At 39.8% G+C, this 137,323-nt stretch overlaps 3 protein-coding genes across 3 annotated transcripts; 2 read left to right on the top strand and 1 right to left on the bottom strand.

Annotated features, from left to right (window-relative positions):
• Positions 1 to 11,170: 11,170 nt before the first annotated feature.
• On the top strand, positions 11,171 to 14,398 carry LOC114710857 (prorelaxin 1-like). The gene is given in 4 exon segments (XM_028895154.2): positions 11,171 to 11,380; positions 11,383 to 11,439; positions 13,894 to 13,920; positions 13,923 to 14,398. Coding segments are annotated over 4 exon segments (546 nt in total). The 5' UTR covers positions 11,171 to 11,229; the 3' UTR covers positions 14,234 to 14,398.
• Positions 14,399 to 22,246: 7,848 nt separating this feature from the next.
• Positions 22,247 to 26,452, top strand: Insl6 (insulin like 6). Its single transcript, XM_028895144.2, has 2 exons — positions 22,247 to 22,581; positions 26,051 to 26,452. Exons 1-2 carry the CDS (start codon positions 22,305 to 22,307, stop codon positions 26,410 to 26,412), a joined length of 639 nt encoding a protein of 212 aa, XP_028750977.1. The 5' UTR covers positions 22,247 to 22,304; the 3' UTR covers positions 26,413 to 26,452.
• A 15,292-nt stretch (positions 26,453 to 41,744) lies between these two features.
• Jak2 (Janus kinase 2) lies at positions 41,745 to 113,410 on the bottom strand. The gene is made up of 25 exons (XM_028894523.2): positions 113,091 to 113,410; positions 112,697 to 112,782; positions 102,495 to 102,745; positions 84,206 to 84,329; positions 79,913 to 80,030; positions 76,074 to 76,219; positions 74,528 to 74,849; positions 73,710 to 73,829; positions 72,286 to 72,443; positions 69,804 to 69,915; positions 67,889 to 68,075; positions 67,161 to 67,288; positions 64,651 to 64,785; positions 60,682 to 60,769; positions 59,869 to 59,996; positions 58,551 to 58,689; positions 57,071 to 57,222; positions 56,775 to 56,925; positions 55,930 to 56,066; positions 51,257 to 51,446; positions 50,598 to 50,722; positions 50,266 to 50,438; positions 45,034 to 45,151; positions 43,725 to 43,838; positions 41,745 to 43,080 (listed from the first exon to the last, which is right to left on the bottom strand). Exons 3-25 carry the CDS (start codon positions 102,718 to 102,720, stop codon positions 42,973 to 42,975), a joined length of 3,399 nt encoding a protein of 1,132 aa, XP_028750356.1. The 5' UTR covers positions 102,721 to 102,745; positions 112,697 to 112,782; positions 113,091 to 113,410; the 3' UTR covers positions 41,745 to 42,972.
• Positions 113,411 to 137,323: the final 23,913 nt, after the last annotated feature.

Raw genomic sequence — 137,323 nt, 5'->3', positions numbered from 1 at the left:
TACGTCTGCCGGCAGAACTCCATGTCCAAAGGTCCTACAACCGATAGGGTGGGAGGGATGCCGGATGTGGAGCCTGCCAGCCTGTTGTAGGGCTCTCTGGCTGGTGGAAAACTCAAGCCCCAGTGACAAAAAGTGAGCTGCTGCAGCAGAGCAACCACAAAAGAAACAAGACCCCCGATGCAGGGGAGCTCCAGATTTGGAAGGCCAGAGCCCTGAGTGCAAACCAGGTGGGGTCCTCTGGAAGAGCAGCCAGTGCTCTTAACCCCTGAGCCATCTCTCCAGCCCCAGACTGGAGCCTTTCTAACTAAAGTATTGTATTATGGTTTTGATTTGTAGCCAGTACTTCTGGTTTTAGAGTGATCGCTGAGGTTTCCAAATGCCTGCCTATCAAGATGTAGGAATCTCAGCTCCGGCACTATGTCTGCCTGCATGCCCTCATGTCCCTCCATGAGATGGACTGCACCTCTGAAATTGTAAGGCAACCCATGACATGTTTGCCTTTATAATAGTTGCCGTGGTCATGTTGTCTCATCACAGCAATAGAGACCCTAACTAAGAAAACTTTGGAACTCAATTCCCAACATCCACACTGCAGCTCACAACTGTCTGTAATTCCAGTTCCAGGGGACCTGGCACCCATGGCAAAACACCAATGCACATAAAATAAAATTAATTAAAAATGTAAAAAAAAAAACCCACAATTAAAAAAAAGAAATAAAAGAAAGGCTCCAGCCAAAAGAAAGGAGAAAAGAAAAGAGGAATGCTGGTAGGAGTACAGCGGCAGGAACCCTGCTCTCCAGCAGGAAGGATGCAGCCACTTTGGAAGACATGTGGGCAGTTTTCTCTTGGGAAGAAATATGGGAAAGGTTGCAGGAATCTTAGAATACATTAGGAAGTCCAAAGTAAGACCTATACTTCTGTCTTAGTTAGAATTTCTATTGCTGTGATGAGACACCATGACCACTGCAACTCTTATAAAGGAAAATATTTCATTGGGGGTGGGGGCTTACAGTGTCGGAGGTTTGGTCCATTGTTATCATGGAGGGACATGGAGGCATGCAGGCAGACATAGTGCTGGAGCTGAGAGTCCTACATTTTGATAGGCAGGCAATAGGAAGTGGTCTGAGACACGGGTGTGACTTGAGCATGTATGAGACCTCAAGCCCACCTCCACAGTGACACACTTTCTCCAACAAGGCCTCGTGCTGTGGGATGTCTTTCTGTACGCTGTGAATATGTGTTGCTCTGATTGGTTGATAAATAAAGCTGTATTGGCCTATGGCAAGGCAAGTTAGAGGTAGGCAGGAAATGCAAGCAGATAGACAGGAAGAGAGGCAGAGAGATGCTGCTAGCCGCCACCAGGAGAAGCAAGATGTAAAAGTATTGGTAAGCCACAAGCCACGTGGCAAAGTATAGTATAGAAATGGGTTAATTTAAGATGTAAGAGCTATCTAGCAAGAAGCCTGAGCCATTAGGCCATATAGTCTGAAAATAATATAAGCCTCTGTGTATTTATTTGGGACCAAGCAGCTGTGGGATGTGGGTGGGAGAGATTTGTCCCAACTGCAGGGCCCAGGTGGGACACAGGAAAACTTCCAGCTACAGTCATACCTACTCCAACAAGGCCACACCTTCTAATAGTGCCACTCCCCCTGGGGGCATTTTCTTTTAAACCACCTCAGCCACATAGAAAAAAAAAGGAGGAGAAGATGGGTAGGTTGTAGCAGTAGGCTGTTTGAATCCTCTTCTAATCACTTTGCTGGAGAGGGAGGGCTTTTCCTCTTAGGGTTATGCAGGTGACCAAGCATGCCTACTGGTAGTGGGCAGGTAAGATAAATGGCAGATATTAGGCATATAGTTCCAGGAGTGGAACATGGGCCTTGCATGCTGTACTGGGTCACACAGGAGTGGCAGGTGTGTAAAGACTGAATAAGCAAGGGCTGTCTGTGTGAGACAGATGTTTGTGGTATCGAGAGTGTGAAATGGTTTCCATGAGAGTATGTGATTGGCTTATCTGAGTACTCCAGCAAGCTGGCAGAGGACTGAAACTCCCTACTCTGGGACAAGCGAGAATGGTGTTGAGTTCTCTCCCCACAAGGAGGAGTGTTTAGCTGGGAGACTTCATCTGCAGTAGTAGAGAAGGAGAGAAGCTAGTAGGCAGGCCATTTGAGGCCCTTCCAGATTTACCTGGTATCCAGGCAGGATGTGATATTGCTGGTCATTCATTTGAGGCCTTAGACCCTAATGACCCCTTAATAACTTGACATCAATTTAAACTTTGGTAATGACTGATACTCTCGGGGGAAAACAAAACAAAACAAACAAACAAAAACCCAACTGCCTCATCAGGAAGTGAAACAGGCATTTGATACAAGGGACGACAGGACCACACTTGTTATAATGACTATTTCTGGGGTTTACAAACTTGTGGACAGCAATTGACTCCATTTTTTCAGGGACAGCCAACAGAAAACATCTGTGGTTTCCAGGATTCTTGGTATGAAATGTCTTTTTAAGTGAAGTGCTGTTGTCCTTGTCCAATATTGTTGACTCATGCACAGTATTGTTTAGTTCTTTGGAAATAAACTTTCCCGCTTCAGGGGCTAATCAATTACCCAACTTATAGCACTGACGCGAACACTCATGGGGTGTACAGTTGGCAGGTTTTGTGTGTATGGCTCTCAGTCAGGGGTGTTTGATACTACATCACTGTTCTCAGTATGGCCCCTGAGAGTTTTATTTGGTAAGACTCGAGAAGGGCTTTTGGGAACAATGTGATCAGAACTATAACATCTTGTTTGGGATCCTATTTATAGTCACTTTCCATCTTTTTTTTCTTTTTCCTTTTGGTTTTTTGAGACGAGGTTTCTCTGTGTAGCTCTGGCTGTCCTGGAACTCACTCTCACTCTGTAGACCAGGCTGGCCTCGAACTCAGAGATCAGCCTGCCTCTGCCTCCTGAGTGCTGGGATTAAAGGTGTGCACCACCACCACCACCACCACCACCAGGCTCACTTGCCATCTTTCTATAGGTCTATTTAGTTACTAGCAATGGAACTTTACAAACTCAAGTATGAGATCAGGTTCTGTGATGGGGCAGGGAGTGGGTTGGGGTTTGTGATGTTCCAAGAATGCTTGTGGTAAAGGTTGAGTTATATAGCCAGGAATTCAGTTGTGCCACAGTATCAGTACCCAGGGTAACGTTAAAGGCACGAACCCCAATAGAGACACACTTCGATGGCCAGCTGCTTTTTAAAAAATGGGCTGGAGAGATGGCTCGGTGGCTAAGGATACTTGTTCTTGCAGAGGACCCTCCTTCCATTCCCAGTGCCCACATGGCAGCTCACGCCATCTTTAACTCCAGTTCTAGAAGGATTCAAACCCTCTTCTGACCTCAGGGGGCACCAGGCATGCAGACATACATTTGAACAGAATACCCATACACATAAAATAAGTAAATCTAAAAACCAAACCTAAAACCAACTTGGAGTCTGCAGAGTGAGTATTGGAGCCATAGGTGTGGCTGGGGTACTGCCAGACTTCCCTGAGCACAGGTACTATGATTTGAGTTGAACAATAAGTAATGGAACAAAAAACCACATCTCTCTTAATCTCTTAATTGAGAAGTTTCCAATACTTTGCAAGCAAGAAACCTTTGGCAATCAGTTTCCTGTGATTTTTCATTCTCAATAAGGCAGCACATAGCCAAAGGGAGCACACCTGGTGGCCGTGCCCACACCTGGGAACTGGAGAGTTAGCACTGGGTTTTACCCACAATGCTTGGAAATGCATATTTTCATCGAATTCCTTGAACCCAGATCTCAATGAAATGATAGAATATAAGGCAATAAAGGTACAGCATGGTGCGGGTCATCACTGGGCTCAGGTACAGACTGTCTGCGGTTGGCAGACTGGAAAAAAACAGTAAGAACCTACCAGAAAATGCAAAGCCCTGGGAAGTTATTAGCAGCCAGCTTTAGAAGACTGGGTAGTCTATCTTTAAAAAACTGAGTTTCACCAAGCTGCATCAGTGGTGCACGCCTTTAATCCCAGTACTCGGAAGGTAGAGCCAGGCGGATCTCTGTGAGTTCAAGGCCAGCCTGGTCTACAGAGCAAGATCCAGGACAGGCACCAAAACAACACAGAGAAACCCTGTCTCAAAAAAAGAGAAAAAATTGAGTTTCCTTTTTCCTTTAGGGCCACTGGCCAAGCCCATGGTTCCTTTCTGGATATCATGGAGGCCAGGAGCTAGCTCAGGAGGAAGGCCTTCAGTAGAGGAACTCAGTAATCAGCTGTGGGAACTCAAAGGCTCTGGACCACCTGACATGGAGACAGGACCGGTGCTCTATAAAATGGCCATGTCAACACAGAAGAGTCAGGACAATGAGACAGAGATGACATTCAGACACAGAAGCAGCCCTATAGACTCAGCCCTGCCCATGTCCTCCTTCCCTTTCCAAGGCGAGAGCTTTAGACAGAGCTCACAGCCTGAGAATAGGCAGTCACTTAGATACCTGAGATTTATGTGCTGTGGAGAAAACCTGTGGTGAACCATTCAGAATAGACAGCCAAACAATTACGTCAGTCTTGAGATTATTATCATAGCTCATACATGTACTGCTCAAGAGTGTCTAAGACCTTTGTGAGAACCAGTTAGTATCTGCTCGATTTAATGCTTTTATTAAAAAATGTATTTGGAGCAAGAGCAAGATGACTGACTAAAGCTTGGCTCCTGGTCCGACAGGAAGAAACAGAATAACAAATAAATAGCTGCATTTAGAAGTCGGTGGTGCTGGACACAGGAAAAGAGAAACAAAAACCCTGGAAGACACAAAGATTAGAGAGGGCAATAGAGTGTGGGAAACTTCAATCTCAGTTTTCCTGGTTGGGGGGAAGAGCACACAATGGGAGAAGAGGTGGGGGGAGTCCAGAGTTGGGGACTTTTGACATGGCCTCTCCTGGTACTGGGACAGTACTGACAGCATAGAGTCGCTGATGTTAACACCATAATTGGCTCAAGTTACATAGTTAGCCTGAGCCACCTCTAGACCCAGACGTGAATTCTCTGCTTCCCACCTCCCAAACTGCTGCCATGCATAACCTCTACTCACCTGAGCTGCCCCAGGTGGGGTGACTGTGCTCCACACTTTGAGCACTACCATTCCCGCTGCCAGAGGGGTTCTCGCACAAATGCCTCACCCCCACAGCTGTAGGCGCCACACCCACGGGGTCATTGGAATATCTCCTCACTCATCATGACCCTAGAGACAGAAATGGTCTCCAGCCCTTCTAACCACACACATCATCCATAGCCAAAGCCATCAACCACAGCAGAAACTATAGAGATCCTGTACCACAGGGCCCAACAGGAATGAAAGGCAACATGTCTTACCAAACCAATACCACACAAAAGGTTCTACAAAAGCCACAAGCGGTCCATCAGTGTGGAAATATCAGCTCAGGGTCACAAGAAATATGAGAAAACACGATGCCTCTGAAGGAACACACAGACAACAGACTTCAATCCAAGGGGTACTGACAGAAGACATGATATAAAGAGTATTTATCAACTTCAAAGAATGAGTACAAGGAGACCGAAAGGCATTAAAGGCAACAAAGGGAGAACAAAGTTAGGAAATCAAACCATCCGATGAACGAGCTATTAAGCGTAATGCCTGAGATCTTTGAAAAGAACCAAGCAGATAACTTAGAAATGAAGAGCTCGATAAGTCACCTGAAAAATGAGGCCAGCAGTTTAAATACAGACTAGCTCAAACAGCAAAGAAACCTGAGCCTGAAGACAGATCTTAAAATATCTCAGGCAGAAAAGAAAGAGAAGGAAGGGGCTGGAGAGATGGCTCAGTGGTTAGGAGCACCTGCAGCTCTTCCAGAGGACCCGAGTTCAATTCCTGGCACCCACATAGCAGCTCACATGTGTCTTTAACTCCAGTTCCAGAGGATCCAACACCTTCATACAAACATACATACAGGCAAAACACCAATGCTAGTAAAATAAAAATAAATAAAAATTTAAAAAAAAGAAAGAGAAAGGAAAGAGAGAAGAAAATAGTGCCTCTGAGACATTATTAAGGAATAAGTACATTTTGGCACCAGAAGCCAAAGAAATAGAGAAAAGAATTAAAAAAAAAAAAAAAAAAAAAAAAACAAAGAAACAAGCAAAACCCATTAAAAGATAGGTTGGAAATCGTTAGAAAATCTCCCAGTCTCACAGATAGACATGCAGGCATAGAAGGCACACGGAACCTCAAGTGGAATTGTCAGAATTGACCCTCCTGTGGTATATTTAGTCACACTGTGAAAAATATAAGGAAATTTTAGGTCTGAGGGACCCAACACATTCTTCTGGGCTCCATAGGTACCTGCATTCATGCATGCACAGACCACAGACAGACACACACAGACACACACACACACACACACACACACACACACACACACACACACACACACAATTAAAAAAATCTTTTTAAATCTTTAAAAATGAAAGAACTTTAAAACCTGCAAGAGGAAAGTAACAAGTCCCACTCATGGCTCCCATTGGACTAACAGCTTTGCGAAGAGAAGCTTCAGAGCCGGAGGGAAGGAATTGATTCCAAGTTCTGAAAGAAAACGCTGTCAGAAAACTGTTCTTGACAAAACTGTCATTCAGAAATGAGGGGGCAAAGAAACGAAGATCCCAAAGAAGCAAAATCAAGGAATTAATCACCATTAGGCCAACTTCCATCAGACACTTAGCCGAGTCCTAAACCAGAAATGAAAGAAAGAAAGCTACCACTATGAAAATACTGGAAGAATAAGACTCAAGTGAAACAAAGGAGGATAAAGTCCACTTTAACGACATATTAAACCAAAACAAACAGAATAAAATAGAAGACATAAATCAATAAAATAAGCAAAATATCAGGAGTAAGTCTTTAGTTATTAATAAAATAAAATTAAATGTAAATGGACTAGATTCCCCAGGGTAAAAAAATACTGACTTCTTCACAGGAAAAAGCAAAGATGATACTTCTTTTTCTGTGCCCGGGCTATTTCATTTAACACAATGTCTTCCAGTTCTATCCACTGCTATCAAATAGTAGGATTTCATTCTCTTGGTGGCTGAATAATATTCCATTGTGTATCTTTACTATATTGAGCCTGTATATTGACTATTGTGAACTGTGCACATTGGGTGCACAGGTATCTCTCTGGTATTGTAACTCTATTGCTCTGGGTTCTACATCCTAAAGAGCTGTAGCTTTAGCCTTCCTTCCCAAATATCAATCTAACAAGACGAAAAAGTTAGTAGTATTTTTATATACCATCATATTTTTAGTTATTTTAGTTACTTCCATACTATTTCTCACCAAGCAGTGTATTATATTGTAAAAACCAAAACTAGATTTGTATGTAGAAAACTAGAGGTTGGGAAGATGGGTAGGAATGGACAAAGGGAAGCTAGATTTGACTAGTACATGCTGTACACATGACCTGAAATGTCACACTGAGACATATTAATACATAACATTAATATGTTAACAAAAATAGGAAGGAAAAATTATTCATTTAAAAAACTAATATGACATAGCCTGAATGGATTTAAAAAAATGAAGATCCAATGATCTTAGAAATAAAAAACTCAGTAAGTCACCCAGTCCAACAGTATGTTGCTCGCAGGAAATTCTCTTCACCAGTATAGACACATGAGGAGACAGAAAAAGACATTCCACACTAGTGAAAACCAGTAGCAAAGAGGAGCACCTATACTTAGAGTAGATAGAATACACTTCGAAATAAACTTCAGAAAGAGACAAAGAGATCAACTTAACAAGAAGACATAACAATTATAGATGTAAATTCACCTGTGCTAAAGCATGCAATTTATAAACACTATTAGATCTCAAGGGGGATATGATCTCCAATACAGCAAGAATGAGGGACTTCAGCCTCCTACTTTCAACACTGGACAGACACCCAGATACAAAGAAACACCAGAATTAACTCACATAGAAAGATACCGGTGGAAACTTTCAGCCTAACAGCTGCCAAACACACACTCATTTCATCAGCCTGTGGGGCATTCTCCACATTAACCAAAACAAAATAACAGATAAAAAAATCAAAATAATGTCATGTACTTTGTCTAGTCATAATGGAATAAAATGAGAAATCAAGAATAAAATAAACTAGCTGGGTGGTGGTGGCGCACACCTTTAATCCCAGCACTGGGAGGAAAAGGCAGGTGGACCTCAGTGAGTTCAAGGACAGCCTGGTCTATATATATATAGAGAGAGAGTTCCAGGACAGCCAGGGTGGTTACACAGAGAAACCCTATCTTGAAAAAGACAAAAACAAAAACAAAAACAGAAGGATAAAAAAAACTTCAGAAATTATAAAATTATATAAATGTATGCAAACTGAACAAATGATACTTAGTAAATACTAAGTCATGGAAGAAATAAGGAAGGAAATTAAAATTGTTTTCAATTATGTCTATATATTTGTACTACAAAAAATAATAAAAAATTATACTATGCTATATTGGTTTGATAATATCTCAAAAAGCTACATTGTATCTCTCTTTTCTTGTACATCCTGAAACAGTGTAATGGAAAGGAATAAACTTTTAGCCTAAAAGAAGAAAAATTTTAAAACTTATGAAGATAGAATCAACATACCAAAGGTTATGGAATTTAAAAAATCAATAGTAAGAGTGAAATTTATGGCAATAAATGCTTCAGAAAAATGATAAGATTTCAAATAACAGCCTAACTGTGTATTTCAAAGACCAAGAAAAGCAAGGACAGGTCAAATCCAAAATAACAAAGACCAAAGAATAGATAGAGAATAAACTATGGTTGAAAAGATAAATGAAATGAAGAGCTGGTCTTTGAGAGGATAGACAAAACTGAGAAACTTTTAGTTGGAATAACTGAGACAGAGAATGAAGAAGACACAATTGATTAAATCACAAAGAAGTGTGCACTACAATCTGTGTGCGGGGAACACAAGGATCCTTAGGGACTAGGGAGCACCAATGCACAACAAACTGGAAAACCTCAGAACAGGGCTTCAGGGGCAGCTGTCGGTCTGTCTGTTCTCTGGGAGCCCTCCTGCCAGACTCCAGCAACAAGCCGCCCGTTCTCACGCAGCTGAGACAGGACACAATTCGTAGGTGGACTAAAGAATCGAGTTCATTGTGTACATTTTTTTAAAAAGGAGATGTTCTGGTGCTGTGTGAAAATAAAACTTGCTGTGGGGTTTGGAATAATGCTGATGGCTGCTTAGTTTTCTGGTACCAGTATTTTCACATGCTAAGCATGTTTAATGAAAAAGATATTTTGAATTTTCTGAAAAAAACCAAAACACACTAATGGCTTTGGAAGGCATTAGTAGTCTGGCTGCATGCCCCAAGTCCCTTTTGTAACAAAAGAATTCTATGTAAAGAAAGCATGACCTCTCTCTCTCTCTCTCTCTCTCTCTCTCTCTCTCTCTCTCTCTCTCTCTCTGCATTTTAGAGGTTTTGACTAAGATATCTTCTAGTTGGAGTTAAGAATGTTTGCTTAATTTCCAGGCTTGTTTAAAAACACATCACAGGTTTTTGGTTCTTTAGTCAGGTTAGACTTTCAGACTGAGGCACCACAGACTCAGGTTGTTTTGTTTTGTTATTTATATGTTTGCTACAAAATATTATAGTTTTGTCACTGATAATAGCGTAAAAAAATCTGAAAAGGCCTTATATGCTATGTACAATATCTAATAAATCAATTTCATTTAAAAAAATGGAAAGGAAAGAAAAAGATGGATAAATTTCTGGATATAGATAACATCAAAATTTAACCTTGGGGATATAGAAACCAGAACAGAATAACATGGGTAATGAGACTGAGTAACCAAGAAGTCTCCAGACAAAGAAAAGCTTGGTCCCAGATTGCTTTGCATCTGAATCTTACCAAATTCTCAAGCAAATTTTCAAACTATTCTAAGATCAAAATTCGTTTTACCCATTAGCATTGCCCCATACCAAATGGAGATAAAGACACAACAAAGAAAACTAGAGACCATGGTCACTGATAAACATAGACACAAAAACACTCAACAAAATATTAAAACATCAAAAAGATCATTCATGGTGACCAAGGTGGATGCATCCTAGAGTTAGATGTAAGGATGGTTTACCATTTGCAAATCAATAAATGTAATATGTCATCAGAATGAATTACAAAAATCATAAAAAATTATCCCAATAGGAGCAGGAGAAACACTGGATAAAAATAAAATTCACCCTTGCTTCATGATTTAAAACAAATTATAGAAAGTTTATACCTAACATAATCAAGAGTATATGACAAGTCACAGCCTCCATCATATTGGATGCAGGGAAGCTGAAAACATTTCCTCTGATATTTAAAACAAGACAAGGAAACTGACTTTGACTGTTCTCGTTCGGTATATTCCTAAAGAGTTTAGGATGAGCAATAAGACAACAAAGTGCCGAGAAAACAATTGGGCAGGGAGGAAGTCAAGTGGTACAGATTATATGATTCTATACATATAGGGAAAAAAAACCACACTCCATTACGACTAGCAGAATCTCCACTCTAGGATCTAAAACCAACATATAAAACTAACTCAACAGCATTTTAAAACAGCAAGAAGGAATTTGCTGAAAAGATCACAAAAGCATCCCCGTTCACATCAACAAAACAAAACAAAAAACGGGTTTCAATGTTTTCTACCAGGATTCTGGTGAAAAGTCGTCAGTTTCCCTCTCTTGCCAACAGTTCACCCCACTCCTGTTATATTTTCTACGGACTGACGTACCAGACACTCCAACTAGTACTGGAGTTGGCACATGTTCGTGCTGGCAAATCTTGACTTTACTACTGAAGTGACTTAGTGCAGTGGCCGCGCCTTATTCAGTAATTAAGGAAAAGTCTCAAATCCAGAGTAATTGTGGCATTAGAAATGGTTTGAGGGCAAGAGCAGAGAGGAAAAGTTCTGTGGGAGGGACAAGGACAGAAGGGTGACCCTATGAAGGAAAAGTGGGTAAGGTGATCAAGACCCAAGAAGGCAACACTGTGGGTGGGCGGAAAGGGGGTGGAGCTGGAACCATCAACCCAGACGCTGAGAGTGCCCAAGGGATATAAAAGCCTGGTTGAGCTCAGGGAAAGCAGCAGAGCCCAGTCCCGCCAAGGCTGAGCCTCCCAGAAGCTGCCCAGACCGGGATGTCCAGCAGATTCTTGCTCCATCTCCTGGGGTTCTGGCTGCTGCTGAGCCAGCCTTGCCGGGCGCGCGTCTCGGAGGAGTGGATGGACCAAGTCATTCAGGTGTGCGGCCGGAGATATGCCCGTGCGGTGTTCGAAATCTGCGGGACCTCCGTGGGAGATTGGCTTTGAGTCCGGGGGAGTCAGCTCTGCAACATCGGCCAACCACAGGTGAGCGCCCCCCCTCCTCCCCGGATCTTTCCCAGCCTTCCCGTGCTTTGCTTGGGCTGCCCACCAATCGGAAAGTGCCTCCTTCTTCCTTAGTTCCTGATCCCGGTCTCAGGTTTGCCTTTGTAACTTGCCTGGGTGAAAGAGTTTAAGTGAGAACCCATCCGAGGGAGGTGGGCGGGCAGCTTCATGCTAGGGTGGCCTTGATTCTAGCGGGAGCCCAAATCTGTCCTGTGGAGTACGCCTAGGAGAATTCGTGCTCCCCGTTTTTAAGGCATGCCACCAAGCCAGCCTTGTCCTGCATCTTTTTGAATTGGGTCTTGCAGTTCAATCCAGAGGGTAGGGGGAAGTGCAAGAGAAATAACAGTGACTAGATGACCACAGAGAAAAGTGAAGGGGACCAGCAAAAATGGAGGCTAGCCTTCGGTCTATCTTGGCCGAAAACTCATTGGTTCTATATAAAAATCCAGTGATTAAAAAGTGTGTAACTGTATGGATTCAGTTAGATTAAAGTTTAATATTTGAGTCTAGGATCTACAAACTAAAAATATGGACTTCAAAATAAGTTAAAAAGTAATTTTAAATAAAGGATTTCAAGGCACAACAGCCTGTAAGTTAACTCTGACCCAAACTTACAACTGGCCTTTGCTTACTGACTTTAAATGCATAGAAAGTTACCATAAACTTTGCTTGGCTGCCAAGAAAGCCCTGTCTGGACAAAGGTTTAGAGCAATGAGGGACCAGTAAGGTGAGTTAAAGCTAGAGAGTCTTAGGGGAAAAGAGCTAAAACTTCTGATTTACATAAAATGGTACAGAATGTCACCTGCCACGGCGGTTTAGACAGTGAATGAATGAGTGGGGAGTAGAAAGAAGATGAAGGGGGCAGTACCATTGCTTTCCCGCTGCCAAATCCCAGCTGCTGAAGTATATCGTTGGCTCAAAGAACAACAGAATTCTCGGGAAGGAGCTTTGTCCCAGGAGCCAAACCCACCCCTGCATAGGTGAAGGGTTTGGCTTTCTCTAAAGGGTAAGCCTCCATGGCTAACTAGGCATCTCCCTTCCACATTTGATGTATCTTTGGGATTCTTTGGTTTTATTCTGTCAAGAGGAATGACTTATTGGTAAGCTGAAGTCAGCAGCAAGAACTGAGCCATTGTACTATAATTTAAACTTAACCAACATTCCCAGTTTCTTTGATTGCTAAAACTCTGAATTTGTGCATTTGGAATAGACAAGGTCAGGGGCGGGTTTGTGTTATTGTAAGGGTTTTTTGTTTGTTTGTTTGTTTTGGATTTTTTTGCAGAAAATATTTTCTTTTTAAACTCCTGACTGGCATTGCCACATGGAAACAGTCAGTGAATGTTGAACTATAGATAAGTAGTAAGAAGGCAGGGGCAGGTGGGTCTAGCAGGCTTTCCCACAGCACTGGGGGAACACTACACTTACCACTTTGGCACACTACCCTGGCAGACACCAATCTCTTTGGGAAGCACTTGGTTTGAGATTAGTATGCTTTTAAGGCAGCAGTTCTCAACCTGTGGGTCAAGACCTCTTTGGGGGGGGCACATATCAGATATTTACATTACGATTCGCAACAGTAGCAAAATCACAGCTATGAAGTAGCAATGAAATAATTTTATGATTGGGGTCAGCACACCATGAGGAACTGTATCAAGAGGTCGCAGCATTCGGGAGGTTTTAAGCTGTTTCTCTCCTGAAAGTACAGTATCATCGACTTGGAGCGAACACTCTGGGGAAGGGAGATGGCCACGTAAGTGTTTAGAGACAACATGCTCCTCTAGTCAGAGCTGAACTGTTGGAAATCCTGTCTTTTAAGCTTTATCCTGAAGCAGTAACTTGACACTATGGGACACTAAAGATCTTAAAATCGTGAAAATATTTTTCAAGGATTACTTTCATGGCTCAGAAACAATGAAGAAAATTATGCAGGCTAGAAGACATGCAAATGAGTAGGGGTTTTTTTTGTTTGTTTGTTTTTGTTTTGTTTGTTTTTGGAGACAGAGTCTCTCTACATAGTCCTGGCTGTCCTGCTGTAGACTGGCTGGCCTTGTCTCTGTCCCGAAAGTGCTGGGATTAAAAGTGTGTTGCACCACGCCTGACTTGAGAACTAGTGTTTTCCTTAGCCAACATGATTTCAGAAAAGTAAGAGTTCAATGTCAAAGGGTGAAAATTGCTGTGAGAAAAAGCAAAAAAGGAGTGATGAAGAAAGACACCGGAAGGCCATGTGGATAAAACAGAACCTTGGTAAGATCATAGCACTCTGAACTGTCCAGCAAGCAAAACCACTTAGATATTCAGTACTTGCTGATTCTGTTTCAGTGTTTAATTATATCCAGGCAAAAATAGGCTTTTTTTTTTATTCAAATGTCTATAGTTCCCGAATGCTCCTTGACATAAATATTTTCTCCCCCATCTACTTTTTTTTAAACTTAACAGAAACTGTGCCATCCCTCATCAACAAAGATGTGAGCCTCTAGGGATGTTTAAGTGCCTTCCAAATTTGTCACAGGAGCCCAAGGCACTGTCTGAGGGGGAGCCATCCTTACCAGAGCCACAACAATATGCACCTGCCTTGAGCAATTCAGTTGGTAGCTTGGAAGGCTTTAAGAAAAGTTTCCATAATCCACAAGGTGAAGCAGAAGACAGCAGTCCTCCAGAACTTAAATACTTACGCTTGGATACTCCTTCACGGAAAAAGAGGCAGTCCGGTTTATGGCTGAGTGAGCGATGCTGCCACATTGGTTGTCCCAGAAGATCTATTGCCCAGCTCTGCTAAAATGGAGCTAATTGTGCACAACTCGTCCAGTGTTCGAGTGTATTCTTGCCACCTGCTTGACGCCTCTTTCTGTTCCCTTTGATTATTTATAAGAACCTGTGAAATCGTTATTTACATTTGGACTTGCTGTTTGATGTGAAATAAATGTTCTTTGCATTATTGTAATACTTTTATGCAAAACTCATTTTGCCTTTTTTAACAGTCTTATTGCTTTTGAGTGATATTCCTTCGAAATGGCTATAAAATCTTACCACTTAACTATGCATAATAGCCCACCTCAGTGCGATGCCCTGGTAGGGACTGCTACGCCCTCTTCTGGCCTCTGCAGATCCCACACGTACATGTGGTGTACAGACATCCATGCACGCAGAACAGCCAAACACATACAATTTAAAAGTTAATAAAATAAAATAAATTTAAATATGCATTTAATTTAATAGATCCATTCAACTGTGCTAATGATAAATAGTAGTTTAATGTGTTTTTCACACAACACATACTCATCATGTCCAATTTAAGAGGCACTAGATAATAAATATGAACAAAAGATGACTCCATTCACTAATAAGCTTTTAAAAAAGGATTTTAAACACTAAATAGTGTAATAATAAATTAAGATGATGACAGAAGTAGGGAACCAGTACAAAAGAACTCATAAATTCTCATTTATTCACTTATTCAATAATTTACCAAATACTATAAACTTACTAGCACTTAATTATTTATTGATAATATTATTAATTGTATCTATTATACTAAAGCATTGTTAAGAACCTATTGTATTCCAGACACTGCTCAAGGCAAGGAAGATATCACAGTAAACAAATCAGATGAAGATTTACATCCTACCTGCTTGGAGAACACATTCTGGTAGGAAGGCAGTAAACAAAGAAGGTAAATCTACCACACGTCAGTTTGTAATGGGTGGCGTGAGAAAATACAAAGCAAGACAATAGGGTTACTACTGCTATGATGAAACACCATGACCAAAGCAACTTGGGGAGAAAAGGGTTTATTTGCTTATGTTTCCACATCACTGTTCATCACTGAAGAACTCAGGACCAAACTCAAGCAGGGCAGGAACCTGGAGGCAGGAGCTGATGCAGAGGCCATGAAGAAGTGCTGCTTACTGACTTGCTCCTTGTGGCTTGAACAGTCTGCTTTCTTAGAACCCATGACCACCAGCTCAGAGGTGGCACCTCCCACAGTGGGCTGGACTCTCCCCCATCAATCGCTAATTAAGAACATGCCCAGCAGGCTTGCCCACAGCCCAGTTGTATGGAGGCATTTCCTCAATTGAGGATCCCTCCTCTCCAATGACTCTAGCTTGTGTCGTGTTGACATAAAACTAGCAAGAACTTGTATAGAAAGCACAGAGTATCATGTAAATAAGATTGTCTGACACATATAATTTGAGCCTTTAAGTCTCCATCTATATATGATGGATGGTTCTTTTCTCACAGCATTTCCCTAAAAAAAGTTCTGATTAGAACATATGGCCCAGTATAGTTTGGGTATCTGTTGTTTCTCAAGGAGAGGGATGAGATTGTCCTAATCTGTATCATGTCATCTTTAAAAGCTCCAGTTGACAGTTGATTTAACAGTATTCATGGAAGCCACTAGAACTCAGGACAAAACTAAGGGAACAGAAAATGGAGAAAAGACAGACTCAGAAGACAGAAAAGAGAAAGGAATGGTAAGTGGAAGTGCCGAGAGCATTACTTACAAGCCTCTCTGTGGCTGGCACTCTGAAGTTGATGAAACTACTTCCATATAATAAAAATCTCATCGAAAATGGTGAAGAAGGCAGTTATTAATGCAGAGACTCACAATGGGACAAAGTACAGAGAAAAAGTGACTGTCGGGTGCTTAGCCCTAAACAGGACATCTAGGTCTCACCCCATCAAGGTCCATGGAACTTCGGGGAAGAGTGGAGTCATAAAAAAATGTAAAGCTCTAGAGAATGGGAAAGAGTACTTTGAAATGCTGTCTTCTGGACATAGACCTACACAAAACTGGGTCTCCAACATTCTATCATGGGTCAGGGAATGGGGTTGGGGTGCTTATGAGGTCTTACCCCTCCCTGAGAGGTGTCCGTTTCTTCAGTGGTAGAGTCAAAGGTAAGTTGTCCACACTACAGTAAGTAACTACCCATGCTCATTCACACTACTCTAAACTCAGTGAGTCAAAAAAAGAGAGAGTGGTTCAACATATGCAAAAATATATGTGTAATTCAACACATAAATGTCCTTAAGGACAGAAACCATAAGATCATCTCACTTGACATAGAAAAGGTCTTCTACAAAGTGCAACATCCTTTTCATGATAAAAGCCCTGCAGATACTAGGGATAAAATGAATACATCTCAACCTAACACATCTATAGGCAATATTATGCTAAATAGGGAAAAACTGAGGGCATTTACTCAAAAATACCAAACAAAACAAGGTTGCTCTCTGTTGAACTGAATATAGTGCTAAAATTCTTAGATAGAGCAACAAGAAAAAGAAATGCAAAAGATGCACATATAAAAGCATGAAGTCAGCCGGGCGGTGGTGGCACACGCCTTTAATCCCAGCACTCGGGAGGCAGAGCCAGGCAGATCTCTGTGAGTTCGAGGCCAGCCTGGGCTACCAAGTGAGTTCCAGGAAAGGCGCAAAGCTACACAGAGAAACCCTGTCTCGAAAAACCAAAATAAATAAATAAATAAATAAATAAATAAATAAAAGCATGAAGTCCAAGAAGTGCTGACATCATCTTATACCTAAGAGATACTAAAGATTGTCCAGTTTCTCTGTCACAGTGCTTTGCTAGTCACAGGAATCTTGGTCAGCAGTGATTTAATCCGAGTTCTTGAAATGTAGCCTTCCACGCTTTCCTTCTCAAGAGTCTTGCTTACAGGAGGCACGGTGTTACTGTTTCTGTCTTCGTGGGGAGTTGGTACTCTGGCTTCATTGCTTTTAACACCATTTTTCACTTCCTGGTTTTTACCCCTTGACTATAACGTGTCATGGAGGGGCTCTTTTCTGGTCATGTGTACTTGGGATTCAAAATGCCTCTGTGTTTGGATGACTTTTTCCTTTATATTTGGGGCATTAGTGCTACAACTTTATTGACTATATTCTCTACACTTCTGGTGTTTCCCTGTGACCCTTCTTCCATCCTGTGGATTCTCAGGTTTGGTCCCTTGATTGTGTCCCTGGGTTCTTGGATGCTGTGGTCATGCTTTTTTGTCTCCTTGGTGTTTGAATGTTACTATATCTCATCAACCATTATCTATCCTCTCTCATTTCCTCCTTCTGTCTGGCTGAGTCTATCAGCCAAACTTTCTTCTTCTTTTTTTGTTTGTTTGTTTTGATTTTTGACTCATTAAAGTTTTCATTTCCAATATTTCTTTTTTTCAAAATTTCGATTTCCTCACTAAATTTTCTTCAATTTTACTATCTTTTTCATCTGCATGGATGATTTTCTCCTCTGTGTTGTTGATTTTCCTTTTTAGATTCTGGATTGAGGTCATCTACTTGTTCATAGCCTCTTTCAGACTACCGGTCTTCTTTTTTTTTTTTTTTTTCAGGAGCTGAGGACCAAACCCAGGGCCTTGTACTTGCTAGGCAATCGCTCTACCACTGAGCTAAATCCCCACCCCCGCCCCCACTGGTCATTTTTATCAGAGACATTTGAAGTTCTTCACCTGGAATTTGACTTTTTTCAGGATAGGTCTTCGGCTTGAGTAGTCGTGTGGGGGAGAGTTCCAATTCTTTGTGTTCTTGTGTTTTTCTTCCATTTCTCTGTTGCAGTCTGTACATCTGTTTGTTTGAATTACTCTTCTGGATTTGGTGGTCAGTATTCTTATTGAGAAGCCTACTCTTGAGGGCTCAATCTCCAGCACCACTTGGCAAGAAAAACCTAAATGCTGTATCAGCAATAACATCAAACCCTATGAGATATACAAATATATTTGTACAATCTACGAATATATCACCAATGATCATAAAACTGAAAGTGAAAAACTATTATAGAACATCTTATAAAGTTAAAAATTATCTAGGATAAGTGTGAAAATACTGAATAAATGATATAACAACAGAAGACACTGTCAGCAAACTCTAGGAACTGATGAATATCTCATCAGGGTAGCAGGACTGAACCAACACACAAAACTCAGTAGCCTTCCTGTGGGTCAGTAATGAATTCACTGAGAAAAAAAAAAACGGGGGGTGGGGGGTGGGGAGTTCTCATTCCCAACTTCTGGACACTAAAATAGTTAGAAATAAACCCAATGAAGGAGGTGAAAATTTTCTACAGTGGAAAAGATAATAGAAACTCAAATGCCTTCCATGCTCATGAACAGGCAGAGTTAATATTGCAAAAATGACTATTATCAGCAAAAGATGTCTGTTGTGCGACATTTTAATCGAATTCTGATGATAAAGCTTGGTTTGAATCAGAGGGCAGAGTTAGCCACTAGCTGACCAAAATTAACCATAGAGGTTTTGGAGGACTGAGGACAGAGACACAGGAAGTAGTAAGTAAGTAGTAGTAAGGCAGGGCTTGGAGAGGATCTCAGCCCTCTTGAATGGAGGAACAGAAGAGAGAGGAGGTCACTGTGGTTTCTCTGCCACTTCTCTGATCATTCAGGTTCTTACCCCGACATCTGACTCCCAATTTTTTATTAATAAAGAATAATTCGATAAATGCATCAGATGTCTACAGATTCAGTACCACGCTCATCAAAATTCTGGTGCCATTCTTGACAGCACTAGAAAAATAATCCTAAAATTGACAACAATAACAAAAAATCCAAAACAGACACGTGGACCAGTGGAGTAGTATAGCAGACCCGAAAATAAGCTACACATTGACAGTCACCTAATTTTAGCAAAGGTGTCAGAAACACATTTTGGAGAAGAGATAATCTCTTTAACAATGGTGCTGAGAAAGCTGATTTTCACATAAAGAACAAAATTAGATTCTTCCATGCTGTATTTCTTTCAACTCAAAATTCTTCAAAAACATTGCAACTTGAAACTGAAACTGCAAGAGGAAAATAGAGAGAAGACACTTCAAAATACAGTTTAGTCAAAGACTTTCTGAAAAGGACTCCAACAGCACAGGAAATAATCCCAATAATTAACAAGTGGGATCATACGATATTAAAACGATCCATACAACAACAGCAAAAAACAAACAAACGAACAAAAACAACCCCAGCCACCACAGTAAAAAGGTAGCTTACAGGATGGGGGATGTTGCTGGAGGGCTTCTCTCCAGGTTCCACCAAGCCCCACAGTCCCACAATCCAAGTATAAAATAATCACTCAGACACTTATATTACTTACAAACTGTATGGCCGTGGCAGGCTTCTTGCTAACTGTTCTTATATCTTAAATTAACCCATTTCTATAAATCTATACCTTGCCATGTGGCTGGTGGCTTACCGGCGTCTTTACATGTTGCTTGTCCTGGCAGTGGCTGCAGTGTCCCTCCCCACTTCTTCCTGTTTCCCCAATTCTCCTCTCTCCTTGTCCCGCCTAACCTTTCTGCCTGGTCACTGGCCAGTGTCTTATTTATATAGAGTTATATCCACAGCAGGGGGAAACTATTTACTAATTACATATTAGACAGGGCAATAATGTCCATCCTGTATGAAGAACTACGAATTTGATTTTTGGTTGTGAACCTAGCCTTTAATGGCTGAGCCATCTTTCCAGACTGTGGAACTGCCAATTTTCAACGCCACAAAAGCTAGTCTTCTAATCAGTAAAAGGGCTAATGAATTGAACTTTCAAAAGCAAAAATGAAAGTGGCTAAAAAGTACTTGAACCTTCTTACACATCAGGGAAATACAAATTATAACTGCTTTGAGGGCCCATCTCACCCTAGTCAGAATAGCAATTATCAATAATTAAAGCCCATGGCAGCAAATTCTGGCAAAGATGTGGGGAGAGAGGAGCATTTGTTCACTGTTGGGAAAATGCAAATGCATGTTGCCGACATGGAGGTTCTTCCAGAACCTGAAACTAGAACTAGATAGAACACATCACCCAGCACTACAGTGCTTGGGAATACACCACAGGGGCTCCAAGTCAGCCTATCAGAGAGACGTTCACTTGTTCATTGCTGAACTTCTCACAATAGCTAGGAAGTGGAACCAGCCTAGATGTCCTTCAGCAGATGGCTGGATAATGATAACCTGCTGGTACAGAGCTCAGTGGTTAAGAACACTTGCTGCTCTTCCAGAGGACCTGAGCTTGGTTCCCAGAACCCATGTCAGAAAGCTCACAACTACTGTACCTCCAGCTCTAGGTGTCTGACACCCCCTTTTGACCTCAGTGGGCACCCACACTCAAGCGCACATACCCACACACATATTTTAATATAAAAACATTTTTAAAAAAGAAAGTGTGGTAAATATACACAATGGAATTTTATACATTCATAAAAATTGAAATTATTACCTTTGTAGGAAATGCATACAACTGTAAATCATGTCAAATAAAGTATGTTTAATTCAGAAAGACAAATATTTTATGACAATGTTTTAGAATACAGTTAATAGTACAGGATACTAATAAATAAGTCTGAAATTAATTTATAATATTAGAACTTTTTCATTCAAGACTAGTCATTTAAATAATAAAGTTTTCAGTTAAATAAATCCATGACCAGTTGTTATACTGGTCATAATAATGTTAGCAGTTAAGAATGTGAGATGCCCTAGCAGGTTAAAAAGCACTTTCTACCAAGCCTGACAAAGTGACATCGATCCCTGGTTCCACATGGTTTTATGAAGAGAACTGGCTCTAATCTCTACACACACACACTGTGGGACACACACACACACACACACAGTGACACACACCCTGTGGCATACACACACAGAGTGACACACACACTATGGCACACACACACACACACACACACACACACACACACACACACCAGTAAATAAGCATAATAAAAAAGATTTATTATAAGAAGAATGTGTTCATACAAATAAACCAAGGCAAACTTTACCAGGAACAGGATACTAAATGATGTTTTCACTTACATGAGGAATCTAGATTTAAAAGTATATATTTGTGTGTTTATATATGTGCATGCTTAAATATGTGCGTTTGTAGGTCATGAAACTGCAAAGGGGGGTCCTGAGGGGATGAGCTCCTAAGGAAGACAGGAGGAAATCAAGTAGTAGTAGACATGCAATAAACGAGCAGGAAGGGGGAATTACTGAAGAAACTGAACCTGTAGGAGGCACGGGAGAGGGCAGTAAGGGAAGAGAGCAAGTGAGAACAAAGTGTAATGCCATAGATGTGAGAAGATGACATGGTGAAGCCCGTTTGCGTGCTAGCCTAAAAACATGAGTAATTTTTAAAAGCTTTATTTATGTTATTTGATGTGCATGAGTGTTTGCCTGCATGTCTGTATATGCACCACGTGTATGTCTGGTACTGGTGGAGGCCAGAACTGGAGTGACAGACTATCGTGAGCTGCCATGTGGGTGCCGGGAAACGAACCCGGATCCTCTGCAAGAGTAGCAAATGCTCCTAACTGCTGAGCCATCTCTCCAGCTCCAGAAATAACTTTTTAAAGTTAAAAAATATAACCCATGAAGGAGATGAGAGGATGGTTTTCGGAAGGGAAGAGATGTCTCATGTAATTACTAGGCAAAAAGGAGTTCACATGCCAGGCATAACTTGTAGCATCTTCCATTAGTACATTTTTGGTTTCTCGGGTCCCATGTTCTCATATGTTGATGGCAGACTTTTGGCGTGGACGGCAAGGAAAATGAATAAAAGCCAGGAAACGGAGACATTTCTTACTTCCATTTCTGAGCGAAAAAGAGCCTGTTTTTTTTTTTTTTTTTTTTTTTTATCTTCCTGCAGGCCGGAAGTCCAAGCAAGCCTGGAACACCCACCCCACCCCTAACCTCAGTGTTCTGGAGAAGGTCGCCCAGCCCGAGGGCGGCGTGAGAGGGGCGGGGCGCGGGGCGGGGCGCAGTGGGGAGGAGGCGGGGCGGGGGCGGGGCGACGGCCGTTGCTGCGGGCCGGCCCTGCCGCGGAGCCCAGGGATGAAGCAGCTGTGCTGTTCATGTCTGTTGTGGCTTGGAGTCCTGCAGGCTACTTTCTCCCATGAGAAAGAAGGCAGCAGACGCAGGAAGCTGTGCGGCAGGTACCTGCTGATAGAAATTATAAAACTCTGTGGCCAAACTGATTGGAGGCAGTTCGAGTTGGAGGACCAAACTCCTTTGACAAGGCTCGCTCCTGCTCCCCATCTCTCAAAGAAGGTCAAAACCTTCATCCCTGACCAAAGCCCTTCTTCGACCTGGAAAGGATTCACAAACCCAGGTAAAACTCTGCAGGGAGGGCGTGTGTTCGCTCTTCGTTGTGCATCTCTTAGACTCGACTTTTCTTGACCAGTGAGTTTTCTGCAGGAAATAGAAACTTGTACCTAGAATACATGTAAATACAATTCAAAAACATACAAACGAATATGAAGTTTACTTTAGACTTAGAAGAAATAACGTGGTCAGAGTAGGCCTTACTAAAAAAGATAACATTTGTCAGCAGAGGTTGTTATGGTTTGAATGCATCCCCCAATTTCATGTGTTAGAAGCTTAATTCCTCCCCTCCCGACCCCGCCGCCCATGCAACAGTGTTAGGAGTGAGGTCTAGAGTGAAAGGAAATTAAATGTCCTTGAAATGGATTCAGGCCGTTATCACAGAAGTGGATTCTCCTGGGTGAATTTGTTGCAAAATCAACTTCACCCTCCTCTCAGTTTCTTGTTCTCACGCGCTTGTCCTGCACCTCCACTGTGGGATGAGGCTCCAGGAAGGTCCTTGAACACCGTCGCGCCTACAAATCATGAATTAAATCCTTTTTTGTTCATTTGAAATTAGCCACTGCCAGGCATCATCGTGTTACGACAGTAGAAAATGGATAGAAGTGGTGAGGGAATAGCCGCCTGAGGGGTGGCTGGGTGGGAGTGTTTGCCCAGAGAAAACAGCAGGGGAAAGACTCTTCTATCTGGATTATCCTGGGAACAGCAAGGAAGTCAGGGTGGCCTGAACAGGAAGTGAAAGAATCAGCTAAGGTCGGTAAGGTGCATTCAGCGTGGCTCATGGTGGTAAGAAAGCAAAACCAAAGAGCAATTCGGATGCCGGGAAACCAGTGGAGGGAGGGACACAGAGGACTGGAGTGGCATGGATAATAGTTCATCTATGCAAACAGGCAGGAAGGGAGCATCTCTGGGGGCGGATGTTAAGACATGAGCTCAGAATGATGAGAATTCTCTGTCCATGGCAGCAGCTGCTGGCTGAAAGTGAATTGGCACGATGAATTAATTCCTTTGACACATTTTGTGACCTTGACCTGCTCTTATCTTTCTGGTATAAGCCTTCCTATGTTTGTTAAATGTTTTTTAGATTACTATTAGCTAATTATATAGTTTTTTTCAAACTACATTTGTAAGTGAAACGACTTATAAGAACTTAAAAAAAAAAAAAACTCAGTGTTTTTACCTGATTTGTAAATAGGGATTATTAATGAGCTTCATAAAATAACAAGGAAGTGTTTGTAAATTAATATTCTTTAAAATAGGTGGAATCTGCCTCTAAAACCATCTCTGTGTGCATCTTCTAAGGTGGTGACTAGTTACGCTTTTGATTGCTTTGTTGTTAAAGTACTGAGGTTTTGTATGTCTGTGTGTGTTTAGCTTTTCATAGGAATTCATTTCATCTTGATTTCAAATGTTTAAGAATTAATAATCATTTCTTTAGAAACATGGTTCTATCTATACTATTTCTTCTTTTCTTTGTTCACTTTAGTCTTTCTTTTCTTGTTTAGTTTAACTATAATTCTGTTTTGTTAATCCTAATAGTAGCAGAAAAGGGTAATAAATAGTCCTCTAGCTTCAGGGACAGAGTGACAGGGGCAGAACCTCACAATAGAAGAAAGGGGGAAATGAAAGGCCCAGTAACGGATTCAGGAAGCCCAGCTCCATACTCCTCTCTCTCCCTTTTCTTCCTCCTCCTCGTCCTTCTCTTCCTATTTTTGCTGATTTCTGTTTATGTTTCTTTATTCTATGACAAGCCTCATAAAAATCTCTTCATTGTCGACTCTCACTAACTCTTCCTTTCTTATTACTTACTTCTGATTTCAAAATATAGGAATCTGACTGAGCCAACTACGTTTCCCATATGCCAAGAGTCATCATCCACCATAACAGGTTTTTCTATGACCTTGTAATGGAGTTGCTAATGCAGAGCACAGCTCACAGAGCTGGCTCTATGGTTAAGACCTGGGGGAAAAATGTCCTCCTAGGAAGTCCTGAATATGGCCGCAGTGGACATCCACAAGGCTTCTGACTAATTACATTCAGGAGTTATTTCAGTTGTTTTAATCAACTCAATGTTGACTGAGTTAAAAATAATATAACGGCCGGGCGGCGGTGGCACATGCCTTTAATCCCAGCACTGGGAGGCAGAGCTAGGCGGATCTCTGTGAGTTCAAGGCCAACCTGGTGAGAGTGAGAGCCAGGAGAGGCACCAAAACTACACAGAGAAACCCTGTCTCAAAAAACCAAAATAATAATAACAATAACATAACAATAAATCTGTACTTTGAGCACATCTCCACTTCTCACCACATCTTTATATTTTATTAAAGAACAAAGTGCTTCTACTGACTACTGAGTTATAACCTACACACAAAAAGACAGCCTGATTGGAAATGATCAAAGACAACAAGTGAAAACATAAGAATGAGCATGGGATTTAATGGGTATTTCCCCAAAGGTGGCATACAAGAAGCCTATGAGAAGATGTTCAGGATTACCATAGGATTCAGTAGTTCCGCTCCTAGGTTTATACCCTAAAGGACTGAAAGCATAAACACATAAAAATGTGGGCATGAATATCCACGGCATAATAGCTAAAAAGTGAAGACAACCAAAATATCCAGGACCTGACAGATGGATGAGGGAAAGAAATGCAGTGTGGGAAAGCCACACAATGGGAAGTTATTTAGCTATGAGAGGAATAAAGGAAGAACACGTTTGACATCCTGGAGAAACATGGAGAATATTATGCTAATTGAAAGACCAACAGAAATGACCACACACCAGAAGTTCTCTGTTGTGTGAAATGTACAGAAAAGAGAAATTCATGGAAGGGAAAATAGACTGTTTGCACAGTGCTGGGGGGAGAGAGCATGGGAGTGACTGTTAGTGGTGACTGACTGATGGCTGTTTTGTTTGTTATTGTTTTTGAGAGATGGAAGAAATGTTCTGGAACTAGAGAGCAGGAGGGTGCCACAAGCTTGCAGATACAGTGCTTGCAGATACAGTGCTTGCAGATACAGTGCTTGCAGATACAGTAGCAACCACTGATTTCACCGCTGTAAAATGCTGAATTCTACAGCATGTGAGTGGTGTGGTAATTAAAAAAAATATTGCTACAAAATATCCCAAGGTTGCTAAGCCTTCTCATAGGGAAACACTGCACCTATTATAGTTAAAAATGTGTTGCCTCTGAATAACTGTACTTCCCAACCTTTATTTTTATTTTTTTTTTTTTTTTTTGGTTTTTCGAAAGGGTTTTTTGTTATTTGGCTTTTAGAATCATTGGTAGCCAGGCTGGCTCGAATCACAGAGATCCGCTGCTCTGCTCCGAGTGCTGGGTTAAAGGTGTGCGCACAGCCTTAACTTTATTTAAAGTGATTTTTAATGATTAGCTGATTTTAGTATTCTAATATTAAATTCACATCTAATAGAAGATTTGGATAAATAAGACATTTTTTTTCATTGTCTCTCAACAGTCCCTGCACCTGCCTCTCACAAGAAAGCAGTATACACTTGGGAACACCAGCCAGCACCCGACTATCAGTTTGAAAAGGCCAGCTTGTTTCAGGAGAAGACCAGACAGTTTTCACCCCTCGGTGTCAATCCCTACGCTCAGAGTATAAAAGTTCAGCAGAAAAACAGAAACAGAATCAACAGCTTCAGCAGTTTATTTTGGGGGAACCACCCCCAAAGGAAGCGCCGAAGTTTCTCAGATAAATGCTGTCTGAAAGGATGCACCAAAGAAGAGCTGGCCGTTGCGTGTCTCCCGTATGTTGATTTAAAAAACTTAACAATAAAACAAATGTCACTGGTGACTGAGTTGTACACACCATCGTAGAAACTATTCCAGCTTAATAAAACTTACTATGTCTGAATTACCACTTACTTATTCTTGGAATTATGCTAGTAGGTTATGCTGCATTGTGAGCTACATTGGACAATATTCATGAGCAGTAGACGGTGCCTTATGGTGGTGACAGGCATCTTGGTATTTAGTGCCTCCTTTTTGTCATATATATTTTAAAGACAATGTTACTATAAGTGCCATAAATCCATGTAGACATTTGGAAATTACCTATTTAGGTTTTGTCATTATGGTTAAAACTTTTTTTTTTTCCCCGAGACAGGGTTTCTCTGTGTAGCTTTGCGCCTTTCCTGGAACTCACTCTGTAGACCAGGCTGGCCTCAAACTCACAGAGATCCGCCTGTCTCTGCCTCCCGAGTGCTGGGATTAAAGACGTGTGCCACCACTGCCCGGCGGTTGAAAACTCTTAAGCTGCATTTAAATGGAATATTGAATGTTATACATTCTTTCTATACAATATACAGACAGATCCGTGTCCATCCATAACTACAATGCCCATTTCCATAAGCCAACTAATTTGTCTCAGCAATTTGAAGCAACTAACTTTACCTCTTAGAGAAGCTATTGTACTGTAATAGTAGTGGATACCTTTTTAGGGCCTTGAGTTTTATTCATACTCCTTTCTCTGCTGAGCCATCTTGACAGCCCTGTGTGAAATAATTTTAAAGATACAAAGTTGAGCAAAACTTAATTTTGAAGTTTCCAGAAGAGAATTCTTACCCACTAATTGATGAGTAAGCATCATTCAAAAGCTTTCTCTAGTTTTCTTCCCACGTGTGCCATGTAATCTGCTCAGTGGAATATTTCAGTTCCTCTCGGCTGCATAATGGCTTAGAACAAAACTTCCTTTCCACACAAATCTACATTTCCCGTGCATTTGTAAAATGTCTCGGCTTTTTCCTGCTTGCAGAGTACAGCTTGCATTTAGTTACTTTTGTAAATTGAACTACCAATTTTGATACAAATTTATGTTGTCATGGGTGAATAGGTCCACAAGGCTTTAGATGAAAATTTACTGTCAGATATGGACAAAACTTTACATTTGTTAAGACAATAGGACCATAACATCAGACCTAAGCATTATAGTGGGAGGGACAAAGAGTGGCCCCCACCCCTAGCAAAAATTTAAGCCAAAGAGTGAAGAAAGGCTCACCAAACCATAGTGGTCCATAGTCTGACACTGGCTAAAAGTTAAAGAAGGGAGGTCTCTGGTTCACACAGCAAGCTGATAGTGGAGAAAGCCCCTGCACTTCCCAACCTGCTCACTGGTGCAGGGTGGAGAATCATTTTAAAAGAGATCTATAGTATAGTCAAACCTTTAGGGGGAGGAAGCAAAAGTTCTCCCAGTTTTCTTTTTTTCTTTATTAAGAGATTTTCTATTCATTTTACATACCAACCACAGATCCCCCTCTCCTCCCTCCTCCCACCCCCGATCCTTCCCCCCAACCCATCCCCCATTCCCACCTCCTCCAAGGCAAGGTCTCCCATGGGGAGTCAGCAGAGCCTGATACATTCAGTTGAGGCAGGTCCAAGCCCCTCCTCCCTGCACCAAGGCTGTGCAAAGTGTCTCACCATAGACACAAGGCTCCAAAGAGCCAGCTTCCTGCACTAGGGACTAGTCCCGATCCCACTACCTGGGGGCCCCCTGAACAGTTCAAGCTAAACAACTGTCTCGCTTATCCAGAGGGCCTAGTTTTCAAAAATTGATTTTTATTTTTAGAAGTAGCATTCAAAGTATATGGTCATGGTTTTTTATAGAGGAACAGAAACATTAGAATGAATACCTATTAAAGAGGGATTCATTAGATTGACTCATATAGTTCAGCCAGGGTAGTCCAACTATGGCTGTCTTCACACTGGAGGCTGAGATCATAAAGCTGGACATTTCAGAGGTCCCAGTCTAGTACTGAAGGCTTGGAGGATTCTTAGAGAGCCACTGGTCTTCAGTCCAAATTACTCTACGTTAGACGCTTGAAGAAGCTGGGTTCTGATATCAGCGAAGAAATACAGTGGCAGTGCAGCGTGTAGATGGACTTAGGAGCAAGGGAGAAGAACTGTCAGGCCGAAGGCAAATGGGCAAAAACTAAAGCTTTCCCTTTAGACCTCTTATATCTGGGTTGACACCAGAAGGTGTAACCCATGTCGGGTTGATCTTACTGCTTGAGAAAATCCCTCACACTTGCGCCCAGATGTTTGTCTCTTAGTTGAATCCAGATCCAGGTAAATTGACAACCGAGACTAATTGAGAATAAAACAGAGAAATGCATTTCCCAGCCCTGCACCTGTGTGCATATTCTGTTCCTGTTGGTCTCCCACACTCTGCTCCTCATCCCATTGCTCCCCTGCCCCCCCCCATCTGCTCCTTCTCTCCAGTGGTCCTCAATTCTGCTTTCATGTCGAGTAGATTCCATTACTCTTTCCCCTCCTTCAGCCTTCTTTCCCCAGCTCATAGTCCCCTTCCAGTTATACTTGCATATGGAAACATCCAAGTCTAGGGTCATTGTGTGAGAGGAAACATGGCATTTGTATTTCTGAGTCTGGGTTACTTTGTTTAATATAACAATTTACAATCATACGTTTTCTTGAAAAGGTTATAATTTTACTTTTCTTTATAGTTGGACAAAATTCCATTATGTATATGTACCACATTTACTTATCCATTCACTTGTCAATGACCACCTAGGCTAGCCATTGTGAACAGTGCAGATAAGCACAGATGTACAAGCATCTCTGATATGTTGACTCGGAGTCCTTTAGGTATATACCTAGGAGTGATATTGCTAGGTCATATGGTTCTTTTTTTTTTTTTTTTTTTTTTTTTTTTTTCCAGATAGGGTCTCACTATGGAGCCCTGGCTGGCTTGGCTTCAAACTCATAGAGATCTGCCTGCCTCTGCCTCCCCAGTGCGGGGATTAAAGATATGAACCACCTCACACATGGGTTGTTCTTTTTAAGACATTTTTTGAGAAACTTCCATGTTGATTTCCACAGTGGTTGCATCCATTTATATGACCACTAATAGTGCATAGGAGTTCCCTTCCCCCACATCTTTGCCAGCACTCATTGTCACTTCTTTTGTGACATCAGCCATTCTAATAGGGATGAGATAGAATCTCAATGTAGTTTTACCTAGCATTTCTCCCACTATTTGTTGAAAAAGGCTGTGTTTTCCCCAGTGTATATTTTTGCTCCTTTGTTGAAAACGCGGTTCACAGCTGTGCCGATTTATTTCTGGGCTCTGTACTCGGTTCCTTGGTTACATGTCTGGTTTGTGCCAGGGCATGCTGTTTTTTGACTATTGCTCTGTAGTATGATCTGAGATTAGGCACTGCGCTATCCAACAGTGTTCTTTTAACTTTGTGTTTCCATATGAATATCAGGATTTTTCTTCCTAGTTGTGTGAGGAATGTTCTTGAGTTTTTTTAGTCCATTCACTTTATTCTTCTAAGTCAATTCTTTTTTTAAAATAAATATTTTTATTTTATAATTAATTTAATTTTACTTATCATCCACAGATTCCCCTGTCCTCCTTCCTCCCAGCCCCCAGCCTTCTCCCCCATCCACGCCCTGTTCCCACTTCCTCCAAGGCAAGGTCTCCCCTGGGGAGTCAGCCCAGCCTGGCAGATTCAGTTGAGGAAGATCCAGTCCCCTCCTCCCTGCACCAAGGCTGAGCAAAGTGTCTCAGCATAGGCCCTAGGTTCCAAAAAGCCAGCTCATGAACCAAGGACAGGTCCCAGTCCCACTGCCTGGGAGCCTCCTAAACAGTTCAAGCTCATCAATTGTCTCACTTACCCAGAGGGCCTGGTCTAGTTCCATGGGGGCTCCTCAGGTACTGGTTCACAGTTCATGTGTTTCTGCTAGATGCAAAAATACTCAATTGAAATATTGGCAAACAGACTCCAAGGACACATCAAAACAATTATCCACCATGATCAAGTAGGCTTCATCCCAGAGATGCAAGGATGGTTCAGCATATGAAAGTTTGTCAATGTAATACACCATAGAAACAAACTGAAAGAAAAAAAACCACATGATCATCTCACTAGATGCTGAAAAGGCATTTGACAAAATCCAACACCCCTTCACGATAAAGGTCTTGGAGAGATCAGGAATACAGGGAACATATCTAAACATAATAAAGGCAATTTACAGCAAGTCAACAGCCACCATCAAAGTTCTGGAGATTTTGACGGTGATTGCACTGAATTAGTGATTACTTTTGATACTGTAGCCACCTTCACAATATTAATTCTGTCAATTCAAAAACACAGAAGGTATTTCCATCATCTAGTGTCTTCTTCAATTCCCATTTTTAGTAACTTAAAGATCTTATGCAGAAATCTTTAACCCCTTTCATTAGATTTATTCATTGATATCTTTATTTTTATAAAGCTATTATGAATAGATTTTTTTTCATTTTTTTCTTGGCCAGCTTATTGTTGGTATATAGAAAAGCTACTGATCTATATATTATGGTTTTGAATCATTCAACTTTGCCTGAAAGCATTTATCAGATCCTAGACTTACCTTGTGGAGACCATAAATTATTTTAAGTATAATATAATGTCATAAACAAATAGACACTATTTAATTTTTTCCTTTCCTATTTGTATCATTTTTATTTATTTCTCTGGTCTTATTTGTACTATAATGAATATGAGTATGCGGGGAGATTTGTCTCACTCTAGATTTTAGAAGAAATGCTTTTTGTTTTCTCTAATTTTATGTAATATTGGGTATACATCTATATAGAACTTCGATTGTATTGAGGTATATTCATTCAATTTCTAATTTCTTTGGGACTTTTATCAAGAAGGCATGTTAAACTTTGTCAAGACCCTTTCTTCATCTATTAAGAGGACCAAGTGATTTCTGTTCTTAAGTCTACTTATATATTATATTACATTTACTGATTTGCATATATTGAACAAACCTTTTGTCCCTCAGTTGAAAACAACTTGGACATGATTTATGATCCTCTTAGTGTAGTCTTGAAATCAATTTGCAAGTATTTTTGGTTGAGAAGTTTTATGCGTGTGTTCATCAGGAAGACTGGCCTACAGTTCTCTTTCTGTTGTTGTTCACTACTTTTGGCCCTTCTGCTATTTCCTAGGACAAGACTAGCTTTGAAGAATGAGTTTGGTAGTCTACTTTCGATTTTGTGGAATAGTTTTCTTGGAAAGTATTTGTATTAGGTTTCCTTTAAAAGCTTGTTAAATTTAGTAGTGAATCTCTTCAATTTGGGGCTTTCCTTTGCGTGACACTTAATTACAGCTTTGTTCCCATAGCAAGCAATGTGAATTTTGGTAGCTCACATGTGTTTAGGAATTTATCCTTTTTTCTAGGTTTTCTAGCATGTTAGAAAGTAAGTCTTCCTTAATGATCTTCCTTATTTCCTGTAGTCCTTTGCTGTAATTTCATTTTCATCTCTAATTTTATTTTGTCTTTTGGTTAGTTTGACCAGGGGATTGTCAATCTTGTTTCTGTCATCAAGACATAACTTTGTCTAGGTATTGTTCTGTTAACCTCTATTTCAATAATTCCTGCTCTGACTTTTTCCTCACTGGATACTGCATTTGAACTTGACTTCTTCTTGTTCTAGAAGAACCTTCAGGTATGTACTTAGGTTGAGGTTTTTCTGACATCTTTTAAAATGTGAATACTTAGAAACCTTCCTCTTACAACTTCTTGGCTGATTGTGAGAGGTTCTGGTGGATTGTGCTATCATTTGTACCCAAATATAAGAATTTAAAAGTCTCCTCCACTGTTTATATGAAAGTGTACTATTTGATTTTCAAGTATTTGTGTAGTTTCTGTGTTTTCTCTTGCTGTTAATACCTAGTTTTATTTTACCATTATATGTTAAGATACAAGAATTATTTTTAATTGCTTTGCATTTGTTAAAACTGGCTTCATGGCCAGTCATGATTTATTTTAGAGAATATTCTATTACTACTGAGAACATATAGTCTTTATCTGTTATTTGAAATATTCTGTAAATCTCTGTTAAATCCAGTTGATTTGTGGTATAGTTTAAATCTTTGCCAGATTGTAGTTTAGAAGGCCTATCCCAAGATGAGAAGGGCAACCAAAACATTGTATTGTGTCTAGACATATCTGATTGTTCATGCCTTTTAGTGTTTGTTTTATGAAATAAGGAGCCCCAGGCTTGGTACATAAATAGAAATTCTTATATTTTCTTGGTAACTTGTTCCCTTCTTCAAAACATATATTCATCTTCTCTATTCTAATTAGTTTTAGTTCAAAATCTACTTTATCAGATATGAGAATTGTTATATTAGCTTGCTTATGGCTTTGGTTTGCTTTATATACTGCTTTCCATACTCTTAGTTTTTGCATATCTTTGACAGTGAGATGTATTTGAGACAACACATAGTTGGATCTTGTCTTTTAATATGGTATGTCTTTGTTTTCTAGTTGGTAGGCTGAAGCCATTTGCATTTAATATTATTTTAAGAAGGGTTTGCTATTTGCTATGGTTTTGCTGACTATTGTTCTGGTTGGTTGGGTTACTGATAATTCTTCCCTTCCTATTAGTATTGAAATTTTATTATTTTGTGTGTTGGAAATGATGAGTTCCTCCTGGCTCTCCTCTGATCATCTATTCCTCTCATGAAATGTATTTTTTTTTCTGTGTTCTCATGAATGAGACTGGCTTTGTCTTTCTTTTTCTATAGTATTCATTTATTAAGTATTTTCTGCAGTACTAGCACGGTTGTCATGAATTGTCTTAATCTTTATCTTTAAATGTTTGTATTTCTACATCAATTTTAAGAGGTAAATTTGATAGGTATAAAAACCTTGGTTAACAGTTACTCTCAAGGATCAAACTATGTCATTCTATGCTTTCCTGGTTTTATTTTTGCTAATGAGATATGGTGTTATTCTGATGTTGCTGTTCTTTTGAGTTTGTACTTTTCTCTTATAGATTTTACTTTTTTTTTTCACATCTTGATTGACTATATATGTTGGAGAAAGGTTCTTCTCTGTTCATGCCTACTAGGTATTCAAAATGCCTCTTGTGCCATGCATGGTGGTACATGCCTTTAATTCCAGCACCATCAAAGGAGGCAGGCAGACAGCAGGGCATTTGAGGGCAGCCTGGTTTACATTGTGAGTTCCAGGCCAGCCAGGGCAGAGAGTGAGATCCTGCCTCAAAAAACAAAAATAACAAAATGCTTCTGGTATTTGGATGTCCCCTTCTTTCTCTATTTTTAGGAAATTTGCTGGTGTGATTTCATTGAACAAACTGCCTGTGCTTTAAAACTGTATCTCAGGTTTGGTTTCTTAAATGTATCCCAGAATTCTTGAAAATTTTGGTCCTGTTCACCAGTTTTCTTTCTTTCATACATGTGTCTAGATGCATCTGTTTTTAGCCTCTGTCTTGTCTGGTGATGCCTTCCACTGTGCTTTCATTGATTCCTTCACTTAAAGAAGTTCTGTTTGGTCTTGTTCAGAGTCTCTGATCCCTCCATGTTTTTTTTCCAATTCTGCTTCAAAGTATTGCCCATTTCCCCACTTCGGTTAGATTCTGAACTGCTTTCCTTCCTTCTTTCTTCACTCTGTATATGGTCACTGATCTTTTTAAAGAAAAAAGTAGGACTCTGAAATCTTTTTTCTGGCACCTATGCTGTTGTGTTAAGCTATGATCTCCATTGTTGAGGCACTGTGAGCTTAAGAAAGGGTTATAATGATTTGTTGAGTCGTGTGTGTGTGTGTGTGTGTATGTGTGTGTGTGTGTGTGTACTTTGTGTTGTTGCTATGTTTTGCACATCTGTTAGGATGGATGTTTCTTGTAGTTTTTAGTTTTCTCTCTTTCTACTGTTTTTGCTGTTTTATTTTACATGAACCCTCCTGTGATTTGTCTTCAGTTATAATTATGCTTCCTTGCTCTTCAGCAACAATGGTGACTGTGGTAATAAAAACAATGAGTAACAGCAGTCCTGTGGTTCTCAGTAGAAGACAGACACTTGTGCAATTCACCTGCTTCCCTGGTGAGTTTCAACACACTAGCAGTTGAGTACTGCTTGGGGAAAGTGATATAGCTATATGTATGTTTAAATATATTGAAGTATATTAAAATATACATATAATATATTTAAGGGTACCAATATTCAAGTGGTAAAATGAAGAAATGAGAAAAGGGAAAAAGAAGGGGTAAAATGTGAATGAGATTTAAGACAGGTAGTAAGAAAACTGTTCCAATCATAGAAAAAGAGTCATAAAAGTATTTTCGTTAGTTACAAGTTAAAATTGAAAATCTGGGCTGAGGAGATGGTTCAGTTGTTAATGCATTTGCTGCACAAACAAGAACACCCAGAACCCACCTAAATGCTGCACGAATGTGGCAGCCAAGTGTTAATTCTAGCCTCAGATGGTGGGGACAAGGCTCACCAGTGTAGCTAGAGTTTTCCTGCCTTGCCCACAGTCAGGACAAATCTTTGTCACCCGCCAGTCCCACAGTTGCTCAGACTCAACCAAGTAAACACAGAGATTTATTTTGCTTACAAACTGTATGGCCGTGGCAGGCTTCTTGCTAACTGTTCTTATAGCTTAAATTAATCCATTTCCATAAGTCTATACCTTGCCACGTGGCTGGTGGCTTACCGGCGTCTTCACATGCTGCTGGTCATGGCGGCAGCTGGCAGTGTCTCTCCTCCTCTGCCTTCCACTTCCCAGAATTCTCCTTTCTCTTTGTCCCACCTACTTCCTGCCTGGCCACTGGCCAATCAGTGTTTTATTTATTGACCAATCAGGGCAATTTGTCATACAGACCATCCCACAGCACACCAGAGCAAGCTTGCTAGCCAGATTAGCTGTACCAACAAGCTTTAGAATCAACTGAGGGACTTTGCCTCAAATAATACAGTGGAAAGGCAATTGAGAAATATTCCCAACACCAACCTCAGGCCTCATACATATGCATGAAAAGAAGGGGGGAGGGGAACTAACTGTAAATATAAAATTATAAATAATAATAAAATAAAGCCATAGCATGAAATATAAGGTATTTCTTTCTCACCATGAAGATGTGGTTTCTCCCACCTCTTGGGTGGTCATTTGTAGCAGTCTTCACTAAGTCTGCAGTTATCAGTGAATCAGAACAGTCATGGCTGTGACTAAAGTTTATTCTGCTAGCTTGCCATGGACTCAAACTACCCACCAAGTTACAACCTGCGCCTTTGTTGTTTTAGGGTCAGAACTTTCCATGTGTAGTGCTTTCCGCAACAGAGGTACTGGGGGGTGTCAAAGGCTGGCTCATCTGAGTACTTGCACCTCGAGGTTACTGAACTAGGTTCTTCAGCACTCTTCCTGTGCATTCAACCAATGCCAGAGGTACATATAAGGAGGTTGTTTTTCTGGGAGTTACCTCTAAGTTTAAATTTCAGGATCTCAAGCTGCCATCAGGCCTTACTTCAGTACCCACCTTGCTGCAGGCTACCCTCTGTGCATGCTCCATCCAGTCTCTGTGCTTTTCTCCAGCACAGAGCGTCTTTCTAGCATCTGTGGCATGTGTGGACACTCCGCTGGTAGCTGTAACTGATGCTGGTCAGCAGTACGCACCTGGGTGCCCACAGTACTCCAGCTCCTTCTGTGGGTCTGCAGTTCTGCCTCTGTGGGTTGTACCTCCTCCTAAGATTCATAATTACCAGGCCATGACTCACCTTAGGTTGCAAAGTCAGATTCTGAATTTTTATGTATCAAACCCACAAAGGATTCCCTTCTCTGTTTTGAAGCAGCCACTCAAGAATCAGTATGTGTCCAGAAAATGACTGTCACTTTTTTATTTGGTATATCCTGGAGATATAAGACTGTCAAAAGGTAGGAAGTGTGAGTTTCATTAAAGAGAAAAGCAAAGATCATGTCCATTGGGAACTGTATATTCACCTAGACTAATACCAATGCTCTCCAAACAGAAACTCACAAACAGAAAGGGAAGGATTGGAGGGTTAGTGGGTCTCTGTGGGTATTGTTGTTAAGCCTGGTCACCTGAGTTTGATCCTTGGGGCCCATATGGTGGAAGGAGAGAACTTATTTCTACAAATTGTCCTCTAAATTCAACAAGCACTCTATGGTATGTAGGGGCCAGCACTTAGAAGGCAAAGGCAGGTGGATCTTTGTGAGTTTGAGGCCAGTTTGGTCTATACAGTGAGCTCTAGGCCAGCTAGGACCTTTCTGAAAACCTGTCTTCATACAGCTACATATCTTTTTCTCACAGAAAAACTCTGGGCAATATATGAGTTACATTTTGAAGGTCAGAATCATTGTGGTAGCACACAAGAAATCACACAGCTTCTCTTAGACTTGGAATGCTATGCTGACTGGCCAGAGTGAGTAATCATGACAACACTTGGCTGTCAGCCAAGCTGTAAAGCAAGGACAGGAGACACGTAGCGCTAAGTGCTCAGCGTTTCCCAATGGAGAATGATACTGAAATTCAGGACCTAAACAATAAACAGATAGTTGACTGAACCTTGAGTGGTTAGGAGTTTATGCAGAGAGTTAATTGCTAAGAGAATTGCAGGGTATTATGTCTACTAAATTTGCTTTGTGCCTGACCTTGGTTCAACAAACAGACACTTGGGAATTTATCCTTGTGCATTCATTTGCAGGGGCAACTAGTTTACTTTGAATTTGCTCTAAGGTCTTAAATCAGCTAATGGTGTAGAAATCTGTCTTTGTAGCTAAAAATATTGTTATTTTCCTATGTTGGCCTGAGCTATGAAAAATATCCTCGTATTATTTCTATTTATCAAAATTATACAGCTTAAGAAGAAATCAACTTCCTGACCACCCACAGATAAATGTGCCAGTAGATGAAATATATTCATGAGATAAACACACAGGCAGTGGGAGAATACCCATAGCTATTTTTAGGGAAGAAATGTGGTGGCACATGAGGAAGTTATAGACAGAAGCAAAATAGCATTCAAAGAGTGGCCTTGCTTGACAAGCTTCCTCCATTAGAGTTATTCATCTGGTGGGTTGACCTTATGAATGTCAGTTGTCATCTGCGGCATATTTTTATGGCCTGTGACAAGGTTACTTCTTTATAAGTTATGGGTTATTGGCAAATGGAATCCCATAGATACTCCTCCCTTCAACATTAGAGGCTATTGCCAGTACTCTTGGTAACCTTCCAGAACTTAACAGTAAGACCCTATTGCTGAAGACGTCACATACTGGACTGACAGGACATTGAACAATCAAGTAGGCACTCATCTGGAAGCTTTATCCCTACTAAGTTACATAGTTCTGGAAGGTAATATTCATGTTACCAGAAAAAAATAAAGTCATCAGGCTCATCTTGCTGTGAACCCTACAAACTACAAAAACAACTGACCTGACAAGATAAGGCCAGTGGTGCATTTAGTGGCACAAAGGTTATGGGAGCAACCAAACTTTCTGGTTGTATCTGGTTGGATCCACTCCATGAGATAGAGCTCATTAATGGCACTGTTAATGGAGCCAAGAACATGCAGCTAGATAGGTCTTAGACCTAGTGGAGAACCTATTACTATTATTATGCTAAAGGGACATAGTATCAAAATGACCTCCAGTAGTTTTTTTACTACATGCACAGAACTGTACATCTCTCAATCCTCTTAAGAAAAGTTTCTTCTTACTATAGACGACAGTTAACATAGAAACCCTCAACTCGTCAATATGCTCGGAATAAGAGAATGTTGAGTGCTCAACCCTAAATGGAATATATGTATCACTCCCCAACCCTCAAGACTTAGAGAACCATGCAACAGAGGGGGTAGAAAGATTTTAAGAGCCAGAGATGGAAGGTGATTTGAAGAAAAGTGTTCTCCCAAACAAAACAGGTCAGCTGTCCACACGAACCCACAGCAATTATCACAACTTGCACAAGCCCAAGCCTGACAAAATCTTAGTATAGTGGTGGGGATGGTACTTTCACTAGTAGATTAGGAGCTACTGGCATTGATAGCTGAGAGAGGATGAGTTGGCTTTCTTCAATAATGTGGCTGCCAGCAGGCCAACCACACTCCAAGGCAAGCTCTATTTCCAAATGTAGTTGGGCAACACAAACTGGACCTGATAGAGACGAGGAGGAGCAAGGATGTAAGGCTGGTAAAGGGAGGATCAAAATACACTGTATAAAATTCTCAGTAACATATTTTTTTTAAATCACAACATGGGTCTGGAGAGATTGCTCAGTGGTTAAGACCATTTGCTGCCCTTATAGAGAATACAGGTTCAGTTCCCAGTTCCTACATGTTGGCACACAACTGTCTGTAACTCCAGTTCTAGGGGATATGACACCCTCTTCTAGTCCCTGGGGGTACCAGGGATACGTGGTGCATTTATATGTGTGCAAATACTCATATACATAAAAATAATTTTAAAAAATAGGTGGAGAAAAAGCCTTTAACAAAATTCAACATCTTTTCATGATAAAAGTCCCTAAGAAACCAGAAACAGAGTCATCATGCCTTAGTCTGAAAGGCAATATATTTGTAGCTCATACTTAACAGGGAAAAACTGACAGTATTTCCTTTAAAATCAGAAATAAGACAAGGGCATCAGTTCCCACTCTTATTCAAGAGCATAGCTTATAATACTCAGTGCTTAGCCAAAGCAATAAAGAGATAGGAATAAAACAATAACAACAGGAATAGCAACAACATTACCCGTGTGCAGAATATATGATCCAACACTCTGAAGATGTCACCAAGAATCTTACTGCTGTGGGATGTCTTCTGTATGATGTGAATGTGTGTGGCTCCCATTGGATAATAAATAAAGCTGTTCTGGCCAATGGCAAGAAAGCTTACAGCCTGGCAGGAAATCCAAGCAGAGATGGAGAGGAAGGGCAGAGAGAGTCAAGGAGGTGCCAGACACAGTTAAAGGAGCAACAAGATGTCAGCAGACCGGTAATGCCACAGCCATGTGGCAACATAGAGATTAATAGGAATGGGTTAATTTAAGATGAAAGAGCTAGCTAGCAAGAAGCTAAAGCTATAGGCCACACAGTTTTTTAATTAATATAAGCCTCTGAGTGATTATTTTATAAGCAGCTGCAGGACCATGGGTGGGAGAGATTTGTTCCGACTGCAGGGCCGGGCTGTACCAGAGAAACTTCCAGCTACACCTTATCTCTAATAAACAATTCAGCAAAGCAAGATGTAAAATTAACCCATAAAAATCAGCAGTTTTTCATACACAAGTAAGAAATTTGCCTACAAATAATTCAGCAACCAATCTCCTTGTAATACCCTCAAAAACTAAACTGAACTCAATTGACCAAAGATGTTAAAGTCCTCTACAATTAAAACTATAAGCACTGAAGAAATTAAGACACTAGTACAGCCTCCCACGTTCATAAGGACTATTGTGAAAACTGACAAATTACCAAATGTGACCTACAGATTCAATGCAATCCTCACCTAATACCGGAGATTTTACAACACCTAATTCCAAATTATACCAGAGACAGGAACAGCCATCTGATCTTTAAGAAAGGTATGAAAAGCATACTATGGGGGAAAGACTCTTCAACGTGGGTGCTGTTAAAACTAGAAATCCAGGAGCAAAAGGAGGGAAACAAATCCCTTTTTCTAAATTGTACAAGTCAATTCAAAATAAATCAGAGACAGTCTACGGAGTAGAAGAAAATCTTTGTCAGCTATTTGGGGGGATTAATATCCAGACAACTAAAAAAATAAACATCAGAAAAAATCATCCAGTCAATAATTATCCAGGTAAATTAACCAGACAGTTCTCAAAACATAAACATACAAATGGCCAATGTATACACTGGAAAAAAATTCAACATCTTAAGTAATAAGGGCAATGCAGTTCAAAACTACAGTGCTCCATTACTGACATATAAAAAGTTAAATTAAATAAAAATACCATTTACTTAATTTTTCGGTGAAAAACATTTTCATCTATATGTACAACTGTGATTGGTTGGGTGACTACACAAAGGAAAATAATTTATAATACTATTATAGCAATCTTCCAATTTTATGGGAAGATGCTAATGGTCCAATGAAGTAATCAATATGTCAACACATGGAGCAAATGGGAGACCTCAAAGAGGATGGCTCCCCAGATATAGAAATCCAGGTATTTTCTCATCTCCATTACTTAATAAAGTTGTTTAGGTAAAACTTAAATATCAGAAGTTACAACTGTAAAAATTTTCACTTAACTTTAAGGCAGAAAACTGGAGTTGTAAGAAGGGTACTACTCCAGAGTAAATTTTGTGCTACTGGCAGCATATATAAATAGCATGAAAAAAATAAATATTTTTTAAAGCAAGTACTCATGATATGGGATTATTTACCTAATGATTATAGAACAGCACTGTCAGAGATTTACATAACTATAGAACTCTGAGGAAACTTTTTCTTAATTTCCAAGAAATAGTAACTTGAAGAAACATTTTACTGTAACCAATACCTGTTTCAAGTAGCTAAGTATGGGACTAATTTCTTTATATGTATTGTTCAAATCAAAATTAAAAAAATTATAAACACTCAATGAAAATGAAATCTCTTAACAACTTAGAGTTTTACAGTAAGATTGTCATCGCACTCTACAATATTAAGAGTACATATGTGAAAAGCTAGGTGGTGGTGGTGGTGGCGCACACCTTCAAGCCCAGCACTCAGGAGGCAGACGCAGAGGCAGGCGGATCTTTGTGAGTTCAAGGTCGTCCTGCTCTACAGCATGAGTTCCAGGATAGCCAGGGCTACTCAAAGAAACCCTGTGTTGAAAAAAAAAATTTTTTTAATATGTATTTTTAAAAATATTAAATAATTAAAAAAATTAAATAATAAATTAAAGAATATGTAAGATTCTTTAAAAGTAAAAATTCAAATATTTTAAAAAGCTTAACAAAATGTAATTTATACCACTATTTTTAAAAATAAGCAAAATATTATGGAAAATCTAAGTTTTAGTATAAAAATCCTAAATCAATCACATTATATGGTAAACTATGTTCATCTGAAATGCTATAGAATTGATATCAACTGTATAACATATATAAATCCTTGAGAAGTCCTTAGAAATTACATAAAAATATACTAACTTCCATTAAAATATTAATTTTTTAAACAAAATCCACTCGTCTCACCACGACAGATGTTTTCTGTATCTGGAATACACTACAATGCCTCAGAAAATGTGAGACACATTTCCTGCTGTCCTTTTTCAGCAAAACAAAACTCCTAAGTAAGAGTTAAAACATAGGATACACCACTGGAAACAGAGCATTTTTAAAATAAATTACCAAATATATAAAATCTTGTATAAATAACACACAAAAATCTTGTTTTATTTTTGACATGACATTGTCTAAAATGGAGCAGCACTAAAGTAGGTAACAATTACTCATTCTTTGAAACTATGTATGCTCTTTCTCCTCTTCTAAAGATGTACATTACACATCTTCCGGCGTTCTCGAACAGACACGAACAGCCTGCCCCACACCGTCTCACTTCCTGTCCATGGGGAGACTCTGACGAAGGGGCATTCCTCCTATCACTGCACGAGCAAGCTTGAAAACCCCTCACAGTCTTTGTCCATATTCTAACCCACCATGCATCTTAAAGCGCTGGTACATTTTACAAATTATTTATGGCTTATACTTCAATTTCATATACAATGACAAGTCTCAGGGACTGAAATGTCTTATTGGCAGTTAACAGTTCAAGGGAGGAAAGTATTTCTGGCATTTTTAATCTCAAAAATATAAAAGAATACTATTCACTGTAGTCATAGAAAAAGTTGGAGACAGTTCTATGTAAAAACACATTTACCATAAACAGACACGAGGGAAACAAATAAGAAAATAGATTGTGCTATATCTTTGTAAGATTGTTCCATTTCAAAATTCTTCAGGGCTAGGGAGATTTCCTATACAAATAAAAGTTGACTTCTGTTCCTTTTGCCTTGAGAATATTTACAGTGTCATGGAGCTGCAAGCCCTGAGACAGCAGCATAGATGAGCAGGAAAGAGAAGGTATTTATTCAATTCTCTGAGCATTTTAATTTGCATCATCAAGTTATTATACATCAATTATGGAAAAATTAGAAAACATTTAATAAACACCAGCCCTCATGTAAATCACACAAGATGCCAAAGTATTGTACACTCCACGTGGTAAAAACTGTACATGTATATTCTGTGTATCTCTAACACTGCAAAATTTACACTGTAATTGTTTCATTTTTCAAAAAGCCGACTTGAAAATGTCTATTTCTTCTTTTGTTGGAAGAGATGTAATGACTGTGTAGTGAGCTCCATGCAGCTTTTTTCGAGCATCTTGCAAGACTGTTCAGCAGTGTCTTTGACAGATGGTGCATGAAAAAAAATTCACAAAATTTCCAAAGTCTGAGCAGACAGCCTGACATTTTCTTTTGGCTAGTATCATGATAAAGACATGTAGATAAAGGTCCACAGCAATGTGGCTACAGAGCTTTGCTCTGATTCTGGAAGTCTACTTGGTCTCTGAGTAAAAGACTTCTCATTCATGCAGCCAGACTGTCCCGGATTTGATCCACCCGAAGTGCTAGGTCCCTGAAAGAGGGACGCTGATTTACATTGTTGTTCCAGCATTCTGTCATGATCATATAAATCTGTAAAGCGAAACGGTAGACCAAAATTAGAATGAACACAAAGAATCATGCTAATTAGAGGATGAATGATTTCGGAAATCTCAGCTAATTTGCCTAAGCCAATAATAATGCTATGGTTATGCCTTGAAACACATCATCTGTATGTATTTTTAATAAAACAAAAAAGAAAATGGATAATTACTGTAAATTAAAAAAATTGTTGGACTAGGGAGATGGCTCAGTGGATAACCAGATAATAAGAGTCAATCCTTGGGACCCACAAAAGCCAGATAGAACAGCACTTGTCTTTAATTCCAGCACTCCTAAGACAGGTCAAAGGGTAGAGATAAGAAAATCACCTGGGAAATAGTGACAAGCAGCCTGGAGTGCACAGCGCAGCAGGAGAAACAACATGGACTCCTCAGCAAGGTGGAAGGCGAGAACAGCCCCGGGAAAGTTCTCCTCTGATCCCAATGTGCACTGTGGTATGTGTGCCCCCCCCCCAACATCTACACTCAGAAACACACACACACACACACACACACACACACACACACACACACACACACACACTTTCTTTCTGACACATACATAGACACACACATTTATATCACATATGCACATCATACATACATACAAAAAATTAATTAATTAAAGATTGTTACCTCATCTGGGCACCCTTCTGGTCTTGGTAATCTTCCATTATTTTTCAGAAGCTCTATCAAATGGAACACAATCATTTGTCCTTGTTTATCATTACCAATCATTCGCATAAATTCCTGAAATAGAAATCCATTTAAATAACTTGATAAACATATTACACCAACAACATAAATGCAAATTAATATAAAATAGATATAACCATTTTTATATTAAGTTGGTAAAATTTCATTAAAAATGATGGTAAATATAGCAAACTACTCAGGCCTATCACTGCTGTGAGGACATACTCTGATACAGCTTTTCTTCTGAACCAATCAAAAGCAATTTACTAACTCATAACCTCTGACAACTACACTTTTATTCTTACATGATAGCCAGAAGTAAAACTACACATTTATGTATAAAAACAGTAAGTGATTATCCAGAAATATACAGCTGTATGACAGAATGCTACTGGGCAATTAAAATCATACTTGTAGTAAGTAATTACTGATAAAGTGAAATAAATACACACAATGCAGTAATTAGCAGGATAGCAAACTACACAAGAAGCTTATAAAATTCAACTTTAGAAGCTTATAAATTTAACAACAGATTTCTTTGTAAAGTTCCATTTTTCATACAAAATAAGTCTGAAAGAAAATGTCACATATTAAAATTGTTCTGAGTAATTTCATTAAAATTATTTTTATTTTTTCATACTTTCATATATTGAAAGAAACTTATAATGAACAGCACAAGTTCCTTCCAAAAGTTTAAGTGTTGTAATTTTTGTTTTGCTAGAGTAAATGCGCATACTCAGTATACTTTAAAATGCCATTAAAAGGCTTCCTGGGGGCCTGGTCTGCCAGTGCTGGGATGGTAGGCTCTTTAAGAGACCACGACAGTCTCCCTGAGCGTTCTAGTTCCTGTGAGAACAAGCTGCTTCACAGGAGGAGGAATCCAGGCCCTCCTGGCTCTGGTCTCCAGCCTTAGCAGGCGATCTTTTTTGTCCCCGTTCTGCTTACTTGCCATGCTGGGATGAACCCAAAGGGTCCTCGGCTCAATACTGTCCTTTCAATAACTGTGAGCTAAATAAGCCCCTTTCTTTATGATGTGCTCAGTGCCATGTATTTTGTTACAGTCACAGACATGGCCAAATTTAGTAAGTTTATGGTTATTTTGTTGGGTACTGTTGGATATTGTCTCCAAATAAACAATAAGGGATTCTAAAATGGGCCCTAGGTGTGTTACTCTTCTTTGCATAAGGCCTTTCTTGTGCTTAAAACAAAGGGCCTGGGGAGGGGTTAAACCATTAACAAGCACACTGACCACTGGTGGACTTTTACTCTTCTCAATGTATGTGAAAAGTTCGTACAGAACCACACCAAAGCTCCACACATCGGAGGCCACAGAAAACTTGCTCTCTGTCAGCGATTCTGGAGCATACCTGCAATAAATGGAAATCATTTAAAAGATGAGTTGAGGGGGAAAGACAAACAAATGATGACAAACATCACCCAGGGTGACAAACTCATCAAACAGAGGGCTCCTTTGCAAAGCTGACTCTTGGCGGGCACCAGGAACTTAAATTTCAGGAGCACGGGGTGGCTTCCCATGCTATTTACACAAGCACTGTACTTATTTGGGTATGTGCTTTCTTCTCGGAGTCTGGGATTTTGTTCATACCAGGCAGGCAGTGCCTATGAAAGCAGTCACCACAAAAACACTGGGCCCTGAGGTTTTTTTTTTTTTGTTTTTTTTTTTTAATTTCTTTATTTATTTTTGGGTAAAACCAAAACTTATTTTAAGCCACAGTCATCCTAGGGTCCCCCCTGCTATGTAGCTCCCTGGTTCTGTGGGTTGCAGCCTGATTGTCCTTTGCTTTATACCTAGAATCCACTTATGAGTGAGTACACTCTGTGGGTTCAAAACCCTGCTTCACCACTTCTTTAAAATATTGAAGTAGAAGCATTTTCCCTCCAGCTCTTCTTAGTACCAACCCTAAACATGTTGGAACATGCCAAAAGATTAAAGCAAAACAGCATTTTGATAATCAAAGCATTAGGGAGGACAAAGATTTTTTTAAAAATAAAACCAAGCTTTGTTTTGAAAATTATGTCTAACTCCTATAGATAAAACTGCACATGATTTCTTTCAGATCCAGATTTTGCTTGCTAGGGCTTGACGGTGTTCTCTCCAAAATTCAGGTATTAAAACTTAATGGCCAATGTCAGCTAATCAGATAAGAGAGGAGGATTTTGAGTTGAGCCACTGGGAAAATGAGCCCAGAAAGGCAAAAAAAAAAAAAAAAAAAAAAAAAAAAAAAAAAAAAAAAAAAAAAAAAAAAAAAAAAAAAAAATGCCAATATCAGTAAGAGGGGGGTTTTTAGGAGATAGTGAAGCCCTGGGGAATCCTTCATGGAGAGTGACATTAAGATACTATGGAATAGGCTTAGTGACTCTCCTGCCCAGATTCCACCTTGCTCCGTGTAAGAACAGTTAATGATATGTAATGATGAATAATGTATCTTATTTTCATAGAAGTTAGTTATATAAGACACGGATCATCTTAGGCTTATCTTGACTGCCCTCATTCTCTCTCTACATACTCAGGAAAACAGTTCCCAAAGGTTGTGTTGTTTGGTGGCTTTTACTGTGACCGAGAGAAAAATAAGGCATGCAAGTGAGTGTTCAAAAATCAGGGAGGAGACGTCAGAGAAGGAAGGGCTGTGCAGCCTGGTTCACTGGCTTCACAATGACTGCGGAGGCACGTGTTCAGCCATTCTGCTCTCTTTTGGATTTTGGTGGAAAGGATCAACACAGGACCTCGTGTATACTACACCAGTATCTTTAATCTATTATTGTGTAGGAGTGGATGATGGGATGGGGTATGTATGGGTCATGGCATGCCTATGGAGGTCAGAAGACAACTCTGAAGACTGTTCTCTGCTTCCAGTTTTTACATGGATTTGGGGGAGGAATTTAAATCATCAGGTATGGCAGGCACCTCTACCAGCTGAGCCATCTCACTGGCCCACTACTACTAGTTTTTAAAAATAGTATTTTACAACATTAATATACTTCTTGGGGTTGCAGGTGGACCTGGTGGATAAACTGGTTCCTGTAAAAGGTGTGAGGACCTGAGTTCAGATCCCAGCACTCATACAGAACACCAGGGATAGCAGCCTGTAACCCAAGTGCTGAGGGGCAGAGACAAGCAGATCTGAGGGCTTGCTGACCAAACTGACAAGTTTAACCATGTGCAAGTCTTCTTAATGACTGGTTAGATAGAAAAATACTTTGTACCCTTGGAAAATTCTGATAGATCCTAATAAAAAATAAAAAAAAAATCCTAATGGGCAAATAATCTTAGTATCACTGTGAAATGTTTTGCCTTCAAAGAGAAGATTGCAGGGACTCCACACAGAATTGCTCTTCTAGATCAGAAGCAGAAGTTCTGTCTAAACTAAGAACTCACCATGAGAAAGCCTCTCATTTCCCACCCCACACAGTGTCTACTGAACACTGCCTGAAGTTATACAGTGCGGTGCATGGGGTTTCTCAGTTCACATTTACTCTCTAATAGAACACTGGACCTCCGGGTATTTTATATATTTCTTTTATAACAGCCTTAATCTCATTCTCAAGGAAGGCATAATCATAGCCCAGTCTTTTCTGGGGAAGGGGAACTGTAGATGAACCCAGGGCTGATCTACCACTGAGCTAAATCACCAACCCTTTCTAATAATTTCTGAAATGTCCCTCCCTCCAGAAAGGACACATTCGAGTCAGGGAGGGCTCTATGTCTTTCTGGCTCCACCACTCCACCTAGTCTGTGACCTGTCAGTCACCTGATATCCCTTGTGAGGACTAAGAGGGGGTTGTTTGTTTCCGTGGTGGTTAGTGTGTTAGTCTTCTGTACATTCCAGAATCAATTCTCTGTCAGATGTACAGCTGGCGAAGATTTCCTTCTGTTCTGTAGGCTGCCTTTCCACTTGATTATTTCCTTCCCATACAGAAGCCTTTTAATTTCATCAAGTCTCACTTGTCAATGATTGCCTCTGTTTCCTGAGTAACCAGAGTCCTATTAAAAAGCCCTCACCTATACATGCCTGTATCTTGTAGTGAAGTGAATCCCTGACATGATCATGTTTTAACCATAACTACTGCTGAATACACTGCCACATCTCTAAAATACACTTCCTTTAACACACACTCATAATGCCATTATGACTTACTCTTATGTGAAACAATTTATTTCAAATTTTCTTAACTACAGTTCTTTCTGAACTAACAGTTTACAGTAACTTGGATGAGAAGTGAATTTAAAGCATTAAATAAAAATAACCAGGACATATGGATAACTTGATGAATCTTAGAAAATATTTATAAATTGACAGTTGTATTTTTTATATTACTCTTTTTAAATTTCAGGTCAGACATCAAAATAAATTATATTTAATAAAAAATTTTAAACACCATCCTTTAATATTTAATTCAAACAACACTACTTTAATAGTATTACTTCAGCAGAGAAATAAACCAGAAAGTCTACTGGAAACACATATAAAACCAAAACAAGTTCACTGTGGCATTCCTAGAGGACAAAAAGGCATCCTAAATTAACACATTTGAAACTCTGCATCAGCCAGGGTGGTGGCGCACACCTTTAATCCAGAAACTCCAGAGGCAGACAGGCAGATCTCTGTGAGTTTGAAACCTGTGTAGTCTACATATCAAGTTCTAGGCCAGCCAAGGATACAGTGAGACCCAGTCTCAAAAACAACACCCCCCACCCCAACGCCCCAACCCCCCACCTTCCAAAAAACCCAATCCAACACAAACAAACAAACCACAAAACTTTCACCAAAGTACATTTCAATGGAACCAATGATATCTATTGAACACATGAAAAACAAGGCAGCAGAACATGATGTTAAGATCTTCCTATTGAAGACATGGTGCTCACAGAACAGAGAAATCAAACTAGAACTATACTGCTGGCCGGTCCTCATAGTACCGTAAAGTGTTACATGGGTTACTGTGGAGAATCGTCATATCCTGTGGGCAACAATACTCATCAGTCAGACGAAATACGTTTACCAGTGCAATAGTGGCAGCTCCACATGGGAACAACCGACTCCTTTCTAACTGATTTGAGGCATGGTCCAAGGAGGGAAATCATGTACGATCTAGTGGAAACCCAGTAAGTCCTTGGCTCAGGAGTCCCAGGCACTGCTGGGGAAGCTGCTGCCACTGTTTTGAGGGACGGACCTGACGTACCCACTACATTACCTTCTAAGTAATGGTGTCTATGTGTATCCACAAGTGCTGCTGTCAGCGCTAGTCTGCGAAGCTCCTGTCTACAGTCGTCAGCAGTGCCTGTCATTCTCTTGAACTCACAGCAGCTGTGATTACATGCATAAAACTGGGCCTACCACCATTCTATCATTAGAGGAGAGGGGGGGTTTATGGTCCCACCCCTTCATGATATTTATATTCAGTCCATGATTCCAAATATCTAAAAGATGTTTTCTTAAGTGGTGTAGCTGTGAGAAGTCCAAACGCTTGCCTATGCGCCTGTAAGCAAAGCATAACTAAACTTCCTGGGTCACCAGAATGGGAGCTAGTTGGGAATAGGAAAAGATCAATGGGAAGGAGAGTGAGGCAAAAGAGAGTAAAGGTGATTGAAATATATTCCATGAATGTATGGAAAATGTTATAAGAAAATGTTATGTTTTAATTAATATATGTTAAAATATAATAAGTAAAATGAATTAGGAATGTTCCTGAAATTTTTAATTAAAAATCAAAAATTCTAACTCCAAATTTATAAATCCAGTATTTAATTAATGCCAGATTACAACATTATCATAGTTTAGAAAGTTTAAAAAGTATAAATGCAAGGATCAAACTGAGTTTGAATCCCAGTGCTATAATTTATTAGTCTTGACACCTTGGGCAAGTTTATTTAACTTACATTTACAATTAAAGTCCCCTCCTGCTTCAAATGGAGCTCCAGGTAGATCTTCTAAGAAATGTTTGAGATTAGAAGTGCTTCAGGTTTCAGATTCTGGGACATTTACTTACATAAATGTCTGTCAGTTAAGCTTCCCGACTTCAGACCTGAAGCTCTGAGTGCCACTCAGTGCCTAAGATGTTTGGTGCTTCAGTGCATTTAATTTTGGGTTTTCAGGCTAGGACTGTTGGATCTATAATAATCATAATAGATATTTTCCATGGATTGTAATAAGGATTCCTAAGAGGTTGGAGGGATGGCTCAGTAGTTGAGAACACATACTGCTCTTCCAGATGACCTAAATTTAATTCCCAGCACCCACATCAGGAATCTCACAACTATCTGCAGTTTTTTAAGAAATATTATTTGAGATAACACATGAATGTAGTCAGCTCAATACAAAGCATATGATAAATATGCTGTTATTGGAAGCAGTGCTAAACTGAATGCTATTAAATATTATATATTAAGTAACAGTAAAAACAACATTTGAAGCAAGTTCTCTAAAATTTCACTTTATTATACTGAAAAATGCCTACTCACCAGAATATAGGACTTTCACCTGGTTCTTTTACCTTGTAGTATTCTTTGTCCTGTGGCAAGACTTTAGTTAATCCAAAATCTCCTATTTTAACTCTGTTCTCATTTTCCACCAATATATTCCTTGTTGCCAGATCCCTGTGGATATACCTTTTTGTACCGAGATATTCCATGCCCTGTGGATAAAATACGTTTTTCTTTCAGTAGTTGTATGAACATAATTTAAATGACTGTATTCAACAAGTTCTCTTTACTAGTTAATGACAGTCTAGATGACTTCTGAGTTAGTTCACCACGTTTATCTCATCCACAGCAGACATTTAGGATGTTGGTACCTTGCATATCTGAGACGTGTACTGCAGAAGTTTTTTGTGATCTATCCGTTCTTTATGTTTTTGGAGATAGTCTCGTAAACTTCCATATGGCAAATATTCCATAATTAATCTTAGGTTGCGCCGACCTTTTAATATACAAAAGGAACATGATGTTTTACCATGCTATATTTTACTGATTAAATACTAGGAAAAAATGTATGTAAATGATTTAAGTATATACAAAATCTGGGTCCATGATGATAAAACTTTATTACAAATTAAAGGTGATATAGTATTTAAGAATACAGGCTTTTCAATCCAAAATTTTTGAAAGAAGCATTAAAAATATTTATCCTTTAACCTCTTTTAATTATTTATGTAAATTCAAATAAGTTGATAATTTTTTAAAATTATAACAAGTATCTAATACAGAAATATCCTAATAGACTACATAAGGAAGTTAATTTTGTTTTTAAAAAGTTAACACATTTTTGAGGAAGTGGTAAGAAGGGTGATTAAATTACCAGCCAAAACACTGGTGTAGTTATATACATGATCTCTTGCACAATCCCACACATCTCTCTCTGCATACTGACAAATCTTTAGACAACAGTATGTTTCCACTCCCAGGCTGTCAGAGACCTACTGTGAAGTTGAGACAGGTTTCCATGGGAACATACCAGCACTGTAGCACACGCCCTTGTACTTTACGATGTTGTCATGCTGCAAGGATTTCAGGATCTCAATTTCCCTTTCGAAGTCTCTGAGATGCTCTTCAGTGCTGTGCTGGAGTTTTTTAACAGCCACCACCTCCCCAGTGTTGTCCTGCAGAGGGTCATAGCGGCACATCTCCACACTCCCAAAGTTACCCTAGATAACACGTGACATTAGGATGGAAGCCAAACGTCTTCAAGACAACTACTACTGACTGCTAAATATACAGGAAGTACTTGGCAGCTAGAATTAATAGAAAGAATTCTCAGTTCATGTTAGACAACCATGGAGCAAGAAATGGAAGTATTATTTTAAAAACTGGGTAGTATATCTATAAACAACTTCTTTGAGATGAATTATAGACTGAAAAATTATAGACTGAATTATACTTTTCCGTTATCTCAATGCCCCTTGATATTGCTATCAGTGACTGGTATCCATATTGCTATGGACTGAGTATGTGTAACCCCCCACACACCAATTTACAGGCCTAATTCCTAATATGATTGTACTTAGAGTAGCCTTATACAGGGTGATAAGACTAAATGGTCACAAGGGTGGCACCCTTATAAGAACAAGAATAACTCCAGAAGTTTCCCTCTCCAAAAGCCTCCATCTGAAGCCAGGCAGAGCCCTCACTATAAACCAAATCCTGCCAGAACTCTGACCCTGGACTTTTCAGCCCCTAGAATTGTGAAGAAAAAATGTTTGTTATATTCATCCAGCCAGAACACAGTCTTTCATTATACAGACAAATACAAACTAATAAAGAATCTGCTTGACTTAAGCCTAAGAGATGGCTCAGCAGTTAAGAGCACTGGCTGCTCTTCCAGAGGACCTGGGTTCAATTCGCAGCACCCACATGGCAGCTCACAACTGCCTCTAACTCCAGTTCTAGTGGGTCTGATGCCAATGCACATAAAATAAAGTTAAATACATTTTAAAAAGAATGGCTTAGGTGATATTCCTACATTAAAGAAAAATGAGCAGTGTTTAAAGAAATGCACTTTCTCTCTTTATGTAGGAGACATTACACCTTATCCCACTGCTCCCCATGCCGTAGCTGTCCTCCAGGCCTGGCCCAGCTGGCACGTCCTGTGCTAGCCCAGCCTGGGAAGTGCAGCTCTTACCCTCATCAAAGAAGCTTCTTTGTGCGGCACCAGGAGACCATTACAGGAGGCCACAACTGTCAAAACCCAGACACCCCACTGTGGGTGCCCATCCCTAACTGACATTCACAACACCACTCCTGCAGCCATGGCCCAGAGAACACAGGGGAGGGGTGTCCATGAGAGACAGCCAGGAGACCAGGAAGTCTGGTCTGAGACTGTGACTTCTAGCCGTGACAGGGACGCTACACACCCATGAAATCTCAACCATATGGCTGCCTACACAAGATCTGAACAATTTCAACACTAGTTGACATCCCAAAAATAATCAAACAGATCACAAGCACAAATAATTACAATTCTGACATCTGTTCCCACTTTGTGTCCTACAGAAGAATCTTAAGAGCCTATGACCACTGAGGTGTAAATGGGATGGATATATACTCCTCACCCTTCTCTGTATTGTTTGCTGGCCACCTCTTCTCACCATTCTAAGAGCCAGTGAAACACGTGGCACACAAAAGGAGCTCTAATATTTGTGTAATATCAAAACCACATGATTTCGGAAAAACTCAAAATGCGAAAGTAATTAAGACCCTTCCAAGGCTGCCTGATTCCTAACGTGCCCTTTAAACTTTCTTCCACAGGCTTGAAAGGGTGTGACCCTAATATGCTGTGGAATGGTCTGTATGTCAAATGCTCTGATTGGTCAATAAATAAAACACTGATTGGCCAGTGGCCAGGCAGGAAGTGTATAGGCGGGACTAACAGAGAGGAGAATTGAGAGATCAGGAAGGTGGGGGGAGTCACTGCCAGCCACTGCCATGACAAGCAGCATGTGAAGACGCTGGTAAGCCACGAGCCACGTGGCAAGGTATAGATTTATGGACATGGATTAATTTAAGCTATAAGAACAGTTAGCAAGAAGCCTGCTACGACCATACAGTTTGTAAGCAATATAAGTCTCTGTGTTTACTTGGTTGAGTCTGAGCGGCTGTGGGACCGGCGGGTGACAAAGATTTGTCCTGACTGTGGGCAAGGCAGGAAAACTCTAGCTACACTAATAGCTACCTATGGTTTTACACTTTGAATTTTCAAATTTGAAACACTGAGTTTCTACCTAGAAAATAGAAATAAGTTGTTTTTCCTTTTCAGGTTATTATAGTGTAATTATTAAACAAAATATGCATGCATGGTGTATAAAGTGATAATTAAGGGATTGGGGATTTAGCTCAGTGGTAGAGCACTTGCCTAGCAAGCACAAGGCCCTGGGTTCAATCCTCGGCTCCAAATAAATAAATAAAGTGATAATTAAATACACACACACACACACACACACACACACACACTCACAGAGTTATAAAACGTTCACTACAATCAAGTTAATTAACACAGAAGGCCTTAACCACACAAATGCTCCCACATCCATGCTCTTCATCAACTTAGAAGAGATGGAAACATAAAAGGAAATCCAGGCCAGTGAGGTGCTGCACACTCTGATCACAGATTCTCAGAAGGTTGAGGCAGGAGGATCGTAGGTTCAAGGCTAGCACAGACAACTAGGCAGGACCTTGTCTCTAAATAAAAAGGCGTTAGGGTATAACTTGGTGGAAGAGTACTTGCCTAGCACATGTGAGACCCTGAGTTTAATCCCCAGGATGGTAAAATAAAGGGAAGGAGAGAGGGAGGATGAATGTTAGCTGAAGATACCATTAGCATCTGAAGCTAAGAAAATTTTACTAGATTTTTTTAACTTCAAATAAATATGATTCCCTGCCCCCCAAAGTGTTACATATTACCAAGAGAATTCTTTAAGGGAGATTATAATATCCCTTAAAAACTGTATTTGAGGACTTGAAAAGTCAGTTTGTTCAGAATCACAGGTAAAATCATTTTAAGGTTTTCATTATTCTGTTCCCACTAACTATACTCAGTTAGTCAATGGCTAGTAGTTCTGGTCATAAAATATTTGTATATAACAAACAATATTCAGATAGATTCAACAGAAGGGCAGGAAGGAGTCATACTAACTTTTCCCTTTTTCATAAATGGATCTTTATTAATGTTACCACAGCCAAATCTCTGTGAATAAAAGGTATGCTTTTTAGCTTCATGGGATATGATCTGAAAAAATGATTATAGACGATGATGTAACCGAAGCACATTCACACAGAGCAAACACACATGTATAACAGCAGAAGAGCATGGAGTCAAGCTCTTATCTCACAGCTGCTCCTATCTCGCCGTGTAACTAGACAAGGTCTTTGAATTCCCTACACTTGATTTTTTTCATTGTAAAATGAAGAAGTTATTTTCATATTTAAAGTATAATTTCTTAAACTTTGCAAAGAATACTTTCTATGATATGTCAATAGGTAATAGAGGAAGAGGGAATGGAAAGGCTTCTATGATTTAATAAATTTTGGACATATACTGTAATATTACCAAGAAATGATCAATATTGCAAAAGTAATGAAACATTATATGGGATTATGTTATAAAAACATGGCTTCCACCTTGGATGCATGCTCTCAGCTACCACTTTGTAAGTCAGCCCTGTAGAAAGGTCCAGGTAAGCTTGGAAGGAGACCTGGCAATAGCCATGTTAGTGAGCTAGGAAAGAGATCTTCTAGTCAAGACTTCAGAGGGACATCTTGATCCAAAGCAACCCAGGTAAACTGTCCCAGACCCCAATTCAAAGAAACTGGCAAGTTTTAGGGTAATTTGCTTCATATCAATAGATAATGAACATTCCCACTACCTAGACTTTTTTCCCCTCAATTGCTATATTCCTTCAAATATTCCCAAGAGTATTTCACATAAAAAGGAACAACAGTTATTAATATCGTTAGGCTAATTTTAATATAACTATCAATGTTTAGTTTTTAGAAATTCAATTGGAACTTCTAATATAAGTCCAAGTCTTAGTGAGGCCTTCATGTTGTATCTGTGCCAAAATCCAGTTCATAATGAGATATGGTATAGATCCCTGTAAACAAGAGAACTTGCCACTACAATTGTGCCTGCTTATCATCGAGTCTTTTTTCATCTTGATTGTTATCTACGCTATATGTGACTGTGCAACCTTTTAATGGAATCTCTGTTAATGAACATTGTAATTCAAGGTCCTAGGCTGTAAACAATCAGATTATTTCTCCCAAGACAAAGTTGGAAAGGCAGAGAGAACACTGTGTTCCTTTCTCTATTGCACTAACTTACTATGAACTACAAACTCCCCCTCCAAGCAAGAGACCCCAAATACATCAGTCTGGGAGTACTCCTTAGCTTACTAACCATCCTCTTACAAGATGTTGAATGTGCACTCCATGCTAAAGGACCTCAGGTATTCTAAAGTAAAGCGTCTATTCAACAGAAATATTCTCAAACATCCAACAATTAAGCCTTTTGTCTACAAACACCCCTTAAAACTTTTATGGAAAGTGAATTGAGCAGCTCTAGTCCAATGCTTTCTTGTTTCCAAATAAAAGGATATATGATTATATTCTATTTGAAAACTTAGGACAGCTTACCTTGCCAAGTTGTTGTAGAAATTTCAAGTGTCTCTCTTCAAACTGTGTAGGGTCTCTATCTTCAAAAGCACCAGAAAACCCTAGGGCACCTATTCTCACGTTTGGTAGCATGTCGTTTTCTGTTAGTAGTTCATAATCTGGAGGAATAGAGAGCGACACTACAGTGAGGTGACAAATACCTTCTCTGGCTAAAACTGATAGGTATTCAAGCTAAGAAGCAGAATGGATTTGGAACACTAAATAACACAACTCAAAATTACTTAAATTATATTAATAGGAGCCTTTATTTGTTGCCCAGACTTTCAAGATAGATTCTCAAGGGGAAAAATACTCCAGAATAGTTGGTTTCAGTATTCTCGAAGTGAGACTCTATTCCAGTGACTGTAGGGAGAAAGGTGTGCTGACTAACTATGGGACAGGCATAAAATTATAAAATAGGTGGGAACTAGGAAAACCAAAAGAGGTGTTGTTAAAAACTCTGTGCAGCCAAATAACAAATGTAATCAAATAAGCCCGCTTCTCATGAAATTGACAAATTAAATGTAGACTGGATTCTAAAACTCGCACTGACATACACAATGAATTTTGTGGTTAAGTTTTCTTGTTCAAACAAATAAACAAGTAAATAAAATTAGGTTATGGAAGGTGAAAAGATCTTTTTAAAAAATAAAGACTCCCCAGTCAAGTGGAACATGTATACAGCACAAGGACTCACAGGAATGTAAGAAAGGAAAAGGCCGAAAAGACAAAGCTTTCTTTGCTGAGATTACAAAATTACAAAGTGTCCAGTGAAAGCAACAGAGGTGGAGAGACAGTGACAATGAGATGGCCCCATCAGAACGAACCTGGAGTAAACAGGCTGTTAAGGTCCCGGATGACTGCTCTGAAGGCAGGCCTGAAATCTGGCTCATAATCCATGCAATTGTTTATAAGGTTTGCCAATTCTGTCCATTTAGGTGCAGGAAGCTGATGCTTATCCTCATAAAACTGCAGCTTCTATAATTAGAGAACCAAATGCTAAGAATGAGTTCTAGAGCACTGTTATTGACCTTCTTTTCACAATGAGGTGGGCTACGAAATGTCATACCATGTGAAAGCAACCTGGAGAATCAGGCTGTACTTCCAGTCTGTATGAACTTACTCTTTGAGAATCCAGAGCACTCAGAGGCCTGTCTCCTCCACTGCAGATTTCCCACAGAGTGGTACCAAAACTCCATTTGTCTGTTGCCAGATTTAGGTTTTTAGGATTTTCAATGCATTCAGGTGGTACCCAAGGTATTCTCTCCTGGAGAACTTTTAAACAACAGGAACAACTATAGTTAAATATGCTCCACAAATCATTGTTTTATATGTGAATAGTTTTCATACTTATTTGAATGATTAAGTCTTTCATGGTTGTAGAGGCCTGGTCTGGCTCATGTTTGCTAAGCTTAAGAGCAGGATGCACAAAGACTGAGTAATTTTCCCATGGTTACACATTTTTTAACAGCATTGTTGGACTTAGTATCCTGTGTAATGAAGTTTGGATCAACTAAACTTCTTTCCATTAAACCAAAATGTCTCAGCTGGCATACCATTTTCATTACCTTCCAATTAGTTCTGTTTCCCTCTCACAGGAAGAAATATACAAATTTTTTATTTAATGTTTAATTAAAAAATATTTACAGCATGTAAGTGATACAAGTAATGTTACATCATTGATGGGCAGAGGCCACTATGACAAGGCCCAACAGGCATTATTATAGCAGACAAATGATTTAACTACACCAAGATAGTCTTAGCATGGAACTGACAGACTGGGTAATGTTCATTCATAGAGCTCCCCAAGTAAAGCTTCTGTAGTCCTCGACTCCACGACAAAGAACATATCTGAGGAAGGAAGCAACAGGGTAACTCTCCCTTCTGGAATTCGGACACAGAGAATGAGGACAATATTATACCTTTTGGTAAAACAATATGGGTACTTTTCTACATAGCAAGGAGATTAAAGAGTTCATTCGTTCCTCTCTCCTTTACCATAGAGAAGTTTTGTTGTTGTTGTTAATATTTTAACTTCTCATCCAAAAAGGTCAATTTCCTCAAATGCCAGATCTAAAAACCCTGTAAGACTTTCTTCTCTACACTACTCTATTATCATTGTCCTTACTTCAGAGTCAGCCATCAAAGTTAAGCAGCACTGGCTAAACCAGAATATTGTACACAGATGCACAAATGCAAGAAGAAAATCAGTGAAGATACAGCCAGCAATGTGGCTTAAGTGGATAAAGGTACCTGCAGCCAAGTTCAAGGAGCAGGGTTCAATCCTGAGGACTCATATGACCAACTCCCTCTAGCTACCTTCTGATTTCCACACGTGTTCTGGCATATGCATGCCCCCCATACACACATATACACAAAACAATAATTTCATAGTCTATGGTGACATGCTTATACAAAAGAAGAAATGAACATGGTCACAATTTAGTTATAACTTAATTTAAATTACTACAAGTAGGAGCTAAATGTCATCAGTAAGCAAGAACACTATTAAACTAGAATTAAAGGAAAATTAGCAATATGATTTTTATGGTGCCACCCAAATAAAATGTAAGAAAGCCAAATGCAGTCAGTAGAGAACTTACTGTCCTTTGGTAGAACTGTAATGCTAATGCCAGGATCACTAAGTTTGATGAAAGGTGGATTCCCTGTTTTCCTGTCTTCTTCTCTGATAAGCAGGATATTTTTGGCACACACATTCCCATGAATAAGAGATTTTTCTTCCTATTAAAGTTAAATGCACATACACTCAAATATCAATACGCAAATATGTGTGCATATAATATGCCCAAAGCTACAACATAGATTTAAAGAAGACAAAAAACAACAGAGTAACTACTAGTTTGGAGGCATACTTTGAGACAAGAAAGGAAGTCTTCAGTTTCTTACTATAACTGATACAATAATTTATGCCCACACTGAAATGAGCATTACTTTTCAAAGAAGAGATTACAAATGATAAGCATTTCTAGGTGGTAACTGGCATTAGGAAAGACTACTCTGGTTCAATAAATGTATACTAATGACAGGTGGGCACTCTGGTGGTCTGCACCTCTGTCAACACTACTTTCTCACTGAACACTATTCAACTGCCCACAAACACCACAAGGTGTCTTCTGCTATCACAGCAGGATGATAGGACTCTACAAATTTTTGGTTAAATTTTCTAAACCCAGGTGTGTTGTGGGATATTATTTTAACTGTGTAAAGGTATGTTACATTTGTTTCTGCTGCTTTTGTTAACAATGCAAAGACGTGTTATATTGGTTTGATTAAATAAAATTAACCTGGGGTCAGGAGGCTGAGTCAGCAGCCGGCTGACAGGAAGTGGTAGGGAGGAGCTAAGTGTAGCGAGGGTTCTTAAGTGGGGCTGAGCAGAGAACTCAGGGGTTTTTGGGAGACACAGCAAGGAGAGAAGATCAGCTGCTTGCTATTCAGCCTCTGAGCAAGCTGAATTTCACCTCAACCTTTGAACCCCGAGTTCTACAGAGAGATAGAAATATAGATAAAGCTGGAGTTGGTGCCCAAGGGAACAGCATGCCAGCCTGGCTGCGGCCTGTGCGGCAGAACCGCTGCTGGTGGTTGCAGGGCTGCAGCTGCCAGCTGGGACAGCAGCTGCTTACGGTGCAGCTACTGTACTGAATGCAGAACGCCACAGGGGATATAAAACCTGGGTGCCTGTGACAGTCCCAAGAGATTGTGGAGTAACAGCACTGTCTTTCAAAGCTGATTTCCTACCTACATACGTCTGTAACAGTACCTTTCAACACCTAACATTATTTTGAATGACTTGGCACTCATTCCAAGATTTATTTCTGGTTGTCAGGTTGAAATTAGTATATTACTTTCATGAAATAAAACAGCAAGTTTTAGTTTTTAAAAGAGAACACAGCAATTACTTACTAGAAAATGCATGGCCCATGCCAACTGTTTAGCCACTCCAAGTTTCCATAATATATTTAGGGAATTTTTGTTTTTTTTCAGGTATGTATCCAGTGATCCAAATTTTACAAACTCTTGAACCAAAATGTCTGCATTAAAATATAGGTAATAATAAAGCTCAAGTATATATCCAATTAAAATGTGTAATTAAAAATTTCAAAATACTTGTGTTATTTGTGGCTACAATATGTGAATAAATTAATTAAGTAAACTGTAGTAATTTAAAGGAAACTTAATAAATACACATCATTATACTTTTGTTTCTAGCTTATTCACAACAGTAAGAGGTAGGACTCCAAACAATTTATACCTAACACATAATTGTATATATAACATAGTATATTTTATACAATGTAAATATACTGGAGAACATACCTAGTGCCAATATTCAGTCACTTCAATCAGTTTCATTAATAATTCAGTCTGCCATTTCTCTGCTTTGTTTTCCTAACTACAAATAAGCTTGTACTGAAAAGGGCCAGTTGCCCCAGTTACACGAGTCACCCACAATCTGTATTGTTATGTTACTGAAATACTCCTCCCATCATTATATTATATGTCATTATAATAAGACATAGTAACTCTAGTCAGCATTTTAGCTCTAACACCAGTTTCCTTTTTCACAAGATATAACTGAACAGCAGGCCACAGCGCTTTCAAGTTCAACGGCATTTGTAATTCCATGGCTGTACTGGTCCCCACTGTAGTTAGTCCTAAACAGTGACTCTCCGAGGCAGGCACGGCACCAACAAGGGAAGCAGCGGCTGGACTTACTCTCCTCTCCACAGACACACACTCCATAGTTGAGGACCAAGTGCTTGTGAGAAAGCTGACTCATCATGCTTGCCGCTTCAAAGAAAGACTGCGGGGAGGAGACAAGAAATGTGAGGGTTCTGTTCAGTGACGGCCACTGCTGTGTGTAATTCAGAAAGACACTGACTCAGTCTTAGTCTCACATGGACATTACAAGTTTTAGTACAGTGCCTTTCAAACTTACTCTTTTTAAATACTTAGTTATTTATTTTTTGAGACAGGGGTTCTCTATGTAGTCCTGGCTGTTCTGGAACTTGCTTTGTAGACCAGACTGGACTAGAACTCACAAAGATCCACCTGCCTCCCAAGTACTGGGATTAAAGGTGTGTGCCACCACATCTGGCTTCAAACTTATTCTTAAGTGGGTGAAATTGTGGAGGAATCTATAAAGCTCTGAGTGGTTATGTTTAAAGGGAGCAGCCTCTGTATATGTAAAGATTTAATAGTACCTATAACACAACACTGAAAATAATGAGTGCATTAGTAAGTTATTTGTAAATCCTGTTACTTTTAGGCTGGGATGATGGCCTCGTGGTTAGGAGCACTGGTCTTCTTCCAGAGGACCTGGGTTTGTTCCCAGCACCCACGTGGCCACTAATAACCATCTGTAATTCCAGTTTCAAGGGATCTCATACCCTCTTCTGACCTCCACAGGTACTCATGGTGCACAGACATACATGCAAGCAACACCCATGCACATAAAGTAAAAACAAGTAAACTAAAAAATAAACAAACCCTAAGGATAAATTTTACAGAAAAAATTAAAGTCCTAGAATCTTCTATAGTTTCATCATGCAGCCATAAATGTTCCTTTAAAAAAAAGTAACAACTTTGATAGAACTCAAGGCTGGGGAAGGAACTCTAGAGACTCCAGAGGGAAGGCAACACGAGACCAGTCAATTTCATACTGTCTCTTTCCATCCAGCTCTTCTATGTCTGGTCACTTTTGTTTACTATCCAATGTCATTTAGCAGGCTACCTCGTCCTTGCTCTGCACTGATTTTTCCCCGTACCCTTACTTTGTCTTCTCTCAAAGACCCCAGTCTGGTTTGGCTTGTAGACCTGTGTGCCTCAGCCTCTTGGGAGACAGGACCTTCTCTAGCATCATTACCATTCTTTGCAGTCTACCTTTTGCCAAAATGCCCTCCCCCCTCCTTTTCTATTTCTATTCCCATTCCAATCTCTCGCCTCTTCTTCCTCTCCCAGTACCATCCTCTAGTCTTAGAGTGTTTATCATTTCTTTTTCTTTACACTCACACCCATAATAACTAACATTTTATACATACAGTACTATCAATGTCCCATTATTTCCTAAAATGATTAGTGCTTAAAGGAGACTGTTTTATAGTTCGACTCTTACTCTATGTTCATAGTGGGTCTATTCCTAGACAGTGACTATTGCTGAGGACAATATTCTACATACAGGAAAAAAACTGAGGACAGAGCCTGGTATCCTGAACACCAATCTAGTCAAGTACATTATAGATGAATGAAATTGTGAAAGAATAAATACATTCTAAAACAAGTAAGGTGGAGAGCAATAACAGAGATACCCAAATGCTGACCTCTGACCTCCAAACACACATACCCTTACATACATACATGCATACATATGCCCCCCACACAACCCCTAAAAACAGACCTTCCATATGACCCAGCTATACTGCTTCTAAGAATAAATTCAAAGGACTCCATAACCTACTAGCGATACCTACACATCCATTGATATTGTTGCTATGTTCACAATAGTAAAGAAATGGAAACAGCCTAGATGCCCATCAACTGATGACTGGATAATGAAAAATAATACATATACACAATGAAATATCATTTAATCATAAAGAAAAGTGAACTTATTAAGTTTGAAGGAAACTGAATAGAACTGAGAAAAACAGTGTTAAGTGCAGTAACTAACTGGGGTTCAAAAGACAATTATCACATGCTCTCTTTCATATGTGCATCCTACCTACTATCTACTTTTCATGCATGTGAATTTACATGGGAGTACAGCATCCAAGATACTAGCAAAGAGCTCATGAGAGAAGGTTCTTTAAGGGGAGGGGCTAACAGAATGCAGACAGACACAGATACGGATAGAAAAGTTGAAGGAGAAATGCTGGAGGTAAAAAGATTGAAGGATTGAAGAGGAGAGGAGAGATATGGGGGAGGTGTCAATAAAAACTAATCATGTGTAAAAAGCCATAAGTAAATCAGTCTGTAAGCTAATAAAAGAAAATAAAACAAAAGTCCCAAGAGTGTGAACAGAGGGATCTTGTGTATGTAGATAAAGCTGTTCCCAGAAGCCACAGATTGTTAAGCAAACGTCCCGGCACCAGAGGGTGGGCTACTCCTGCACACGGTTGGTCAGTGAGGCCTGAGGCTCTGCTATTGGTTGTGCACCACACTGGACTACAAGATGCCACACGCCTAGTCCCAGGACACAGATCGACCATGCTGGAACTGGGCTGGAAGCTTCCTCTCTGCCAGTTAGCCCTCACAGTGCTGGCTCCTAGGGCAAAGTTAGCATCGACAGTCTTACTCAGCTATGGATCCTGTGTGCAACAATACCTATCAGCCAGACAAGAACGCCTAATGGTGCAATTGCGGCAAGTTTTCATGGGGTAAGCAACTGCTTTCTGATTAGATTTGAGACTTGCTTCACTGGAGAAAGTCGCGTCTGTGCTGTAAGCTGGCAAGTTTGCGACGGGGTGGGGTGGGGTGGGGTGGGGTGGGGGGTAGGGAGAGGTTGGAGGTTAGAGGCCTGAGTGGTGAAGCTCCTGCTAAATGAACATGATATTCCCAGCCAAATGCCCTGAAGATAACTGTTCTGCCACAGATTAGTGCTGCTGCCGGCTTTAGTCTAAGAAGCTTCTCTTTGCAGTGGTCAGCAATGAGCAGAGCAACTGGTAAATGGTCAAAATACTGAAAATAGGTGACTCAAATTCTCAGCCATAAATCAGACCTCTCTGTCAGCCTCCTCTGTGATTGTCTGAATAAGAAATGTCCCTGATACGGTTATGTCTCTGAACACTTGGTCTCTACTTGGTGGTGGGAAGTTAGGGGCCTTTAGTGAGCCTTGCTAGAGGAAGGAGTTCACAGGGTGATCTTTGAAAGTTTATAGCTTTGTCCCACGCTTCCTGTTCTCGTCCCATCCCCACCTGTACTGGGATAAAAATGTCATGCCGCCTCGCCCTTCTGTCACCATGCCATGACTTCTATGCTATGATGGACTCCTACCCTTCTGGAATTGCAAGTGAAAACAAACGTCTATACGCTGCTTTTGGTTCTGGTGTTTGTCACAGCGATGGAAAGGTAACCACTATCCCTACAAGGCTCAGGGTCACTGTAGGAGGAAGACTGAAAGCAGGAGAAAGAGTGGTGTGCAGCACTGGCTCCTGGGCCTGACCCTGATGCTGCACTCTTGAACTCAAAGCAGCCATGTTTACCTGAGCAGATACACACAAGATGAACCCCTCACTACTTTTTCAGGGGCAGGAGATCGAGACCCACCACTCCCTAAGGATTTTAATGGTTGATAGGGGAGGCTTTCCTTAATGGTGGAGCCCCTGGTAAGATGCCGACATTCCTGCAAACAAACCTCACCCACGCTCCTGGAAGGAGCCCTGAAGAAACGCACTGGTCTCATACACACACATCCCAAGAGATAAAAGTAGAACACGTGTTAGGTGGGAAGAGAGTGAGGATCACTGGGAGGGGACCCGAGAGGTTAACAGGGACTGAATATCTGAAATACCTTCTGTAAGTGTATAAATATGTCATAATGAAACCTATTATTATACATAGTTAAAATGTGCAATAAAGGCATAAATTTTATAATTTGAAGTCTCACACATGCATTTCCTGTGTTTGTGACTGAGCTTCTTTATACAGTATAAAAAGACACATGACGGATCCAACAAGCATACACACCTCTGAGTAATTTCTATGTGCTTTCTCCAGAACTTTCAAAAGAACCTCTGTTTCATGCAGTTGACCATAGTCTCCAACTTCTCTTCTTACACCTTTAAAAATTTTTGTAAAAGTGCCTTGGCCAAGACTTTCATTCTTTAAAAGAAAGAAAGGTAAGGGGGAGGTGAATAAAGACACATAAAGTAAAGGAATTAGAAAATACATTCAATTAACAAAAACTTTTTTAATAGCAAACATTTCTTTTATAAACTGAACCAAAATCTGAGGTTTGAAATTAATTCTTCCTCCTCAAGTGGTTAAAAACAGAAAACAAAGATTAGTAAATAAAATATTTTTTGACTCTCTCTTATTTTCACATTTCCTGCAAAGGCTACAAGTATTACACTGTTACAGAGCCAGTATTTGCCTAAATTTGCTTCAAGTGATCCTTTTCCTTTAGCGGTCCTGGTACAATACAAAGGAGAACAGCGGTGTGTGGGGGAGGCTGTCCGACCTTCTGGCAGCTTTATAATCCCTGTGCTTCTGTTGTCTTGGGTGTTCTCCCCAGGCTCCCTCCCACTCCTGCTTCTTTTGTTTCTTGGCACTATGTAGCCCAGGTTAGCCATGAACTCAGTATGCCTTGGACTCTTCATATAAGGAATAGTAATATAGTTTCCTGTAAAACTGCTTTGATTTAACAAGTGAATAAACACATGGAAGCACCAAAGCATGAAATCAACCAGACATACATTTCTTATCTATCTTTCCAGAGTAACCGCTGAACCCCGCACTCTGAAGCAAGGCTGCCTAGGGTCAAATCCAAGCTCTAGCACCTGGTGCTTTACAACGTCAAGTCCCAGTCCTCTGTGCTTTCTGTTGTGCATGAAAACCAGTGTCTTTACATTGTGGAATTCCTCTCCCTCTCCCCTTCACACTCTCTCTGTCCCTCTCCTCTGCCCCACGCCCCCAATCCCCTGGTCTTTCACTGTTTCTGAGGCTCAGGCTGGCCTGGAATTTACTATTACACCTCAAGCTAGTCTTAAACTTACAAACTTCCCCTCTCAGTCTCTTGAGACAGGAGTGACAGGCACAAACCAAGATACTTAATTTAAAGATCTACAGTTTGTTATTAAATTTGGGGTACTGTGATTACAGTCAGGACTCGGCACACTAGACAGACACCTACCACTGGGCTCCATCAGGTCTGTCTTCCAATTCACTCACTCTGACCTCAGTGGTGGATGCACAATACGCTTTCTAAACTGTCTATTAAGCAGCAAGTCTAAGACTACATTTTTCATATCTATGCCTTTTTCCCAGAAATTCTGTCTTTTAAGTAATACATTTTAAATGTTTTCACTTTACTGTTTTCAACTCTTTTTTAAAGACACCTACATTTTATGGTCTCTACTTGAAAGTTACATGAAATTACTAGAAGTGTAAGTTTGATGACTCCTACTTAATCCTAGATAATTTCCCAGTATGTTTCAATTTTTTAATACAAAGCTCATGTTTGCAGTTAGTTTTATCTATGGGAATCCTGGAAGCCGGAGTTAAGAGATTCTCTTTCTTTTCTTTTTGGTTGGTTGTTTGGGGTTTTTTAAGATAAGATCTCACATAGCCTAGTATACCCTTCAACTCTGTATGGAGCTAAGGATGGCCTGGAACTCCTGGTATGCCTGCCTTTCTGCCCAAAGTGCTGGAATTATATTCCTGGCTCAGAGTATGTTTTTCAAAAAGTCTGCATGTGTTTCTTCCAAGTATCTTTGGTACAGTCTCTAACTTACTGGCTTAGTACTCCTCAGATCATGTACGTAACAAATATAATACAGGTAATATAGCAAAGCTTAACTCAAAAACTTATGAACTCCTCTGTTTTTCTAAGTCAATTAAAACAGACAATATTAATTTTCTTCTCCTATGGCTAGCAGGTAAAATTTTTCACATTCTATACAATAGATGCATATTCTTCAGGTCCCAGTTCTATTCAGAGATGAATCTCACTTTTAATTCCTGCCCTTGAATGAACCTAGGATCAGCCCTCTTTCTCTATGCTTTTCATTTTAACCTCCATGATAGAAAGACTAAACTCTAGCCCTCTAATACACCGCTAAAAATTAAATCAGCACCTCCTACATACTGTCTTGTTTTCAGTTCCTTAGAGATAACCTACTGATTTCCCCTTACCTGTTTGCGTATGGGGGAGCCAAGACAGATGTCTTTTGTAGAAGATCTTTAACTTTTAAAATTTATAATTTAAAATTTTAAAAATATTTTGAAATTTCTGAAAAGAGAATATAACTCCACTATTAACTTTGCTAATTTCTGCTGTAATGTTGGCATATTTTCTAAGATTTATGGATTTTATGAATTGTATAAATGATATAAATCTTGAGATTTAAGTAAAATTTTATAATGTAAGTTTATAATAAAATATGTCAAGTATTACACAAATGTAATAGCAAGTAAGAAATAAAAAGGTATTGCTTTAAAAGGACAAAAACCACAATTATAAAGATCTAATGGCTTACAAATATCAAATCTTCATTTCTGATTTTGTGAAACACCATTTGGTTCACGTTATTATGCCTCTGTAATGTTGGTGAGATCTGAACATCAGAAACACCATTTGTTCTGAAGACGAGAAGGTTTGATTTATCTGAAAAAAAAAGAAACAAAACACAAGCTATTTATGTTTCACATGCGGAGGAATTTGTATAAAATCAAAGCATATCAAAAAGTCAATGACCATAGCTCAAAACAATGAGAACTGCTAACAAAAAAAAAAAAAAAAAAAATAGATGTGATGTGAGTGTGCTCTGTGTCTAAGAAATTCCCAAAGCTGTTTAGTTACTGTAGGAGTTTAGTTTAGCTCTGATTGATAGAAGACACACATTCAAACTTACAATCATTTGGGGAATTCTAAAGAAGCTATTTTAAAAGATTTTCAATCTTACTATTTATTTAAAAACTAAAATCCTAAAAATATATGAGAAGTATTTACTTAAAACACACAGGGATTTGGTAGTGAGCCTGTCCAGTTCCATAAGTGAGCGGCTGACAGGTTGCAGACAATGATCTTTAAGACACATGTCAGAATGGAGCTTCCAGTCACTCACAGGCTCTGTGTACTACAGCACACCAGAAAACTCAGCTTGCTTTCCTATAACGCTGCCTTTCGCTACTTCTTCCAAATCACCACCCACCACACGCAGCCAAGACTAGCCCTATCTCTAAAATACCTGGAGAGTTATCTTACCTTTTGGCTTTGGGGGACAACATTTAGTAAACTGGAAGATGATACTATCTGAGCGCACAGTCTCCATTTGGTAGCAATTCAAAAGATCCTTAAGGCTACTGAAGTTCTTCTTAGTTCCACTGAGATTGTACTCTCTATTCTCATTCTTCATAATCAAACAGTGTTTATATTCAATAACATTTTCTCGCTATATAAGTTTAGTTAAAAAAAAAAAAAGGAGGGAAAAATCACAATGGTAATCATGCAGATTACAGAGCCAAAGGGGCTATCAAAGAAACAACCAACAGAGTATTTACACATTGAAACTGTAACTCCTAAAGCAGCGCCTCCAGAGGGCATCCAAACACCATGCCATATCCTCCAGAAGCTGACATCACGTGATCTCATTAGAAGAAATACTCAACAACAGCAGCACTGTCTGTAACAGCTTCCCCTTGTCTCACACTGGGCAACACATGCTCTTCATCAGCTCCTGCTTCCTCCTTCTCCATCCTTTCCATGGTCACACGATCTGGTTTGATTATTAGTACTTGATTGCTGAGGCCCTCCCTAAAAGGACTAACACCTTTCCACAGCAAAGATGCATATTCCATTGTATACTATTCTATTTTTAAAATTATCTCTAGTATGGCATTTTTTTTTAGATTTTTTTTAATCTTAAAAATATTTGTCTTATGTAATAAACTATGAACTACTTCACTCATATTAACAATTTGACCTGCTTTTTATTGCTGTATTCCTCCCATTTTGAGTCATTTATGAAACAACTGCTAATCCCTCAAGGCAATCTGTCTTTTGGATTCTAAAAGACCTTTCTGAATCAAAAAGATCTTTTCTGATATTGTCATACTAATCACAATAACTGAGTGTTTTTAGTATATTTTAAAATTTTTGTTTTCCAACAGACAAGTTTCTGAAACATAGGTTTGTGCCATATGTTCCCTGATTCCTTATCACTCATATTAGGCACATATGATAAACATAAAAATTTGTGCATTTTGAATTAATAATTTAATACCACAAACAGTTATGTGGTATCAGATGATATTCTGAAGCTAAGACTGTTGGTGTATATAATAGTAAAGTGATGAGATACGCCTTCTGCATTTGAAGACAATTCTTTCACTACATGTACTGATATAAGATAGTTGCTTTATGAAAATAATTGAATAATAATATCTTTCTTTTTTTCTTTTTTTTTGGTTTTTCGAGACAGGGTTTCTCTGTGTAGCCTTGGCTGTCCTGGAACTTACTCTGTAGACCAGGCTGGCCTTGAACTCACAGAGATCCACTTGCCTCTGCCTTTCAAGTGCTAGGATTAAAGGTGTGAGCCACCATCACCTGGCTGCTTTCTGTATTTTCAAAAAGTAAAATAAATCTGGATGTTGCTACAAATACTCTCAAGATATAGACCACATAACTGCCTAACATATTTTTAAAGCTAACGACGGATCATAACAATCTTGGATGAGATCCAAGTGTTCACTCTTACATTTAAATCACATACTATAACACTAGTTGAAAGCACTATCATGTTTCTGCGCTCTGCTTTGTTCCAGCTAGTAAGCACTGTGAGTAATCAGAAAATGGTTTTTTCACTCATTTTCTTCTACATGATTTGGTAAATATTTTATTTTTGTGAGTATACTTGAGTATACTTAATGAAATATCACTTGACACATGGCTAATACTCAAATATCAAAAAATAAAATGTCAAATAAAGACATTATGTCATTTACATATTTACATGAACTCTATGAATTGTTTATTTTATAGTATATGAAGGTATACTAAGCATTATTGTGCCAGTTACCATATCAAGAACTATAATTCTGAGTATTAAAAATGAACTACTTCATGATGGAGAAATACAGATTACACAACATGTTACTATTAATAAATGTGACATACTAACCTCAACAGCAAAGGTCAGAAAGTATTTGTTAAAGTCCTTAGGGCTACACCGAAGAACATACAGTCCCGTCTGGTTACCCGCCTTCTTTAGTTTACTAATGGCAAAATCCATTCTACAAGTTAAGCAGAAACAATGTGAATGGCAGCGTGTACCGTGTAACCACGACACAAGGCCACAACAATCAAATGAAAACAATTTTCAGAAGACTCCCCATTATGTATATTTATAAATTATTTTTCAAGGGAAAGAAACCAAAGTATCGAGTTATTTTGTAGTGACTTCAAACCAATTCAAGGGGCAACTACATTATTTTTAAAACACTATAAAACAATAAAATCACAAAGAAAATCCATTCATTTTAATGTTCTACTTTCTGATTACAAATTGAGTAATTAAAAAAATCATACTCCCATAAAACTTCATTTAACAGTGAGGACAGTATATTTATAAATTATTTCTCATTTTTCTCTTCTATTACAGCAGTACTAGTACAAAAATTATTTCTCTATATTTAAAACAGTATCAAATCTAACCTCAGTCTTAAAATTTGCTATGTGGGAGCTGGGCACGGTGGTCCATGCCTTTAATCCCAGCATTTGAGAGGCAGAAGCAGATGGATCTCTTACAGTCTGAGGCCAGCTTGGTCTACAGAGTGAGTTCCAGGACAGCCAGGGCTACACAGAGAAAGCCTGTCTTGGAAAATGAACATTGCCATGTGCAAAAACAAAACAACAACAAAACCCTGCTGTGTGCATAAAGTTTGAAGATGCAACATTCGAAAGCAAGATAATTTATATAAAAACAGGGCAGTTAAGAGCACTAGCTGCTCTTCCAGAGGTCCTGAGTTCAATTCCCAGCAACCACATAGTGGCTCACAACCATCTGTAATGAGATCTGGCGCCCTCTTCTGGCCTGCAGACATACATGCAGACAGAACACTAATAAATAAATCTTAAAAACAAAAACAAACAAACAAAACAGGAAAGTCTGCAAGGGTATGGGTCATATGATAGTTGTCCTGGAGAGCTTTTATCATCAAGTTGAAACAACCAAGAGTCACCTGGACACAGGGAGTCTTGACAGGAAGACTGCTTAGATTAATCAACCTGTGGCCATGTCTGTGGGGAATTATGGTGGTTGTACTGATGTGAGAGGGCGCAGCCTACTGTGTGCTGCTCCCCTTAGGCTGGTGCTCGGGCTTTGCATAAGAAAGCAGGCCGCCCAGGAGCAGGGAGAGCAAGCCAGGATGAGGCTCCTTCGTGCTTTCTGCTGCAGTTGTCGTTTGAGCGCCTGCCCTGTCTTCCCTCCACGATGGGCTGTTGTTGTGGGATATTTGCACACCCTGTGAAAATGGATTGCTGTGATTGGTGTGATAAAAAGCTGAACAGCCAAAAGCTAGGCAGGCGATATAGGCAGGACTTCCAGGCAGAGAGAGAACTCTGGGAGGAAGAAAGGCAAATGGCCAGCCAGACACGGAGGAAGCAGGAAACCAGGACATGCAGTATAGAAGTGAGGTACGAGCCTTGGGGCAGAATGTAGATTAAAATATGGGTTAATTAAATTATAAGAGCTGGTTGGAGAAAAAAGCCTAAGCTAAGGCTGAGCTTTCATAATTAATAAGACTCCAGGTTGTTATTTGTGAGCTGGCGGCCCAAAGAAAAATCTGTCTATAGGTTGTGACCTGGAAGTGTAAGCCAATTAGCCCTTTTCTCCCCAAGTTGCTTCTGCTCAGCAACAGAAAGCAAACTAGAACAGAAATTTTTAGCCATGTGTAGATATCTAAAGGTAAAGAAACTAAAACAGAATAACATATAAAATTCAAACTATATTAGAAGGTCCAAAGACAACCTTTTCAGCACTGTGGAGTTCCACTGCAGAGTACTAAACTTGAAATGCAGGTATAATACACATTTTGTGTTTAAGTTTCAGTAGAGTTTGGACTACTCAAAAATAATGTCAAATTTCAAATTTAGCACTGTGCTTCCTTCACGGTATTTCAACGTTAGTACAACATACATGGGAGAATGTTCTAATTCGTTTGTTTTCAGGGCTAGAGAGTGACTGGACACTAAGCTACAGCCCCAGGTAGACACTATTCTTTAACTCCTATTTTGGAAGAACAGCTGATCCCACCATGAATGTGGAATCTTCAGTGAGGAGGACTGACTGACCGTACATTCACTTCAGAGAAATGCATCTCTCTCTGGACACCAGGACATGATCAGTGTCCCTTTATAATTCTTCATATATTACAACTCTTCCTTTATATTCTCTGTCTTACTGTCATAGAAAAGGTCCCTCACTGAACCAGGAGCTTTCAGCTGTCTCTGTTCCCGAATGTTAGAATCACAGGTACACACAGCTATGTCCAGTTTTTTACATGAATGCCTGGAATTCAAACTCAGGTTCTTCTGCTTGCAAAGCAGGTGCTCTTAGGCACCGAGCCATCCTGACAGCACACTGTGAAACGCGGACTACTCACGAGATGGGGCCATGGCAGTTGCTGTGCAAGTTCTCCAGCACAGACGGAGGGGCTACTTCCTTACAGAGGTAATGGTGTGCATCCGCAGTGAGTCTGTAATAGCCGTCAATCAGGGACACAAACGACAAGGCTTCCCTTAACGAGCTAAGCTCTATTTCCTAAGCAGAAAAGAAACCACATAATTAATAATAAATTAAGTTCTAGTTGTACAAATATCTTTTATAACTTCCAATTACCCAGCCTGAGCTAATAAATTCTTATATCTGATCCTTAAGACCCTCCCAAATATGAGCTTAACAAACCTTCCCAGTTATAATCACTCAACATTCATAATTTAAGTATACTCCTCAATGACCCTGCTAGACTCAATTAGAAATCTAATCTATATAAAGGTTAAGATTAATTATAAATATGAACATTTATTTTTACATACTTTCCAGGATAATGTACATGTAAAAACTAAAAGGTTAGAATATGGAACTACACTGTGATTTTTATTAAAATACATATTTATGAACATATAATCAGCCAAAAATTTAACATTTTATCTAATGGAAAAGGACATACACATACTAAAAAGTATCTATTTTTCCATATATCAAAATAACCAATGTAATTGAATAATTTAAAAATAAAGCTCAACTTATAGCTGTAAATATGTAACATATTGAATTAAACTTAACTAAAAAGTTGAAAATGATCATCAGAAGTTTCAAAATATTTTTGTACAATGCAACTTATTTTCTGAATACACAGAAAATGAACTATGTTCTTGGGTAAAGAAATTCAAAATCATAAAAATATAAATATATATCCTAAGCTGGGCACAGTGGCTCACACCTTTAATCCCAGCACTTGGAGAGGCAGAGGCAGGAGGATCTCTGTGAGTTCCAACACAGCCAAAGCTACATAGTGAGAACCTGCCTTAGAAATAATAAAAACAAAACAAAACAAACAAAAATCCTAAATTATTTTCTAAATTTCCACAATCTCAAGGAGAAGACCAGCACGTACTACAGTTGATATGCATGGGAAAACAAGACAACATGGGATTCAGAACCCCAAGAGAGTCAACAGAAGAAAATGATGACTTCAAGGGGAACAGGGTTTGAGAAAGGCTTCCTCCTGCTTCCTTGCCTCTCGTCTAATTCCCAGGACTGCTGGAGTCTGAACAAGAGGGAACTAATGCAACCCATAACTGGCAAAAGAGAATAAGTACTGGGGCTTTTAGTTATATAAGTATATAAATACTTGTAATAAGACTGCTGATATTTGTACAAAAATATACACACAATACGACACTTGCTGGGCTGGTATTTTTTTTTTATCGTACTTGTAACTATAACCAGAATACCTAAGTAATTCTAAAACACTTCTGAAAAATTCTAAAATGTAATCACTTCTTATGCATAATACAAACTTACCAAAATTTTACCATCTTGCTTATGGATAGTTACAATTCTACTTTCATTTGAGCATTCCTGGTTTGCTTGCTTAATACTGACATCAATAATATCAGGAAAGTCACAATATATCTGTAAATCCTGTAACCAAGAGCATTTAAACAGTTACAACACCATTTCAAACAAGGATTAGAAGGTGAAGATAGTCACAGTTCTTTAAAGATATTGACAGCAATGTATAGGCATTAAATGTGATTACATCTCCTAAAAATTGAGCCCTATGACTATGTTTATATATCCTGCTTTGACTTAAAAATGACAGCATTAAAACATAACAGGAACCTCGTGTGATTTAGAACTTAACCCAATTAATATTTAAAAGAATATCAGAAAATTGGAGAATTATCAACTGTGGTTAAAAAATGGTAATATTAAATCTCTCAAACAATATATGACTGATACATGTGAAAAAATTTAAATGCTGTAATGCAAATATAATAAAACTAATTAATTATTGAAAACAGTTAAAGTTTTTCATTTAATTGGCTTTATGATTATGCTTAAATGTCAACAGTAAAAGAATAAAGGAAACAGAGTTAACTTAAAATCACTTAGACAATTTAATCTTATTCAGAAACTGTAAGAAAGTCATTACTAATTAGTTTGTCACGAAAATTAAAAAAACACTTAAGAACTACAGTTACAACTTTGATGGCTTTACACAAACAAAGTTTCTATCAGCAGAGAAAATCAAGAATGTAGTCAAGCACCTAAATTCAGTTTGCTTTACGGCAACTGTTCTTAACAGAAAGGAACAAGAACGTATCAGTAAGGATTACCTGTTCTGCCAGTGTCTCACTGTCCTTATGTCTCCCTCGTGACCACTGAATTCCACCGTTTCCAGTTATTAGAATGGTTGCAAAAATCTCCTCACCTGAAGGACCTCTTGCAGATTCTTTTACTTCAAATTGCTCTGTGTAGAAGGCAGACTGCAGGGTTTCCAAGTTTATTAGATATTTAAGTTTCAGGTTTCTGGCAGTGGCTTTGCATTGACCAAACTGCTGAATGAATCTGCGAAATCTGTACCTTATTCGCTTCCGGGTTAAAATATGATAGTCTTGGATTTTTGCTCGAACACACTTTGGTAAGAATGTCTTGTAGCTAGAAATAATGAGCACATGAAAAAACAAAAAAAAACAAAATTGGGAGATTAATTCCTTTCCCCACAATAAGGATGTTCTACAATCAAGTGAAGTAAGTTGATACAACCACCATCTGATATATATGCAAAACCCTTCATTTGATGCATAAATATTCTGAGTGACAACAGAGGTTAGAATAGGACATATTAATTTTAAAATTACCCCTTCAAGTATTTATCCCATCATTCTGAACTTAGTCTTTTCAAAACACATAAAACAAATAATGAATGCCTATGATATGATGTACAACTCAATTTCTTCTCACAGAGTATGAGCTATACTAAGAAAAGTGTACCTCCACAATTTTTCACCTAATTTCTGAGTGTATGTGTGGTATATACAGAAGAGCACACCTATGTGTGCTGGTGTACTTGCTGTGTAAATCCTTAAGTGGAGATCAGAAGCCAAGGTGGGTCTTTATCACTGCCCCCTAATTTATTGTTAATTTAAAAATATTGTATTATTCTGTGTGCACTGGTATTTTGCCTGCATGTATATCACATCCATTCAGTGCCTACAAAGGCCAGAAGAGAGCATCAGATATCCTTGGACTGAGGTTACAATTGGTTGTGAGTCACTATGTGGGTGCTGGTAATTAAACTGGGTCCCCTGGAAAAGCAGCCCGTGCTCGTGACTGCCGAGCCATCTCTCCAGGCTCTAGTTAAAAAGTTATTTAATGTTACTGTGGGTATGTGAATGATGTACGTGGGGGCCCACTGCCACAGCACTTGCCTGGAGGTCAGAGGACAGCTCTGTGGAGTCAGTTCTCTCCTCCCACCTTTATGTGGGCCTCAGGAATAAAACTCAGGTCACCACGCTGGTGTGGCAAGCACCTTTTCCTGAGAAGCCATCTCTCTAGCCCATCCACCTTATTTTACAAGACAGGGTTTCTTACTGAACCTGGATCTGTCTCACTGTGTTGACTGCAACACCCCGAGACCCATCTCCAGCTGCCCAACACTACAGTAGAGATTACATTATCACATCTGCTCTTACATGTTCCGGAGATACGGACTCAGGTCTTGTGGACGTGCAGTGAGCACTTCTACCCACTGAGTCATTTCCCTAGACTCACTATTTTTACTATAAGATCAAGATGTATGGGCAAACACTGAAAATACAAGTAAATCATATAAAATATCTAAGTCTGTAGGTTTGTTATGTATGGATGTACAAAAATTACCTGATAGAGTTATAGACAGCCAGTGGAGTCTGGTCCTTTTCTTTAGCTATTCTCATCATATCTAATACTGCCATCCCAAGACACTCTTCCTGAGTTTCATGAGTCACAGGTACTTTTATCCATCCATGTACAAAATCATGCCGCCACTGAAAAAGGGGGGGGGGGGTCAGGAAATGTCTCAAGTTTCATTATCACATTTAGTTATGTTATATCCTATAAATTAATTTCTAAAATATGCATTTAAAATCATAAACTAGCCGGGTGGTGGTGGTGCACGCCTTTAATCCCAGCACTCGAGAGGCAGAGGCAGGCAGATGTCTGTGAGTTCGAGGCCAGCCTGGTCTGCAAAGTGAGTTCCAGGATAGGTTCCAAAGCTACAGAGAAACTCCGTCTGGGGGGGGGGGAGTAAAAAACTAACTCCTACTTTCATTTGTATATCATTTCACCATAAAACATTAGCAAAGGTTCATGTACAAAGAGAACTTGAGTTGGGCTCATAGCTTATCTCACTGTTTATATTTTCAAGATTTATCTTAAGAACACAAAAATACCTAAACTAAAATAAATATTAATTAATCAAATGCACGCTGATTTCAATTCATACTGAAGGCACTGTACTAGAGTTTGTGTGGGATATAAACAAACACAGGATGTAGTCTCAAGACATCAAAAAGACCAGAATTTTTCTTGGAAGCTAAACAGAAAAGCAGATCATTCCAATGCCAGGTAATATAATATGAAGTACCATACAACAGCCACTTTAAGAACCTTAGAGACAGTTAAAATTGTATGCAGTTGGCATAATTAAAAGGTTTTGTGGAAGATCTGAACTTTCATGTGATCTTTAAATGATGAAGACATTATTAATGGACACAAACCAGAGCAAAGACATGGAAAGAATGAGACAAAAAGAAAGCACAGGGAACACTCAGATTTAAACTAGTAGTTTGCCTGGGACGGGGCTGACAGTATTCTGGAACGACTTAGAAGCAGTGGAAGTTTTTGTTTTGTTTTGTTTCACTTTTCAAAGCATTTGTCTCCACATGTCTCTTTTCCTGCTAGGATAGTAAAAAATAGTAGGTGTGCTTGGAGAAAATAAAATGTACTCAGCATATATGGCTTAGATGCTACAAGAAATGGAGGACACTGCAAGTCAACATGTAAGAAACAAAGAAATGAGAAACGAACTGGGAGATGACTCAGTGCCACCTAAAATCCTGCTGTGCAAGCATGAAGACCCAGTTCAGCTCCTGAGCACCACGCTGTAGAATACCAAGTTGTAGAATATTGTTTTAAGGTGTGTTACTTTTGTTTATGTTGCATTTGTTTAACTCTGTGAAGCTGTATTACTGTGACTGCCTAAAACACCTGATGGTTTAATAAAGAACTGGCCAATAACAAGGCAAGAGAAAGGATAGGCAGGGCTGGCAGGCAGAGAGAATATACAGAAGGAGAAATCTGGGAGGAAAGAAGAAGTAGCCAGAGAAGGAGGAGGACTCCTGGGGCCAGCCACCCAGCTACATAGCAAGCGATGAAGTAAGAGTAAGATTTACAGAAGTAAGACAACAGGAAAAGCCCAGAGGCAAAAGGTAGATGGGATAATTTAAGTGAAGGAAAGCTGGCAAGAAACAGGCCACATTAGTCTGGGAGGAAGGGACTGGACCTCCCTGGACTGAGTCTACCAGGTTGATCACAGTCCTCGGGAGGACTTGTCTGGAGGAGGTGGGAATGGAGGGTGGCTGGGGTATGGGAGGGCGTGGGAGGGGAAGAATAGGGGAACCCATGGCTGATATGTAGAACTGAATGGTATTGTAAAATAAAAAATATATATCACAAAAAAAAAATGTGATAATGTTGTAAAAAAAAAAAATAAGAGTTTGGGGTTCTGATGAATTTGAAGTGTCCCTCTGTCATTAATTTAAAATTATGATACTGTTGTAAATAAAGTCAAGACAGTGTTTCATCAAAAAAAAAAAAAAAAAAAAAAAAGAAACAGGCCACACTAAGGCTGGGTCTTCATAATTAAGAATAAGCCTCCATGTGTGATTTATGTGGTAACTGGGTAGTGAGCCCCCAAAAGAGCCAAACCAAATGAAAACACACCCCATGAAAAGTGAGGTGCAAGGGCACCGCCTTCATATTAGTGCTGAAGAAAAGGAGACAGGATAATGTCTGCAGCTTAACAGCAGCTGTTCTAGTCAATTGGTGAGTTCCTGGTGCAATGAAAGACCCACTTCAAGTATAAGGTGAAAACGACTGAGGAAGACACCAGATGTCAACTCCTCGTCTCTACACATATATGTACATACATGTACACACACACACACACACACACACACACACACACACACACACACACACACACACGGCGGGGGAGGGAAAGGGGAAGACAGAGAAAGGGAGAGACTGATAGAGAATGAATATGAATCTGCCCAAGTGCTGAGGTATGCATGTGAGGTCAGATGAAAACTTCCAGGATTGGTTCTCTCCTCCCACCATCAGAGTTCTGGGAATCAAACTCGGGTCAGCAGGCTTGGCAGCAAGTGCCTTTACACACAGAGCCATCTCACCAGACCCAGTTTTGCTCAATTTTAAACATATTTCCTCACACTTAAAACTGGCAACTTATTCTCTTTAGCTAAGATCTGTAGAGAACTATTTGCTCTGTAATAGCATGTGTTTGTTCTGTTACCATATAAAACCAGTAGGTAATTAAGTTTTGCTCATCAGAAAATTCCATGGAAATCATAACCAAAAGAAAATAAGTGCTTGGAAAACTAGTGGGAATACTATTAATGAATAAACTAACAAATAGCCATTGGAGAAGTTACAAATCAGTCTCAAAAGTCAAAACAAAGTCATTAAGTCAGCATTGTTTAAAATCACATTATGTGCCTACCAAAATTTCATTTATCAAATTCATTTAATTAACAGTTTTCCCCCTTTTGAATAACTGCATTTCCCCAAGAAATTTTGTATCTGTGTTGGCCAGACAAATAAGAAAGCAGCCACCATAGTAGAATGCCAGCCTTGAAGATACTGTGCTAAGTAAAATAAGCCAGACACACAAATGCCATGTATAAAGCCATCTGTCTACACAAGGTACTAAGATGAACCAACATTCTACCTCACAGGAGGTAGAATGGTAAACTGTTAAGGGTGGGGGAAGTGGAGAATTATTGTTTAAAGGCACGAAGATGAACACTACTCTAGAGATGGATAGTAGTTATGGTTGTGAGGTGGTGAATGTGTTTAATGAACTGAGCTATACATTTAAAAATGGTACACTTTTAAAACTGTATTATGTATAGTTTTCCTTCCTTCCTTGTTTTTTTGGTGTTTTTTTTTTTTTTAAACAGGGTTTCTCTGTGTAACAGCCCCGGCTGGCCTCAAACTAACAGAGATCCATCTGCCTCTGCTTTCCCAGTGCTATGATTAAAGGTGTGTACCACAATCACCTAGCATCATTTTTTATGTTACTTCCTCCTGCTACATTTTACTGCCTACTCTAAAGAAATTTTACCATCTAATGGCCACATGAATTGTGTTGTTAAATTTATTCTACTTTTTTTTTCAAAATTCTTAAAATGACCTGAATCCTAAAAGAAAAAGAAAATGATTTCAAAAGGGTCAATTTAAGGAATCATTATGATACATTTGTAATTCATGAGATCAAAAATTATTATTAAATAGACTATCCTTTTATCTCTCTATACCTGGTGCACAAGTTAGAATTGTAGTCTTCCCACATGACGCTTACCTACCCTACTTAAGATATATGCTACCTAGGAAGATATTTCTGGTTTAAGACACATACAAAAAAGGTAATACAATTATACCTGAGCAAAAAGGTAAGACATGACAAAGTCATCAAGAAGAGGAGCCTCAGCCCCACGAGACACTCCGTATCGATAGGTTCTATTGCTGCCACTGCAATACCAGTGAGGAAAGTAAAACCTGTAAGAGAATTGAAACAGTCTGTCAGCTTCCAGAGTTCAAGCACTAACCACAGGCATTTAACCACGCTCAACATTCTAAAAGTTGTTAATGCACTGCTAGAAAACACAAATAGCAGTATTGAATACAGGGTGTGAACAGAAGGATTTCTGAATAACAGCATGATAATAATGTAAGTAGAAAATACAAGAAACACAGTAAAGCACAGTGGAGCACATCTGGAATCCCAACACCCAGAAAGCTGAGGCAAGAGAAGCAAGAGTTTGAAAGTATCCTGGGCTACCTAGATTAATTCTGTTTCCATAAACAAACAGACAAATAAACAAAACACCAGGAGCAACAGCAAATGAAACATGAGTAATGAAAAATCAATATACAGCCCACTTTGGTGCAATGTATAAGAATACAGAAGAATCAATCAAAGGAGACAGGAGAAATGTAAACATAAAAGTCAACAAAAACTTAAGTCTAGTAACATTAATAGACGCTTCTGAAAATGCAGTTTGCTGTGTAAACAAATAATTTGTCTGTGGTGATATTTTATTTGTGCACCCCAATAAAGCTTATCTGAAGATCAGAGGAAAAAGCCAGCCACTATATTAAACATAGAAGTCAGGCAATGGTAACATAAACCTTTAATCCTAGCATTCAGGAGGCAGAGATCCATCCGGATCTCTGTGAGTTCAAGGCCACACTGGGAACAGAGCCAGGCATGGTGGCACACACCTTTAATCCCAGCACTAATCATGGAAGTCCAGAGGTCTGTACAGACAGATGGAAGTGATGTAGCTGGGCAGAGAGAAGTAAGAAGGCAGGGACAGAAAGGCATATAGGCATGCGTATACAGGAAGTAGGTCTCTCTTTTTGGCTGAGGATTTCTAGCAGTAAGAACGTGGCTGGCTTTCTGCTTCCCTGATCTCTGTTTTTAAGCCCAATATCTGGCTCCAGGTTTTTTATTAATAAAACCATTTAGTAATTCGTCTTACATTTGTCCTTCTTTTAGGAGAATGAACATTAAAATTTGTCTTTCAAAGAAAAATTAAGTATGTTTACTTTTGAAAGTAAAAGCTTTGAAGGAGCTGAAGAGATGGCTCAGCAGTTAAGAACACTAACTGATCTTCCAGAGGACCTGGGTTCAAATCCCAGCACCCACATGCCAGCTCACAACTGTCTGTAACTCCAGGATCTGACACCCTCACATAGACACACATGCAGGCTAAACACCAATGCACACAGAATAAAAAAGTAATACATATAAATAAAATATATTAAAAAAGTAAAAGCTTTGAGATATAATTCATCTACATGAAGCATGTCCATTTAAAGTGCTTAGTGATTTGTAGTATTCAATGTGGTACCAACATCACAATTTAATTTTACATTTTGATTATATCTCCATAGCTATTAGTAATCATACCCAAGTAAGTCACCCACTTAACCCCTAGCTACAAATTAACCCCTAGCTACAAGAAACCTTTTTTACAAATTCTATTCTACTCATTTTATATTCAAAATAATTGCTATGATATGTTGTCTTTTTATCTGACTTCATTTACTTAGCATAATGTTTTTAAGTTTCATCTACTTTATAGCATATAGGTACTTTATTCCTTTCTTCTAATGAATTAATACTGGATTGTATGATGTACTATATTTTATTATTTATTCATCACTTGAAAAGCATTTGAGTTGTTTCTGTTTTTATGCTAATGTGACTAGCACTCTGTGATAAGTGTTTTTGTGGATGAATGTTAGTAATTCTATATTATCTTTAGAGGAAATGGCCAATCTTTTTCCAAAGTGACAACACCATTTCCTACTCTTGCTGACAATGTATGAGCATTTTAATTAGTACAAATAATTTTCAACATTTAATTGTCTGCCCTTTCTGCTTTTGCCATCTTAGTGGATTGGTTGTTAACACGTCATGCATTTGATTGACATTTCTCAAAGGACTAATGATGTTGAATATCTTTTCAAACGTCTATTGGCTATTTGCATGCCAAACACTTCTTTGAAGAAATGTTTATTCAAGTCCTTTGCCCTGAACATACATGAATTTTGATAGCCAAGGAAGCTCAGTGCACCATGGATACTAAAGGATAGTTATATTATATTCTCATTCTTCACATTTTTCAAGTTAAATGTCTAATTTATCCATTGTGCTGGTTAGGTTTTTTTTGTTTGTAGTCAAATAATTTCTGATTAATGATTGATGTGAGAGGGCCCAGCCCACTGTGGATTATACCACCTGTGGGCAGGTGGGCCTAGGTTGTCTTAAAAAGGTAGCTGAGCAAGCCATGGGGAAGCAAGCCAGTAAGCAGGGTTTCTCCATGGCCTCTGCATCAGCTCCTGACTCCTCCTTTGAGTTCCTACCCTTTCTTCCTTTCATGATGGACTCTAAGCTGTAGGATGAAATAAACCCTTTCTTCCCCCAGGTTTCTTTTGGTCATGATATATATCATAACACTTGAAAGCAAACTCTGATACCCATATTGTTTCTTATTTTTTCTCATTTAGATTATTCCCAAATAGTTAAAGCTTTAAAATTATTTTATAAAAGCTTCATTATTTTGTTACAATTAGCTACTTGTATGTAAGAATGCCATTGCTTTTTCCTTTTTTATGATTTATTAATATTTATTTTGTGTATGGGCCAGAAGAGGGCATCAGATCCCCTGGAACTGGAGCTACAGACATTTGTGAGCTGCCAGGTAGGTGCTGGGAGTTGAACCCAGGTCTTCTAGAAAGAGTAGCCACTGCTTTAAACCAGTGAGCCATCCCTCCATCCCATCCCATTGCTTTTCATATGTTGATTATTTAGACACTGAACTCTTTTACTAACATCTTACCCATAACTTTACATAAAAATGATGCTCACACTCAATAAAAATTATATCTTAAAAGCAGAAAACTCAAGCACATGTATCTACATATTTTATACAGATTAAGAAGAAAATAAGTAATGGAATATGACAATTTATTAAGAACTCATCAAATATTAATGATGATGCTATCCTGCCTAGCATGTATGACACCCTGGGTTTGATTTCCAGCAAAACCAAACTAGGTGTGGTAGCCCATGCCTGTGATCCCAGAACCAGTGGGAATTAGAGGCAGGGGGATCAGAAATTCAAGGTTATTCTTTGTTACACAGTGAGTTCAGGGAAAATCTAGGATACATGAGTTCCTATCTCAACAAATAAAAATAAATAAATAAGACCATCAAATAATGAACATTGCACTAGGCCCTCTGCATAAGCAAGACAGTTGTCTAGCTTGGTCTGTTTAAGGGGCCCCTGACAGTGGGATCAGGATTCATCCCTGGTGCATGAGCTGGCTTTCTGGAGCCCACTACCTATGGTGGGACACCTTGCACAGCCTTGGTGCAGGAGGAGGGGCTTGGACCTGCCTCAACTGAATGTACCAGGTTGTGCTGACTGCCCACGGAAGCCATACCTTTTCAGAGCAGGGAATGGAGAGTGAGCTGGGGGGTGGGAAGAGAGGGGGATCTGCGGTTGGTATATAAAATGAATAAAGAATTTCTTTATAAAAAATGAACACTGAATATTACACTATTATCTCTTTAATGAGATACACGCAAGGTTAGAAGGCAGTTTGTGAAGCAAACTAGGTCTGAGTTTCAACTTGGATGCTTTTTCCAAGTCATAAGCCTGAGTAATATGTCATACCATCAGATTCTTTACAGGGAATTCTTAATATTTCAATAAGTCATAAGAAAATTAAATATAACATATAAGTGCTTGGAGAAGAACTGTAACTCAAAATTATTTCTTTGCTACCCCTTTTATACAGAAAAATCTTCTGGAATTTTATTTTTCTGAACATTAATAGATATTGAACATAAACCATAAATCACTAAACTATTTTACAAACAAAAACTTTAAACTCTAAAAATGTACTCGTAAAGAAGAGATGTAAGCTTATGTTTTATTGCACACACATTACACTTCCTGGGAAACTGGCAATATTCCAAACAGTAAGTATTTTCACACAAGCATTTTCATCTGTTCTTTTTTTTTAGCCTTAATTATAATGAAGTCATAAAATGGCATCCTGACAGATGGAAACATCTAGATACCACACTACATAGCCAACAATTTCTCCCACTTTGGCTTTTACTAACATGCAAACCACTTAATATAAGAAAATACCTTAGTCTGTAGAGTATATTATGCCTGGTTGACTCATCTATGTGGAAGACATGGTTGGGCGGATACCAGATTCTTTCTGTTTCACTCATTAAAGCAAACATATTATGATACACAGGAGTAATACCTAGAAATGAAGCATAAAAAGGATTGATAAGAGATGACTAGCAGAGCATTTACACAACATGCATCATCTGTCATGTCGTGATACCTAGAACTGAAGCATAAGAACTGATTGCAGATAGCTAACCGAGCATTTACATAACACAAATCTGTCATGGAGCCTTGGTGACAGTCCTTATAGTCAGCAGAAACTTCAGCTGCAGGTGAACTATTGTGGGAAACCATATTTTTTTTTCCAGAGCTGAGGACAGAACCCAGGGCCTTGTGCTTGCTAGGCAAGCACTCTACCACTGAGTTAAATCCCCAACCACGGGAAACCATATTTTAAAACTAATTTTTAAATCAAATACCTCTTTCTCTAATTTTAAAATACGACTGTTGTATCCTTGCATGGAGACTTAAAAAAAATACACTTTATCCAGCTTTTAACTGTCTTGTAAAGAGAGTTTCCAAGTTCCTTTTAACACCTGGAAAAAATACATTGTGTGAGTACACACATGTGTGCAGTTGTATATTTTAATTGATAGTGATTATCAAATCACTGATATAATAACAAGCCACTGACACTTGTAAAGGAATGAAACATTTCATATTAAAACAAAGTTTTATACAATATGGTAATTATATCTGTTGCACTATTAAAGTTTACAAAAAAAATTAAAAGCCAACTGAGCCATCCCACTGGGCCCTATAAAGTTAAATGACAACTGAGCCATCTCATCAGACCCAAATACTTTTTTCTTTCTGTCTTTTTTCCTTTTTGCAACAAAGTCTTATGTAGTCCAAGTTGACCTTAAACTCCTTATGCAGCTGAAGCTGACCTTAAACTCTTGATATGCCTGCTTCCATCTCCCAACCTGATTACAGGAGTGTGTCACCACATCAACATCCCTTTTTCAGATACTTTACAAAGTAGGGATATAGCTCAATAGTGGAATGCATGTCTAGGATGAGTGAGGGCTTAGGTTCAATTTCAAGCACCAGAAAAGTAAAAAACACTAGAGGGCAGATGTATTAAGAAACATATAAAAGGTTGAAGAAAAGCTAGAGAGATAGTTCATCAGTTAAGAGTGTATACTGTAAACTGGGTGATGGTGGTGCACACCTTTAATCCCAGCACTCAGGAGGCAAAGGCAGGCAAATCTTTAGCTGAAGGCCAGCCTGGTCTACAGAGTGAGTTCCAGGACAGCCAGGGATACACAGAGAAACCCTGTCTTGAAAACTCGATGATGATGATGATGGTGATGATGATGATGATGATGACAAGAAGAAGTAGTGCATACTGTGCTTGCAAAAAAACCCAAGATAGTTGCAAGCACTCACACTGGGCAGCTCAAAACCACCTTAACTCTAGTTCCAGCAAGATCTGATGCCTCTGACCCCCACAAACACCTGCACAACACACATACACACAAATGCATTTTAAAAGTGGAAGTTAGCCGGGCAGTGGTGGCGCACGCCTTTAATTCCAGCACTCGGGAGGCAGAGCCAGCCTGTGAGTTCGAGGCCAGCCTGGGCTACAGAGTTCCAGGACAGGCTCCAAAGCTACACAGAGAAACCCTGTCTCAAAAAACCAAAAAGCAGAAGTTAATAAGCAGATTTAATTTAAAAAAAAATGTTGATTTTCTTTAGTGATTAACAAAACTAACAAGCTATTGTCAATCTGATAAGAAATAAAATAGGCACAAGCAATTTATAAAAATCATAATGAAAAGCTAATTAAAAGACAAAGTGTTAGAAGAACATTACAGCAGTAAATTTGAAAAGATGGATACTTTTCAGAAAAATACAACTTAAAATGATGTAAAAAAATAAATATTAAAGACAGAATCTACCTACATTTTCTGTTTTTAAATTTATTTTTATTTTATGTGCATTGGTATTTTTCTGCATGTATGTCTGTATGAGGTATTAGAACCTCTAGACCTGGAGCTACAGACAGTTGTGAGCTGCACATGTGTGCTGAGAATTGAACCCAGGTCCTCTGGAAGAGCAACCAGTATTCTTAACAGCTGAGCCATCTTTCCAGCCCCTACCTACATTTTTTCAATGGAAAATAAAGGTGGAAGAGAATGAAAGGAAAATTAGAAAAGAAAGAAAAAAATGAGGTTTAAAAGTTACATGTAAGTGCAACCAAAAACCAAAAGCAATACCATCTCCTACTACAGAGAAATGGCACATTTTACATTGAGTAGATTGTGATGGCAGAGCAGACAGACATATTAAAAAGTGATAGTTTTGCTTATCAAAATAAATGCAAGAGTGTAGATGTAACTAACAATCTTATTAAATAAGAAATACAGAAACAATATAAAAGAGAAAGCCGAGAGGTCAGAGCTCAGAGCTAAAATCTCACCCTTCCTCCTGCCGTGTCCCAGCTTCTCGAAAGAGAGCTATATCCTGTCGGTTCGTTTTTTTATAGTATGTTGTTCTGCCTTCTCATTGGTTGTAAACCCAAACATGTGACTGCCTCGTCACTGTCTGAATGTACAGCCCCCTAAGTCTTAAAGGCATATGTCTCCAATGCTGGCTGTATCCCTGAACACACAGAGATCTATGGGATTAAAGGCGTGTGCCACCACCGCCACACTCTTGCTATGGCTCTAATAGCTCTGACCCCCGGGGAACTTTATTTATTAACATACAATCAAAATCACATTTCAGTACAATTAGAATACCACCACACAAGAGTCCTAACCTAGTACTGTCCGCCATGTCAGGGCAGCTGCAGTCAGCAGTGGGGCTTATGGAGTTCAATTCACCAAACAGCAAGGCTGCAGTGAAGAAACCCTGGAGAGGCAAAGCCCTGGGGGACTGTCTCCAGGAAGCCCGCATCTGTGCTCCCTCCTGCTGCTGCTGCCATGTTCCTGCTGTGTCTATCATGGTGTGATTACAATGTGAAAGGACCCCACTGTGTCTATCATGGTGTGATTACAATGTGAAAGGACCCCACTGTATCTAGCAGAGTGTGATTGTTTCTTGGGAAAATCCCATTCCTCACTGGGAAATTTACTTGCAGAACAAAATGAAGATGATTTTTATAAGAGCAATGGTCTTAGTTGAAAATCAATGATTCAAATGAACTTTCTGGGTTAGCCTAAAAGATACAGTGGTTAAGACAGTAAAGATGATTAGGGAAATGGTATAAGTTATTCTAGCAACTGCTCCAATAAGAGATATAAAAAAGACAAAAATAGACTAAAAGCTACCTTCTCCTTTGTTAGATATGAGATTTGCAGAGGATGAAAAATAAGAACAAGGAAGTTTCATGCATTACAGATCCATGAAATCTATCTGTGGAAAAACAGGCTGATGACCAAAGAAAACAATTATATCCCTATACCCCAAGGTTAGGCCTCAGTTTCTTGGTCATGTAGCTTGCAGACTTAATCACAGGTTTCAGTATGTACCTTGGAGAAAACAAAATTGTGAAAGAAAATTAAATGAGCCTACTGTATGTAAAGAAAGATAGATGGTTAGCTGGCCACTTGTTTATAAAGTTCTGTAGAGTAGAAACAGGACAGGAATCTGCCACACCAAAACCGCAGACAGCTGCCTGCCAGTGCAAAGGAACTGGTGGAAACAGACTTGGCTTGCTTAAAACCTTGTTAATCAATTATAAACAAATCATTGCTTTTGGGTAAAGATGTTATGGTGGGAAAATTAATACAAAGAAAAATGTTTAACTACTTGTGGGCTTCTAAGGAAAACATCTTAATGTGATTTCATCTTTTGTAAAGATTTTAATTTGTTTTTAAAAAATATGTAACTTGTGGTTATGAGGTAATCTTTGCTTGCATAGAAATCTTTGTCTTAGGTGGTATAAAGGGGATAAAGATAAAATAAAGAGACAGAACAAGCATCAGAAAGAAAAAATAAAATGAATAAAGTTTGGACTGCTCAGATAAATTCTCCTGTGTGTACATGCAGTTTCACCGACACCACACCTCTTCTCCATCTTCTCTGACCTGCTGAGAGCTGGTTCTCTCAGCAAAGTACTAACAAGTCTAATCCATAAATCTTTCTTTTAAAAAATCACAACAAAGTTCACTGCTCATTTATCATGGGACTGCAGAGAAAGCTAAATTAGAAAATTCTATTAGCTAGACAATGGTGGCACAAACATTTAATCCCAGCACTCTGGAGGCAGATGCAGGCAGATCTATGAGTTCCAGGCCAGCCTGGTCTACAGAGCCAGTTCTAGGACAGAAGGGCTACACAGAGAAACCCTGTCTTGAAAAACAAGAAAGAAAGGAAAAAAGGGAGGAAGGGAGGGAGGGAAAAAGAAAGAAAATTCTATTAATGTAATATATCAAAATAACATTATAGAAATCTAAAGTAAAATGGCAAAATAATAAATTTTAAAAGTTGAGTACACTGGTTTGTACTTTATTCTTATATACAAAATATTAATTGAAGCATTTTACAATTAAAAATTAATAAAGGTATAAAATGAAAACATTATACCTAGTAAAGCAAATCCACATGACTAACAAGGATGCAATTCCTAGTATTGAAGGAAATGCAAATGAATCCCACATGACAGCACTTTACACCATTCATTCAGCAAAAACAATAAGATTTCTACTGCTGAGTAGTACTGTGAACTGTAGTTGTTACGATTTTGCTAGAAATGCAAACTGGTGTAGTTTTGAGGAAGCAGTTCTAATCTGAGGAACTTGTGTCTATAAAATGTTTAAACACTTCAGCCTAGAAGTTCCTCCTGTGCACTCCTAAAGAAGTAGTGTGGTAGCAACAAAGTGAGATATAAATCTCAGGCAGAAGGAGACCTATGGCACTATGACCCAGACTTTGGACTGTTACAGAGTCCAACAAAACAATGGGAGTAAAAGTCACTGGCTTAAGTACCTTTTTCTCAATTTTTTTTTAAGAAAAGCAAGGTGCACATCAGAATATCAATTTCATGCATTTACTTAAAATCCTAAAGTTGGGGAGAAAGGAATTTGTGCAGAATATATAAGTAGTATATAATCACAGAAAAAAATCTGAACAATCACAAGAGATTATTTCCCTACTTTCCAGGATGGGACTAAGAGAAAAGAAAAGAAAGAGAAGAAACTTTGTTGTTAAAAAGGATTCATTAAGGCCTGGCATGATGGTGTACATCTTTAAATCCTAGCACTAAGGAGGTGGAGGCAGGCAGATCTCTGTGAGCAAGGCCATCTTGGTCTACCTACCAAGTTCCAGGCCAGTCAGGATTATATAAGACCCTATCTTTGAAACAAAAACAAAAGGAATTAATTAAATAGAAAATCCTGTGTAAAAATAGAAAAGTTGGGGGTGGGGTATTAGAAGAAAATTACGGCCAAGAGGAGGGAAGGGTTCACTCTGCAAATGAACTTCAAGCTACATTAAATAATAAACTATATAAACTACCACAAGAGCACAATGGAGGAAATAACATTATTTTGACTGTTAATTTTAGATTGAGAGATGTTTTAAAGTTGGAAATTCAAATATCATCCTCTAATGAGCCATAACACATGCCTCTGAATTCGTATCTTTCATGACAGAAAGTATATGCCTCCTCTACCCTCTAACCATGTTTTGTGAACTTTGTGTTCTGGGCACACAAGGCCAAACAGGAGGTGAAACTGTCCAAGAAGAGGCCCTGAAACAGCCGACATTTTACACAGAAAAACACTGAAAAGAGAATCTTAAAGACTAGCATTGGTTTTAAATGTAAACATCCGAATATAATTTTAATCATTATTCTTACCTCATGAGATTTTGAAGAATAAGGCAATGCCATGTTTTTTTTTTCAAACAGGGCACTTACACAAAATGCAAAAAGCTAATTCATATTCACTGACCATTAAGATTGCTTCTGTAGTACTCATCTGAATTTTTGTGGTGGGGTGTGCTTTTACATGTATGTTTGGGTGTGTGGATGTGCTTGCCTGCACGGACATGTTTGGAGGCCAGAAGTTGACTTCTGCCGTCTGATCCTCTATAGCTCTCCACTTTGTTTATACAGTGTCTCTCACTGAACCTGGGGCTCACTGTTTAGGCTAGACTGGCTGACCAACAAACTCCTGGGATCTGTCTGTGTCGCCTCACCCAGCTCTGGGAGTTACAGGAACAATCAATCCATCATGTCCAACTTTAACATGGGCACTATAGAACTGAACTACAACCCCCAAACGTTCACAGCAAGCGCTTTACCCACTGGGCCAGCTTCCTGCCTCCAAGATTTTTTCTAAAGCAGGGCCTTGTTATATAGACCAGGCTGAACTCACTAGGTAGCCCATGCTGGCCTTGAAATTACAACCTTCTTACCTCGGTTTCTTGGGTGCTAAGATTATAGGCATGTGCCACCATACTCACCCTGAGACCTTTAAAATAATGAATACTAGTTCTATACATTAGTTATATGTTAAAATAAGAAATAATATATATTGGCAGAAATTAATCTGATAACGGATACATATAGAAACAAAATAATATAGTATTTATAAGTCATGTTTAGTTACTAATTATTCTAAAGTTATAATTACGTTATATTTATTCTCTTTTTCTTAAAAGTTTGGTAATAGAGTTGTCTTAAAAGAGAACAATAAGTAATGGGACCTATACTTCACAAGTATTTGTCAATAAGACAGGTTCTCAAAGAAACCTTAGTCATGAACTCTGTATTCCCATATGCCAAATCTAAATTCTTCTATTTTTATCAAAATCACTCCAGTGTGTTCCTCCCCCTCAAGCCATTACCAGAACCGTGACTCAGCTTTATGTTCCAGAGAAAACTAACCATCATTCCATAAACATTAAGAGCATCTGGATGACAGGTACAAGGCAGGAACTGAACATACAAGAATGAACTGTGTGTGGTGCTACATTCCTATAGAATCCCAGCTACTCTGGAGTCGGAGGCAGAAGACTCAAGCCCACCTGGGCCACATAGCAACTTCAAGGTCATTCTGAGCAACCAAATGATGCTGTCTCCAAAAAGGGGGAAACAGTATAACAAATGAGTAACTTTAGGAATCTTACAATATAGTAGATGAGACAAAAATGACATTGGAATTTACGATCCAACAAGTGTGGTTATAATTAAGAGCACAGAAAACAAAGCACAGAAGAGAGATGAAAAGTTATCAAGGGGCAAGTGGAGTAAAAACATCAAGAAAGGCTTCTGAAGTGATACACAAGCTGAAGGTAATTTTGGCTTTAGCTGTGTTACTCCAGAAGGCAGTATAAAGTGCATAGGCATGGAAGTGCATGTTTATTACCTTCAAATGCTTCTGGAACTGTAACACATTCAGAGAAAAGAAAGAGAATAAGTAGCACAGCAGTTGCAGACACCATATACATACATACATACACACACACATACACACATACATACATACATACATACATACACACACACACACACACACACATACATACATACATACAACATACATACGTATGGTTGCATATAGCCTAGTTGGACTAAGGAAGTTCGGTTTATGTCTAATGTACTAGCCTAATTATTAACAGTATACTTTCTCCTCAAAATGGCTCCATTTTGAGGCAGACATGGTGGCACACACCTTTAATCCCTGCATTTGGGAGACAGAGGCAAGCTGTGAGTTCCAGGATTACATAGAGAGACCCTGTCTTCAAAACAAACAAACAAACAAAACCAAAAACGAAAAAGGGTTCCAAATTGGAAGGAGGTGATGTAATTATTCAGCATGAGCATAGTCAGATATGAGACAAGTGTCTGAGTTCAGCTATGTGCTAATGAGGTATGTATGTGATAATCTCTCTAGGACTTTTTGTTTCAACATTTATAGAATTAGGACAAGAAAACTGAGTTCATGGGAAGAATAAAAGCAGTAATATTATGAAAGTATTTAGCAAATCCTAGGTATGTAAGATAGGTTCAACTATAAAGACTCCAGGCACACATCTTAACTGGGGTTTATAAAATCCAAAAACAAAATTTTTCTAGTTGTCTAGTTGTTATTTTTCCTAACTAAATCTATTTTTTTTTTTTTTTTTTTTTTCGTTTTTCGAGACAGGGTTTCTCTGTGTAGCTTTGCTGCCTTTCCTGGAACTCACTTGGTAGACCAGGCTGGCCTCGAACTCACAGAGATCCGCCTGCCTCTGCCTCCCGAGTGCTGGGATTAAAGGCGAGCGCCATCACTGCCTGGTCTATATCTAACTTTAATGTATATAAAATAACCTGAAAGTTGTATTAAAGTACAGATTATTCTTCATCGGTTTTGAAAAGAAGCCTCAGCAAGGCAGCTACTTCTGCAGTGGCATCGATGACCACAGACTCACAGTTGAGAAAAAGGGACACAGAAGACCCCTACTCCAACCCCACCCCACCACAAAGTAACAGCCTAGACAGAAAACCCAGGAAAAGGACTCTAAAATTGTGATAAAGATGCTAAGGGCTTCTGGAGTGGGGTGGGGTTGGGGCAAGGACTCAGTTTTCCTTAAGGGGCTGGACACTGGGAATTTGACTGTGCTCCAGTGAGTGCATGGGCAACACAAATTGGACTTGTTTTGTGTTGTTGTTTTTCTTTTTCTTCTTCTTTTCAGGGAGGGGAAGTCACAAGGGTGGGGGGACTGGGAAGTGAGTGTGATCAGAGTGCATAATGTGAAATTCCCAAATAATCAATAAAAATACTATGTTGGGAAAAATTAATTTTTTAAAAAAGAAAGAAAAAAAGAGCCGCCGGGCGGTGGTGGTGCACGCCTTTAATCCCAGCACTCGGGAGGCAGAGCCAGGTGGATCTCTGTGAGTTTGAGGCCAGCCTGGACTACCAAGTGAGTCCCAGGAAAGGCTCAAAGCTACACAGAGAAACCCTGTCTTGAAAAACCAAAAAAAAAAAAAAAAAAAGAGCCTTAGATTCTGTATTTCTAATAAGCTTTAAAATGATGCTGACACCACCACCAACACATGGATTCAAAAGCATGCAGAAACAGTGGGCATAAAGACACATTTCACATGTATATTAGATATCCAAACTAAGTACAAAAATGACAGACTGGGAGAAGATGAACTACATATATAAAAGGAGGCAGCTCAGACACAACAATTAATTTATATGCCATTTACGATATTATGGCCAAGAATTTCTCAAAGTTAAAGATGAATATTAACCTACAAATTAAATGGACCCAGAGCAAAAGAAAAAGAAAAACAACCCACAGGTGCATCAGAGTTAAACAGCTGAAGATGAACAACAGAACAGATAATTTTTCTCAAGTAGCAGGGGGAAGAGTAAGCCAGAAAATCAAAACATATCACATCCAAAGGCAGAATTTAAAACTCAGCGGGTTGAGTTGTCCAATAAAAGCACAAACTCTAAGTGTGGAGGTCTAAGAGTGACTCCTAGGCTGGTCTGCCTGAACGCCTATGAAGGATTAGGAAGTGTGGCCTTGTTAGAGAAGGTGTCACTGAGGGTGGCCTTCGAGCTCTCTCTTGGCTTTCTTGTGAATCAGATGTAGCTCTCAGCTACTGTTCCAGGGCCAGGCCGGCCTGCTGCTGCCATGCTCCCAGGTCATGATGGTCTTGTACTCTAGCCCTCTGGAATTGGGAGCCCCCAAATTAAATGCTTTCTTTTCTAAGTTGCCTTGATAGTGTTTGTCACAGCACCAGAAAAGTAACTAAGACACTAAGTCAATAAAATGCTTAGACACACAGAACTGGAGACTGGGAAGACACTTCCAGATAAGCAGGAACTAAGAGGAGTTGTCACCGCAGACGGGCATCACAAAAATATAAAAGCAGCTCCTTAGGCTGAAAGAAAAGCACAGCGCATTCAAGCACAAATACAGAAAAAATGGCAATAAAGGAAGTAACTATTTAAGTCAGCAATAATATAAGTTCCTTGTGTTGTTTAAGGTGTACATAACAGTAAATTCTACCAATAATATAAAAATAGAAAGGAATGGTGTGAAGCTATTGTAATGTTCTTGAGTTGTTTGGAAATGTTATACTATTATACAATTGTCAATAAGCCAAAAATGTCCTGTAGAATAATCATCAAATAAATTATATGAAAGCTATATAAAAACTAAATAAATAAAATAAAAAAAATTTTAAAAGCTATATAAAATATCTAATACATGAGATCAAATAAAATAAATGAAAATTCTTGATCAAAACAGTTAAGAAGGAAACAGACATTAAAAACAGATGTAACAAATAACAAGATAATATAATTATATTAATAATTATCTTAAATGTAAACAGGAGAATTAAAACACATAGTCTATCAATCTGAATTTTAAGATTTTGTGTTACTTTTATATAACTTAAACTTTAAATATAAGGACACAAATTGAAATTTAAAAAGGAGGAAATATTACATACTATGCTAACAAAAATGAAAAGAAACCCATTAAATCAAAATTAGAGAAAGAAAAACATCAAGAGAATATTCATTGAGAAAAAAAATACCAAGTGGGTTCGAATCAACAGAAAAACTGATGAATGATAAGTGAAATTTATATATGGCTAATAAGATTACTTCAAATTGCACAAAGCAAAAATTGTTAGAAAAGCAGCAAAATTTAAAATCTCTCAGAGACTAACCAAAAACCAAACCAAAACAACAACAAAAAAACCCACAAAACACCAAAGATAGAAATTTTAAGCCATGATTAACATAAATTTAGTTTATATTTGAGAATAATATATCTGGCAAATACAGAACATACAATTTTCAAATGTATGTGAAACCTTTTTTTAAAAAGGTTATCTGGGTAGTGGTGGGGCACATTTTTAATCCCAGCACTCAGAAGGCAGAGGCAGGAGATCTCTGTGAGTCTGAGGCTAGTCTGGTCTACAGAGTGAGTTTCAGGACAGTCAGAGCTGTTACACAGAGAAACTCTGTCTTGAAAAAAAAAAAATCAAAAAACAAAAAACAAACAAACAAAAAGTTGGTCATCTGGGGCTAGAGAGGGGGTTGAGCAGTTAAGAACACTTTCTGCTCTTGTAGAAGACCTGGGGTTCAGTTTTCAGCACCTGTATCAGGTGTCTCACAGTCATTTCTAACTCCAGTCTGCTGTGGGATGTTCTGTATGTCCTGTGGGAGCCCGTTCTCGGGTTCTTCGTGGCTTTACCCAGCAGGTCTGCATAGAGGATGATTAGGACCACCGGCCTGAGTGCAGGTGTCTGAGATGGTCTGCACTTGGCTGTGCTGTGGGGTGGTCTGTATGTCAAGTTGCTCTGATTGGTTAGTAAATAAAACCTGATTGGCTGTGGCTAGGCAGGAAGTATAGGTGGTTTTTATTGTAACTCCTAAGTTGCCCTGATTTTAAAGACAAATAAAAAAACAATAGTTATGTCAGTGGATATATAATGTATAGAGATATGTGGGGGTTTTGTTTTGTTTTGTTTTTGTTTTTGTTTTTGTTTTGTTTTGTTTTCAGAGCTGAGGACTGAACCCAGGGCCTTGCCCTACCACTGAGCTAAATCCCCAACTCCCGAGATATGTGTTAAGTAGAACATGAAGATGGAGAGACAGAGAGCTATATGTAAGCATGGCTTTCATGTGCTATTGAAGATAGTTAATTCAAATAGATTATTATAAAGATAAAAGATTAACTCTAATCTGTAGTATAACTTCTAATAAAACTAAAAACATATGACAAAAGTTAGACTCAGAATTATATACTACAAAAAAATTAAGCACAGGAGGCAATAAAGAAAACACAATAACCAGGAATACACAGAGAAACTCTGTCTTGAAAAACAACAACAGCCGGGCGATGGTGGCGCACACCTTTAATCCCAGCACTCAGGAGGCAGAGGCAGGCAGAACTTTGTGAGTTCGAGGCCAGCCTGGTCTACAGAGTGAGATCCAAAAAAGGCACAAAGCTACACAGAGAAACCCTGTCTCGAAAAAACAAAAAAAAAGAAAGGAAGAAAGAAAGAAAGAAAAACAACAAATATATATATATATATATATATATATATATATATATATTATATGATAGAAAAGAATGAAATAGTAGAAATTAATACTCCCTATCACTATTTCAAATACAAATTCATACATTATACCAATTCCCATTAAAGGCAGAGATTTCTCAAGGGATAAAAATACATGGCTTAACTACATGACATCCATAAGAGACTCACTCAGGCCGGGCGGTGGTGGCGCACGCCTTTAATCCCAGCACTCGGGAGGCAGAGGCAGGCGGATCTCTGTGAGTTCGAGGCCAGCCTGGACTACCAAGTGAGTTCCAGGAAAGGCGCAAAGCTACACAGAGAAACCCTGTCTCGAAAAACAAAAACAAAAAAAAAAAACAAAAAAAAAAAAAAAAAAGAGACTCACTCAGAATCTAAACATGCAAATAGGTTGAGAGGAGAAGAAAGATGGGGAAAAAATCTACATAATAGTAACCAAAAGGAAGCTGGCGTGGTAATATTAATACCAGGTAATAGGATTTAAAGTGAAAAATTAACAAAGACAAAACACAATATCATCATTAAAAGAAGACATCATAACCAAAAGATAGAAGAAGTCTCACCACACTATGAACCAAAGCCTTAGAAAGAAGTAAAGGGGAAGACAGACAACTCAATAACAGCAGTTGGAGAATTGAACACACTATCTCAATAATGGACAGGAAAACTACAAAGAACAATAAAGGCAAGAACTTCACCAACCAACCCCACAAATCAGCTAGCTACAACAGCCATATAAAAAGCTTTGCCCCACACAGCAGAACACACACCTTTAAGTGCATGTATTAAAGTACACTCCAAGTTTATACAGTCTCAAAACTACTGTTAATAAATCCATAAAGTTAAAACCATCCAAAGTTATCTTCTCTGGCTACAATATAATAAGTAGAACATTAAAAGAAAAAATTTACAAATATGTTAGAATTAATCACTCGAGGCAGAATAGAGGCCATCCACCTCTGAGGTATTGAGAACGTGTTAAGTAAGCACTGTTAAACTCACTAGCTGTGTCAATGACAAGGCCTCTGAGTTCTTACTATAAACCTTCCCTCTCATGCTCGTTTTCCTGTAAATGAGTAGATATTGGAGAATAGGGCAATTTGACTCCCTAATTGGCAGCCGTCAGACTTTTCCTTCCTGCCCTGGTTGCCTTTAACAAAAAGCCAGACTGGACGACCCTTAGCCAACAGTGGCCATTCTGCGCACTCCATGGACTCCTTAAGAAAACCACACAAGTGCCTGTTCCAGCTCCTGAAGTGTTCTCGGCCAGCACTGTTTCAGAAGGTTGTGCTGGACTTGTCCTGTCATAAGCCCTGGTTCACTGAGGATGATCACACAGCCCTTCCCACCAGGCCAGGCAGAACACTTCCCTCCTGGCCAGACAAAGGCCTCCTGTGCCGGGTACCTAAGGGAGAGTGCTGTGATTGGTGTAAGCGCAAACCTTCGTTTACACGCCGGGCTTCTGTGACTGGTTCGAACACTCCTAGCTGTACCAATGAGCAGCTAAGAGACACCACCTCTCCTGCTTCCCCTATTTCTGGCCTGTGGGTTGAGCTGGTGACAGAAGAAGTGACAAGGCAGCAGAGCAACAATGGCCAGGACCCAGGGCAGCAGCGGGGCAGCAGCTCACGCACGGTTGGTGGATTCAGCCGTAAACACCAGCGGTGTAACCAAATGCGGAACAACTGAAGAAGAGGCCGAAGAACAGCTCCAAAGAGCAAAGGCGGCAAAGGAGACAGCTGAAGTACGAACCAAAGAACAGAGCCTGAGGCTCAGGAATAAATGAATTCTGTAAAGTGCCAGAGAAGAGGAACTCCAGGCCCATGATACTGGGAGCCTTCTGGAGACCTGTCAAACCTTTAGGACAAGGGTCTCAGATTCCCCAAGCCTCAGAGTTATAATACTGGCCACTGTCAAGGGTGAGGAATCTCAACACCTATGCCTGTCTGGTAGCTACAACTCTAGTTGCTGCTAAGGGCTAAGAAACACCAAATTCCTGTGAGCACATAAGAGCTGCAACATTGTAGAGCTAAGGATCCCATTATAAGGGCTACCCAGGGCTGTAATGCTATGAGCAGTGGTTCTCAAGCTCTCTGGGGGTCATAGAGTAGGAGCTTCCCCACAGTACTGCGGCTGGCTTGTATTCCAGAGTGTCAGCCCAGGCTTTGAACTGCCTTCTGTGATGTTACCTTCCGCGCTGACACCTTTTGTTTGAAGTATTTTTGGTATGCAGAAATTGACTTGCTAAGGTGTAAATTGTATAGCAATAAAAAAGGCCTTTTTCAAAGCAATGTCAGTCAGTCAGTTCACCAGAAACTAGCTCCACTGCTGCTGCAAAGCCAAAATTCATCCTGGAATGACCCTATTTCTTCCACGGACCCACGTAAAACCAAACACCAACAGGGTTACAGGTCAGATACCCTGCATATCAGATATTTACATTACGATTCATAACAGTAGCAAAATTATAGTTATGAAGTAGCAACGGAATAATTTCATGGTTGGGGTCATACAACACGAAGAACTGTATTAAAGGGTCACAGCATTGGGAAGGTTGAGGACCGCTGCTATCGAGGGTGTAACCTGTATTGCTCCCAACTGCCTGACGGAGGCTCCCTCTTGTTTCTGAAGAATCGATATTTTAGACTAATGGCTAACACCTGAGAGACTTGGGATCACTCACCCTAAATAGGATGTCTCTCTCTATCACATCCCTCCTCTCAAGGCCCAGGTATCTATGAGGAAGAGGAGGTGGAAATGTTAAGAGCCAGAGATGGTTGATCTCTCCAATAGTGTTTTCCAGATACAAAAGGACTGATGCGCACAGGAACGAACTCTCAGAGACTGTGACTGTACAAGCTGAAACCAGACCAAATCCCAGCTCAGAGAGAAGGACTATGAGGTTGGGAGAAGTTGGAGGAGGGGAAAGAACATGATTAAAATATATTGTGTAAAAAATTTTAATTAAATTAGATAATTTTGTAAAATAAAATTGTAACACTAAAAAAAAAAGGTAGCAATGTTCTCCCAATGGATCTATATATGCAATGTAATCACTACTAAAATCTCAGCTATCCTTTATGTAAAATGATAAGTTAATCACAAAACTTATGGGAAAAAAACAAAGGGCCTAAAATTGCCTTGTAATCTTATAAAAGAACAACAAAGTTTAACAACTCCTACTTCCTGTTTACAAATGTTCGACCGGACTAAATTAGAGAGTTCAGTGTTAGGAGCACCTGAGGTGCCTAGGAGAGGCACTAGGTTTAATCTCCAACCCTGCAAATAATAAGCAGCACCTTCCTACCAAGCCACAGTGATCCAAGAGTGTGGCAATGGCAGCAGGGCAATGAACATTTAACTACACTGCATTTCCACAAAGTAAAACAAGATATATATGTGTGTGTGTGTGTGTGTGTGTGTGTGTGTGTGTGTGTGTGTGTGTGTATCTGCTTGAAGTCCAAGACAGGTTATCACTACATAGCTCTGGCACTACGTGAACTCACAGAGATCCTTCTGCTTCTGCCTGCCAAGCGCTGGGATTAAAGGCGTGCACCACTAAACCCAGCCAAAGCATATTTTCATAGAATACTTATAAATTTAAACTAAAAAAATTGAATGTTTTAATGATTTCATTGTGTAGTCTTTGTATCTCTTCTTTTTTTAGATTTAAAAAAAAGTATGTGCATGAGTGTTTGCCTTCATGTATGTTTGTGTACCACCAGGTGTGCCTGGTGCTCTTGGAGGTCAGAAAGGGCAATGGATCACAAGGAACTGGAATTATGGGTTGTTGTGGGTGTTAGGAACCAAACCTGGGTCCTCTGCAAGGGCAACAAGTGCTCTTAACCACTGAGCCATGTCTCCAGCTCCATATGTGTATTTTAAAATTATCAGCAATGTTAGTAGCTTTTGGTGGATGGGTGGGTGTTAAACATGAAAAAGGGAAGCAACCTACTCCCTCTAAAACAAAGCTATGAGGAAAGTATAAAACATTCAATTAACTTACCTTTATGTCAAGAAAGAAAAAAGGGTTCATCAAAGACAAAAGATTTCATCTTTGAGATGGACTATGTAATCTGGCTTTGTACCTATATAATTCTTTTCTTCTTCATTGTTCTACCATTCCCAGTCTCCACTCACTTAATGGAATGCTATCTGTAACATTACTGAAGTAGAACCGGTTTTGCTACACACTTTATCCTTATTCACTGGCATCTAAAATTAAAAGTGCTATAGATAAAATAGACTAGGAGGACAGTTACATTTCAGGTGCTTATGCCTTTCATTTATATCCTGAACCTGATAAATAATAAATTATCAGTGATACTGAACAGGCTAAGCATTTTATCTCATCTTTAATATGGACTGAGGTAAAACTGTCACCAAAATGAAATGCAAAAATTTCATATTTAAATTTGTGTTTGTAAATGTGCATGTATGAGTGTTGTCAGGGCTCAACTCAGGGTCTTAGTTCTGCCACTGGGCTGCAGCCCCAGCCCTATTTTAAAAAAAAAAAAATTTAAACTAGTTTAAAAGTTAGGAATACAGCTATTTTGAAATTCCTAACATAACTCTTCTTAGAGAGCTGAAGAGATGTTTCCTGGGTAAGAGCATTTACTTCCCAGGCACAGGAGTTGAGTTCAAATTCCCAGAACTCATATAAAAAGCTGTGTGCTTTTTAAAAGCTGAGTGGCTGTGTGCTTGCTTAGAAGCCCAGCTCTGTGGGAAATGGAAATGGGAAGAGCAGTGGGGTTTGCTGGATGCCAATCTAGTTCCAGGCTCTGGGAAAATTGGGATTTTCTCTACACTGGACGGCTACTCTGACCTATACTAATCAGCTAACCTCATATATGTTTTAACTAAGTTAATAAATTATTGTTACTGTTATATAACATTAATACATATAACCAAATTAGTGTTACCATTTTCATGACTATTATTAGATATTTAACTTACTTGTAGCAGTACAATCATACTACTATTACTTAAAAGTAAAACATCAACTGGTCTTTTTATTAAATATTTCAGTTAAAAACCATAATGTTTCTTTAATAATCTCAGTAGTCTTGTAAAATTTATCAGTTCTACAATTTTGGATAGGTCATAAAAAGATAAACTGTTGTGGTAGTTTGGAAAGAATGGCTCCTATAGCTCACAGATTTGAATGCTAGATCACCAGAGTGGCACTATTTGAAAGGATCAGGAGGTGTGACCTTGTTGGAAGAAGTGTGTCACTGGAGAGTGGACTTTGAGGTCCTTCCTCCTGCAGATAGGGATGTAGAACTCTCAGCTCCTTCTCCAGTACCATGTCTGTCTGCAGGCTTGATGACAATGGACTAAACCTCTGAAACTATAAGTAAGCCCTAATTAAATGCTTTCTTTCATAAGAGTTGCTGTGGTCATGGTCGTCTCTTCACAGCAGCAGAACACTGACTAAGACAACTGTCTTAGAGTTTCAAGATAAAAGTGATTTCAAGGTACACCAAAACAACAGGGGGGAGGGGGGAGAGAGACAGAGAGAGAGAGAGAGAGAGAGAGAACTTCAGGAGTAGAAAAAAATGATGATGCCTATTGCTGTAAAATAGTTAATCAAGAATTCTATCCAGCTGTTGGAGAGATGGTTTAGCAATTAAGAGTGTTGAGTGCTCCTGAAGAGGACCTGGGGGCAGCTCACAACCATCTGTAACTCACACCTTCTTCTGGCCTCCACAGGCACCAGGCACACAAATGGTACACCAAGACATATATGCAGGCAAAATACACATACACACAAAATAAAGATAAATAAGAATTTTACCCAAATATATATTCTAGCAAACTGATAGTCTACTTCCACGTGTGCTCAGGATGTAGTTTCAAGATTGACATATGAAGCTGGAGATGATAGCTCATATCTGTAATCCCAGAATTTGAGAGACTGATACAACAGGCAGGTTCAAGGCCAATTTGGGCTACATAGCAAACCCTGTATCACTTAAAAAGAAGACTGACAGAATATCCCACAAGATTCTTGAGTCACCAACTATGGTCTCAAAACATTTACAGGTTTCAATTTGTTTTGACATCTATTCTATGGCAATCACTTCAAATTCTAGAATGTTATTGAAATTGTTATGCATGTGAAAACACAGCTAATAGCCATAATAAATTACAGATGTAAATTGTATTAGAGTAACAAAAGTAAAATAATAACTCATAATAAGAAAGTTGATTTTTAATACCTACCACAAGCTTTAGAAGCAGCCACACAAATTTCTTCAGCAACATACTCTCCAACTGGAAACTTCAGATAGTCTCCTTCAGCTTTCCCAAGAGAATGGTACAGATAGACTTGAAGGACTGGATCGATCTGCTTCACAGAGTTAGCATTTCCAGGAACATCGCCATTCTGATGTACAGGAGATGTGGAGGATGCCTCCATTTCTGTCATTGTAAGGCACGCCATTCCCATCCAGAGGCTTTTTCAGAACATTGGCCTATAGAGAAAACAATAAAGTTACCCCCAACAGTGATACTAGTAAAGCCATCTCTCGTGTACAACGAAGTCCTATTGATAGCCATCCTGTCAACGTGCTCCACTGACTAAGTACCGTACACACTGCACCAAGAGCACAGCACAAGATACCAGAGCCCCAAGTGGACAGTCATCAGCTTCCAGTATAGATCTAACGGGGGACTAGAAACGTGTAGCATTACCTAACGAACAAGAGCTAGAGAGGCTCAGCCATAAAGAGAACTTACTGCTCTTCCAGGGGAACCAGTTTGATTCCCAGCATCCATGTCACAGTGGCTTACAGTCCTCTTAACTCCAGTTCCCAGGGCTCCAACACCCTCTTCTGCCCTCTGCAGACACCAAGCATGCATGAGGTGCATGCATACACACACACACACACACACACACACACACACACACACACACACACACACAGACAGAGAGAGAGAGAGAGGCAAGCACATATACACATAAAATAAATAATCTTTTTAAAAAGCATTAGAACCAGTTACAGACAACAGAAGATTTCACACATAGAAACATTACTTACTACATGAATTATCCTGAGAATTGCTTTAGTGGAGGGAGAAACAACATTTCAGATGGGAATGATCTTTATTTAAAAACTGACTTTGAGAACTTCATTGGGTTTAGATGTAGTCCAGGGAAGTGCACTGTACTGAAGAGTGGACCAGTACACACACTATGAGCTCAACAATTCATCGAGCTAAATGAAAGCAGTAAGAAGTTATACCCCCGTGGGAAGAGTGCAAACATAGATGATATCTGCAGCAAGACTGCTAGCATTTCCTCCTCCTCTGAACGAGAAGCTCAATTTGTTGGGCATTGCTGAGTGCCCAACAAAACACTACTTCCTTACTAATGGAGAGCTAGGTGAGTCAGTCTCAGAAAACAAGATTAAAGACGTTACTGGGGAGCTTTTTGAGACCCATCCTATCAGCATGATCTTTATGCTTTTTCCTCCTACCTTCTTTCTACCTGAATTTGCGCAAGAAGTTTTGGACAGAGTACTCACCTCAAAACCATGAGGCAATCATGAAAGAAAGGCCAAGAGATAACATACTTGGACATGATTAGCAGCTGAATCAGTGTCAGGAACCATCTACCTCCCACCAGACATCTAGTTACTTACAACAAATACAATCCTGGCTGTTAGAGTACAAAGTTAAAGAAAGAAGCAAATGCCAGACCAAAGAATTTAAACTTTAGACCACAAACAATTAGAAAGGTAAAGTAATGGGCTAGACAGCTGCTGCTGGGCAAACAGTGTGAGTAGACAATGAGAGGTAATACAAACACAAGACTTAATGCTACCCAGTGACGAACTGGAGGTGGAGGAAGCCACGGGGTGAAAGACGGTGTACAGAGTTCAAGCTTAGGAGATCTGTAAAACCATTACCATAAAGGATGTTGCCCTTTGATAATGGAAGATGAAAAAATAAGTACTGTTATCCACATTTTCATTTTTCATTTACATTGTAGTTAGACAATTATACCAGAATCTAGCTGGCAGCTAAAATATGAGATGGCCTATTTGAAATATTTCACGACTGGGGTTAAAAACTTGAGAACCTTCCCAATATATGTTATCATGGACACAAGGAAAACACTGGTTATTACAGCAAACAATAAACCAGGAGTGGTGGTGCCTAGAGGCAGGAAGAAGGCCACACAGTGAGAGTATATTAGAAAAAGCAAAATAATTAAATAACTGAAAATAAATCCAACAAAACCTTAAAGCATTTGCTATGCACAAAGCACTGCTCTAAGTACTCCAGTTAAGAAGGGAAAAATACCTACTAAGAGAATAACAAGCCTGGTCTACACAGGGAGTTCCAGAATGTAGAAGACTCCCTCTCCCTCTGAATATGAATTATAACTTGGGCATGGTGCACACCTTTAATCCCAGCATTTGGGAGGCAGAGGCAGGCAGATCTTTGCAAGTTCAAAACCATCCTGATCTATGTATTCAGGACAGCCAGAACTACGCAGTGAGACCTTGTCTCAAAAAAAGAAAAATAATTATATTTTGAAACATATTTCTATATACAATTATAAGTACTTAATTGTTAAAGAAAAAATTAGAACTAGTCTTTAGTTATAAAAATATATACCTCATGAAACTGTCAGTGTATAAAATAAACAAAAAAAAACCAATTGGCAATTGTTGGATACAAAGTTACAAGTTTTCTGAAGATTATCTTTGAGTAAATATGCAAAACCCTAAAAGAATTTAAATTTGTTCAAATTTATGATTTAAAAAACATTTTTATAATTTGTTATGTAGTCTTTGTTAGTTCTACAAGTCAATTAAACACAGCAAAAAGTGGTTCTATAAAGGAAGTTAACAGTAAGTGCTTACATAAAGATAAAAGGAAGGTCTCAAACACACTAACATTGCTTCTCAGGAGTGAGAAAAAAAAAGAACAATTTAAACTCAAGTTAGAAGGAGGAAGGAAATAGTTAAGAGCCGACAAAAATAAATGAAACAAATTTTAAAAACAATAGAAAATGTAACAAAGCTAAGAGTTGGTTTTTGAACAGACACAAACAAGGTCAATTAAAGTAGATTGTTAGTACTAAAGAGTAATTTTGCTGAATACATGTTTGTGTTCACATTGTTTGTGAACTTATGACTTCCTGCTGGGCTAATTTCTTCGGGCTGAAATGCATCTTTCAGTAGTCTTTGGCTCGGGCACATCAAGGTTCCACTGCCCTGCTCTCCCGCGTCTGGACACAGTCCAGACACCCAGTCTACAGTCCTCCCGCTGTGGTCTTCCCATCTAGCAGTGTAAGACTGGGTTCTGTTCAATGTGGCAAGGTTTGCCAGTTTCTTGGCAGTCGTGTTAGCTTATTTTTACTTATCATGATAAAAACTTCCGGTATGCTATTAATCAACAGCTTCATGTCCCTACTTTCTATTCTAGGCAGGTCTAAGCAACCAGGCATTCCAAAGCTGCCATTTTGTCATTCACTCCAATTTCTATGAGCACAACTCTGTCTTCTACAGGAAGCTCTCAAGAACTTCCACATCTCTCAGCTGCTCTTGCTTATGGTGACAGGACTGTGACAGTGAGGGGACAGAAAACGAGCAGGAGGCACAAAAGGCCACCAGGATGTTAGCACTACTCTGTGCTCCTGATACGACTGGCAACTGATAGCGATGTGTTTGTTTTGGACATCTGTCAGGCTGTACACTTAGGACTGTGCTACACTTCAACTAAAAGTTCATTTTAAAACATTTTAAAGCCAGTTGTGGTATCTCATCCTTATGATCTTAGCACTTAAGAGGCAGAGGCAGGAGGACCACCACGAGTTTGAGGTCAGCTTAGGCTACCTGTTGAATTCCTAGCCAACTAGGGCTACATAGGAAAACATCTCAAACAAAAAACAAACAAAAACCCACCTTTTTTTTTTAACCTGAAATAAAATGAATTGTTTTAAATTTTAAAATGGCTATCTTTCTTGAAATGTGTTTTGCAGGCACCTTAATCCTTAACATATCCCAACTCCCTGAGACACACACACACACACACACACACACACAACACACACACACACACACAGTGTACACATATTGTCTTCACTTTTCCCTAACAATTTGTAGTAAGTCTCAATATAGCCTACCTGGCTATCTATATACAGAACCAGTTCTGGTAATACCAAGTTAAAATTTCTGCCTGAAGAGGTATATGATGAAGACCCAGTCAAAACAAAATAAGATTCTTAGCTCCATCTTAGGATCTGAAAATCTGCACCAACTCTTCTTCCTAAGCCTGTAACTCACCTAATGCTATAGCATCTGGAGAGAGGGTCGCTGAGAGGGAAGAAATGGCTAACGGTAAATTACCTGCAGGCCCTGTTACACGGTCAGGACAAAGCCCCAAGTCTCCATACAAGGAAGCCAGCAAGGTGCTCTCACTGCTTGTTTGTATATGAAGGCATGTTCGTTCAGCTTGGCCTTTTTATTTTCAATGCTGAGGATTAAACAGAGAGCCTCATACATACTAGGTTAAGTGCTCTACCACGGATTTTTATATTCCCGATCCTTTTTGAAAATATTTTAAAATTCTGAGACAGGGTCTCATAGGTTAGTCAGACTAGCCTTGTAGATAGATGCTCGGTAGCCTAAATGGAACTTGCTTCAGCCTCTCTAGTAGCTAGTAGCACACACCTGGCAATCAATCTATTTTCTTTCTTTCTGGTCTGTTTTGTTCTTGTTTTTCTGTTTTTTGTTGTTTTTATTTTTTTGTTTGTTCGTTTTTCGAGACAGGATTCTCTGTGTAGCTATGACTGTCTTAGAACTCGCTCTATAGACCAGGCTGGCCTTGAACTCATAGAGATCTGCCTGCCTCTGCCTCCCGTTGCTGGGATTAAAGGCGTGCACCACCACTGCCTGGCTTAACCAACCTATTTTCATCCATATTTTACATGTTTATATTTACTTTTTGGATTCAATTACACATTTATAACTGAAAAAAAAAAACAGTGTTAAGTGGAGCATACCATCTTAAACACACATGCATACATAACGTAAAACTCCACAAGCACTCAGTAAATGTTTGTTTCATGAAAATGAATTTGGTCTTTTTTAAATGTACTGTTTTTCTACAGGAAATAATCAAAAACATAAGTGACTTAAACTGGTCTTTTCTGTGAATGGAGCATACTCACACACCCAATCAATGATGACACCACAGCTGGAGCCACCGCATTGATTTGCTGTGTTAGTTTCATCTCACGGTGCTTTTGTAACATCTGTACACACATCAACGCAGTGTAAAAGACATCTCCGCACCGTTATTCTAACCTTCTTGAATGGCTTTTGAGGATCAATTTTCCTAGTTAGAAACCCTACAGAAACTAACACACACACACACACACAAACAAACACTAACAGACACACTGGAGCATCTCCACTTCCAAAGACTCAACAAATCAAACAAACCCCTGAACAATCAAATTATCAAGAAAATAAGTAAATATTTTGGTGCATTCACTCTACAGAAAACATGTTCCTCGGCTGTTCAAATAACCTATAGCTTTTATATAACAAAATAAATATTAAAAATAGAATAGTAAGTTGTAGAAAACTGTAAGCTTTAAGATAACCATTTTATATAAGCTGAGCAAAACTGAATAGTTCATTAAGCACATGTACCTATATTAAACCAAAAAGAAAATTAAAAGCCAAGGTAAACTCAAAATACACTAGTGGGAGATAGGTAGCTATAAGTTACCACAAAGTCTCTAGTTCTTGAAAAGCACGCAGTTTCAAGTGCTTAATTCTGAACCTGCATCTAAGTTATTTCTGATCTACATTTACAGAATTTCTCCTCATATAAAATGAAATGCACAATGTAGTCATGGTCTGGACCATGCTCATACATGCCACCCAAACCCTCTAGAAATCTGGACCATGCTCATACATGTCACCCAAACCCTCTGGAAATCATCATCTCCACACAGTTCTTAGCCTCCTCTCATTTGTCCTTGTCCCTACCCAGCAGCCATCAGTTCTGACTTTCTCAGAGCTTTATGGTTTCGTTTACTGATCTTCTTTCATCACTAGACTAAAAGTTTCTGGAAGGTGAGAAGTATGATGTCTCATTAATTATTTCTTTCCTAGTCCCTGGCACCAAAATGATGTCAAATAAATGAAGATTAAATGGGAGCTATAATGAATTTTAATTATGTATGTACATACATACATACATGAAAAAGCCTCAAATACAATCATTTTAAAATCTAATATTATCCACTTTTACTCCTACACTTTAGAATTCTAAAACACTTGACTTTTCAAACAAATGGCAATGAGAAAATAACATAATAGATTGGCAAAAGTATTAAACTAGAAGCTAAGAGAACTAAAAATTACTTCTAATCCATTCTTATTGCAAACTAATTATGTTTAATAAGGGACTCTTTTACCATCCTCATTTCTGTAATTAATAAATCTACAGTGTCCCTCTCAATTCCTAAAAGCCTATAATTTCCGTCCAGTTAATGTACAATCCAACACTAAATTCTTCACTGAAGTGTAGCAAAGGAGACAAGGGAAGAATGGCCATGATTATTAAAGCCGAGAAAGCTGTTAGACATTTCATGCACAATTAAAACATGAACTAGACCTTTACAGGGAAAAGCATTTGAAGAGACATGGCTCAGAGTTAAAAGAGCTGCCTACTCTTCCAGACAACCCAAGTTTGATTTCTACCGGCCCTGCCTGGTGCATCATGACTGCCTGGAAGTCCAGCTTCAAGAGATCTACTACCCTCTTATGGCCTTCCCAGGCACCTGTATTACTGTAGCATTCACACACACACACACACACACACACACACACACACACACACACACACACTACAAAGATTGGGAAAAAGAGAACTTAGCCAACAAAAAGCACAGCATTATTCACAGAGACCAGTGTGTAAAAAACATAGAAAGAATGTGCAGAACACGTGGAACATACAGGTTTCAAAACAGAATTGAAAGCTTGTTAAATGATCAGCTTATGATTTTCATGTCTCCAGTTGCCTAGAATTAAACCACCTGAAAACACTATCGTAGAGATATAAAAAGCATTTAGTGTTTCTACACTAACGTGCCAATATGTATGTGTTGCAATCAGGAACACATACCACTTTTAATCCAACAAACCCTCTTCTGTTTCACAAACAAAATAACACAGAAACAAAACACTACTTTTGAATTATAAAAATTAAATGTGTTACTTGCTCAAGAAAATATATTTTAAGAGAGAGTTTTAAAAAGACAAACAGTTCTTTCAATAAGTTTTGCTCTAAACTAAGTGAATGAAAAGAACAGCAGTAACTCACTGAGAATGTGGTATTAGGTAAAAATGAACATTGAGAATTTTCATATTTTAGTTTATATGCCACATTCTGCCAGTTGCTCATTTTGTAAACAAACCTTTACTGGAACACAGCATGCCAGTTATGTATGCACTACCTATGACTGCTTCTGCATTACAAAGGCACCACTGTAGAGTGGCAAAGAGACCATCTTGCCAACACAGTTTAAAAACTGTCTGGCCTTTAAGAGAAAAACTTTGCCAACCTAGTCAAAATCACTGATTCTTAAAGTATAGTGGTTCCTGGATCAAAATCACTGTCTCAGCTGGAAACATGTAAGAAATGCAAATGTAAGGGTTCCACTCCAGACCTACTGAAACAGGAAATCTGGAGACAGAACCCAACAAAATATATTACAATAAGTTCTGTATGTAATTCTAAGAACCACTGGATTAAGGGACTGTTCTCCAGTAGCTGGGAAGAGATGAGGACCCACCTAAAATCTGTCTTGAAATCCAATAAAGGCCTAAGCAAGCCTCAAGGAGACTGTCAGAAAGGACTTAACTGAAGTGAGGAAAAATGCCACTGAACACTAGGAAAGGAGATTCTTCTGAGGTGATACTGGCAAGTCTCACCTACGGCGACACACACAATACAAACATAAGGCGATTGTTCTATGAAAGTGTGGGGAACTGCAGAGGGCTCAAAAACTGTCTTTTTGGGCAACTAAGTATTATTAAAGTAAGACAGGGAGAGGCCTGGTTGCCATGGCAGCAGGGAAGCAATGAGAGAAGCTGGCATCTCAGCATCTCTCCTCCATCCATTAGTCCATGATCTCCTGCAATCCAAAGACTGGTAACAAAGGCTTTAACACAAAAGCCTTTGAGAGACATTCAAGATCCAAATTATAGCAGTAGTACAAAATAATAGTTTTCACTAGGGACCAAAAGATTATTAAAAACACTGTGGCAAGAGACCTGTGCAGAATAAAATAAAAGCCATGAAGTGACTAGTTACAAGTACACAAGAGGAGTAATTACAATGTGAGAACCTAGCAGAAGTCATACAGCATTACTGGAAATACTACAATAAGCCATTGGAAACTGATACTCGCTTTGAATCAAAAATTTTATCAGAAAAGCCTACTGAAAACAAATGAAGATGTTCTCAAACTATCTTCATTTGGGAACTCCTGAAAGCTGGCAATTTCTTCATGATGTTTCTAAGCCAAGGAAATACCAAAGTGGGTTCAAACAACTAAGCATTAACATTCTTAGGTTTAGTGTGGCTTGGGGCACCTACCAATCCTCAGTCCTCAGTATCATCCTAAGCACTGCCACATTGTAATTTCTTGTTCTGCACTAGCCGTCATACACTCAAAGCTGCTTTTCACCCAGCAAATCCAGCTTTACAAAGACACACCATTGTAGAAATGGAGGGAGCTTTCTAACTCTGAAAATGCCCCCACATGATTGGTGGAGGCCTGAGCTCCCTGGTGCTCTAGGCACCTGGCACACAGTTTGGGAAACTGAGAACTAAATGAAGGAGCCTAAAAAGGAAAAACATTGTTATGGAGGAGGAGCAAAGGAAAATTCTTTGCACAGTCATCCGCAAGAGGGCAGCACATTGGGGCTCAGGCGGCAAACCTTCCGTGTGCAGGCTGTGAATACACTAGCAAGCAGTTTCCCTCACTCGAAGGAAGAAACGCCTCTGGCAGATCACCTATGCACTGCCCAGCTAGGAGCCCCCTTTACCCACCCAGCTATGAGTAGCTAAGACTTCCAAAAAGTGGCCAAACCGTTTACTACTTTGCATGCACTTTACCAATCCTCACACAATCGTCTACGACAATAAATCGTAAATCATCTAAGAAAATAAATTTTAATACAGCTGTTAAATGCACAGAACACCACTATTCCAAACTAAGTCTACACACTCAGATCTAACTCAAATGCCAATGGTCTTTCCTATTTTGCCAGAAAAGGATCCCATCTTTGAAAAACAACCTATCTGGGTGAAGTAGAGAAAAACATCATGTTTGCTTTCCATATTCAAGGTACCTTCAAATCACTAAGGAAAAGACACTAAAAGGAACAAATCAAGCCAGGTGTTGGTTAGCAGCTGCCCACACCTTTAATCCCAGCACTGGGGAGGCAGAGACAGGCAGAACTCTGAGTTGGATACCAGCCTGGTCTATAGAATGAGTTCCACAATACTCTGTAAAAGCAAAAATAAACACAAGCGCTTATCTAGCCGAGACATACTGCGGCTTTCCTGTACAGGTAAATGCTTTGTGTTTTATTAAGTACTCTTAGGATAAGTCCTGGACACATCCAGTCTGCAGACGTTATCACCCACAAGCAAATTCACATACAACCAAATGATCCTAACACTTGGAATGGCCGGTAAACAGGTGAAGAACGTGGAGAAAGAGACTCAAAAATTGATGATTCATTTTCAAATCTGCTGGGAATTGTATCAGAATATTTGCAGTAAGCGTACACAGCTCACTTGTACAAACCTATTATGAAACCAAAAGCAACCGCCGACTCCCTAATTCCTACTTCTGTTTCCCTTCTCTCCACATTTCTCCTCCCCTCCATGACATACTCAGCTGCTCCTATCCTTTCATTCAGAGAAGGAGTTTTCCCTGACAGATTAATAACCGGAAAGCAGACTGCGTACATTCAACCGACAGAGCAAGCTTAGGCAGGTGAATACAGGAAGCATTCACTGTGGCAGTAGAAACCCAGCAAAAACAACCAATGTGTTCCCTCAAAAGGTATTTCTTATTACTTGGAAATTAAGGCTTGGGCTACCTAAGGAGAAAGGGGCGATTTGTTTTCTCTGCAAAGCCACACTGTAAAACCAACAAAGAACGCTCCTTAAAGGATCCAAGAGACACAATAAATACCAACCAATTATTCTCCCACAGCAACAGGAAAAGTTCAGCACTGCCATTTTCGGAGTAAGCAACAATTAGCTCTGCTGTTCTACATAAGCATCCAGCCTCCCTAGCAAGCACTGGCTCGCAGATCGCAGACAGCCTTGCCTTTAACTGCAGCGACCACACAGCCCCGAGCTCGTACACCCACCGTCGCGGGAGGGAAAGGAAGGGCCTCTTCTTCTGGGGAGGAAAAACAGTTCACATCTTGCTCCTCCCGTCGCCTGCTTCTGGAACCTAAAAACAGAAGCAGCAGTCACTACCTCAGAAACCCAGGGCAAATAGATGCTCTTTTCTTCCCTTCCCTGCGCTGTTTAGATGCCTAGAAAAATTTACAGAAGGATAAGGAAGAGGGGGGTCGGGTTCGAGGGCACACGGGGATGCACACATTTATCACCAGCCAGACACTCCTTCCTAGGCTGCTGGGAACCCGCTCTCAAGTTCCCTGCCAGTAGCAGGGGCGAAGCGGGGAGCCGCAGAAGGGATCGCAGGGAGAACCGCCGCCCCTCCACCCCCATCCAGCAGCAGCCAGGGACTGAACCCACCGGCGACACGGATCGGGCCACACAGGAGCGCCCCGAGGCGGGCAGGGGCTGCCGCTGCTCCTCCGCGACGCGTCGGGCGAGCCGAGGTCTCGGGAGCCCCCCGGGCCGGGTGCAGGAGGGGAGCGAGCGGCCGCCAGGCTGGGCCCTCAGGGGCCCTCCCGCGCGGGCTCGACCCGCACTCACATCCCGCAGCGGCGGTCACGGGCAGTCGCCTGCAGCCCTCGCCCCGACCGGCACCTCCGGCCCCGGGGCCGCGGCCGAGGCGCCGACGCCGCGCGAGCTCGCCCAGAGCCGGGGCCCGCCCAGCCTGTCAGCGCGGCGGGAGGCCGTCGACGGCCGCGGCTGCCCGCTTTCTGCTCTCCCTCGGCTTCCTGCAGCCCACGCCACGCCCACCGCGCGCGGCCGCCGCCGAGCCCGTCCCCGCCCTCCCGGAGGCCGCACGCCCCCTGGGCTCGGGCTCGCGACGCCGGCTCAGTCGCCCCTGCGCGGCGGGCGCTTGCCTCGGGACGGGCGGGCGGGCGGCCTAGCGCGGCGGACCGGGCGCCGGACCAGCCAGTCCGGGGAGTGGGGGGGGGGGGGGGGCGGGGGCCGACACGCTCCACTGCGCCTGCGCCGCCCGCGGGGGGGCCGCTCCTCCGGGCCGAGCCCGGGCGGGGAGGCGGGCCGGGGCTGCGGGCTCCCGGGAAGCGGAGGCGCGCGTGGAGATTCCCGGGGCAGCCCCCGGGCTGAGCGCGCGAGGAGGAGGAAGAGGAGGAGAGGGGCGGGTGCGGGCTGGCGCTGCCTGGGGCGTGCACGCGGCCTCCGCTGGCCGAGAAGGAGGCCGGCCGGGAGTGAGTCAGCCGGGCCCGGGAAGGCCCCGGTGCACCCGGGCTGCTAGAGTAGGCGGCCGCTGCTGCTCCGCCGAGACTTTCCTCTCCCGATCTCGCCGCACCCTTTGTGCTTTCGCTTCCACGTGCATGCAGCTCCCTGCCAGAAGCGCTCGGCCAAGCAAGGGACGTGCCGCACCGTGGACCGGGCACTGAGACGCGAGCGCTTGACTTCGGTCAGCCGCGACTTCTGGGAAGGGGAGGGGGTGGACGGAGAAGAAACGACTCGCGAGGTCCCCCAAGAGCCACGTTCATTCATTCAAGAATTTACTGACCGCCTGCGAGGCACCAGGCTCCCAAGGATTGGAGACTAAAGCAACCTCCATTCTGTGTCCCGCTGAAGCTCGTAGTCTCGTAGGAGCCACAAAATATGCTTTAAATCTTCACTTGCCGGATGTGTGATTGCCAGTCACGTGTACACACACACACACACACACACACACACACACACACACACACACACACAGGAAAGTGAGTAGAGATGTTATTTTGGGATGACCAGGAAAGACCTTCTAGAGTGACATCTGAGCAGAAATTTGAAGGATGAGAATGGCCCAGTCCTGGAACTATCTGGTTTCAAGTAAGGAACTAGCAATAACAAGGATGCTGAGAAGGGAATGTGTTTGGCACTTTTAAGGACCGAAAAAGAACTGTCTATGGAAGACAGTGGGGGAAAAAGGGGAGGACCAAGAGGACAAAGAAGCAGCTGGGATCATTCTGTATAGGACCTTTTTAACTCTGGGTCTGTCAACCAAAATGAAGCCTTCATAACGCCCACATCACCTTACATCCACGATGCTGTTATTCAAAACTTACATCTAGTGGTTCGTTTTCTTTTTCCTTTCCTTTTTATTTTTGAGTCAGGGTCTCACTATGTAGTACTTGCTGGCCTCGAACTCAACAGAAATCCTCCCGCCTCGCCTGGGGAATGCTGGGACTAAAGATGTGCACCACCACACCATGCATGGTTTCTTTAAGTTAAATGTCACCAAAGCAAAAAGATAAGGTAGGCAAGGAAAGATAGATAGTTGTCGATAAGCTTATAGGATTCAAGTCCCCTATCAACCCACACAGAAAAATTAAGTAACTTGTTTGTCTTCGTTTAGAGTAAAAACTGCTCTCGGTTAAAGCAGGACTGAGCCAGTACGAGTTTTGAATGTTGAGTTCTTTTTACTCTGTGTACTAGAGAGCTTTCCAGCTCTTGGTGTGATTCCTAGTAGTGGCATGGCTAGAGATTTGCTCACTTGATAATCAGTTCACAAAGTTCCCCCCATTCTCTGATAACGATGAGGGAGAGTTCCGAGGAATTGGACAAAATCTTTTATGACATTCAAACACCGTGGAGAAACAAATATGAGGTAGATGATAAGACATTTAGATTTAGACCATTTTGCATGACCGGATGGATTCAAAAGTAAAAATTAGTAGCTAGTTGCCCGCAGAGGTACTGGTTGCAAAGCCAGGGAGCAAGATTCTGTCCTTTCACTGTGGTAGAGCATGGTAACAGAACTGTACTCCACACCCAAACAGTATCAAGACTGAATCCATTGTGTGAGATCAGTCCCTGAGTTCTCTGTCTTTTCATAGTTCTTAGTAGTTGTGCTATAAAGCCAAAAAGAGAAAGGCTGAGACAAGAAGATTCTGAGTTCAAGGTCAGCTTGAGCTACATAGCAAGACTTTTGTTTCCAATAAAAAAAAAAAAAAAAAAAACAAGCCTAGGTTGAAAAATCCATGGTCAAGGGTTCCCAGCACCCACGTGGTAGCTCACAACCATCCATAACTTGGGATCCTCTGGAACTGAATCTAAGACCTGCTTCTGACCTCCTTGGATATCAGGCATACACACAGTGCACACACATCCAGGCAAAACACTCATATGCATAAAATAAATAAGCCTAAGAAAGAAGTTATGCAACAGAGTCCAGGTGGCCCAGATTTCAATCAAGGCTTTTACCAAGACAGTCATGTCAATTTTCTAAGCTTCCTGTTTATTCATATAATGAAGAATATACTTTTCTCATCAGAATATGAGGATTGAGTATAATAGCTTCATCATACTTAAAGAGACATTTTGAAGATTGGATGGAAAGTCTTTTAAAACCCTTAAGCACAGCTATTAAATGCCCGTCGTGGCCATGGAGGGGCCAGTTTACAGACACCATCAAGCTGGGAAAGCCTACAGAGTGCTACACAGTGTCAGTAACCCCCGAATCTTTGGTCCCAATTGCACCCCAAGGAACTGTGTAGCAAGCCATGATAAAAGCAGAGTTGGAATGGAGACAGATGCGGGATCTGCGTTCTTACTGTATCTTTGTTCATTTTTAAACAGAATTCAAAGTAATAGATTTCATTCTTTTTATAGATGTGTGTCATCACTTTCTTCTGATTCATTTTCTCCTCGCACTGTCCTCCCTCAGCCCCTTCTACCCAGTCCTTTTCCTCCTCTCAAGTAGTGCTTCCTTCTGTTTTCATGTCACATAGATTCTGTTGCCTCTTCCCCTTTTTCCCATTCAAGAGCTCTTCCTTTCCTCTTGTGCCTGTTTTACTTTCATATCACACACACACACACACACACACACACACACACACACACACACACACGAGGCTCCTCAGATGAGAGGACATACAGGGTATGTATTTCATGTAACAATGATTTTCAGTTCTGCCTATTTTCCTGCAAATGTCTCAGTTTCGTTTGTGTGTATATACCATGATCCCTTTATCCACCTACCTGTTGGTGGACATCAGTCTGGATCAATACAGAAGGACATCAATACTTCCTAGCTATTATGAATACTAGTGCAGCAATAAACATGGATGTGCAAGGATTTCTGTGGTATGTGCCCAGGAGTGGCAGAGCTGGGTTATGTGGCAGTTCCAGTTTTAGTTTTGTAAGGTATGTCGCACTTATTTCCACGGTGGCTGCTTGAGTTCACGTCCCACTAGCGGTGTATAGGAGTTTATCCTAGCCCATCTCACCAGTATTTGTTTGTCTCATGGCAGCCATTCTGCTTGGGTTAGATAGGATCTCCAAGCAATTTTAATCTGCTTAGCCCTCATGGTTAAGGATTCAACCTTTTTCAAATATTCATGAGGCAATTATAATTTTGACAATTGTCTACTCAGTTTATTAGCCAATTGTTTTACTGAATTCTTTTGATATTTAATTTTTTCAGTCCTTCATATATTCTAGATGTAAACTCCTTGTCTGGTATACAGTTGGCTAAGATTCACTCACATTCTATAGGCTATCTCCTCACTCTGGTAAATGTTTCCTTTACTGTAAAGGAAACATTTTAATTTCCTGTAATCCCATTTGTCAGTTCTTAGGGTCATTTCCTGTGCTATTGAAGACTTTTTGGGAAGTCCCTGCCTTGTCTTTGTCTCAAAATATGTTACTATATTCTCCTGAAGCAATTTCAAAGTTTCAGGTCTGATACTAAAATTTTAGTGTGTTTTGAATTGACGTTTGTGTGTTTGTGTACGTGCGCCAGTAGAAAGCTATGTGTCTAGTTTCATTCTTCTATAATTGATGTTCAGTTTTCCCAACACCATTCATTGAAAAGGCTGCCTTTTCTCCCAAGTATATATTTTACATCCTTGTCAAAACGTGTAGCTGTAACTCTGTGGGTTCACCCCCCCTCCCTTCTATTCCACTGGTCCACATGTCAGTTCTGCTGGTGCCATACAGGTTTTTGTTTGTTTGTTTGTTTGTTTGTTTGTTTGTTTTACTATGGCTCCGTAGTATAGGATGAGATCAGCTATTGGGACAGTACCAGTATTGCTCTCGCTTAGTATTGCTTTGATTGTTCAAGGTCTTTGTGCTTCTGTAGGAATTTTGGAGTTTTTTTCTAGTTCTGTAAAGAATGCCAATCAGAATTTTGATGGGAATTGTGTTGCATGTGTATATAACTTGCAGTAATATAACCATTTTCTCGATATTAATTCTGACAATCCATGAGTATGTGAGGGGTCTTTTCATCTTCTGGTGTATTCTTCAGTTTCTTTCTTTAGCTTTTAGTCTCCTTGGCTGGGTGGTTAGGTTTATTTCTAATTTTTTTATAGCTATTGTGAATAGGATTTTCCCCTTGCTATAATAACCTTGGCAAGTTCAGTGTTGGCATATAGAAAAGCTACTCATTTTCATGTTTATTTTGTATCTTGCTTCCTTGATGAAAGTATTTATCCGGTCTAAGCATTTTCTAGTGGAGTCATTGGGTCATTTAGATACAGGCTCATGTTGTCTCTGGAAAGGCACAATGTGCTTCTTCCTTTCTTAGTCACATCTGCTTTGCTTCTTTATCTTTTATTGCTCTAACTAAGACTTTGAACACTGTGTGGAGTGGGACTTGTGAGGGCAGCACCCTTGTCTTCCTCCTGATTGTGGAGGAAGAGAGCTCAGTCTTTTCCATTTAATGTAGTGTTGGCTATAGGTTTATTGTGCATAGCCTTTCCTGTGTTGAGATATGTTCCTCCTATATCCAATTTTTTTTTGGGGGGGGGGAGTTATTCTTCATGAAGAGTTGTTGAACTTTGTCAAAGAACTTTTCTGCATCTAATAAAATGATAACATTTTTGTTCTGTATTATATCTTTACTGATTTGAGTATATTAAACCAACCGTGCATTCCTGGAATGAAACAAGTTTGATCATAGTGTATGATCATAATGTGTATTTATAAAAGTATTTTTTAATAATATAAAGGTGATTTTTATAATTTTTATTCACTTGTATACATGTGCCACATGCATGCAAATGCCTGAGACAAGATGGGGGCATTATGTCCTCCTGGAGGTAGAATTACAGGCAGCACTACCTGAGCTATTTCTCTAGCTTTAAGTCTCCAAGAATTTTATTGAGGATTTTTGCATGTATGTTCATCATAGGAATTATAGTTTCCTATTTTTGTTCTTGTGCCCTCTCCTGTTTTAAATACAAGAATAACACTTGTTTCATAGTGTTATTTTTCTTTTCTTTCTAATTATAGAACAGGATCTTTGGAACTGGCTTTTCTTGAAAACCTTCACTAGTGAATCCTTCCATCCCTGAGATTTCCTTCATTAGAGACTTAATTTCTGCATTAATATTGTTGCTTATTATAGATCTGCAGAAGTTGGTTATATATTTATAACATAAGTGTCTAGGAATTGATCCTTTTTCCCCCCTAGATTTTCCAGTTCTTTGAAATTTAAATGTTCAAAGTGTTTCTTGATGACCCTCTGGATTTTACTGGAATCTGTTGTAACATTCAATTTTCAACTCTAATGTCATTAATTTGAGTACTTTCTTACATTCTTTTTGTCCTTTTGGCTATGGATTTGGCAACCTTGTTTATTTTCCAGAAAAACAACTCTTCGTTTGATTAATTTTATGTACTCTTCTTTTAGTCCACATTTCATTAATTTTTGCTCAGATCTTTATTATTTCTGTCTACTGCTTTGGGACTGGCATCACTTGTCTGTTTTTGTGCCCTTGAGATATATCACTCAATTGTGTATCTGCCATCAAACTGATTTTTTTTAAATGTAAGTTCTCACAGCTGTAAATCCCTGAGAACTGCCATAACTATATCTCAAAGATACTGATAAGTGGTGCTTTCATTTTTGCTGGATTTTAAGAATTTTTAAATTTTTCCCTCCTGATTTCTTGAATGGCCCACTGGTCCTTCATGAATATAGTATTCAGCCTTAAGTATTTCTGCTGTTTCTGTGGTTTCTTCTGCTATTGATTTCTAGTTTCATTGCAGTGTGATCTGATATGATATGAGAAATTAGTTTGATTTTCTTCTATTTGCTAAGACTTGCTCTCTTGGAGAGGGAGAGATGGCTCAGTGGTTAAGGGCACTGGCTGCTCTTCCAGAGGACCCAGGTTCAGTTCTCAGCACCCACATGGCAGCTCACTTCTCTCTGCAACTCCAGCTCCAGGGAATCTGACAACCTCACACAGACATACATGCAGGCAAAACACCAATGTACATAAAATAAAAGTAAATTATTTAAAAAAAAAAAAAAAGACTTGCTCTCTGACCTAGGATGAGGACTATTTTTGAAAGGTTCCAAGGGCTACGGATGTATATTCTGTATCTGTTGGATAGAATAATATATATATATTTCTTAAGTCTTTTAATCTATATAGTTTAAGTCTTTTAATCTATATATTCTTTTTTTTTTTTTTTTCTTTTTTTTTTTTTTTTTTTGAAGTTTCTTTGTAGCCTTTCCTGACTATTTGTACCAGCTGTGAACTCAGAATCGTGCTTGCTTCTATTACTATGTTTTTTTTCTTTCAAATGACCTCTGTGAATATGTAATTGAGTCACTGAAATCACCCCTCTTATTGTGTCAGGATTTATCTAAACTTTTATGTCGACTGGTGTTTGTTTTATAAAATTGAGAGTGCCTATATTCAGTGTATATGTATTTATATTTTTCTATACCTTCTTGATAAAATATTTCCTTTATTAATATGTAGTGGGGACCTTCTTTATCTCTTCGGACTAAATTTGGTTTGAACTCTACTTTATCAGACATCAGAAAAGCTATGACAACTTGCTTCCCATTTCCAGTCACTCGATTGCCACCCATCCTCTGAGTCTGTTTGTGGGCTGTGGGCGTCTTTTGCTGGGGAGTGATGTTTCTTGGGGACATCAGATGCTTGGATCTAGTGTTTTAACCCAGTCAGCCAGTCTGCATCTCTTCACTGGCAATCTGAGATCATCTATTATAGGTGATTGCTGAGAGAAGTTTATTAATTCTTATAATTTTTGGTCTTGTCCTTGCTAGTTCTGTTCAGCCTCCGCTCGTAGCTGGTTTAGTCCCTTGGACATGCTCTAGCTCTTTTTTGCTCTATTTCTCTCAGTAAATGTATTCTTTCTTGTGCTCTCTTGATTGAGACTTTTGTTCCTTCTCTGTGTAGAATATTCCTCGGGGTGTTTTTAGCTCTGCTCTGTTTTGCTTTGCATTTTTGACTTGCTAGTCATCTGTTCAGCTTATGCTTGTCTTATATGTCCACACCTCTGTCAAAGCTCAGAGACAGCTTCACTGCAGATAGCAATCTTGGTCGGCAGTTGATGGCTTTCAGAGCTGGATATACTGTCCATACTTTTCTCCAAAGACTGTTGCTAAGTAATCTGATGTTATTAAAACATGTTTCTCTTAGTAGACGGCTTGGCATTTTTCCTAAAACCTTTAATATGATTTCTTTCCTTTGTAGTCCTCAAATCTTAATAGCTTTTCTCTGGTTATATTTACTTGGAATTCTGAAATTCCTCTTGTGTTTGGATGTCTACCTCTTTCTCTAGGTATTTGAAGGGGGTAGTTACATTATAATTTAATCAAGTAGATTCTCTCTGTTTTTAATGTTACATATCATTTCCTTTTTCCATCCCATGAATTCTTGGGCTTAGACTATTGATACTCTCCCAGAGTTCTTGGACATTACATCAGGCTCAGATTTTTCCTTGTTGATATTTGGATGCAGTGCTTCTTTGGTCTTGTCCACCATTCATCATTGATGCTCTTTCTTCTGCTTGGTTAGTCCATTCAAGATGATGCTTTCCATTCTGATCTGTTTGTTTGTTTCCTTGACATGTTCATTCCCAATGCTTCTGCTTGGTTTAATCCAAATCTCCATTTCCTTGATACTCTTTCTTCTATGTTGTTCAGTTTTCCATCAAGATTTTTTATTTTCTCATCCATTTTGCTGATCATTTCCTCTGTTGTGTGGATTTTCCTCTTTGGGTCCTAGTTGAATTCCTTTGCTTGTCTGTATCATCCTTTATGGTTTCCATTGCTTTTGAAATTTTTTGAAAAATGCAGTTGATGTCTACTCTACTTCAGTATGTTTGAATTCAGTGGTTGAGGAGTTATGGTATTTGGGAGAAGTCCTGTTGCCTGATTCTTCAGGTTTCTTATGTTTCTACCTTGTGGTTTTGGATGTCTGTGGGTTTGGACATTTCTTGTGATTTTATTTAGGGATTTTCTTATTCAGCAGCCTGTCTTTGAAGCCTCAATCCCCTGATACCATTTAAAGCAAATAAAACAAACTGCTATAATACAAGGAACATCAAACAGCACAAAATAAGACACATGCTTAAAACTAATTAAAACGAGCTAATATATCACCAATGTCCATAAAACAAACAAAAAATGGCAAAACTAATGAAAATGGTGAAAGAATGAGATAACAGAGACAAAAGAGGAAAGGCAGGCAAAGAGCAAAAAACTGAAGCAAGATTAAATGAGTGAAAGAGAAGAGGAGGAGGAGGAGAATGTTATGAAAGGGAAGAGAAAAGAGCAAGTGATCAGAAAAAGTAAAATAAAATAAAGACCAAAAAAGCTCGGTGTTAAACACATAATGAAAGAGTTCAAAACCAAAACTGGGTAAATGAAGAAAGGGAGTGAAAATGAAGTGTGGATTTTAAAAACAATATGAGAAAGACAAAATACTGCTGAATGTATATAAAAAGGCAAAGGGGAGGGGAATAGAAGACAAAAGAGAAAAAATAACTTTATAAAAAGTAAAAAAAAGAAAGAGTACTTTCCAGCAATGGGGGAAAAAAATCTGTAAACAGTATTAGGTGAATGAACAAAAATAATTTAGACAACAAAACCAAAAATTTTTAGTAAAATATATTAAAAATACTGCTGAATGTAAAAGAAAAGGAGGGAATACAAGACAGAGCAGAATCAGCTTCCTTCTTGGTCCTTGGAGACTCGAGACTGCCACTACATGCATGGGGTGGGGTCAGATCCTCCGACAGTTTATATGCTGCTGTTGCACCTGTACTGGCTAAGTGTCCAGTGTCTGCCAGAGCTGTCCTCATTTATCAGTGTCCCGTCTTGGCATATCGGAGGCCTCTGCTGGACACACTTGCCTTTTCAGTAGGTAGGCTGGACAGGGTCTCTCACCTTCCCCGGGACTCCCAAGATTGGACTCTCTCAGTGGCTAGTATTCCAGCAGAGGGTGTCTCCCAAATGGGGAAGAAAATCCCTGAGATCTGTGCAAGCTCAGGACCAGTCTTTGTACTTTCAAGGCCCCTTAGTGCTGGCCTGCTGGAGGGGTGCAGCTTGGGTGTCACGTAGCCCCCTGAAGCTGGAGCTCTCATCCTCTGCCTGGATGAGTGGCAGACAGGTGACGACTCAGAGGTTGATCCCCACACTGACCTTCAGTCCCAGGGCCATCCAACTCCAGAGAATTCTTTTCATCAATAGAAATCTCTTTGTCTCTGAGGACAAGGCTGCCTTTCCTCTTGCTTTTTGCTCCCTGAGCCAAACCTGCTACCTTCACCCGTGGCTTGTCAGTATGCAGCCATCCCATCCTCCACAACTGCCCCAGAGGCTGCCTCACACCCCAAGCTGTGACTGATTAGATCCAGTCTCCCTCTCTTGAGGTTGTCTTTAAACTCAGACCTCTACGGAAGCTCAGTGTCAAGCAATGGTTTCCTTCTCCAGGTGGCTCCCAATTCCTGTTCTCTGAGTCACACAGAAAGATATTGTCTAGACTGCTGACCAATCCACCAGAGGATTGTTGTTTCACCAAAGCCTACAACTGGATTGAAGCTTGTGAGGACTATGGGCTAATCCTTTTCTCTTTCCACCAAGATGACCTCCTTCACCTTTTGGATGAGGCTTTTGTTTGCTCTTCCCCCACCAGGGATAGCCACCTGCCTGGGTCTCTGTTGGTGCTCTTTTTTCATAACCTGAACTACCTTTGTGGGTTTTCAAAGGTCCCCTTCTGTGTTGTGTTTGGAGTAAAGTCTATTTTTTTCCCTTGTGCTAACTCTTCTCTTTCTCATGGAGACATCTTCTATCCCACAAGCTTACCGTAACTCCCTACACTTTGATTTTTTTAAATGTAAAAAACCAACTGTGTCATAGTTGGTCCCAATATTACAAGCCACAATATTACAATCTCAGCACATGGGAAACGGAGGCAGAATAATTATGAATTTGAGGACAGCCTAGACTTTATAGCAATTTCAAGGCAAGCCTCAAATACATAGTAAGACCCTGTCTCAAAGAGAAAAAGAAAAGAAGAGAGAGAGAGAACACTTTAAAACTGTCATTGAATGAGATAATGACAATGTCTTTTTTTGTTTGTTTGTTTGTTTGTGTGCTTGTTTTATATTTTTCTGTGTTTTATTCGTTTTAGTTGATTGTGTTGTGTTGTTTTTTTTGGGGTTGGTGTGTGTGTGTGTGTGTGTGTGTGTGTGTGTGTGTGTGTGTGTGTGTATTGTGAGGCAGAGTCTTACTATTTAGCTGGGTTGGAACTTGCTCTGCCTCCAGGGGTGGAGCCGCATACGCAGAGGAAACATCATTCTTACGTGTAGTATACATCTCGAGGCAAAGAAAGATTTGAGAAAGTCTCTGACTGGCAAACACTCATACAAAGGTCTGAGGATAGATCCAAAAAGTATTTTGTTTCTTTCCAAAACAGAGCCTATATGCTTTTCTGAAGACAAAGTGGAAACAGTAGCTATGGAAAGAGGCTGATTTATTTCCGATCTGAGATTATAGAACAGTGTCTGAATCAGGCAGACAGACAAGCCAACAACTGTTTCCTACCGTACATCAACCAAATAGTTCCTCCTCAGTACCTCCTCCTTCTGACTTTGTCCTCACAGTGTTTCATCTCTACAGCCACAAAGGAAAACATGCCCTGCCGAGCAAAACTTTCTGCCCCTTGACACGAGCAGACAGTGCGTTAGAACCAAACAATTTCCCACTCTGGAAACTCTATGAGGTAAGGCTAATTATCTGACAAAATACACAGACTGTCAAGTACAACTTTGCTTTACTTTCAACAACTACAGCATTTTTTAAATTCAATTTGACTATGTACACCAACCTGGGCTAGAACTCCTGAACCCACAATGCCCCCGAGGACTGGGATCACAGACACCGGTGTCAGGAACAACAACAACAAATTGACTTAAAATGGTGAGAGTTGCCTGCTCACAAGTAGTATTTTTCTTTTGAAAACAATTCCAAGATTCCCTGTTAAAAACAGAAGTTCAGGCAGATAGTCCAGGATGTAAGGGTGCTCGACACCAAGTCTGACCCCTGGAGGTCAGTCCTTGGAACCTGGATGGCAGAGAGAACTGGATCCTGCAGGTTGTCTCTGACCGCCACATCTCTTACAATGCAAGGAAATGCAACTCACATTGGTGTGAGTGTGTGTGTGTGTGTGTGTGTGTGTGTGTGTGTGTGTGTGTGTGTGTGTGTGTGTGTGTGCGCACTCTTTTTGAGATAGGGTTTCTCTGAGTACCAGTCTCTGTAGACCAGGCAGATCTCTGAACTCACAGAGCTCCACCTGCTTCTTCTTCCCAAATGCTGGGATTAAAGCGTGTGCCACCACCGCACCTGGATTTTTTTTTTTTTTCTTGTATATGGAGGTTTTGCTTGCATATGCATGCAGTGCCCACGGAGCTCAGGAAAAGGTGTCTGATCTCCTAGGACTGGAGTCAAAGACAGTTATGAAACACCATCCGGGTGCTGGGAATTGAGCCTGAGTCCTTTGAAGATCAGCAAGTGCTCTTAAGTACAGAGGCATTTCTCCGAGTTCTTCAGCTTTCTCCTCCTCCTCCTCCTCCTCCTCCTCCTCCTCCTCTTCTTCTTTTTCTTCTTTTTGTTTGGTTTTGGTTTTGTTTTTTTTTGTGTTTTGTTTTTCGAGACAGGGTTTCTCTGTGTAGTTTTGGAGCCTGTCCTGGAACTCACTCTATAGCCCAGGCTGGCCTTGAACTCACAGAGATCCACCTGCCTCTGCCTCCTGAGCGCTGGGATTAAAGGCTTGTGCCACCACCGCCCGGCATCTTCAGCTTTCTTAATTGCTGGCAAGGCTAACAAATACAGAGTTTATTTTATTTATTAATCAACTTCCTTCTATCTATCTCTATCTCTCTCTTTTTTTCCTTTGGTTTTGAGACAGGGTTTCTGTGTGTAGCCCCAGCTGTTCTGGAACTTACTCTCTAGACCAGGCTGGCCTTGAACTCATAGAGATCTGCCTGCCTCTACCTCCCAAGTACTGGGATCAAAGGTATGTGCCACCAAGCCCCGCCTGAAACCTGGCCTCGTTATCCAGAAGAGCCAGCCTCTGTTGTCTACGTCTGTGAGCCTCTCTGCTTCCCTTTATTGAACCCTCTCTGCTTCCCTTTATTGAACCGTAGTGGACACCAGAGGTTCCCTTCCAGGGAACTTGGAATTGAGAGTCATAAACCATACATCCCTTTTCTGTTCACCCACAGTGAAGTCACCTATACTCTGAAGTTAATGCTGTCTTGATTCTTAGGCACAGAGCTGCACAGGAGCTATGGCAGAGGGAGAAGTTGAGGCAGGCAGACAGGAGAATGCCGGCTGTGGCTCTCCAGATCTCTTCCAGTTAGCTCCCTATAACTCCTGGAAAACACTTATTTAATGTGCTTGCTTCGTGACAACTCTCTCCTTTTCACAGTGGTGTCCAAGAAACTTTGTATCAAATCACTAGCATTAAAGCAAATGCCCGTTTGCTCCTCTATCTTTTTCCCTTTGGTGCCCACTCTTTCTGAAGTCTTGAAACCATGCCTCTTTATCTTCACATCATAAGAGCTGATGAGCGGAAGGCAGATGTGTTCCTCTTAGGAGAGGCAGCTGGTGTTGAGGATGCACTTTCTTGGGGTGTTTACATCGATTCTTTCCCCACTGGTCTATTCTGAGATCCATCACAATGGCACATACATGGATTTGTTTTTCTGAAAGTTGCTTTCTAAAAAAAAAAAAAAAAAAAAAAAAAAAAAAAAAAATCATCATTCTGTGCTTTTATTGAGATTATTGTAATGAACTTCTGTGAAGCGTTTTAAAGCCCATTGCATCTGCCTTACACAAAAGTTACATATGTTAATAGCTCTTATCCAAAAAACAGACCAAACTTCAGCCAGTCTAGTATGAAGCGGATTGGGTTTCCCAATAAAGTATGTTGAAGTCCTAACCATTAGTTCCTGTGAACTTAGAAATGCTTATTTGAAAATATTGTCTCTGCAGATGTAATCAAGTAACACATGAGAGTACTAGGGTGGACCCTGACTCACAATAACAGGAATTCCTAGGAATGTGCGGGAACACAGGCTGTGTGAAATGGAGGGAGACATCAGCGGGACACACCCACACTGAAGAATACCTGGGGGCTGTCAGAGGCTGGAAGAAACAATGAAGGACCCCCAGAGGCTTCACAGGAAGCTTGACCCCTGCGGACCCCTTAGATAGCCCAGCTTTCAGAACTCTGAAAGAATCCATTTCTACCGATCTACGCCATCCAAGGCGTGGTACCGCCGAGGGCAGTCTAGTAAAGTAATATAGGACACAGCTCTTCTCAAACTGCAGGCCAGCCAGACAAGTCTCGGACTTTTTTCTCCCCTGACACGCTCAATGTTGCCTGAGACCTGACAGAAGGATCTGTGGGAGGGAAAACATCGGTTTCCTTATTCCTGCTGTCTTTCCTTTTCAACAACAGTGCCTCTCTTTGTTTACTGTCACTAAAAGATGGGACAGTCCTAAGGCCGACTCTGCCTGTGAGACTGTTGGTATCACATGGGTCCCTCCTAGATGCCCAGTCAGCTCTTTCACGACACACAGGAAGCGTGCTGGGAACCAAGAACGTTACAGCAAAATCAGCTTTATAAGAATGATGACTGAGAAAATTCGTAAGACGACTATTACTGAAATAGACATGTTTTAAACCTTAGGAAAATTTACGGTTGCATGTCTTCACATCTACTATCGATATTAAAGGATTTTAATGTACATTCGTTGAGAGAACTACCTGCCTCTGTTTTAAATTTTTTTTTTTTTTTTTTTTTTTTTTTTTTTTTTGTTTTTGGTTTTTGGTTTTTCGAGACAGGGTTTCTCTTTGTAGCTTTGCGCCTTTTCCTGGAACTCACTTGGTAGCGCAGGCTGGCCTCGAACTCACAGAGATCCGCCTGGCTCTGCCTCCTGAGTGCTGGGATTAAAGGCGTGCGCCACCACCGCCCGGCTGTTTTAAATTTTTAAGTCCATGTTAATACATACCACTTGTGGGGCCGGGCGGTGGTGGCGCACGCCTTTAATCCCAGCACTCGGGAGGCAGAGCCAGGCGGATCTCTGTGAGTTCGAGGCCAGCCTGGGCTACCAAGTGAGTTCCAAGAAAGGCGCAAAGCTACACAGAGAAACCCTGTCTCGAAAAACCAAAAAAAAAAAAAAAAAAAATACCACTTGTGGAAAAATTTAAACAGTTTGGAAAATAGCACACTAAGTGTAAATTCTTCTTGACCTTTCCTCTCCCTCTTCACTTTCCAGAATCCACCACTGAACGGACATATGTATTCATACACATTTCCAATAGCTATAGTTTTGAATTCTGTAAGCAAAAGTGATAATCCTACATAGCACTTCCTGTTACCAGCTTTTCACTCTACACACCTTGGAGAACTTCCATTTCAATCTATATAGTTGGCCTCATTTGTTTAAACTCTCAGTCTCCAGGAAACAGGGGGCTCATAACTTGCTGAAAATTCTGTTTATGGGTATGTAGCTGTCTAATTTTTCACAATTACTGAAATAAATTTGGTTAGTATTATACATAAAGCACAAAAATGTTTTCCAAAATATACATTAGGCTCTCTGAACTAAAGGAAATATGTGCTTGAAATTTACTGACAATAGCTAGACTAGCATTTAAAAATCTCATCATAATATATTTATCCACGTCCTTTCATCTATAATCCTATCAACTCTGGATATTATGAATCTTTAGTTTTAGGTCATTTTAATCCTAAATCACATTCATTCTGGTACTGCAACAGTAGAAAACACTCAGAAAAAAAACTCTGATAAAAATAACATGTAATAGCAACGTGCATACAATATGCTGGGCATTGTTCAAAGGATTTATATCTATTTATAAAACAAACAAAAATAGCTCTAGTGTCCTCATCATGCTCAGTCATCGGCTGTGAAGAGCCTGGCAGGGGGTGTGGGAGGGGGAAGAGAAGGCTTTCAGCCCAGATGCTGCCACAGACCCAGCGAGACTAACAGGCAGCCAGCCAGTCACCCAACCCTGCAACTCACCACAGCTTCTCCTGAGCAGAGAAACGCCACAGATGACAAAGGAAGAGAAGACATTATAAGGACACAAAACTGACTGTTGAGTCTTTTTATTTCCTGGTTGATCCATACCCCCAGGCATAGAGAAGAAGATCACCATCAACCCACAGGGAGTGGGGGTGTAAGGGTGGTCGGTATGTAGAAATGTTGGCTTTAAAGATAAAAGGGGAGGCGTGAAGCAGTTATCTAGGGGGTGGGAGGGTTAAAGGACCGGGGGACTCTAGGTGATTACTAGGCAGAATTAAAAACCCACCAGACAGCAGGAAATTGGCAAGAGACTCAACAGCAGCACTGTTGTGGTTTTCTCCACCCACACTCGGCTCCACGACCCCAAGTTCAGAATAAAAAGTTCAACTCACGCAAGGTTGCAACTTTCCCAGGTGTGAAAGAGGAAGTGAAATGGGGGCAAAAGTTGAGAGTGCGCACAAGTGACCACTACAGATTAAATTTTCATGTCGGAAATACTTGGGGATTGGAATTGTTGCAGATTTGGGAATATTTGCCTGGACATTATGACATTGCTTGGAGACAATCTCTTAAGACTAAGTATAAAACTCACCAGAATTTAACTGGAACATAATTTTAAAATTACATGTATTTATTTGTGTGTCTTACTTTTTGTAAAAAGTGGCATAAATCACAGGCTGGGAAATGGTAGTGGAGCATCTGTCCTCAGTAACCAACGTACTTAAACTGTGAACAACTGAAAACAGCCATTGCCTGGATTTAAAAAAAAAAAAAAAAAAAAAGACATTTGGTTGTAGAATCAATTTTTAAAAATCTAGAAAATAGTAATAACATCCAGTGTTCTTCCTCTGTTCCTTAATGCTTTGTATGTCTCAAGCAGAAGCTCTGTATGCTACATTTCTAGACAAGATTATATGGTAGGTCAAATAATTTGGAACACACTGAATTAGTTCTCAAAATTCCTAAAACAATAAATGTTCCCTCAACAAATATTGAGTTGATGTGAGATACAGCGAGCCCTCGTGGCAGCCCCAGCTTTTGACAAGGAAGGACAAATCTTTCGCCCCACTTTCCTAGTCAATGAAGGACAAAAAGGGAAGTTCTATTACATCAGTGACATATAATGTGCACATAAATTGTCGAATGATGGAAATGTAAACTATGTTTTCACTGTATTTTACTCTTTAGTTTGAAGATACCAACCACTTATGAATTAGCCAGTGCCTAACTCAAATACAATCCAAATTGTATTTATTCAGAATAACAATGATCTTTAAATCAGTCTAGTGAAAAATGAAAGTATTGATAAACATCCATTTAACATAGAAAAGACATTCTTAGACACACTTGTACATCACATGACATTTCTGCAGACATCTACACATCTGTAGCAGAGACCTACACATCTGCATGACAAATTTGAAAATGCTGCCTTCCTAGATGAAAGGTTATCGTTAACATTAATTTATTACTGGAATTTAAGATTTAACACATTCCTTAGAGAGATGGGCTCTGAGGCTGGGTTTTTGGTGGTGGTAGTGGGTGGTTTTTGGTGTTTTAGGTTTGGGTTTTTGTTTTCCAGAGGTTTTTTTTTTTTTTTTTCCCACAAAGCCTCAAACATTAGCTTCAGTTTTACTTCCCTTTTGGGGGAGTTGAGGAGGAGGAAGGGAGTTCTTTTGGAGTGACATTTATTTTAAAAGTAGAATTTTTCAAACCTGATTTCTTGTTAAAAATCTAGAACTCTGCTGTGGTTTAACCATCAATCTTCAGTTCCCAGTGTGATGGGAAGATAAATAGTATAGAAATAACTTGAAGACTTTAAGACAGTATTCACGTGTGTAAATGATGTTACTTGCTTTACAAGCCAATAGGTATTTCTTTTTAATAATTTGAGATGACTTGTTTGCTTATTGTCTGCCTGGTAGATTAGGTCATTCTAAATATCCCTTTGGTCAGGTAAACTCCTTTTTCTAGTTTTGTCTGTGGGATTTTGTTTTGTTGATTCCGAGTCTCACTATACAGCCCAGGCTACCCTTGCTTCAGCCTCCCAGGTACTGAGATTACAGGAGTATTTCACCACACCCAGCTGTCCTATGAACTTCTCGTCAGGGCTATTTCTCTCTGCAACTGATGCTGGACATGATTATTTGCATGGTGTTCTTTGACCAATGAATGATAGCTGTCTCATGGGTCCAGGTCTTCAATGACTAATGCAGCTTGACCTCTTGAATTTGGTGCTCAACTGAGAGAAGACTGTGCCTTTGATATCTAGTGGGATTATGAAGTAGACTGTCTGAAGCATGTCTGATGGCAACCAGAAGCACCAGTACCAGCCAACCTGTCTTGCGACAGAGAAGTTCTAACTTACTCACAAAGCCACAGACTAGGAAATGAATGCGAATTTCTTGAGCCATTGAATTTTGAAGCTGTTGGTCACTTGCTCAGTATTAATAATAACATCAGCTGACTGATTTATGTTTGTTTGTTTATTTATTTATTTATTTATTCATTTATTTATTTATTTTGAGACAGGATTTCTTGGTGTAGCCTTGGCTGTCCTGGAACTCACTCTGTGCACCAGGTTTGCCCCCTCTGCTGGGATTAGAGGCACAGGCCACCACTGCCAGGCTACTTTTCTTTTCTTTTAATGTACAAAGGTGTGAAAATTGACTGATAGTTTTAATATAATTCTTATATTAACTGTTAGTTTCACAATATGTAATGTAGGCGCTTTGCCAGCTCAGATAATCAAGTACAATCCAATAGCCAGTGTCACTGAACAAAAATACTAGATAATATTCCATAATGAAGGAGGGGAGAAAATGAAATAAAGGCACCAACCAAAACAAGAAAATTAAAGCTGGGCTGGGAAGAGGGCTCAGCTAACGAAGAGCCTACTTCACCAGAGTGAAGACCTGAGTCTGGATCCCTAGCACCCACATAAAAAGCCAGGGGTGAGCATCTGTAACCTCAGCGCTAGGAAGAGACAGCTACACCCGGAAGCTTGCTGACCAAGCAGACTAGCCAGTCAGTGTGCTCCAAAAGACAAGGAGCAGAATCATAGAGGAGGCTACCTGCCATTGACCTCTGATCTCCACAGATGTCCACGCGAGCACACACATGCACAAACACACAAGAAAATCCCACAGGCTGGTTTGGGGAGCTTAGGCAATAGTCCTATGGCATGGAACTTAACTTCCATACTATGTGTCTCAGTTGGGGTTTCCATTGCTGTGAAGAGACACCACAGCTATGGCGGCTCTTATAGAGAACATTTCACTGTGGGGTGGCTTATAGTTTCAGAGGTTTGGTCACTCACTTATCGTCATGGCCGGGAACATGGTGGCTTGCAGGTAGATATGGCGCTGGAGAAGGAGCTACTTGCTACATGCTGATATACAGGCAACAGGAAGTAGACTGATTGTCAGGCTGGTCAAAGCTTGCAGAAGAGACCTCAAAGGCCACGTGACACACTTCCTCCAACAAGGCTACACCTCCAAATAGTGCCACTCTCTTTGGGGGCCATTTTCTTTCAAACCACCACACTATGTATAGGTTAAAAATGAAACATCAGATTGTTGTCTTAATTATAATTTCTTTGTCCATTCTCTATCATAAGAATAATTCTATACATGCTGTGGTATTATTGTGTACCCTAATAAACTTGCCTGAGGATCAGAGGACAGAGCCAGCCACCAGATTAGACAATAGAAATCAGGCAGTGGTGGCATACACCCTTAATCCAATCACTGAAGAGGCAGAGATCTGTCTGGATCTCAGTGAGTTCAAGGCCACACTGGACTACATGAGATTGATTCAGTATAGGAGAGAACAGAGCCAGGCAGTGGTGGCACACACCTTTAATCCAGCACTTGAGATCTCATGCCTTTGCTTGGGAAGCATGCACACCTTTAATCCCAGGAAGATGGCAGGGCAGAGAAAGGTATGTAAGGCGTGAGGAAACAGAAACTCACTCTCTTTAGACTGAGGATTTTGTAGAGGTAAGAACTAATGACTGGCTGTTCTGCTTCTCTGATCCTCAGGCAAGCTTTATTAGGGTATACAATATATCACAGCAACATGCCTTTATATACATTATGTTCTACACAATGTAAGGTTGTTTTTTTTTTTTTTTTTAATGTGGCTACAAACTTGTGAGTTTCATTTTTTTTTTCTTTTACCTACGATGTTACCATTAGGACTGTCTAGATTAGGTACTTTCTCCCAATCACTATTCGACATGGCTGAACAATCTCCCAGTGAGCAGCTGAGCCATAATTTAATTAACATTTCCTGTTGCTGCATTTTAGGTTGTGACTAATTTCTCAACATTACAAACACCTTTCCTGTAACAGAGTACACATTTTAATCAGACATTGTTTAATCTTTAGATTATTTCCTTAGTATAAACTCTCAGAAGATTCTATCAGGCAAAAGGGTGTGCATACTTAAAAAACTCTTGGTTAATCCTGTTAATTGGCTGTGCTGAAATATGTCTTTAATTCTGCTGTTAATGTGTGAGAAGTGTTAACAAAATTTGAATATTATTATGAGTGCTGCTTATTTTGTAGGTGAGTGACTGAAATAAAAATTGTACCTCATTTTAATTTTTATTCTTTAAATGTTAAGGGTGATATGGAACATTTGTCCATATAGGTTATGTAGATGACCTCATTCTTTTTCAATACTTTATTACCTTATACTATGAAGTTTATAAAATAGCTTTCGGTAAGGGTTGATCTATTAAAAAAAATACAGCTGCAGCCCAGCAGTGGTAGTGCATGACTTTATTCCCAGAACTTGGGAGGCAGAGGCAGGAAGATCTCTGTGAGGTCAAGACCAGCCTGGTATACCGAGTGAGTTCCAGGACAGGCTCCAAAGCTACGCAGAGAAACCTTGTCTGGTGGGGGGGGGGCGCGGGGCACTGGTTTTATGTGGATGGTTACAAAAACAAAATCAGAGTAACTGCAAAATTAAAATAATAATAATAATCCTCAAAACATTTTATCTGTATTTACTTTGCTTGATCCAAAAGCATTGAAGGTGTGGACTTAGCAAATCAACCGAAAACAATAATACATGGCAGATCAAACTCCATTTGAACACACAGACTAGGTAATACGAGGACAGATGCAGGACCTACGTGGGGACAACGAAGGGCGACAGCTTTTAAAGGACTTTGAATGCACAGAGTTCCACGTGCACACAAGGTGCCCTGTGGTGCAGTTGCGGGAACCAACGAACAAGGAGAAGTAGGCCAGGCAGAGCAGGTTGCCTGTCTCTAAAGTTAGTCCAACCCCATTTTCCCTTGAGCATCTGCCCTTGAACCTTAGACTCTGTTCTGAGAATAGAGAACTATCTACCTTGCAGCAGGCAAAAGAGGAAGAAGTGACTCTCTCCTTTTGAGGGTGGGGCCGACCGTCCTCAGAATTTTGAAATAGAGGTTGTGGTTGGGATCTTCCCACTTCTCTTTCTATACTGTAGCCTACCGGCCACTGTTGCCTACCATCCCCTCCAGATCTCAGAGGCTCAGGCCCAACCCCCACTCCCCACCCACGCCCGCCCGCCCACCCTCATTCCCCATCACTCAATTTTTAGGAACCTCTACACTCCCAGTCTTCAAAAACAGCAAACTTCTGCTAGAAAGGCTATCTGTTTGCAACAGTCTTTCTAAAATAGGAATGGCTGATAGCCCCACAGGCTTCCCAGACAGATGCCCTGAAAACTATACCACCTTTAAAAGCGTGTGGTGAACTAAAGGCCAATTCATAGATCTCGAGGCGTTCAAGTCCCACCTCCGATAAGAACCCCGACAGCCACTTTGCGCTTCAGCTGTTAATGAGGAAGTTACACAATGAAACCAAAAAGAAAAAAAAAATTAAATAACCTGTCTAGAGCCTGCACGTGCAGATATTAGTAAATGCTGGTTTTGACTCTTTCCTCTACAGACCTCCACAGAAGTCTAGCCATGATTTCCGGCTTCTCTCTGCTCTAGTAACACACAAAGAAAAGAAAAGCATGTAATGAAAGGTATTTGCAGATATAATATACTTACCATCACATTCTAAGTTAAAATTTGGTAACCTCTTACTCGTGGTTTCAGCTGGGGAAGTTTAGCTAGGTGACTGTCACTTGGATAACTACATTTGAGAGTTCTCTGATGGTGACAGGACTGCCTTATCTTGGTGAGATAATAGACCAGCACCCAAACATGGCTAGTTGTTTACTTATTTAAAGAGGTTTGTGTCCAAAATGTGTAAAGAAACCATACAAGTCAATAGCACCCCCCACCACACACACACAATACTACTTAAAAATAGGAACTAGACATCACTCAAAAGAATATACAGAAATGATCAACACATTGGGGGGGGGGTTAACATTATGAGTCCCTAGAGAATTGCAAGCTAAGACCACAGAAGATATCACCTCACTGTAATAAGAATGATGGTTATCAGCAAGAAAAGGCAGTAAAGGCTGTGAGTAGTGTGAGAAAAAGGAACTTGACACTCTTGATAGAGATGTAAATTAGTACAACTGTTGTGAAAAGCACGATGGAGACCCATAAACAAAACTGAAAATATAACTATTATGTCAAACCAGTAATCCTACCCTGGGTATATTTCCAAAGAAAATGAAATCAGTACATCAAAGAGACAGCCACACTTCCACATTATGACAGCAACATTGACAAAGCCCAGAAATGGAAGCGGACTAGGTACCTATCAACTGATGAGGAAAATGTGTGAATGTATAATGGAGTACTATCCAGGTATTAAAAGATGAAATCCTTTCATTTGTGACAATATGGAACTGAAAATCATTGTGTTACGTGAAAGACAAACACTTTATGCTCTCATTCACACATACAAGCTAAACTGTCCTGCTGTAGAGCAGAGTGGCCATAGATTAGATGATAATAAGACGTCTTCACTTCAAAAGAGGTAGAGTGTTTTCACTGCAAAGAAATGATGATCCCTCCCCTCAAAGGGAGGAACATGCCTTTAATCCTAGCGCTTGGGAGACAGAGGTCAGTGGATCTCTATGAGTTCAAGGCTAGCCTGATCTACAAAGCAAGTTCCAGGACAGCCAGGGCTACATAGAGAGACCCTGCCCAAAAACCAAGGAAAAAAAAGAGAGAGAGAGAAAATAAATGATGAATGCTTAAGGGGAGAGAATTGCTTCCCCTGATTTGAACATCACACATTTTATTCATGTATCAAATGAAACAGAGTACTCAATAAGTGTTTGTACTTTCGATGTGCCTACTAGACATGCAAGGAACAACTGTTTTTGTCCTGAATTGTTCCCATGTTACTACCAAAAGTTCTATACCTCAGAAAACCCCCGATCCTGGGCAAAACGGAACATCTGTTCATCCAGTAACCTGAATGTAAGAGTACTACTGTCCCTTAGCTTCCACATGAATGCAGCTGTGAGTGGACTTAGGTGTCTGCTCAGGAGGCAAAGTTGGTATTTTATTAACGATTTTTGCATCTATTGTACATCACAGACATTGGACTGTGGCTCTCTTTTGTTGTTGTTATGCCCATGCCTAGTTTTGGTATTAGGATGTGTTAACACTGACTTGCCCTCCGGGACCTAGCAGGACACATCACCAGCTAAGATGTGACACTGTGACTACTGTAGCCGCTGAGTAGAGCACTTCCCCATGTGCATGCGCTCTATCCCCTTATGAAGAGCAAGCCCTTCTCTCCCCCCCCCCTTACTCAGAGGCTGCCTCTGCATCCCCCACCCCCACCCCACCCCAGCCGATAAACCTCCCACTTGAGTTCTGGTGCATGGTGTGACTTTGTGATGTCCCTTGGCTCCAACCCGGCAAGGTCACCTGCTACTGTTAAACTTTTACAGGATGACGTTCACCTTTAGAATGAGTTTGGAAGAATTCTTTCCTCTTCGGTTTTCAGGAGAATTTGAGAAGAACCAAGAAGCTGTTCTGGAGGTGCTTGGTAGACCAGCCATCCGGGACACACTCATACTTGACACTGTTTTGTTCTGATTTTCTCTTTCTTCACAAATCTTAGTAAAGTGTACGTCCCCAGGAACCTATCCATTTCTTCTGGGTTGGAAAATGTGTTCAAAATAGTTTTTAATAGTCTTTTGGATTCTTGTGGTTTGAATTGTGGTGTCTTTTTTTTCCTTCCTGTTTTTGTCTTATTTTCTTCATAAAGGCATCTCATTTCATTGAGCTTTTTTTGTTTGTTTGTTTGTTTTCATTTATTTGTTTGTTTGTTTATAATAGAGTCTTGCTCTGTGTCCAGGCTTGAAT

This window comes from Peromyscus leucopus, chromosome 1 (genome assembly GCF_004664715.2).
Source record: "Peromyscus leucopus breed LL Stock chromosome 1, UCI_PerLeu_2.1, whole genome shotgun sequence".
NCBI classification, from domain to species: Eukaryota; Metazoa; Chordata; class Mammalia; order Rodentia; family Cricetidae; genus Peromyscus; species Peromyscus leucopus.
Note: the sequence above shows the minus strand (reverse complement) of the source record. Positions and strands in the feature narration are given on the sequence as shown.

Coding starts and splice junctions, on each gene's coding strand:
- Jak2 (XM_028894523.2), bottom strand. CDS start 102,720: ATGGGAATGGCGTGCCTTACAATGACAGAAATGGAGGCATCCTCCACA. Junction 56,067..56,774: donor TAACAGCCTGTTTACTCCAG/GTTCGTTCTGAT, acceptor CTATTCCTCCAG/ATTATGAACTACTAACAGAA. Junction 51,447..55,929: donor TTCTACAACAACTTGGCAAG/GTAAGCTGTCCT, acceptor CGTGTTATCTAG/GGTAACTTTGGGAGTGTGGA.
- Insl6 (XM_028895144.2), top strand. CDS start 22,305: ATGAAGCAGCTGTGCTGTTCATGTCTGTTGTGGCTTGGAGTCCTGCAG. Junction 22,582..26,050: donor GAAAGGATTCACAAACCCAG/GTAAAACTCTGC, acceptor GTCTCTCAACAG/TCCCTGCACCTGCCTCTCAC.